The 144,179-nt window shown below is 38.9% G+C and overlaps 1 protein-coding gene and 2 long non-coding RNA genes across 4 annotated transcripts; 2 read left to right on the top strand and 1 right to left on the bottom strand.

Annotated features, from left to right (window-relative positions):
- Nucleotides 1-26,048: 26,048 nt before the first annotated feature.
- Nucleotides 26,049-112,415, top strand: LOC124712150 (probable medium-chain specific acyl-CoA dehydrogenase, mitochondrial). Its single transcript, XM_047242450.1, has 11 exons — nt 26,049-26,419; nt 26,612-26,711; nt 39,872-40,039; nt 45,252-45,352; nt 49,569-49,649; nt 55,119-55,249; nt 66,315-66,423; nt 101,559-101,699; nt 103,505-103,606; nt 103,872-104,042; nt 111,967-112,415. The coding sequence occupies exons 1-11, from the start codon at nt 26,402-26,404 to the stop codon at nt 112,114-112,116; spliced, it is 1,272 nt and encodes a 423-aa protein (XP_047098406.1). The 5' UTR covers nt 26,049-26,401; the 3' UTR covers nt 112,117-112,415.
- Nucleotides 96,296-129,103, bottom strand: LOC124712161. Of its 2 annotated transcripts, XR_007005574.1 has the most exons (3): nt 128,789-129,103; nt 97,210-97,418; nt 96,296-96,960 (listed from the first exon to the last, which is right to left on the bottom strand). It is a non-coding gene; the product is annotated as an uncharacterized LOC124712161 (long non-coding RNA). The 2 variants fall into 2 exon arrangements; XR_007005573.1 differs by lacking the exon at nt 96,296-96,960 and having other exon boundaries at nt 97,167-97,418.
- Nucleotides 129,104-129,763: 660 nt separating this feature from the next.
- Nucleotides 129,764-132,206, top strand: LOC124712143. The gene is made up of 2 exons (XR_007005572.1): nt 129,764-129,899; nt 131,965-132,206. It is a non-coding gene; the product is annotated as an uncharacterized LOC124712143 (long non-coding RNA).
- The last annotated feature ends 11,973 nt before the right edge of the window (nt 132,207-144,179 follow it).

The following is a 144,179-nucleotide window of genomic DNA, read 5'->3' as shown; positions in this document are numbered from 1 at the left end:
CACCGCCATATTTGATGTTGTATAAGAACACTGCGAGTTGCAATCTTACTAGGCACTCGATTCTGTAAAGAATTTATATTTATGAAAGTAAGTAGAATTATTTAACTGTAGGCTTATTCGTTGAATATATCTGATTTAACTAACTGTGTAAACTTTTTTGTGTTTAGTAGACAGTCACCTCTGTACGACGTATTGACATGGCAGGCAAATTATTCTAACATTGAAATTTTGAGTCAGCACCTACCGCAGCAGTCTTTGGAAATGATTTAAATACGAAGTCCGATTATTTGAGTCTCATTTCATGGTCAACCACGAATAACATTGCATTTACGAAAAAGCCATTGTCAAGCGTCTGATACCAAATAATTAAACGTCCACCTTCCAGATAAGCAAATATTAATTACAACCAATCTCTATCATACATAACTAATAATTAATATTTTGTTTTATTTTATTTATTTATTTATTTTATATTGGCGACTGCGTGTCAGACTTGTAATTTTGTCATTTGTTACATTGTTCTCTTTGTTTCATGTGAAAAATCAACTTTCTGGACCTGGACTTGAATATATGAGAAATAACAAAAATCTGAAGATATTTTCCAATTCTAAAATTTTGCGGGAAGATGCAACGAAGCTTCCAGCAAAATAAGGTACGACGCAGCATCTTTGCATTGGCAGGCTTGACCAGACGCATAATTCAGTGTATTAGCTCCACAGTAGATTCTATAGTATTTCTTTCGCGCGTAGCAGTTTTCAGTGATAAATTTCATTCTCAGTGCTTTTCCTTAAACAATAACTTCTGCAACAATACCAGTACACGAGTGTACAATATGGCCGACTTCTGTATGATACGTTGTAACATGGCCAGCAGCCATTAAGAATAATCCGTTATTCAGTTCACATTTTTAAATTAACGAACAGCCATTGTTGCTACGAGCGATTCATGTTCAACTGCATTTTATTTTAAAACCAGTGTCAAACTTTATTTTCTTGAAGCATATCTTATGTGTGGCATGGTCATAACTAGAAAACAATACGCAAGGATGGAACAGCAAAGACATACCATTCAGACGCAATCCGACTCGGACGCGAGACAAATGTTTGAAAATGACTTTACGACAGCAACCAGTAGTGACGATTCATCAAATATTGACGCAAGTGTTAATGGAAATTTTGACAATAGGCCGTCCACCACAAAAATTTCAAAGTCTCAGTCAGAGCCCATGTTAATACATGATGTCACGTCTAATGACGCAGCGGGGGCAGTGACCTTGCAAACAGTAAACATCGCCAATATGTTACAAATGCTAATGAAACAAAACGCAGAAAATATGGCGACCTTAAAGACAAAAAATGAACAGTTAAAGACACAAAATGACGAAATTAAATCTGATCTCATAGCAATCAAGACAGGAAATGACACTTTATGTAAACGTGTATAACTTATAGACGCCACACTGACCAAACAGATGACTGAACTCAGTAAGAAATTTTCCAAGCTTAATACGATACAAGAAAAGACTACAAGTGATGTAGCACTTTTACAGACACAAGTAAAAAACCTTAATGTCACGTGTGAAGCTCTTACTGAACAAATTCAAACATATCGTTCAGTACATGACAACCTTGAAAAACGAATTACTGACATGCAGAATACATTTGACGATGTTGAACAACACCTGACTGACAGATTACAATCTGATGCCACAGCTCATTTTCAAAATATTAATAAGGAATTTCATGAACAAAGACAACCATTTTGACAGATGCATACGTGTAAACTTACCAACAATTATGCACGACTCCGTAGCGGAATATATCAAACAGCTGATTAGTGATGCAGTACAGCCTGTCACTGCACCAATGAAACAATTCACGGATCAACCACAGTCTGAACGTAACGAAAATATCAGTCAAAATGTACAGTTCAGAAACCAAAATACATACGAGTATGACGCACACATATCGCACACGACAAACACACAAGAACAAAACACACCACGACAACAACACATACCACGTCGTGCAAACACAAACACAAGCTATCATCATGGTAAACCACAGCAACATTACCGTAATTACTCGCCATCTGAACATTAGAGTAATTACAGTAGAACAAATCTATATCATAATGCAAAGGAAGAAGAAAGCTTAATAAAACACAGGCAATTTCAGACTTTTATCCCAGAAAAACGAACCATTCATCCGGTGATTTTTCTTAAGTCTTTTAGTAACGCATTTCCACGCACTTGGAGTGACCGGAAAAAGATTTCATATATTGTCGGTTACATCCAATGCGATGCAGCTGTCTGGGCATACAGTCAAGCTGACGTATGTACCATGTACAGTGAGTTTGAGCGTGCCTTTCTGAACAAATTCTGGTCGCAATCCGTCCAGGAGCGACTCAGAAGACAAATTTTAGAACCTGAAACTTTTAACAGTAAAAATGGTAACTTACGCAGATATTTTGAAAAATACTTGAACATGGGACATTTCGAACCAGTCGCAACACGTGATATACTCTGTGCGTTGAAGGCCAAATTGCCTTTCAACATTAAAGAAAAACTGTTACATATTCCGGATGACACTCCAGATTATTTTTTAACAGCTTTAGATTCAGTTGACATGTTACTATAAGATCAGCGCTTCGCGCGGCGAAACAGCAACCACAAAGTTTATAATAGTGGTATGCAAAACATGCAAGCTTGCCAACTCAATTCTGGCGCGCCGACAGTTGGATACGGGGTACAGCAAAAACAGCAAACTCACATGCCGTCTCAATACGGAAATCAAAATCAACACGCGTATTCCAATACAAACAACAGTTACAACAGTAATAACACTTCATGCGGCAATCCATACAAAAGGTATCGCGGTAATAACAACAACGGATACAAATATAACAACAAAAACACAAACAGAAATAGAAATAATAATAACTACCAGCCAAGACAGCATCAAGGCTGGACTCGTAGCGATCAATACTTTCATTCAAACACTGCTATACCACAGCAGCCACCAGGACAAAATTGGAGCATACCTTACGACCGACAGGTAAGTCATAATGCGCAACAGCAACAACAACTGCAAAAGTTTGGAGATCACAACAGGCAATATCCGAATGTGAATATAATAGATGTGACACCTGATACACAACCTCAATCTCTGTCAGTACCTAATACAAATGCTAATCCAACAAACTATAAACAGCCATTTCTATGCCCCGGGTCGTGGCTGAAGAATTCTTGGGGGGCGACTTCAATGTTAATCAGTTATTTGACACCACCATTGAACAACAAAATATTGATATGCCTAATAATTATAAACAAAAACTATCTGTTTTATTTATAAGTTACAACCACAATGAGAATATATCAGATGAACTTTTGCAAGACAGTACACAATGTCATTCAAACACAAATGAAATTGTTTTAGCCTCTACTACTGGTGTAGTAGGTGGGATTCCAACTACTGTTATCTTAGATACAGGTGCAGCTGTGAGTGTTTTGTCTTTTAATTTCTATAAAAAGATGTGTGAATTGGAGCCTGTGCCTGAGTTTCCCGCCTAAAGCTGTAAAATAACTACTGCTCTAGGTAATAAGTCGTGTAGGGTTAAGAAGCAAGTTTTTGTAAACATTAAAATAGGTAATGGAACCGTACAATGGCCATTCCTGGTTGTACAAAACCTTGTGACAAATTGCATATTAGGATTAGATATTATGAGCGAGAAGGACAGCATTATAGACTTCTCCAAAGGTATTTTAAATGATAAAGGCAGTGTAATTATTATTGATTTTGACAGGAGAACTCTAAAGCATGACAAACACTCTACAGGGTACAAAGTTCAGTTAGTACTTGACAATGACATTCAAGACATGCACACACACTCATCTAACACAGAGCTAATGGACCTGAAAACATTGATTGATAATAAGATAAATGAAGCTACAGCTCTCAGTGGACATGAACGTATGAAACTACAGGAGGTGCTATCCAAATATTTACATGTTTTTACCAAACGATCAGGTGTTATCAACATGTATGACTACAAGATTGAAGTTAAGCCTCACATGATCTTCTACCACAAAACATATAACGTACCGTTATCTCAACGACCTGCTGTGTGGCAAGAACTAAAACAAATTACAACATAGATAATAAGTAATATAGAAATTTTCATTTCAGCTGTACCAGTGACGCAGTTGAAGACAGAAGAACTTTTCTTTCAACGCCGCGGCACTACCAAGAAGACTGAATATTAAGGTAAAATTTGTGATTCCGTAGCAGTGAATGATATATTAATTTTTCTCGGAACATTTGTGACTGTAGGTACCACTGACTTGGTATGACACCTGACGAACCGACAGACGTCATCTGTGAAAGGATCTTTTACTTCGAGAAATAGATTAGACGTACATCTCTCAGCAAGAAAAGCATCTACCAGTAGCCAAGGCCACACAGACACTATACACACACGCACAAAACGCGAGGAATCTAACAGTTTTCCGTCTCTTATTATTTTAAATATTTATTAAGTAGTGAAAACGCCTGGTCTTGCCTACTGATGTAATGAATGTTGTGTCTAACCTATCTTAATTTCAGATGACATCACAAAAAACATCGATAAAGTCCCAGCAAAACCGTTAAAGAGAATGTAAAAATCTGCAATTCATGTAATCAAATGTGACATAATGTAATAATTTATAACTATGTAATGATGATGTAAACATGTTTATGTGTAACTGTATTATATTTATGCTAAGAAAATATGTGACGTGTATGTGTATGATTACTTATGTTTTTTAAAAAAAATGATGTATAATGTAACTGTTTCTATGTGAAAATTTGAACGATAACGAGTGCCAAAATGTGAAAAACTTAAAAAAAAAGTGCATAGTGAACCACTGTTCACGGACATTAACGTACATTACTAAGTCTGCAACTACGCAGAAACCTACGTGAAAGAAACTGTTAATGACATTCATCATGCATCGTACCTTTGTAAACGCGATGAACGGTTTCTTTGATAAGTGACTGCAAACATTTAGGTGTGCTATATTTAGCAAAAAACTGAAAATGTGAAGTGCATAATTGGTGCCTCGTCTAGTGACATTACTTCAGTATCTAACTTCAAGATGTTAACTGGATTAAATGGTCACAACGTGCCTGTCCAGAAAACAACACGACGAGTGGAAGAATTTTGGTTGGAACTTCAGGGAATGGAATGTTCTCGAAATGTGATGGACACACTTACCTGGACTGTCCAAGGATCGACGTCCGAGGTTCTGCAACCAAGCTTCCAAGGAATATCGAAAACGAACTGTATATGGACCAATTACCCGATGGGTCACAACCGATCTGTAATAAACAATGCTTTTTGTCACAACGAACTGCATCACAATGACTATAATGGAAATAGGAAATGGACGTGCTTACGTATCAATTACGGTTTATACAGCGATGTTACTGTGATCAAAAAACTTCACCACGACGACACTAACCTGTGAAACATTATTGTGCAGCAGATGAATATAAACTGTAATAACGACACGATGTGTATAGGTCAACGCACCTAAAACAAAAAGACATTTTTCTTTGAAGCATTTCAATGCAATACTATGTAACTAAGAACATTCAACAATCTAAAGTTGTATTGTATTGTAACAAATATTGTTATTTTAAAATTAAGTTACCTGCCGTAGAATGTACTCTTCATATATAATCTTGGTGGAATATTTTCTTTATGCAACGACTAAGAAACGCACGCGCACACAGACAATATGAACTGTAATACTGTGCCGCATGATCTAAATTTACGATATAACGGCAGTGCCGAAGTCACATAGACGCTTCTGCGCATGCGCGCACTCTATTTTGCCAACATAAGAACTTTCACGGCGCACGCGTGTCATTCAAATTTTGTATATAATATACTGTATAATGTATGTCATGTAAATAGTTGTAGATAACTTAGATTTTCTTGTGCCTTTAGGTGAATTGCTCGCCAGCAGGTGTGTCCTTTCGCCTCGCAATTCAGGGGGCAATATAAAGGCACATTTGCATGCCGTGCGTGAGTTTCCTCGGAAACGCGAAATCTTAATTAAATAATTAATCTCTGACAAATAAATAAAGCCTATGGCACAGAACTGCAGCGCTATGCCGCTGATAAAACAAAATACAATTATGACACTCTTATGTTTCATTAAGAAGAAGGAGGTCTTGTAGAATAGCTGAGGCTGGAAGCACGTATATTTTATTAACTGGCACACCACCATATTTGATGTTATATAAGAACACTGCGTGTTGCAATCTTACTAGGCACTCGAATCTGTAAAGAATTTATATTTATGAAAGTAAGTAGAATTATTTAACTGTAGGCTTATTCGTTGAATATATCTGATTTAACTAACTGTGTAAACTTTTTTTTGTTTAGTAGACAGTCACCTCTGTACGACGTATTGACATGGCAGGCAAATTATTCTAATATTGAAATTTTGAGTCCGCACCTACTGCAGCAGTCTTTGGAAATGATTTAAATACGAAGTCCGATTATTTGAGTCTCATTTCATGGTCAACTATGAATAACATTGCATTTATGAAAAAGCCATTGTCAAGCATCTGATACCAAATAATGAAACGTCCACATTCCAGATAAGCAAATATTAATTACAACCAATCACTATCATGCATAATTAATAATCAATATTTTATTTTATTTTATTTATTTATTTATTTTATAAGTTGTATGCCTTACTGAACACAGTAATTAGCTCTAACCTCATATGGTCTTCCTTGTTTGTATTGTTTACTCTCCATGAAAGGTGGGGTTAATGTATTTAAGTGAAAAGAGGTACTTCATCTAAAAACAGAAATGATCTTACTGCATTAAGTGTTGATAGACATTTTGAACTATCCTCTGTTGAAGTAAAAGAACATAGCACGTAGAAAAACTTAATTTTATTCTGTGTGTACCAGCACCCCGGAGGTGGTATGGACATTTTTATCTCAAAACTACCTCCGACACTAGCTAAGGTATTTTGTTCAAAAATAAACATGTTCATGTATGGAGATTTAAATATCAATATGATGAAGTCAGTTGATGTCAGCAATGCAAACTTTAATATTCTGTACAGTTCTAGGATATCTACACTTTTACATTGCCTTACTAGACTACTCAAGAAATCTTCTACATTGATAGACCATGTAACAACAATAATAAATATGAAAAAATCGTACACACATGTGCAAGTTATATGCCTATCAGATCATCTGTGTCAGATATTAAAAGCAAATATTTGTGAAGAAAAGTCTCTGGAATTAAAAGTGTAGAAAGGGTTTTCTCAAAGTAAAACCTGCATGAAGTTTCATTCAAGACACATTATGAAGGGTGGCAGGAAGTGTATGTGAAAAATGTGTTTAACGATTTCATATCCATATTTCAACTAAAATTTGAAGAAGCATTCCAAAAACATTGCATTCCATTGAAACTTTAGAAAGAAATATACTAGTGACAAGGAGTATCAAAAAATCCTCTGGAACTCTTTGGTATGTTGCTAACATAAAAAATAGACAGAGTGACAAAGCCTTTCTACAATTTTGTAAAAACTATAGGAGAATTTACAGGAAGGTATTGCTAGGTGGTAAAAAGTTTACTAGCTACTAAATACTACTGCAGGCAGAAAACAAAAGCAAAGCAGCTTGGAATATCATGAAATGGGTGGTAGCAAATGCTGGGAAAAAACATTTGAATTCACAAAATGAAAATGAAGACAGTCGAAGAATGCACTCAAAAAATAGCAAACTGTGTGAAAATTTACTTTAGCAACATTGTTAAGAAATTACAACGGAAATTTTCAGCCACATATGTCTTATCCACCCAGGACCAGCCACCAAACTCAATAGTACTCTATATAGTAACGAGAGAGAGAGAGAGAGGGGTGGCACAAGTTATATGCCAATCAAAAAGCAAAATATTAACAGGTCTAGACGAAATCCCAGCTTGTGTTCTTAAAGAATGTGCATAGACCGTAAAAGCTCCATTGACAAACATAATCAATGTTTGATTGAAATCTGTTTGTTTTTCTGAGTACCTAAAGCAAGCTAAAGTAACACCTACACTTGAAAATAGTGATACAAAAAATGTTGAAAACTATAGGCCAATCTCTTCACTGTTCATCATTTCCAAAATTACTGAAAACCTAACGAAAAAATAGACTGATGAAGTACCTAAGTAAAGTTAACCTTCTTTGCAATGAACAGCACTATTTCAGGTCTGGAAGAAGGACAGAATCTGCTACTGAACAGTTTACAAAAGGCCTTCTTGAGGCACTGGACAAAGTGATCATGTGAACAGAATTTTTGTGGACTTATCTGAGGTATTCGACACAGCTGCCCATAATGCTCCATTCTCAATTGGCGAGAAATGTGGCGTCTTCCCTGGCCAAGGTAGTGTTTGGGAAACAAAAAGAGAAACAGTACAAATTCTCTCCACGTATGGGTGGGCATTATTTTGCTGAAATGGAAGCCTAGGATGACTTGTGATGAAGAGCAACGAAACAGGGCACAGAAAATCATTGACATGCCACTGTGCTGTAAGAGTGTTTCAGATGACTACCAAAGTGAATGAAATGAGAAGAGCCCTTTCCTATGCAGTTGACAGTGTTTGGCACAGAATATATGTAGACGTTGACATGAACTGGTCATCCAGATATGAGTGGTTGAAAACGTATGGATTCCAGTATTGGAAATTGTGATTGCGTACATTAAGTGGTGTTTACACATGCTGTGATTTGAGGCACCATTTGTCTGGTGACTTAAAGTTTCAATACCAGTAGCCATTTACAGTTGCAGGGAACAGATTCTGCTGTGCATAGTTTTCGAAATAGTATCAATGTAAATTGCTTGTGTAGGTGTACACTTTGTAGCACAAATTGTCATACGGTAAATATCGAATGCTTGAAGCAAAGGAAAAGAAAGCATAGCTGTTGGACAGGTAAGTGAGTTCCTTAGTCAGCTCAGTTCAAAGGGCTGATATGCACATGCTTGATGCAGTTGCTGCACATATCAAACTGCAGGTTACACTACAATACCTTTCAACAGAAGACTCGTTTCTGTCACTGCAATATACTTACCACACCCTGGAAACAACTGTTTCCAAGTTTCCTTGTGAACTACTTGACGCCTTATACTAGGCACTACAGGTACAGGTAAAGATAATTTACTCTCAAGGTGCTTTTTCCTTGTAATGCTTTACATTTATTTCTAAGACGCTGGGGTACATCACACATAATGTACCAGAACTATCATTTTGCACTGTGCACTACTCAATGGCCATGGTACAAGTTAAAGCATTCATTCACTAACCTGTCTGGCAGAAACAGTTACTCTTTCCAGTTATAAATTCAGTGCACTGTATGTCAATAGGGGGTAAGTGCGCAACAAAGAATGTGAAAGAACAAATATTAAAAATTTCTCCAAATTATTCATTTCTCATATTGTATGGACTCAGTAACAAATTATTCACTATTTTGCCACTCCCACTGAACATAACTGGTGGCTCACCAATGTGAACAAGCTCAGCTGTTTCTGTCCATACAGTAGAAGATGTGCCAATGTGAACGACCTCAGCTGTTTCTGTCTATACAGTAGAAGATGTGGAGGGTGTGGATACATTTTGCTTTTTCTTGTAATACCCTACTCTTTTGTTTCATCAAACAGTCATTATGTCTGCCTGGCATTCCAGGGTAGTATCTTCTGGCATTCCCTGTAAGTGAGCACCCACTGTCTGCCCAAATCTGGAATACATTGACTTGGTTGTTTCGTGCAGCTAACTGTTGCAAAGACAAGAGAACTTCTCTCACTGAAACAGATTTGTGGTTCTGCTTCTCTTTTCGTGTGGGTCCTCATCTTTCACTATACATTTTCTTAGGTGCTGGAGCCTCACTTAGATTAATTGGTGATGGAAGTGCACTGCTATCATGTACCCAGACCTCAAATCCGCCAATGTCATCTTTATCCTAGTTTTTGTCTGCAGCCTGGTTCTGCAGGTCCTAAAAATAAAAAAGTTAAACATTGGTAACACAGAAAGATAATAAATTACCATAGACAGATTTTGCTTGTTACAGTCACAGCTAAACACATTGTATATGGAAGTAACTGTTACTGCTGACTATTACTGTTGTACTCAGTACAGAATACTGCACATCACATTTATCATGAAAATAAAAGTACATTTTACAGCTATTATCAACATATATTGGTGCTACATTTGGTTCATTCAAAGTACAATAAAAATATATATGTGCCTCTTACTTTCTTTTCAGATGCCTCACATGGAAAATGAATGGAGGAAAACAGCTCTGTTTTGTCACAAGATGGAGTTTCCCTGGCTGTGTTGGTGCAGATAATGCGAAGCACATAACGACCTGCTGTCCACAAAACACTGTTTCCACGTTTTATAACTAGAAAGGAGCTTTCAGTATCATTTTGCTAGCTTTAGAAAGAAAAGTGACACAACTCAAAAATTTAATGCCTGAAAGAACTTGTATTAAAGAATAAATTCTACAAAAATTATACTGAAGTAGTATAAGCTTCCTTTAAATTTTAAGTAAGTATTGTTGGCATTAAATTTCCTTATATTTTTTGTACATTTGCGGCACTTCACACCCATTTATCAGTGACAAACTAAAAATTGCCATTTTTCGACTTGTATCACTTTTCTTGCCAAGATGTCATTTATAGACTCAGGTGCTGCTGGGAGGTAGTCTGGTGGTGGAGTATTTTCATGATCTCGCTTTAAAGCTCAAATTGAAGGACGAAACTTAAGCACTCCAATGAAAACTGTTATTGTGGAGGATGATGTCTCTCCACTTGAGATCTATCTGGTGATGCCATACCCACGAACTCTCTCATAGTATGCACTGTTCCACATAATGCTGCACATCTCTGATTTCTGTCTTCGTATGACACACATTTGTGGTTGTACTACCTAGGATGTTCCTCATACAGCTCTAGAAAGTGCTAAACAAGGGTTGACGACCGTTTTTTGACACTACTATAGTCACTCACAAACTCGAAGCTGAAAAGAAATTAAGTAAATATGTGAACCTTGTGGCCATTATGGGGGACTTGTGGGATAGTGGTGGGGGTAAAATCTGGAGCCAAAAGTAGACTGGCATCCCACATTACCTTCTGCAATGACTAACAGCAATATAACTGGCGCCTTGCGATTTTGGGTTTCCCATCACCTAGGGACAAGTCAAACAACCGCATCTTGACATCATAGCCAAGTGTCGATCGTAATATGAAGCAGGCAACACCGGAAGAATTGAGTGGCTCGTAAAATCAGCAATTTTTGAGCTGATGCTGGATTGAGATTAGGAAACAATCAATAGTCGTTTATGTGGAACTGAAACAAAAACAATGAAGAACGCATAACTGATTAATTTCGCGCATAGCATATATAACATGACTACTGAGCAACATCACACAAGCCGAAAAAGTGTAAGCATTAAAGTGTAAGGATCTTTTGTAAAAGTGTATGTAATCTTTGTATCTTGTTTTCTTCGATAGTCAAGTTTGGTTCTATGTCTTGCATTGTACTGCGGAGTTTATACATGAGTTCAGTTAATTAGCATTAATTGTGAAAATAAAGTGTATGATGCATTCACATCCAACATTCATCCTTTTATTGAAGAGAAAATAATAAATTTCTCACAGTGATGACACCAAATTGAACAATTATTATCTACAAATGTATTGCTACAAACCTTTCACAATATCGCTTACAGCAACTTCACTCCTGTATAGGAAGAACCTCAAACTCAACAGCAAAACTTTATCACAAAATCTGTGGCGACTGCAAGGAACAGCAATCACATGGACAACAGCAACACCAAGATTCCCTCCTTTTGACCTACAAATATTCAGTTGTGGTTAACACAGGTAGAAGCCATTTTCCATTTCCACAATATTATGTCAGACATAGAACAACTCATGGTAGTTATTGCACTATTGGATTTAAGTGTTCATGAGCAGCTAGCAGACATGTTTCACCAACAGTCTCCTACAGTTCTAATAGAAACAATTTTGCAACATTTTGTGCTGCCAGCAGAATCACAGTTGCATAAAACCATTGATAGTGAAGGGAGTGCAAATGGTTTCTCTTCCCAAGCGCTCTGTTCACTGCTCCTGCTGGCTGGACAGGGCCTACTGTCAGAACAATCCCTCAAACTGTTTTAACTCTGTCGTTTACCTCAGCAAGTTTAGGCTATTCTGTCAGCCTCTACATATCTGCCTAGAGACGAAATCATACACAAGCTAATGATATTGCCTTTGCTCATACAGACATTAATGTGAGGTCAGTGCATCAGAGATAATGGCAGGCGGCCTCGAAACGTGCACAGCAGTGACAGTTGCATTGGATGGCCTTGCATCATGCCTTACAACTCCGTCATCTCACAGTTCGACGCCGGAGTCATCTATGAGCTTCTTAGTTAATGAATTAACTCGCCTGAACGCTAGACTGCAGAAGCAGGAAGAGGCAGTGGGTGCACCCACCCACGAAAATCAAGGCTGCAAATGGTGTTCGTTTCACTGACGTTTTGGTAAGGCTGCAAGGTGTTCCAAGCCATGTGCCTGTTCAAATTCTGAAGACAAGCGCCAAATTGTATGCATACTTGTCTCTACCAGTTGAAGTGCCTAACCAATGCAAAATGACACAGTGTCTGCAGTGATAGGTTGGGCTAGGCTTTTTGTGAAAGACAGACTATTCGTCCACGACACTCAGAGGGCCATAGACACGGGTTCCCGGTATATGCCGTGTTTCTTGACTTCCGCAAAGCGTTCGATACAGTTCCCCACAGTCGTTTAATGAACAAAGTAGGAGCATATGGAATAACAGACCAATTGTGTGATTGAAGTGAAGAGTTCCTAGATAACAGAACGCAGCATATCATTCTCAATGGAGAGAAGTCTTCTGAAGTAAGAGTGAGTAAGAGTTGAGTGTCGTAGGACCGTTGCTATTCACAATATACATAAATGACCTTGTGGATAACATTAGAAGTTCACTGAGGCTTTTTGCGGATGATGCTGAAGTATATCGAGAGGTTGTAATAATGGAAAATTGTACTGAAATGCAGGAGGATCTGCAACGAATTGACACATGGTGCAGGGAATGGCAATTGAATCTCAATGTAGACAAGTGTAATGTGCTGCAAATACATAGAAAGAAAGAACCTTTATCATTTAGCTACAATACAGCAGGTCAGCAACTGGAAGCAGTTAATTCCATAAATTATCTGGGACTAGGCATTAGGAGTGATTTAAAATGGAATGGTCATATAAACTTGATCGTCGGTAAAGCAGATGCCAGACTGAGATTCATTGGAAGAATCCTAAGGAAATGCAATCCGAAAACAAAGGAAGTATGTAACTGTACACTTGTTCGCCCACTGCTTGAACATTGCTCACCAGTGTGGGATCCGTAGAGATAGAGAAGATCCAACGGAGAGCAGCGCGCTTCGTTACAGGATCATTTAGTGATCGCGAAAGCGTTGCGGAGATGATAGATAAACTCCAGTGGAAGACTCTGCAGGAGAGACGCTCAGTAGCTCGGTACAGGTTTTCGTTGAAGTTTCGAGAACATACCTTCACCAAAGAGTCAAGCAGTATATTGCTCCCTCCTACATATATCTCGCGAAGAGACCATGAGGATAAAACTAGAGAGATTAGAGCCCACACAGAAGCATACCGACAACCCTTTTTTCCACGAACAATACGAGACTCGAATAGAAGGGAGAACCGATAGAAGTATTCAAAGTACCCTCTGCCACACACCGTCAGGTGGCTTGCGGAGTATGGATGTAGATGTAGATGCTGCTGTTGCTGGGTGGCAGCAGAGTTGTCAGTTAATGACTGTACAAATCTTGGAGATCCAAGCTCTCTGCAAGGAGGAAAAGTTTGCCATTATGTTGTTGCATGAGGTCACTGCCTCGCTACATTGGCGGATCTACACCATTTCCCAACAACTGGAAGCGGCCCATGCCTGCTACGTGACCTTCGCTGCATGGTCCCCACGTGGGACCAGTGTCTCGCCGTCACCCCCTCTCCTGTGGCCAGTGGTGAGATGGCAAACAATAACTTTAGCCTCCAGCTATTACGGAAATTTTCACCACTTAAAGACCCAGTCTTAGCTAGGCATAACCACTGCCATTACGACTACCCATCCTGTTGCTGTGAAACCCAGATGCCTACCTCTGGATAAACTGTAGTGGCTCTGTCGGAATTTAATAAAATGCTTTCTGATGGTTCAGTGGTTCGATCCTACAGTGTGTGATCTTCCCCACGACACGTGGTAAATGAGGGGAATGGTTCTTGGCGTTTTTGCGGTGATTAGAGAGGGTTAATGTCTGTACCATCCTGGACAGATACCCTGTACCAAAAGTGACTTTCAACAACAATGTGGCCGAAACATTTGTCTTCAGTGTAGTCGATTGCACCAAAGCTCTTTCTCAGTCCAATAGCTAAGAGGGACAAACATAAAACAGCCATTACAAAACCATTCAGATTTTTCGAGCACAACAGTATGCCTTTTGGTTTGCATAATGTCGCACAAACTTGGTTACTGGTATTAAGCTGCTGTCTGAAAATGTGAACATTATGCAGCTGTCACCACCGACCCCCTTCAGATGTCTCCACATGATGGTTAATTACTACAGACATCATTTGCCTCACTACATGCCCTTCAAAAACCGATTAAACTCTTATCAAATGGCAAAAACAGAATGGGGAACTGGCGTGTCCCATGGATTTTCGCATGCATAACTGCTTTCAACTCCATAAAGATTGTGCTTGCTAAAGCTGCACCACGTGCACATGCAGTTGTGATGGCACCCAGCGCTATTAATGATTGAAGCACCCCAGACGAGCGTCAGCTCTGTTTTGCAGCAACTTGTATCCTCTTCCAGGCAACCTCTGGCATTTTTCAAAATGGTTCAAATGGCTCTGAGCACTATGGGACTTAACATCTGATGTCATCAGTCCCCCAGAACTTAGAATTACTTAAACCTAACTAACCTAAGGACATCACACACATCCATGCCCGAGGCAGGATTCGAACCTGCGACTGTAGCGGTCGTGTGGTTCCGTACTGAAGTGCCTAGAACCGCTCAGCCACACCGGCTGGCATTTTTCTCAAAAGATCTGTCCCTGTAACAGCAATGTTGGAACGCCTTTGACAGGGAGGTGTTGGCCTTGTACTTTGCCAGCAAGCATTTCCAGCTGTGGCTTGAGGGGCACCCTTTTACTGTGTCCACAGATCACTAGCTCCTTACATCAGTGTTTCACAGAATCACAGAACTAAACTCCCACTGTTAATGTCGGTAGGCAGATTTCATTGCAAATTTTACAACCGGCATGTTACACATCTCCAGCCAGGACAATGTCATTGTCAACAGTTTGTCTCAGGATTCTGCGTCGATTGCAACCATTGATTGGGATGTCCTGGTTGTTCAAGATTCAGATCCCTTCCGTCATCAGCAGATCTATCATCAATAAATCTCCATCTTGAACTCCTTCCTCTGCGAGGTTGTCACCCAAATGTATGGTGTGAAATGTCTTGTAAGTTTCGCCCCTTATTCCTGCTAAATGGCTCCACCCCATTTTTTACTTTTTTCACAACTTCTTTCACCTGGGTATCAACGCTGGCGCTAAATTAGTAGCTAATAAGGTCATCTGGATGGTGCTGCAGAGGGATTATCGATAGTGAACGAGGTGTTGTCACACAGTAAATCTTCAAAGACTGCTCTCCATGTTTCTCTGCCTATCTCTGCTTCAGGGAGATTTCCAAGCATCCACTTGGATATTGTTGAGACCCTTGCCACCTCTTGTGATTCTGCTAGCTAGTGACAACAACAGACAGATTCACAAGGTGGCCTGAGGCTGTCCTGGTCACAGTCGTTCCTGCTCCCTGCATGTCCAGGCTCTGATTAATTCTTGGTTTTCATTATTTTGCATCCCTCAGATTATTACTACCGGCAGATGTAGGCAATTTGAGTGCCATTTGTTTGATGAGATTAATCGTCTATGTGGGTGTAGTCACACTGATATTACGAGCTACCATCCCACCAGTAATGGGATGGTAGAGCACCTACCCCGTACTTTCAAAGTGGGCCTGGCATGCCTTCTGTCTCTTGGCCTGTTCACCTTATCTAAGGTTCTTCTGGGTCTTTGAACCACTGTTAAGAGGATATCGACTGCTCTACGGCCAGCTCATTTACAGAGAAACGTTGAGGGCCCCAGGTGAATTTTTCCTCCATCCCTCTTCCTTATCTTCTATTGGAGACTTTGAACTCTTCTTACAGAAGTTGCTATCGCATATGCAATTCTTTTTTCCACAGAACCCTGTGCATCATGGTGCAAAACCTGTTTTCTGTTGCAATGGTTTGTGTACATGCCTTCTGGTCTGGCTAAGGGAGGGGCTTCAGGCCTCCACTCCCCCCATTATATGGGGGCCTCTTTAAGGTATTACAGTATTTGACAAGACCTTTGCCCTGAATGTAAACAGAAGCAGAGAGCTGTGTTGATTGACCAACTGAAGCCAGCTTATGCAGAGGAGTATTGTGTTCTACGGTTATCCCATGGGTGCCACAAGTACCTCAGTCAGCTCACTCACTCCTCCTTCCCCTCTTGCAAATCCGCCAGTCGTTTTTTCGTGGGACATAGCACAGATTTCTTGTCGCTTTCCACACATTCAGAGGGCTCTTGGTTTTCCTCACAGATCTCAGCTGAGTAATGTGGAATGCCTCAATTCAAATTGGAGAAAATTTGTTTTTCCCAACTCCACCCTTCAAAACAAAGACGTGAGAGGGATAGGGCTGATGTTGCTCAGTTAATGTGTATTGACTGTGAAAATAAAATGCACAGTACATTCACAGCCAATGTACCTCATTAAATTGAAGAGGAATCATAAATTTCCAACAGTGTCACATTTGTAAACAAAGCTGATGATGTCTTTTAAAAAAATGTGTTATTTCCTTGCATATAAACTTCTAGGATCGTCTGGGACATTTTTGCACGTATAGTAAAAAGTTCACACATTTCCAACTAATATGTTATACAAAAACATTGAGGCATGCACATCACAGTCAGTTCCATTCACACAATTCTCTGTTGCCAGCGCAATTTCAAAAACAAATTCAGTGATTAGAATGTTTTCAATGAAACTCATTTTGAATAGACCTCCACTTTCAAATCATTATCTATCATAATACACACTAAGTAACAGGACCACAGATAGATCAATACACATTAAATTAATACATCTTTCTTTCATTATTTTTCCCAATTCTTCTGTAGAAATATTACTTTACGCCTCTGTAGCGTAGCGGTAGCGTTACCGCCTACCACGCAGGAGGCCTGGGTTTTGTGTGTCCATCATCATCATTTTCATCATCATTGACTCGCAAGTCGCCGAAGTGGCGTCAACCAACAAGGAACTCCCCCGAATGGGGCCTTCCAGCCAACAATGCCATATGTTCATTTCATTTCATTACATTAACTTCATCTTTCTGTACCTGAAGGCTGGTATATGAAATGTTTTTAAATACTCAAACCGGTTAGCTTCATTAATCTTGATGCTTTCCCGCAATGCTGCTGCCTCCATGATCATTTCGTTCTGGTCCCTCTCTGGATGGTCCTACTGCTGGGGACGGCAGGCTGAACGGATCGGCACCGTGTCTCTCACGATATCTGAATCAAATCGTTGTTTTGAAAGTGGAGCAGTTATGATTTTTCATCTGTGGCAGGTACTCCTCAGATAATGTGTTTATATTTTAAATGTCTGTGTCACACCTGGAAAATGAGCAGTAAAGTACGTTAATTGTAAAACATTTAAGCCAAGTGATCCGGAAAACAATAATAAACCATAATCTAAGACATGCTTTACTAAATTACATTCAAAACAGAACTTATAACTGAATTATTGTAACTGCGAAATCGTATATTTAAATGAGTGGAGTCGTTTTTGTGTCATTACATCGTCTTTATGAAACTTGAACATATGAATCGTGTTTACTGCAGTGTAATTTCCATTACCTATTCGTACGCAACACTTCACAACCGTAACGAAGATAAAACAGAATAAACGTGCATTATGCTGCTTTAAACTCACACAAACACAACTAGTAGCGCACAATAGGAGTGGTGTGTACCGAACTTAAATAACATCTCGTAAGATTATATAGCACAACGGATTTTTTATTCCAACATATTTTTGATACAACACGAGACAGCTGTTGACTTTGCCGCTTCTTGATGACGTCACAACCTCGAATTCTTGCAGTTGCTGGGCCTTTCTATTTACGTGGTATGTAGTGATGGGCTAAACTGCGATTTTCCGATATCAGTGATTTCTGTGAATGCTACTTTTCAGTATCTGTTATTCTTAACTGTGATTTGTCGCAGTTAAGAGTCGCAGTTAAGGAATGTAAGTCGCGTATCCCTCCGCCACTGCTATTTCTGCTACTTCCGCGATTTCTGCTACTTCTGCGACTTCTGCTACTTCTGCGATCTCTGTGACTTCTGCTACTTCTGCGATTTCTGTGACTCCTGCGATTTCTGCGACGTACCACCGTATGAAAAAGTTACATCTGTCCACACAGAAAATTGCATCTCAACAAACCTGTCATTGGTAAGTATGTTTTACGTTTATTCTTCCGTTGGCTTTAATTTTGTATTAAAGAAACAATTGTGAAAATATTAATAGTGTAATTAATATGTAAGTAGCCGCATAGTACCGTAATAGTTCGTGTTTAGAAAATGAATTCTAACATATTGTTATGTTCATAGGTACCTGAACTACATTTCAGTCACTCAGTAAAGTGATAATTCAAAATATCATTGTCAACAGAGCTGAAGAAATTGCCAGTCTTTAGACCGTTTACGCCGCACAGTACCGTAATAGTTCGTGTTTAGAAAATGAATTCTAACATATTGTTATGTTCATAGGTACCTGAACTACATTTCAGTCACTCAGTAAAGTGATAATTCAAAATATCATTGTCAACAGAGCTGAAGAAATTGCCAGTCTTTAGACCGTTTTCGTCAGACGAGAGGTTAGTTTCTAAGCATTTTGATGGACTTAATTACTTCAGTGAGATCGTTCTTGCGAATGTGATATAGCAAATATTAGCAAATGTGATATAGCAAATATTAGCAATCTACTCTGTCAATTATATTGCTAGTAAAGTGACAGCAAAAATTGTTTAATAATCCTTGTGTGTATGCAGATGCAGTTCTGACTGATTACTGGTTGCTGTACATATCTATCCACATCAAGGCTGTTGAGAGAGACTCGTGAAGATTCAAGACAGCTCTTAGAGGATTTGCAGTTTAAAAGTGAAATAATTATGAAATAAGTGTGTGACTGATTAAAGTGTTTTATTGAAGTTGTTGTGCGATTTTAAAGGAATAATAAATGTTAAATACATTGAGTGAATAATAAAAATCTCATTTTCCACATGTTAAGCCGTCCTATACCCGTAATTTTCCGCCACTTATTTATTGGTAAACACTTGTTGGACACCGAGGTGCCGCCCCCCCCCCCTTTCTCCACAATCTTGGTGTGACACTGACCTGTAACATATACCGAAGTCTACAATATGCATTTTGAGGCTGTTGATATGAAAGTGGGAAGTACAGATCTTCCAGTTAAATCAGGAATAGCTTAAGTGCATTACTTGAAAGTGACACAGGAAAAGCTTACTTATGTAGGTGGTAGTAGTGTCAGCAAAAAGTTCTTGTGTGTGAAGTTGCCATGTAGAACACCAAATGTAAAACTTTTCTCCCGAGTCTTGAACTGTGTCGGAACAAAAGTGAGGCATTCATATGACTGTTTTCATTTCTCTGCACTTATACAGATGTCTGAGTTCTGCTGTGTTAACATTGCAAAGTCCTGTAGGCATTAACCAAAACTGTCATATTGGAAGCAGAATCAAACACATTTGTTAAGTTACTTGATATTTTCAGGAGAAAAAGGCAATGTTGCTTCTTATTAATATAATACATTCAGAGTCACAGCAGTATTTGACCAACCATAACTGATGCTGAATGTGCATGTCGTCTTATAATATGAAGGGCTTATTTCAATAGTGGTACAAGTCCATTACCTACACTTTTCTGTCTATAATGCTTCTGAAATTAGTGATCCAAACAAACATAAATAAAGGTTCATCTCTAGCAAGAAGCTATATGCTTGAATATTTCTGGTATCTCAACTGCAGATTTTTCAGCACTCATTTTACTTTACGACTCTATATCTCAAAATTAACAAAAATGGACTTGTACCACTATTGAAATAAGCCCTTCATATGCACACACAGCACATCGATCTCGTGAGGCACAAGGCTCTCATAACGAAGTACGTACGTCGGTCAACAGATGACACTAGGAAAAGTATGTTAACTGAGCTTTTTAGTTGCTACTTGCGACTCTTAGTTGCGACTTGTCACGGAAATCGCAGTTAGACTCCATAGCGTACCGCAGAGATGAGCGTGGTACGAACTTTGACCCACAGATGGCACTGTTAACCGCGCTTTCTAGTTGCTACTTGCGACTCTTTGTTGCGACTTGTCACGGAAATCGCAGTTAGACTCCATAGCGTACGGCCCCAGATCACGTAAGAAACAGATTGCCCGTTCGCATGGTCTAGCAGGCAACCCTTGTCAGGGAACGGCCACCAGGCGGCAACAGCGTCACACCTTACTTGTGGAATCAACCACTAGATGGCACTCCGTTCTGTGAAATATGTGGCAACATCGGCTGAACGCGTGCAGCTTTCCACTATTTGGCGTCTGTGAAGTACAGCTGTTTCTGACGTACCGGTGGTAGTGGATCGAGTCGTCATGCCGACGCCCTGCAAGTATATCAACTGCGGAAGGCGTAGACGTACAAATCCTGAACTAAAAATGTTCAGATTTCCCGTCAAAGATAAAGAAAGGTTACGCGAGTCGATTTTAAATACAGGTAAATCAATAAATTAGTTACGAGTAAGAATTAATAAAGAGCCCTAAGCATTCGATCCTATCTAAATTTTTTCGATCTTATATTCTGATATAACGTGGCAGCCCTTCCTGTACAAGAATCATATCACATAATTTTTAAATGAAATCTTTGCTGTGATTTGAACTTTTTTAAACTGTTTATTCACTTCACTATCGTAATTTTGGCTGTAGAGGCATTTTTGTGTGCAATGTGAAAACTGAAACCAATATAAGATATGGATAACAAAATGCAAAGCATAGTGAGGTAACATTTGGTAAACAATTTAAGAAGCACTATCTTACAAGACCTTTCCCTTGGTGCTTTAAGCCGGCCGGTGTGGCCGTGCGGTTCTAGGCGCTTCAGTCTGGAACTGCGTGACCGCTACGGTCGCAGGTTCGAATCCTGCCTCGGGCATGGATGTGTGTGATGTCCTTAGGTTAGTTCGGTTTAAGTAGTTCTAAGTTCTAGGGGACTGATGACCGCAGATGTTAAATCCCATAGTGCTCAGAGCCATTTGAACCATTTTTTTGGTGCTTTAAAATGGCTTTAGAGCTGAAATCGCAACAGTGAAATAAATGAATAATAGCCATCATCTAACTGCTAGGTCATCGGTCCCTCTAAATCCTGGTATATACTAGAGCGAACGAAGTGAACGAGTGTAAAACCTCGTTTACACTGCTGCAAATGAGTATTCATAGATAATTCACCAATGTTCACTGCCATTCGTTTATACGTGTGCACAAGCGTTTATACTGGAATGAAGGGAAGAGAATAGAAGAGAACGAGCATAGCATGCAAACTATAGACGCTGCCTATTTTAATTTTTTTTATCTGTGCGCTAATAATCCACACACAGCTTTCACTTGAAAACAACACTACTTATAGTAACAGGTCTGCGCGAGTGCGGATATCCCCAGTAACAACTGTGTTGCAGATAAAAGCGTACGTCTGTTGCGAATATTTGCGGGTTATCTTTAAACTGTACAAAGTAAATTTTTAACATAATTATGGTTTGCCGTCTGTGGCTCTTCAAAGTTGACACCGCCAAAATATGCTCGAAAAACACACTTTCATTTGTATATTACCGCGTTTACAGCCCCCTTTCAGCAACAATCCAAAATTCATCGTTTTGTGCCACTCTTATATCATTTACGATAAGTTACATGCAAAGTAAAGGAAATTAAATTTGAAATGACTGTCACTGAAACATGTCAAGCCTTAATTCGCATCACAACCGAGTGCGGACATCAGCAGGCAAAAATTCAGGCGAGGCACAAGTCTCTTTTCAGAGCAGTGGTGGGTTAAACTGCTTTACAAAACGTTAATATCTCCGAATGCGGATAAGCAACTTGGCAGATGTGGATAATGATCTTGTGGATGCGGTGCACATACGGACGGCGGCATTTTTCCTGTCGGCGCAGACTTCTAGTTACAGCCTCGATGTAAATCTTAGATATTGAGATAAGATTATTTTGCCCGCTGGTGTTGACAGAGCAAACAAAGTGGCGTGGGAAAATAATTATGTCGGTAATGTCAGGACGCGACACCCACTGATCAGTGCAATATTTGTCAGTAAATTAACGGATTATATGTCAAAGACGTTGAGAAGATTTTGAAAATTTTCTAGTGTTAACCTGCACGTGGAGATCTTTTTTGCCACCATAATCCGTATCAGAAGAGCTGTATAACCAAGAGGAAATAGACGGCATGGAAGGCGAGTGTAAAACCTATGCGACTGCAATACAGTCTGCATTTAAACAGTGACTCACGAGAAATATTTGTATGTTACTTTCCATTTATTTCATTTCGCATATGATTGTGAGAAGTATCCCTACAGTAGAAATAAACTTGGTTTGTAGAATTACAGGAGCTAATCTACATTCTTCGATTGAAAACTCGGGAAAAATCATAGCCGATCATGGTCTACAGTCAGCTGTGAGATGAATGCAATTCGCGCGCAGCGCTCTAGCCGAACACAAATCAGCGTCATTCACGTCACCGAAGATACAGCGTTGCCAATTGCGCGACATGGACAGGTCAGTTAGCATTGTAGCGTCGCCTGCGACACCTGTTGACCGACGGGAAAACTATTTTTACGGTTGCCTGTTCCGCCGTAAGGACGGTCAATCTGTTTCTTACGTGATCTGGGGTACCGCAGAGATGGACGTAGTACGAACTTTGGGCAACAGATGCCACTGTTAACCGCGCTTTTTAGTTGCTACTTGCGACTCTTAATTGCGACTTGTCACGGAAATCGCAGTTAGACTCCATAGCGTACCGCACAGATGGACGTAGTACGAACTTCGGCCAACAGATGCCACTGTTAACCGCGCTTTTTAGTTGCTACTTGCAACTCTTAGTTGCGACTTGTCACTGAAATCGCAGAAAGCAGTGCTAAATTCGACCAATAGATGGCTCACGTCTTTGAATGTGAAATACTACTTGCGACTGCTAACTGTGACTGAAATCGCAGTTAGATTCTGTAAAGTTGCTACTGTGATATCTGTGACTTCTCAGTCACTGCGATTTCTAACAGATACGCGATTTCCTGCCCACCACTAGTGATATGTTTACAGTGGCTAAACTGCGATTTTCCGATATCAGTGATTTCTGTGAATGCTACTTTTAGGTATCTGTTATTCTTAACTGTGATTTGTCGCAGTTAAGAGTCGCAGTTAAGGAACCTAAGTCGCGTATCCCTCCGCCACTGCTATTTCTGCTACTTCCGCGATTTCTGCTACTTCTGCGACTTCTGCGATTTCTGCTACTTCTGCGATCTCTGTGACTTCTGCTACTTCTGCGATTTCTGTGACTCCTGCGATTTCTGCGACGTACCACCGTATGAAAAAGTAACATCTGTCCACACAGAAAATTGCATCTCAACAAACCTGTCATTGGTAAGTATGTTTTACGTTTATTTTTCCGTTGGCTTTAATTTTGTATTAAAGAAACAACTGTGAAAATATTAATAGTGTAATTAATATGTAAGTAGCCGCACAGTACCGTAATAGTTCGTGTTTAGAAAATGAATTCTAACATATTGTTATGTTCATAGGTACCTGAACTACATTTCAGTGACTCAGTAAAGAGATAATTCAAAATATCATTGTCAACAGAGCTGAAGAAATTGCCAGTCTTTAGACCGTTTTCGTCAGACGAGAGGTTAGTTTTTAAGCGTTTTGATGGACTTAATTACTTCAGTGAGATCGTTCTTGCGAATGTGATATAGCAAATATTAGCAAATGTGATATAGCAAATATTAGCAATCTACTCTATCAATTATATTGCTAGTAATTAGTGACAGCAAAAATTGTTTAATAATCCTTGTGTTTTTGCAGACGCAGTTCTGACTGATTACTGGTTGCTGTACATATCTATCCACATCAAGGCTGTTGAGAGAGACTCGTGAAGATTCAAGACAACTCTTAGAGGATTTGCAGTTTAAAAGTGAAATAATTATGAAATAAGTGTGTGACTGATTAAAGTGTTTTATTGAAGTTGTTGTGCGATTTTAAAGGAATAATAAATGTTAAATACATTGAGTGAATAATAAAAATCTCATTTTTCACATGTTAAGCCGTCCTATACCCGTAATTTTCCGCCACTTATTCATTGGTAAACACTTGTTGGATACAGACGTGCCCCCCCCCCCCCCTTTCTCCACAATCTTGGTGTGACACTGACCTGTAACATATCCCGAAGTCTACAATATGCATTTTGAGGCTGTTGTTATAAAAGTGGGAAGTACAGATCTTCCAGTTAAATCAGGAATAGCTTAAGTGCATTACTTGAAAGTGACACAGGAAAAGCTTACTTATGTAGGTGGTAGTAGTGTCGGCAAAAAGTTCTTGTGTGTGAAGTTGCCATGTAGAACACCAGGTGTAAAACTTTTCTCCCGAGTGTTGAACTGTGTCGGAACAAAAGTGAGGCATTCATATGACTGTTTTCATTTCTCTACACTTATACAGATGTCTGAGTTCTGCTGTGTTAACATTGCAAAGTGCTGTAGGCATTAACCAAAACTGTCATATTGGAAGCAGAATCAAACATATTTGTTAAGTTACTTGGTATGTTCAGGAGAAAAAGGCAATGTTGCTTCTTATTAATATAATACATTCAGAGTCACAGCAGTATTTGACCAACCATAACTGATGCTGAATGTGCATGTCGTCTTATAATATGAAGGGCTTATTTCAATAGTGGTACAAGTCCATTACCTACACTTTTCTGTCTATAATGCTTCTGAAATTAGTGATCCAAACAAACATAAATAAAGGTTCATCTCTAGCAAGAAGCCATATGCTTGAATATTTCTGGTATCTCAACTGCAGATTTTTCAGCGCTCATTTAACTTTACGACTCTATATCTCAAAATTAACAAAAATGGACTTGTACCACTACTGAAATAAGCCCTTCATATGCACACACAGCACATCGATCTCGTGAGGCACAAGGCTCTCATAACGAAGTACGTACGTCGGTCAACAGATGACACTAGGAAAAGTATGTTAACTGCGCTTTTTAGTTGCTACTTGCGACTCTTAGTTGCGATTTGTCACAGAAATCGCAGTTTGACTCGGTAGCGAATAGCGTAGTATGAACTTTGCTCAACAGATGGCAGTGCTAACTGCGCTTTTTAGTTGCTACTTGCGACTCTTAGTTGCGACTTGTCACGGAAATCGCAGTTAGACTCCATAGCGTACCGCAGAGATGGGCGTAGTACGAACTTTGACCCACAGATGGCACTGTTAACCGCGCTTTCTAGTTGCTACTTGCGACTCTTAGTTGCGACTTGTCACTGAAATCGCAAAAAGCAGTGCTAAATTCGACCAATAAATGGCTCACGTCTTTGAATGCGAAATACTATTTGCGACTGCTAACTGTGACTGAAATCGCAGTTAGATTCTGTAAAGTTGCTACTGTGATATCTGTGACTTCTCAGTCACTGTGATTTCTAACAGATACGGGATTTCCTGCCCGCCACTAGTTTACACAATGCCAAGTTGCGAACCCTACGGCGCAGTACGTCTGGCGCCGTAAATCATTGCATGTGTAAACGCGCCATCGCGGCTTTATGCCTATTTCAGTGTGCTTTATGTTATGGTGTTAACTTAGAACTCCGATATTTTTCCACTGCCTAAAAACGGAATTGATACAATAAAGGAAGCTAGTTTCAGCTGGGCATGGGGCAGTCTAGGCACAGCTGATGCGGTATTGAGTATCTTTGTAGACATTTCTCAGGCAAGTGGAATGTGGACTGTAGAGGGGAAAGTTCGCTGTGTGATGTGTATAAAGGTCGGACAGTGGGTAATTGGCTGAATAGTTTCTACCGTCGAATCGACAGATTAACCGACAGCAGGATGTCCACACTAAGAAAGGTACGCAGTTATTACCTTATCAGTATTTATACGTCTTTAATGCCTAGTAATCATCTGTTTGTTTACAGTTTTATCAGCCAGTTTGTGCTAGCATAAGGTTTTCAAAACATTATCCTGATAATGCTGCAGAATAGAACCCTTAATGTGAATTTTTACGTGACGCCTCACCATATCTGCCCCATATTTATTTAGATTGCTGGAATTCCTTTACGATCTGGCTTCAGGACATTGTCTAGTGCTGCTGCAAAACCAGCTGCAGCAGAAGGACACCATCCAAATGGATACGCGTTTGGTGAGCACCTTTAACGCCTTTTACGTACTGGAAAGAGTTTTTTAATGGGTTATGCAAATGTGGAACAGTGCTTGGGTTACGAAACTGCATGAATTGCTACGGATGTTTCCTTTACTAGGCGTAAAATATAATTTGCTTTTTAGCAACCTCATAAATGTTTTAGGATGTACATCATGAGGGGGCGAAACTGTCTTTTCTCAAGCAGCTACTGTCGAATTTTCTTGATTCTTATTGGCAGAAGATAAGTACAGGCTAAAATGTTTCTGTAGCCCTCAAAGGCTCTTCGTGTTTAGAAGTTTGTGCTGTGCTTTCTAGTGACGTTAATTAATTATTATTCTGTGGTATCAGAACGAAGTATTCATTGTAAAAGTATGGCAGTAAGTTTCTAGAAGACAATACAATCATCTGTTGTGAAGTTCAGGAAACAGAACAAGAAGAATGTTGTGGTTCTCAGCCTGAAGACTGGTTCCTTGCAGGTCGTGTGCTAGCCTATCCTGTGCGATCTCCCTTCATCTCTTCATAAGTGCTACAAAAAAATGTACAGCCATTTGAACCACCTTACTGTGTTCATCCCTTGGTCTCCCCCTACAATTTTATACCTTGTACCCTTCCCTCCAGTTGAAATTGAAAATTACCTAATGCCTCGGGGTGTTGTCTACAAACCAATTCCTTATTTTAGTCAAGTTGTGCCACAGGTTTATTTTTCTACAATTGGATTCCATACACCCTCTTTAGTTATTCAGTCTAGACCTACCTCTGTAATCTTCAGCATGTATCTGTAGCACAACATTTTAGAAGGTTCTATTATTTTTGTCTGAACCGCTTATTGCTCGCATTTCACTTCAGTACAAGGCTACATGCCACACAAATACCTTTTGAGGATACTTCCTAACACATTCATATTAGATTATTAGATGTGACAAATACCTCTTTTTTTTCCAGAAGTGCTTTTCTTATCATTGCCACCCTGCATATTACACCCTTTCTGCTACTGTCATCATTTCCTTTGTTGCCCAAATAGCAAAACTCATCTGCTACATTTTGGGCCTCCTATTCTATTAGAACTGCCTGATTTAATTTGATTTCGTTCCATTGCCCTTGTTTTACTGTCATTTTTGTTCATCTTATAACTTTTTTTAAAGACATTACATTAAACTGCTCTTCCAAGCCCTTTCTGTCTGACAATTGCAGTGCAATTGGCAATCTTCAAAGTTGTTATTTCTTCTCTGTGAACTTAAATTCCTTATTTAAATTTCTCTCTCATATCTTTCACGCCCTGCTCAGTGTACAGACTTTACGTATCGGGGATAGGTTGCAACCATTTCTCAATCCATTCTCAGCTACTGCTTCCCTTTAATGTCCTTTGACCCTTATTTCTGCAGTTTGGTTTCTTCTGCAAGTCGTACATTTGCTTCCTGTATTTTATCCCTGCTAGGCCTACCTACAAAATAAATTTCAAAGACTGTAGTCAAATTTACAATGTCAATAGCATCCCCCCCCCCCCCCAGTCTCCTATATCTTGCACAACAGGTGGAATAGATCTGTCATGGCTCCCATCTCATGTAAATATACTTCCTCTTCCCTTTCTATAATATTGCCTTCAAGTTCATATCTCTTGTATAGCCCTTCTACATAAAACTCCACTTTTCAGCTTTCTCTTTTTTTGGGGAGTAGTGGCTTGCCTTTTGAGCTCTTGATGTTCATACAGCTGTTCTCCTTACTTGAAAGGTCTCTTCAGTCTCCCTAAAGAGTTATCTATCTTTCACCTAGTCGTGCATGCCTCTGCATCACTAGAATTGTACTCGAGCTATACCTGCCTTAACTTTTTTAATGTTGTTACTCACTTTTTAAACATCTGTGTTCGTTTTTGCCCACTTAATTTGCTGAATTTTTATATTTTCATCTTTCATCAGTAAAATTCATTGTGATGCCTATCTGATCCTCTGCTGCACTTACTACTTTCATGGTATTTTTTCTCTTTTTCCCATCAGTCACTGCCCAAGGCTGTGTATGAAACTCCAGACAATCTCTAGTTATTTCTGTTTATCCAGGTCCCTTTCATTTCCTACTTTTCTGCAACCTTTTCAGGTCATGACCAATAAATTATGGTCAGGTGGCACACCTGTACCTCAAAGTGTTTTGCAGTTTAAAATCTGGTTTTGAAATCTGTATCTCATCATTAAATAATAAACTAGCTCTTGACCCGTGTCTGCATATGTCACATGTATTTAACAATGTAGAAAAAGATAGTAGATTGCTGTGTAGCGTAGAGAAGACACACAAAGTTGCAGACAGCCACATTTAAGACATTTACACAAAGCTTTCAACCACAGCCTTTATCAGCAAAAGAGAAACAGAAACACACACCACTCATGCACACAAGCAAGCACACCTCACACACAAGACTGCCAACTTGGCAGCTTAGGCCAGAAAAAAAATTTGTGAACAATAGTTTAACTCTGTTAGTGTGAAAAAGGAATACAAACGTCTCAAAAATGAGATCGACAGGAAATCCAAAATGGCTAAGCAGGGATGGCTAGACGACAAATGTAAGGATGTGGAGGCTTATCTCACTAGGGGTAAGATAGATACTGCCTACAGGAAAATGAAAGAGACCTTTGGAGAAAAGAGAACCACTTGTATGAATATCAAGAGCTCAGATGGAAACCCAGTTCTAAGCAAAGAAGGGAAAGCAGAAAGGTGGAAGGAGTATATAGAGGGTCTATACAAGGACAATGTACTTGAGGACAATATTATGGAAATGGAAGAGGATGTAGATGAAGATGAAATGGGAGATACTATACTGCGTGAAGAGTTTGACAGAGCACTGAAAGGCGTGAGTCGAAACAAGGCCCTGGGAGTAGACAACATTCCATTGGAACTACTGACGGCCTTGGGAGAGCCATTCCTGACGAAACTCTACCATCTGGTGAGCAAGATGTATAAGACAGGTGAAATACCCTCAGACTTCAAGAAGAATATAATAATTCCAATCCCAAAGAAAGCAGGTGTTGACAGATGTGAAAATTACCAAACTATCAGTTTAATAAGTCACAGCTGCAAAATACTAACACAAATTCTTTACAGACGAATGGAAAAACTGGTAGAAGCCGACCTTAGGGGGGAAGATCAGTTTGGATTCCATATAAATGTTGAAACACGTGAGGCAATACTGACCTTATGACTTATCTTAGAAGAAAGATTAAGAAAAAGCAAACCTACGTTTCTAGCATTTGTAGACTTAGAGAAAGCTTTTGACAATGTTGACTGGAGTACTCTCTTTCAAATTCTAAAGGAGGCAGGGGTAAACTACAGGGAGCATAAGGCTATTTACAAATTGTACAGAAAGCAGATGGCAGTTATAAGAATCGAGGGGTATGAAAGGGAAGCAGTGGTTGGGAAGGGAGTGAGACAGGGTTGTAGCCTCTCCCCCACGTCATTCAATCTGTATATTGAGCAAGCAGTAAAGGAAACAAAAGAAAAATTCAGAGTAGGTATTAAAATCCATGGAGAAGAAATAAAAACTTTGAGGTTCACCGATGACATTGTAATTCTGTCAAGAGACAGCAAAGGATTTGGAAGAGCAGTTGAACGGAATGGACAGTGTCGTGAGAGGAGGATATAAGATGTACATCAACAAAAGCAAAATGAGTATAATGGAATGTAGTCGAATTAAGTCAGGTGATGCAGAGGGAATTAGATTGGGAAATGAGACACTTAACGTAGTAAAGGAGTTTTGCTATTTGGGGAGCAACATAACTGATGATGGTCGAAGTAGAGAAGATATAAAATGTAGACTGGCAATGGCAAGGAAAGTGTTTCTGAAGAAGAGAAATTTGTGAACATAGAGTATAGATTTAAGTGTCAGGAAGTCGTTTCTGAAAGTATTTGTATGGAGTGTAGCCATGTATGGAAGTGAAACGTGGACGGTAAATAGTTTGGACAAGAAGAGAATAGAAGCTTTTGAAATGTGGTGCTACAGAAGAATGCTGAAGATTAGATGGGTAGATCACATAACTAATGGGGAGGTATTGACTAGAATTGGGGAGAAGAGGAGTTTGTGGTAAAACTTGACAAGAAGGGACCAGTTGGTAGGACATGTTCTGAGACAAGGGATCACAAATTTAGCATTGGAGGGCAGTGTGGAGGGTAAAAACTATAGAGGGAGACCAAGAGATGAATACACTAAGCAGATTCAGAAGGATGTAGGTTGCAGTAAGTACTGGGAGATGAAGAGGCTTGCACAGGCTAGAGTAGCATGGAGGGCTGCATCAAACCAGTCTCAGGACTGAAGACCACAACAACAACAACAGTGTGAAAATGGAACAAACACTCCTTACATCTGTAACAGTCTGAAAATATATGTAAACACTACAAAAATGTTTGTATGATAAATGGAAATTAAATTGGCTGCAGATTTCACGCTAGCTGTGGTTCACGTTTAAATGGATTGAGTAAACTTTTAGTAACCAAGAAAATATAATTTTTTTTAATACTATGTATCTATCAGATCATGAAGGGATATGGTTAAAATTGCTGACAAAAAAATCTTGTAAAGCTGCATGAACAACCTAACTACATTAGAATTGTTAATGATACTCATATCAATGCTTTCAGATCACAGCTGTGTATGATAGAATGGTCCAACTTCCTGTCTTGATTTACAAATGTTGATGAAGCTTCTGACAACTTTGTCGGCCTTGTTTGTAATATGTTTAATAAGTGTTGTCCAAAGTATTAAAGACATGAGGGGAACCAAGCAAAAGTAATCATACAAGTTTACATTGTTGGTTCACACCGGTCCTCATAAAATTAAGAACACAGGTCATTAATCTCTATAACATATCAAAGATCTTTGAAGAAGATAGACTTCAATACCTTCAACTAATGAAAAGGTATAGATCATAAATTATAAAACAGAAACAAATTGGCGAATGATAAATATATATAGCAACCACAAAACAAATTCAATGTTGCTTGGGGACTTATCAAAGGAGAACTGGGTAATACTAATAGAACCATTTATGATACTACAATATCAGATCTGATGAAATGAATAGCTTCTTTATTAATTATGGTAACAAGACATCCAATGCAAAAAATGACAGCCAAAGATCAGGCATTAATAAACATTTAGAAAACAAACACATTCATATCACACAACAAACCTGCAACATCTACATTCAAGTGGGTACAACTTGCTGTCACTGACATTGGAGCAGCTGTAGAAAAATTCAGCAACTCGATATCATGACTTGTTTGGTCTAACAGATTTTGTTACTAAAAGGATAGTGGACATCAGACTACACCCATTTTGGAGTTCTTCTTTTCCAGCCTGCTTAAAAATAGCAGTAGTTATCCCTCTACATAAAAAAGGAGGAAAAATCAAGTGTTGATAAGTACTCTCGTATTTCTCTTGTACTAATACTTTGAAAAATAGTAGAATGTTACATATACCAACAAATACACAAACATTTCACCTGCAATGGAAGACTGACACCCAGTATGGCTTTAGGGAAAATTCAACAACACCGAAAGCTGTTGAAAATATTGTTTCGGCAATACTCAGGTGCCTTTGAAGCATAATCATCTGTTGCTGCCCTACTGATTAACTTAAGCAAGGCATTTGACTCTGTGAGTTGTCGGATTCTAATAGATAAATTGAGGTGATAAGGCATTCAGGATACAGAACTCCCCCCTATAGAACTGTATCTTGACAATAGGAAGCAGAGGGCACTCTTTAATAATATGCACTCTGGATTCCTATATGTTTCAAAAGGCATGCCTCAAGGTTTCTTATTCTGATCCTTATTGTAAAAAATCTATATTGGTGACCTACTTAGTATAATGTCATATAAATCTGTTCTGTATGCTGATGACACCACTTTCACTAGAAATGAAAATGACATAGAGGATCTAAAGGAACAAAGCAAGGCCAGCATAAGAATTTCCAGTACCTGGTTTAAAGACAATGAATTAACTGTAAACCAAAATAAAACCAACGTATAATTTTTAATTTATGCAATGTCAGTGGTCAGCTAAATTCTTGGTGTACGCTTGTATTCCAAATTAACTTGGTATCTCCACACAGATTCGGTATGCACTAAATTACTAAGAGTCATATACCTATTACATAAGCTTAAAGCATGGAAACATGTATGCTCAGTTTTTGATTATGAATTTTTTCATAGCCATATAACATACTGCTTTGGGACAGCTCCACTGGGACAAAGAGAGTATTTATGTGGAAGAAAAAAATTATCAGATGTCTAATGGATATTTTCTAAAACAGTGTATCTTGTAGGCCACTTTTCAAGAAACTGCGTGTCGTGACAGTCTAATAATTATTCATAGTTGGATGCCTAGTCTACACAAAAGAAAACAAAGAGAGCTACAGATTGTGCTAATCATTTCACTGTCGCAATACCCATCAAAAAGAAAAGATTGACCAGCCTTTTACTAGACTTAGACCTTGGAATAAAACTGTTCAGTTCACTGTCACCGAGGCACACACTACCTCAGTAAAAACCTTCAGAAATGTTCTCTAGAATTGGCTTCTAAAGCAGCATTCTATACCATAGGGGAATTTTTTGAGTGTGCAAAAGAACATAGAAAATTTTAAGTTATACTCACTGTGTGTTTGTATGCAAATCTACATGATTTAACTGTTTTCTTTTATTATTTTATGCGCCATTATGTATTACTCAATTTGTGCAAACTATTAACATCAGTAGTATTAAAAGTGCTTGAAGATGAACTAAATAAGTAGTGTATGTATTTCATTTCATTTATTAAAGTTGACTCAAATTCCTTATGTTTTCCCATGATGTGGTTTGTCAAAATAATCTGGGTTTAAATGAAAAATTGAGGAGTTTTGAAAGCAATACTTATTTCAACTTAAAAACAGTACTCCAAAAACAAATTAGCTTCATGTCCCCGTCCTCACTCTTGGGTGTAATAAGAGTATCTCACAGTATTTTTATACAAATAATGGCATATATATATACCAGACTTGGTCAAAATTGCTTCAGGTGTTTCTGAGTTTTTCTTTCATCACCCCTTTTCACGCCCATCCCAAGCCATAGGATTGCAAAGAATGTTGCAATGGTTGTTTTTTTTTTTTTTTCCTGGCAGTGAGTGATGTGTGGAAAATTTGGTAGAAGTTACTTCAGGTTTTACAGGGATATACTGATAGGTCATTGTCTTTTGTCCTCTCTTTCCCATCTCCTTCCCATCCCTATGGGTGAAACATAATTGGTGCTGTCACCAATGAGTTTAGTGACCATAAAAACAATTGGTTCATGTTAATATAAGTTGTTATCACATATAATTTGATAAATCATGCTTTCTCACCCCCACCTCCAGAGATGGTAGGGGTATACAGGGTGAGTCAGAAAGGGCTATACACCTTTGGAATGATGTAGAAATTTATTAAGGTAACTTAAAGCTCTGCTCGTCACTATTTATGCCACTTCCCTTTACTATTGAACACTACCTTTCCCAATGCCTGACAGATTCCAAACCAACAACCTCTTTCCTAGTTGCCATGAACAACTGTATCCTCACCCACAATTACTTTTCCTTTGAAGGAATTACCTACAAACAAATCCGGGATAAGGCTATGAGCACCCGCATGGCACCATCTTACGCCAACCTATTCATGGGCCATCTAGAGGAATCCTTCCTAATCTTCCAGAATCCTAAACCCCTCACCTGATTCCAATTCATTGATGACATCTTTGCAATCTGGGTTGAGAGTGAGGATGTCCTATCCACATTCCTCCAGAACAACTTCTCCCCCATTTGCTTCACCTGATCCTACTCAACCCAACAAGCCATCTTGCTGGATGTCGACCTCCACCTCAGAGATGGCTACATCAGTAGCTCCGTCTATATCAAAACCTACTAACCACCAGCAATACCTCCACTTTCACAGCTGCCACCCATTCCAGCTGTACGGAAGTCCCTTCTATACAGCTGAGCCAGTCATGGTCGTCGCATCTGCAGTGATGAGTGGTCCCTCTCGAAATACGAGGGCAGTTCAGAAAGTAACCTCCGATTGGTCACAGTGCGGGTTGTGGGGGGAGTAGCGACGCCATCTGTGCGTTCACGCACTCAACAGGTCAGTCGGCATCAAGCCGTGGTCGAGTGAACGTCGTACCTGCGCTAGTTTAGTTTTTGTGGCAGTTTGAAATGTGTGCTGCAATAGAAAACCCCGCCAAATGTGAAGTGCGTGCTGTCATAAGGTTTTTTACAGCCAAAGGATATTCTGCAGCAGCTATTCATCGTGAGCTTTGTGCCGTGTACGGACCAAGAGTTATGAGTGAAGGAGTTGTCCGTGAATGGGTACGTTTATTTAAAAGTGGACGAGAAAACGTTCATGATGAAGAGAGGAGTGGTAGACCATCATTGGTGACTGACGAACTCGTTCAGACAGTTAATGCAAAAGTTCGTGAAAATCGACGTTTCTCAATGTCGGAGTTGTCTACTGGTTTTCCACAGATTTCTAAGACTCTCTTGTACAAGATAGTGACAGCAAGATTGGGTTACCGTAAGTTCTGTGCACGATGGGTGCCCAAAATTCTTACCGACCACCACAAAACTCAAAGAATGGCCTCTGCATTAGACTTTCTGTCACGTTATGAGGACGAAGGAGAACCATTGTTACACAGATTCATGACCGGTGACGAAACCTGGATTAAGTACGTGAACCCTGAGACAAAAGAACAATCAAAGATGTGGGCACATTCAAATTCGCCTACCAAACCAAGAAAAGCCTCGCAAGATTTTTCTGCCAGAAAACTGATGGCAACGGTGTTTTGGGATGCCAAGGGGGTGTTGTTGGTTGAATTCATGGAACGTGGTACGACCATTAATCAAGACGTGTACTGTGAAACAATAAAAAAGTTACAACGGGCTATACAGAACAAACGCTGTGGTATGCTGACTTCCGGTATCGTTTTTTTGCACGATAACGCCCGTCCTCACTCTGCTCGCAGAACAACGTCCCTTCTTGAGTCCTTCAAGTGGGACGTTATCAACAATCCACCTTACAGCCCAGACCTGGTGCCAAGTGATTATCACCTCTTCATGCATTTGAAGAAATGGCTCGGGTCACAGCTGTTTGATGGCGACGAAGAGCTCAAAGATGCGGTCACAGGCTGACTCCAGGCACAAGCGGGTGATTTTTATGCAGAAGGAATTTCAAAGCTTGTGAAGAGATACGATAAGTGCCTCAATCGCTATGGAGACTATGTAGAAAAATAGTGCAAAGATGTAGTTGTAAGATGTATATATTAAAATATTTTTATTTAACTTGGTGTATTTTTTTAAATCAACCGGAGGTTACTTTCTGAACGGCCCTCGTATACCGAGTGTCTCACCGAAGCCGTCACAGACCACAACTATCCTCCCAACCTTGTACAAAAACAAATCTTCCTTGCCTTGTCTTTCCAGTCTCCCAGCAACTCCCGAAGTCCCACCGTCTGGCCACAGAAGAGCATTCTCCTCGTAACTCAGTACCACCCAGTACTGGAGCAACTGAATTACATTCCCCACCAGGATTTCAACTAGCCCTCGTCATGGTCTGAAATGAGAAATGTCCTGCCTGCTATTCTTCCCACCCCTCTCACTCTGGTATTCCACCATCCACCAAACCTACATAATATACTTGCCCATCCCTACACAACCCTTGTTCCCAACCCCTTACCTCATGTCTCATACCCCTGTAATAGATGCAATGGTCACAGACATCACCTGTCCCATCAAGGCAGAGCTACTTGTGAAACCAGTCATTGGATCTACAAGCTAAGCTGCAACCACTGTGCTGCATTCTATGTGGGCACGGCAACCAACAAGCTGTTTGTCTTCATGAATGGCCACCGACAAACTGTGGCAAAGAAACAAGTGGACCACCCTGTTGCTGAGCATGCTACCAAACATGACATCCTTCATTTCAATGACTGCTTCACAGCCTGTGCTATATGGATCCTCCTCACCAACACCAGCTTTTTCGAATTGCGCAGGTGGGAACTTCCCCTGCAATACTTCCTGTTTCTATAACCCTCCTGGCCTTAACCTTCAATAGTCTCTGTCCTCATTTATCCAGCCCCTTCCCTGTTCCCATTACAGCACTACACTGCCCTCATTTCACCATTGCACCCAGATTTTTTACTTCTCTCCTTTTCTGCCCCCCCCCCCCCCGCCCCCCTTCCACACCTCTCCCCTGCCCTCCGTCTAACCTGCAGCACTTAACTGTCTGCCACCCCACTGGTGTTGCTGCTCACAGTGTGGTCTCAGTTTCCTGAGACTGCAGGTGTGTGTGTGTGTGTGTGTGTGTGTGTGTGTGTGTGTTGTTACATTCCATCATGGATTTTCCATTGTTTGATTTTTAACTTAGAGTATTGGTAGATTTGTCATTTTGCCACAAACAACCTCAAGTTTGGTTCATGTAGTGCATCAGTACTTGGTTTCTCCACCAGGAGTGCCAGACTAGTTCTCAGTTACAATGGCTACTTACACTGGTGCGGAGAGTGCTCACTGTGTGTTTTATTTTCATGACATGAACTCTGCAACAACTGTTTGGCAGCAGGCCTACAATTTGCTCTTGACATTAGAGCTTTGTTGAGATGGTTGTTCACTGTGACAGGATAAATCACCATCTAGCCCACTTGTTGATGATTATGTCGAACAGGTTAGGGAGAGCTTTGCCCGCATTCCACAAAAATGAACACGACCTGCATCTGACAACACTGGCATTCGACAAAAGACTCTTTGACAAGTACTACGTGGGCATTTACACTTGAAACTATATTCACAATGGCACAGCATATTAGTGATGCAGGTAAGGTTGCTAGTGGGAATTCCGTTTGGAAATGTTGCATCAGAGGAGGAGGACGAGACATACCTGAACGCAAAAGTCTTCAGTGATGAGTCAACATTTCATATCAGTGGCGTGTGAAATCCCACAACTGCAGAATATGGGGTAGTGAAAATTCAGATGCGATGCTGGAACACATTCATGACAGCTCCAAAGTTAATGTGTTACTTGCCATTAGCAGACTGAAAGTGTATGACCCTTTCTTCATGGAGAAAACTGTCACTGGTTTTGTGTATCTGGATATGCTAGAAAACTTTTTAATTCCATTGATCAGTTGAAGATGACAGGGATGGGATGGTTTACTACCAGCAAGATGGTACACCACCTCATTTCCTCACGGAAGTTGGAGGTTTCCTCAATAGTCACATCCTAGGTTGGTGAATTGGTTGTGAAGGGCCAATCGCATGGGCCACCTTGCTCCCCAGACTTGACACCACTGGATTGCTATCTCTGGGGTTTCCCCTACCAAACAATTTAGCCAACCTAAAAAATTGAATCTACACTTCCGTTGCACGTCACACCCGATATGCTGCAACAAGTGTGGGAAAAAATTGATTACCCGTGGGATGTTTGCCTCACCAAAAATAGTAGCCACAGTGTACCAAAGTGACTCTTTTATGTGAAACGGGAATTTTTGCTACAAAATGACACATCTGCTGATTCTGTAAGTTAACTCAATAAATTCCTGTATAATTCCAAAATTGTAAAGTCCTTTTTGAATCACCCTGTATTATTAATTCAGTTGTATGCACAACAACTCACCAAAGTTTCTTCACGCGTGAATGAATGGCATAGGAAAGCATAGAAAATGCACAAACAAATATTTATTTTTATAAATTAGATATGGAACCTTCCACCGTCTCCAGGTCTCTCCCACATACACAGCTTTCTTTCATGATTCTTAAATCAAGTGTGTGCAATAATTGATTAGTGCTCTTTGGAAAATTCTGCCACACTTCTTTCCGTCTTTCCGTATTCATTACCCCCCCCCCTCAGTCCACTTACTCTCATTGGTTTTTCTTCTCTTCCTCTTCCTGCTATTGAATTCCAGTTACCCATCATAATTTTATATTCCTTAACTTTTGGAATAATTTTTTTAGCTCGTTTTTATTGTTTCTCTCTTCGTCTGTGGAGCTGGTATGCATATACTATTGTGGTGGGTGTTGGCTTCATGTCAACCTCAACTATTTTAAAACATTCACTATATTGTCCATAGTAGCTTACCTACATTCATATTTTCTTAGTAATTGTTAGATCTGCTCTTGCATTACCCCTGTTTGATATTCTGTCTATAACATTCTTCCTGGTGCCACACTTCACTAATTCCCACTATATCTATCTTCAATCTATGCATTTCCCTTTTTAAATTGTCTAACCTACTTAACTTTCCATGATCTGATCCTAAAACATCAGTTTTCTGTCTCCTGATGACAACATTTTCTTCAGCACGCCCCACTCTGAGATCTGAATTGTAGCTATTTTAACCAAGAGGGTGCCATCATCAGTAAGCCATATGGTAGAGCTTCGTACCCTCAGAAATAGTAACAGGTTTTGCTTCCTCTTGGGTTCAGCCCTTCACAAAACCATAACAGAGCCATGTTGACTAAATGCTACAAAGTCTGATCAGTCAGTCATCCAAAATATTGCCCCTGCAACTACTGAAAAGGCTGCTGCCCCTCTTCAAGAACCACACATTTGTCTGGCCTCTCCACACACGCCCTGTTACTGCAGTTGCACCTACAGTACAGCTATATGTGTTGTTTACGCGCACAAAGCACCTACCTTGGCGAAGTCCATGGCTTATGGGAGTATAATTCTCATGTATTTTGAAGAACCAAGTAATATTTTTATAAAATAATTTTCATTGTGTCTTGCTAATTTCTATCCATTTCTTCATAACTTAAAAACTGAAATGCATAGTAATACTATTTTAGCTATTGACATTAATTTATGTGAAGTTTCTTTGAGTTTGAAGAGTATTTAACCACAGCTGTTGCACCTTAGGAAAACTTTTATTTATTTATAAAACAATACAGGACGTGCGTTTGAGAGGTACGTATAGTTATGTATGCATGTATGCGTGCGTGTTCTCAAATGAAAGAGACTTCTGTAGATGTTTGTAAACTCTTTTCTTCCATTTTCAAAAAGTAGTGCTTAGAAGCCAGTCATTCCTGGTTGTACGAACACTGAAATAGTAATCTTTAGTTTCCCTCTTTTTAATAAATGCAGTCAACTATTTGAGCCTTACACAACAAGAAGCTAACCTTTGTTTCTGCCTTAGAGTTAAATGAAACACAAAAAGAATTTCAAGAACTTGCTCGAAAATTTGCAAGAGAAGAAGTGATACCTGTTGCCGCTGAATATGATCGAACAATGAAATTTCCATGGGATATTGTTAAAAAAGCGTGGTCCTTAGGACTGATGAATGGTCATATTCCAACACATTGTGGTGAGTCCTTGAATATAATGAGAATTTTTACTAATTAATTATCTAATTCAACTTAATTTACATTGTCGCATGTGACCTTTTTGATGTTAAAAGTGTATGTTATATTGGGATACTCCAAATTTGAAACCCTTAGTCATAGTGGTGTGCACATAAGATGGTGGGTGGTGAGGTGATGCGCAATGGTGATGACCACCGTACCACATGACATTTCAGCCAGCAGTGTCATTCTGTTACAGCAGCCTGTAGGGAGTGAAGAGCCAAAGAAACTGGTACACTTGCCTAATATTGTGTAGGGCCCCCGCGAGCATGCAGAAGTGTCGCAACACAACATAGCATGGACTCAATTAAGGTCTGAAGTAGAGCTGGAGGGAACTGACACCCTAAAACTTGCAGAGTGGTCCATAAATCCATAAGAGTATGAGGGGGATGGAGATCTTTTCTGAACAGCACTTTGTAAGGCATCCCAGATGTGTTCAATAATTTTCATGTCTGGTGAGTTTGGTGGCCAGCGGAAGTGTTTAAACCCAGAAGAGTGTTCCTGGAGCCACTCCGTAGCAATTCTGGACTGCGGGGTGTTGCATTATCCTGCTGGAATTGTCAGAGTGCATCAGAATGTACAATGGTTATGAATGGATGCAGGTGATCAGACAACGTGCTTATGTACATGTCACCTTTCAGAGTCATATCAAGATGTATCAGGGGTCCCATATCACTCAAACTGCACATGTCCCACACCATTATAGAGCCCCTACCAGCTTGAATCAGTCCTCTACTGACATGCAGAGTCCATCGATTCATGGGTTGTCTCCATACCCATACACATACACCCAGTCAATACAATTTGAGGGACCGATAACCTCTGCAGTTTGGTCCCATTAAAAAAAAGACTCATCCGACAAGGCAACTTGTTTCCAGTCATCAACAGTCCAGTGTCGGTGTTGACGGGCCCAGACGAGGCATAAATCTTTGTGTCGTGCAGTCATCGAGGGTACATGAGTGGGCCTTCAGCTCCAAAAGCCAATATAGATCATGTTTCGTTGAGTGGCTTGCATACTGACACTTGTTTATGGCCCAGCATTGAAATCTGTGGCAATTTGCGGAAGGGTTACACTTCCGTCACTTTGAATGATTCTCTTCAGTTGTCGTTGGTCCCATTCTTGCAGGATCTTTTTCTGGCCACAGCAGTGTTGGAGATTTGATGTTTTACCTGATTCCTGATATTCATGGTACGCTCATGAAACGGTTGTACGGGGAAATCCCTACTTTGTCACTACCTCGGAGATGCTGTGTCCCATCGCTCGTCCGCCGACTATAACACCACGTTCAAACTCATTTAAATCATGATAACGTGCCACTGTGGCAGCAGTAACCAATCTGACAACTGCGCCAGACATGTGGTGTCTTATGTAGTCATTGCCGACCACAGTGCCATGTACTGCCTCGTTACATATCTCTGTATTTGAATATGCGTGCCTATACGAGTTTATCTGGTGCTTCAGTGTAGAACATTTAATATTAATTTTCCTGTTAGTTTAGGCATGGTGAGGTTACTTAGCACACACGGAGTTCACTATAGGTAAAATATTCTCATCTTTCTGCAAAGAATGCTTCACGTTGAAGCCTTCTTACGTGCACACCTCTACAGTTTTACATGCAAGCAGTAGTCATTGTATCCCTGTTAGTTTCAAGGTTTTGCATGCATGCAGTATGGGAAATATGTTTTGCTTTAGCACATAGGCTTATGTAATTTTTGTGTCTGTAACCTTTCCTTTATTTTGAACCATGTCCCTATGCTCCCACATTTTTCACATATCGTATGCTTTGTTTACTTTTTCTAGTTCCAGTCCGCATGAGACTTTGTGCATTCATTTTTATTCATCTATGACATTAAGCAACACAGTTTCCTGACTGTGCATTTGAAAATATAGGAAAATTTCAGGAACTTCTTTCCTTGAACTATTTGAGAGTCTTAACTGTGTATGTTTGTGAAAGCTGGATAATCCTGTTTATTGTTTCATACCATTGTATATTTAAAGATATTTTTTCTTCTAATAACAAGTCACACAATTGGAGAAATATTATACTGTTCTACATCTGTATCTATACTCTGCAAGCCACCTTGTGGTATGTGGTGGAGGGTGCTTTGTGTACCATTCACTGCTGCCTTTTCCTTTTCCACAGGAAGAACGACTGCTGGTAAGCCTCCACGTGAGTTTGAATATGTCTTTTTGTGAGATACACATAGGACAAAGCAGTATATTGGCTGACTCTTTCAGGAATGTATCGAGTGAGACGTGGCACTGGTTAGCACACTGGACTTAAATTCAGGGGGATGATGGTTCTACTAGGTGTCTGGCCATCCGGATTTAGGTTTTTCGTGGTTTCCCTAAATCTCTTCATGAAAATGCTGGGATAGTCCCTTTGAAAGAGCATGGCCAACTTCGTTCCCCTCTTTGAAACATTTTGGGCTAGTATCTTGTCACTAATGACCTCGATGTGGAGGGGACATTAAACTCTAATCTACCTTTCTTCCTTTTGGGAATATATGCTCTCAGAACTTTAGTGAAGTACACTATGAAGTAGAATGCCCCTCTTGCAGGATCCTGCCACTGGAGTTGGCTGAGCATGTCAGTGACACTTTTGCTTTCTAAATTAACCTGTAAGGAAATGTGCTTTTCTTCTTTGGATCTTCTCTAGTTCCTCTGTTTACTCCTGTCTGGTACAGATCACAGACTGAAGAGCAGTATTAGAGTATTGGTTGAATGAGCGTTTTGTAAACTACGTTCTTCCTGTGGGTGAACTACGTTTCCTGAGGATTCTTTCAGTGAATCTCGGTCTGCCATCTACCTTATCTGTGATTAGTTTTATGTGGCTGTGCCACTTCAAATCAATGTGTGTGTATATTCTTAAATAAAGGGGTTATACAAAAGTATGGAAACATCACAAATACAACTTATTGTCGTGCCTAAATATGGTGTAGGAAAACTGTTAGCTTTTAAAACAGCTTCGATTATCTCAGAATGGATAAAGGTGTGCTGTACGGTTTTTAGGGGAATCTTATACCATTCTTTCTGCAAAATCATGGCAAGTTCAGGTAACGATGATGGAGGTGGGTGGTGATTACTCATCCTTGTCTGCAAAGCAGACCATAAAGGCTCAATAATAATGAGATCTAGTGACTGTGGTAGCCAGAGAACTGTGACATTCCATCCTTTTGCTCACAAAATCAGACCTTGACAATGCAAGCTTTGTGGACAGCGGCCCTGTCGTCTTGAAACACAGCATCACCATTGTGAACAAACACTGTACCTTGTGATGGTCATGATCAGCCAAAATGGTCACATAACCCTTGGCATTAACGCAGCCTTGCAGAGTAACAATGACACCATTGAATACCATGATATGGCTACCCAAATCATCACTGAACACCCGCCCCCCCCCCCCTCCCCCCATGTTTCACTCTTCGGATTTAAACTTGGCTGATGTAAACTTAGCGTGGATTTATGGCTTGGGAACCACATTTACAGGGTTCTGGTATGCAACATTCATTACTGGCATGACTTTTGCAGGTATCATCCTCTTATTTTTTGTCACAGTCCTTGCCACCAACTGTCTGTTACCGACTGTCTGTCACCGACTGGTCAACTCACTCTCTCATCTGCATTGTTACTTAGCAGATGATGCTTGTCTGTCTTCCCTGTATGCAGTGTAAATCTTAGGTACAGCGTCTTTTGAAACACCAAACACTTAGACTATCTTATGGAAGCATCCATGAGCATTAACAACTTGCCCACATTTGACTTCATGTAACTCCTACATAAAGCACTCACAACTACACAGAACATTGTTCTGGAGACAGTTGACATTGACAGTGTATTGAGTTCACTATGCAGGTGCCATTCATGGTTAAATATGACATTGCGTAGCCTGCAGGCTTGGCTAGCATCTACATTTATGTTCAAATATGCATTTCTAAGATGCTTCTATATTTTTTGCCCAAACCCTAATCAATACAGTAATGAGTATTTTAGCCTATTTATGTGCAGTATGTTACATTTGATTATGTTGAGGGTCAGTTGCCAGTCCCAGCACCATACATTGCAGGTCGTCCTATATTTCCCTGCAGTTTTCTGGTGTTGGAAGTTCTCCGTAGTCATCTGACATCTATTTGGTCAGTTACACACGTGAAAAGTAATGGTCCTTACTTGTAATTACTCAGATATATGGCCTGCCCTTCCAACAATGTTAAACAGTTCCCATTGCCAGACTTGATAATTTTGAACCTTCCTGACAGATTTCCAGTGTGAGTTGTATTTTGTACTTATGGTCATCATTAATATTGTGGGTTTGAAATATCCTGGAAGTAAGTAAAGAAAAAATTCTGCCATGAAGCTTCACGAAATTCAGAGCAAACTCTTGTACTGGAATTAATTTTTCACTCTGCAGCATAATGTGCACCGATATGATACTTCTTGGTAAATTAAAACTGTGTGCCAGACTGAAGCTGAGTTAGTCTGTCCAGCACACAGTTTTAATTTGCTAAGAATCTGCACATGAGTGTACACTCTGCTGCAGAGTTAAAAATTCCTTCTGGACCCATCCCCCAGGTTGTCGCTACAACATGTCTCTGCAGTATCCTTTCTTCCCAGAGTTCTAGTTCTGCAAAGTTCAAGGTAGAACTTCAGTGAAGTCTGGATGGTAGGAGATGAGGTAGTGATAGAATTAAGGCAGAGAGCGTGGGTTGTGAATTGTGTTTTAGCAGCTCAGTTGATAGAGCACTTGCTTGCAAAAGGCATAGATCCCACATTTAACTCTCGATCTATCAGGCAGTTTTAATCTGCCAGGAAGTTTCTACTCGTATGCTGTTTATTCTGTTTGAAACTTTGATAACTGCAAATCATATTATTTTCCATAATTTGCTTACATTGGAATTAACAAACTGGTAAATGTTTTTTTTGGGTACTAAACAGATGCTAAAACCATCTTATTCTTTCTACTGTACCTGCATGTACTGACGTGTGTAGCAATTTTTGTTGTCCCAGTACAGCTGCATTATGCCTTTTGACAAATTAAGATTCCATTGTAGAAGAAATTAGCAACATTTGACAGCTCTTCTCATCAGGTTCATGCTTATGATCATAAAAGCATACTTGGCCTTACTAACTTGTAAATTGGTATGAGTCTACCAGATTAATGCATACTGTAATTTCAGGTGGACTGGGATTAGGAGTTTTTGATGGCTGTATGATGGCTGAAGAACTTGCCTATGGCTGTACGGGAATTATGACAGCCTTGGAAGCCAGTGGCCTTGGTGTACGTAGAGTGTATCTTCATTTTTTTTATAGAGTGCATAATCAGTTTGACAAGTGTTACCTTAAGAAATGCCCTTCACATGTTTTTTTACAAAAAATAAATGTATTGTAATAAGTATTATGGATTTATACTGTTCATCAGTTTGATTTTAGTGTAGGTTGTCCACCTTGCTGAATTTAATTATTTGAGAAGTGTATCTGAAACAACTTATGATGTTAAAAGTTTGGTCTCAAAATTTTTCATTTACTTATATCCTTGAAATTACAACACATTAGGATTAAACATGCCCCATGCTTGGATTCTAAATGTTATTTTATCCTCATTTTTAGCACTACAAGTTTTGAACATTCATCACTTTTAATTTTAATGCAAACACAAATCAATAACTTGACACTGCATTCTTACAATACGAATTGGTGGCATTGAACCTTGGGGATGTTCTTTCACACTCTTGTGTGTTTAAATTCAAACATGGATTGAAAATAAATATACAGTGAAATCCCTTTATAACGTTCCTCCATATAATGTTTTCCTCTGTATTACATCCGTTGTTTTCGGTCCCGACTAAAAGCCCACATAAAACAATGTTAAATTTTCCTCTTTACTGAGTTTCCTCTATATTACAATTTCCTCCATGTAACACTCATATTTTTGGAACCCTGGTCAATTATTTACCTCTTTATAACATTTAAGTGACTGGATGTTAACACATAGTTTTCCGTTCTGTGGATTCACAGTTTGCACCGGCTCAGAAAGCCCACGCTCAGCATGTTTCAAATGTCAGTGGCAGAACCCAGTCACATGACATGTGACACACATTCTGCTTGTGATCTTTTTGGTGCCATTTCAGTCGATGCTTTGTATTCATAGCGTGTTGTGTGAGCTGAGCAGCAAACAGTTTGTGTGTCTAGTGAGAGTGTGTCTTCGATATAACTTTTCTTTAAGCTTTCATCAGTGGACATGAGTGAAAAGTGGAAGAACATTTCTCTGGAAGAGAAGTTTTCTGTTATTAAAAAAGTGGAGGCATCTCCTGGTGCGAGTCATGTGGAGCTAGCGAAGCAATATGAACTGGCCCCCTCAACACTACTATGAAAAACAGATCGTCGATAATGGAAGGGTTTGAGAATTGTGGAAATTCGAAATGTATGCGTGTGAAACCATCGACTTATGACGAAATGGAGGAAGTTTTATTAATTTGATTTCAGCAAGCACGCGCTGCAAACGTTCCTATAAACTGAACTATTCTGAAGGAGAAGGTGCTTCAAATATCACTGCAGTTAGGAATGGAAAATTTTAAGGCGTCCAATGGATAGATTGATAAATTTTGACAGCATCATGGTGTTGTATACAAAGCGGAATGAGGAGAAAGTAAAAGTGAGGACGAACCAACTGTAACTCAGTGGATGCAGACTCTCCCTAATCTCATACATGGCTACAAACTGTGTGACATTTATAACACTGACAAAACCGGCATGTTTTTCAGTTTAATGCTGGATAGGACATTTACTTTTCATGGGGAAAATTGCCATGGTGGTAAGAAGAGCAAGAAATGTCTTACCGTTTTGTTGTGTACAAACGCCGATAGCAGTGGAAAACTGAAACCTTTGGTTATCAGGAAGCCAAAAAATCCGAGGTGCTTCAAAAACATTTCCACGTTTCTGTGCAAATATACAAACAATGCCAAGGCATGGATGACGAGTGATATATTTTTACGTTTTCTCAGAGAATTTGACGCCAAAATTGGGAGTCCTGCAAGAAAAGTGCTGCTGTTTTATAGATGTGCGGCACATCCACCAGACGTATCCTTTCTGAGAAATGTGAAAGTAATTTTCCTGCCACCCAACTGCACCAGCCACCTGCAACCTTGGGAATAATACACCCCTTAAGGTTAAATATAGCCCTTGTATAAAAGGCCTTGAATTTGATGGACCAAAGAAAACCGGGAAGTCAGCAGAGCTCACAACTGAAGCTGAATATTTTACAGGCAATGAATTTAATTATGTACTTGTGGAAGGAAGTCAGTGCTGAAACTATTAAAAACTGTTTCACAAAAGCGGATTCTGTGAGAATGAGATGGCAGCTCCTGTGGAAGATGTTGCAAGTGATTTGCAAGAGTTTCAGGAATTAATAGGCAGTGTTTCTGTCACTTTTGAGGACTTTGTGGCTGTGGATGACAACGTGGCAACCACAGGAGTACAAAGTATTGAGGGACTGACTGCAGAGAGAAGCTTGGAGAATAATAGTGGTAGTGAAAGTGACAGTGACAAAGAAGATGGCCCATAGACTTGAGGACAGAATGAGCAATAAATGATTGCCATAAAGTCAAGGAGAAATAGAAAACAAACATGCTTGCTTAAATATTTTAAAAAATCATAGGTATGTGATTTTCACATTGCATGGGTTCCTAGAGTTTTGTGCAAATTTAAGTTCCATTTCATAATTTAATTATTAAAGTAATTTTTTTGCAACTCATTCTTTTTTAATCTGTACCACCTACTGTGTTTTTGTGTAATATGTGCAGTATATCATACACAAAATTTGGCTCATATTCTATAACTGGGTCAACTGAAGAACGGGATACTACCTGTCGGCTTTGGACAATGATGTCATATCTTAAGAATCTGTTACAACTTTCTGCAGCACAAACTGATCCATTTACTTTCACCAATCCACCTACCGGTTCCCACGTTTCAATTACAAAAAACTAATCATTTGATACATTGATCATTTGCAATGAATATCATATTACAGTATTGTGAAAATTTAAAATGTCATCTATGGCACCATTTGTCAAAGCTGATTAGTGGTATCCTTATCTTCAGTAATGCCCTATAGTTATTATTTGGAAGCCTTCCTATTTATAGTGTTTTCCTGTATACAGTGTTCAGAATTTGTGGTCGCTTGAAAAACGTTATACAGAGGTTTCACTGTACTTCTGTGACAAAAAGATTGAGAGACTTCATTTTTTACATTTAAATACTTTTCTTTGCTGTGGGTATTATTTGAATTACCTATTGTTGCTTCTCCCTCTGTAATAGTAAACAATGACAGAGTGTTCAAAATTGTATTTATGTGAGCTATTACATTGCAGTAACCATTCCTTCCCACTGCAGGGAGAACTTTCTCTGGTATGTTGAACCTCCCTTTCTGTCTCCTCTTACAGCCGTTCAACTGCACACACAATATAACAACTCAGCTCAGTCAGTCACAATGCTGGAACAATGTAACTGCCTGCCAGTTCTCTCTCTCTCTCTCTCTCTCTCTCTCTCTCTCTTTGTCTCTCTCTCTCTCTGTGTGTGTGTGTGTGTGTGTGTGTGTGTGTGTGTGTGAAGGGGAGCTTTCTTCCTTTCTTTTATCCATCCTGTTGTTTGCTTTTGTATTTTCATGGGTGTGGCTGCTTTTTTGCTCGCAATATTATAGTCAATTGAGCAGTGCTTGAAGGGGAGCTTTTAAAGCCCATTTTAGTAATGTTACAGGTTTTTAGTTTAAAACTGTATCACTCTCAGACTGTGAGCAGTAAAATTTGAAACTATAATGCAAGCTCTGTGTATTTTGTTTTCATAACTGAATTAAAGTTATGATTGCTTTTTAGGTGATTCTCAGAAGGCTAATGTTTATTATTTTTCTGGACATATTTAATATTAAAATAATTTCACAGTAAACTTCAGAATAAAAAGTAGAAGCAGTAATAATATATAATATGAATGTTTAAAATGTTACTGATTCATGTTGAATATAGTTTGTAAAAATGGGCCATTTTGTATTCAAGAATATTTTTGTAGAAACCCATTCCAATTTTTCAAGTTCTGTTGATGAATGCACCTTAATATCACTTTTCTTAAAGCCTTGCTACGACCACCTAACACCATAATGTTGCAGAACAAGCAAACGCTTCCTGTGGTATTTCATACAACATGCTACTTAAATGACATCCCTAGTTTGTTGGATAAAAATACATTTACTAAGCTTTAAACAACACAAAAGAAAAGTTGGTTGGGAGCCGTTCTGTAAAGTGAAGTTTAAATCAGAATGTTATTTATAATAACTCCAGGTGTAGCTTGAATGCCCCAAAGTAAAATTGAAGAAAGGGTGCCTTGTGCATGAACAACTTACTCAGGACTGTTTGACAAATGTCTGGGTATATTTAGTTAGGTATCTTTGTGTATTTTTAGCTGCCCCTTACATGTGCTTTACTGATTGTTTATTCTGTTCACAGCAAATGCCTGTGATTTTGGCTGGAAACAAAGAACAGCAGAAGAAGTATTTGGGGCGCCTGGTTGAAGAACCACTTCTTGCTGTAAGTCTGTTCTAGATAACTTCACTTTAACTACAAATTCTCGTAACTGACTGGTTGAACTGAACTGGTTTGTTGGAAAACAGGCAATATCCTGTTTTTATTGATCTTCATTTTTCCTACAAAACTCAAATATAACCAAGAAGAAATAATTGCATTGTAACATGTTTATGATACGTTTACTAGCCTATTTATTACTGAAATAGATCTTAGGTTGAGACAACCTTTTCATGTATTTCAATGTGTAGCACACTAGATGGCAAAATAAGGCAGGCAGGTGAGCCAGAACCAAGTAGAATCAGTGTGGTGAATTAGTGACAATTGCTCTGGAACACAGGCCAGCTTTGATAGTTGCTTGTAAGGTAGTTTTCCACACCTCTATAAACAAGTGTTCGGCTTGTTTCCCGGAAGACACAAATTTGAAGTAAGCATCCACCAGGACTTTCCATGCTTAAGGCATGGAAGGTGCTTGGATTCTGAAATTATGTTTCACAGCTCTTAATAATGCTGCAGTTAGTACTGTTGTACTAATTTTCAACCAATCACCAGAGGAAATCACGTTTGAGGTTCCACAAGGCTCAGTCTTATGTGCAGTATTGTTTCTAGTATATGTAAGTGACCTTCTATGTAATACACAAAGGTGACTCAAATGAAAATCTTAAACATTCTGTGAAATTTTGAAAAGTTGTGTGACTGACTTGGTATGTGGCAGTAGTATTCCTTGAGTATCAGAAAGTGATAGACAGGTGGCAGAGCGATGCTACAATGCAGGAGAAGGCAGCAACATCCACAACAGGATGGCATCCCACTATCAACATGCACCACCATTGAGTAGCAATCTGTGATGCATTTTTTGTGTCGTGAAGATTTGAAACAAATCTAAATTTATCGCAGAATGACCATACAATATGGTGATTCATGTCTGTCGTTGTAGCAAATGTAAGAGCGTTGTAGGAAGTTTAAAAGCAGTGTGACTTCTGTGGAGAATGCCCCAAGACCAGGGCAGGCTCACTGAGTAATGATAGAGAAGAACATTGTGTTAGCAGAGGATCATGTAAAGGACAACAGACCTGTAACGCTGAACAAAACAGCCACGAGTTTGAAGATTAATATTGGCTCAGTGCAGAATGTTGTTCACAATGTAAGATCTTGCAAGATGGGTGCCACGTCAGCTGATTGCTGAATTGAAAAACCATTCCGTTAATGCCTGTTAAGAACGTCTTAATCATTTCTACATCATAGGTGATACATTTCTGTGAAAAACTGTTACAAGCGATGAGACTTGGGTCCACTATCACCAACCAGAAGTGAAAAGGCCAGGCAAAGAACGGCATCACAGCTCATCGCTGAAACCAAAAAAATTCCGTGCTCTCCATCTGCTGGAAAAGTAATGCTCATTCTCTTTCAAAATTAAAATCAAATAATCTTGGAGCATTACATGGATAGAGTGACAGTAACCAGTACTTCTCACTCAGACAAGCTGAAAAATCAACTTCGCTCTGCAATCAGGAGTAAACGGGGACTTCGGGCTTGAGGAGGATTGCTACAGCATGGCAACACAACTGAGACTATTGACGAAATTAAATTCGAATGTCTGGTACATCGTCATTCACCAGACCTCGCTCGTAGTGACTTTCATCTGTTCGGTGCACTCAAAGAAGCAACGGGAGTCAGGCATTTCAAAGTGATGAAGAACTGGAAACCGCGATGCATGGCTTGCTACACGCATGATCAAAAGAATTCTTTCATCATGATATCTGTGCACTTCCAAAGCAGTGGAATATGTGAATTGAACATCAGGGAGAGTACATTGAAGAATAACACACAAGTGTGTTTTGTTCATTGTTATAATTAAAAATTTTATAGCGCTTTTAAGGTTTTTATTCAAATCGCCCTTGTACAACAACCAGAAAGTGTTCTTTACACAGATGACACTAATACCTGCTCAACCACATCTGTTTAAGGAGTTAGACATTTTGACTACTGTTTCACAGTATATTTATTCCCTCATGAAGCTTGTTGTAAATAACTTGCTACAGTCCATAGGGGACTATGATGTATGTAATTACAGTACCAGAAGGAAAAATGGTTCAGTATTCCATATTAAGTTTAAGGGGTGCACTGTGTGACCACCAAAAGTTTGATTACGTAGTCAAGAGTATAAAATGTCTGACGACAAAGAAAGATTCAAAACAAACTGAAAAGAGTTTCTTTGACAACTCCTTCTGTTCCACAGCAGAATTTATATTTTCATGATATGTAAAAGGTCATGGGTAGAAATTAAGTACTCACATCTGTATTTTCTTCTTTTTTAATAAAAAAAGAAATAAAGAAGCTTGTAAATGGTCAGCCTGTAGCCATATTTACATATAAATCTGCAGTGTGAATGTAAAATGACTCATTCCACATCATTACAATCAAGCATACAAATGATTCATGGAACATGAAACTAACTTTAAATTACTGTTTTACGGAACTTGTAACAAAATTTTGAATTTTGAATAGGGGCAACATACAAATTAAGTATTTCAAATAGTGGAAAAGCCAGGATGGAATAATGACAATAGAATGCTACTCATCATATAGAGGAGACATTGACTTACAGATGGGCACAACAAAAAGACTGATATGCATTTAAACTTTTGATCAAAACGCCTTCTTGTAAAGTAGAATAAAAACACACACACACACACACACACGTGCGCTCATTGTGTCTGGCCACTTTGCTAGAGGGGGTTTACGCAGCTCAAAAGCAGATGGCATCTTTTGACCGGAAATAACCTTGTATAAAGATAAGTCTGTACTCTTGTGCATTTTTGAGTTATACACCGCCACTGTGTAAGAATGTGGGGCACGTGATCATTGTGATGACTGTTAACATAGTAACTCAACATTTTTTTCTTTCAGTTCATCTGTTTGCCTGTGAGTGTAACGCAATGGTCCCGAATTTCTAAATGAATAATAATTGACACAACTGCTTTATTAAATGTGACATAAAATTCATCCTTTGGTCCTCTATCACTGTCTCAGATGTTCCAAACTTTAGTGTTCCTACATTAACCATTGCTTGTGTCACTGTTTCTGCGTGCTGGTTAGGAATAGCTGGTGGACACAGAATGCAAAAAAGGATCAGCTACTGTTAGAACATAAAGTTTTCATACAGATATTTAAGAAAACATACTATGTCAATGCCAGTCATCTGAAATTGTTAATCTGCCTCTGGTAACCTCCGTTATGTAACCTTTTGATGGATGAGCCCCACTTCTTGATGGCTGAGTCCCACTTCTTGTGCACATGGAACACAGTTTTTGACATAATGGTTGCCATCTTGTTTGCATGTAATCCACCAGTAATTTTGTGCAACTTTGTGTTCCGTAGCTTATTGATAACTGTGTCTGGCTAAAACTGAATTGTGACCCTGCCTCAATATGTCATTTCATAATTTTGGTGGTACCACTATGCACATACATCTTGTCGTCCTATATGCCCTCCCACCCCCCTTCCGTCTTTCTGTGCTCAGTGTGGTTGCCTTGTGAACTGTCGATGTTCTGGGTCATCACCTTGTGCTTCTTGCCATTCTTTTGCATCAACCCCCTGTGCATTCTATGGTGCATATTTTGTGACTAAGCCCATTTGTATTTCCATGTGATTTATGTGGTTGACATACTACTGCAAAACTGAATTCACACAGTTGTAATGCTGATCTAGTGAGATAACTTGTCAGATTATTAAATCCCATTTGTCATTTCAGGGCCGAGTGGTCAGTTATTACTTTGAAGCACAATCAGTACAAATAACACTGGGAATTAGTATAAGTGCTCGCATCACCACCTAGAATACGTTTTCTCTGCCTTCTTGCGGTATCTGGATGCACATGCTATTGGGCATTTTTTGTCTGTGTACCTCCCGGCTTAAAATGCAACCCAAGACAAAATTGCTAGCATCAAGATACATCATAAATTGCTTCTGATAGTATGGAAAATCGAGAACTGGACTAGTTGTCACTAAATATTTCAGTCTTACAAATGTTTTGAAATCTGGAGATCATTGAAATTTTACTCCTTTCTTTAATAAATATGTGAGGGATCTTGCAATTTCTGTGACATTTGAAATAAATGTCCAATAGAAATTAGCTGCCTGTAATGGAAGACTTTATAGATCAACAACTTTGTGGTGGGATCGTAGAAGAAAGTAATAAACACCTGTTGCCATTGTGCCTAAGAAGAGACCAGATCAAAGCAGGCTAATCTATCAGGCAGAGGCAGTTGTAAATGGCCTAGATCCAGCACTTTGCTGGTTGTCAGGGCTCAGTTCGAAACAGGACTCATCACTGAAGACAATTCTGCTCCAGTGAATGAGACTCCAGGTCAAAGACGTGTCTGGAGATGCCCTGGACAAAGGTACAATACCAACCTGACTGTTGCGCACTGTACGGCCTGACAACCAGGAGTGATAGTCTGGGGTGCCATTTCTTTTCATAGCAAGATCTCTTTGGTCATCATTCATGACACTTGTACAGTACAGCAACATGTCAGTGATACTCTCTGCCCCATTTTTGTTGCCCATCATGACAAGCCATCCAGGGCTTACATTTCAGTAAGACAATGCCTCCTGCACACAGTGAAAGTTTCTACTGTTTGCCTTCATGCTTGCAAAACTCTATCTTGGCCAGGAAGGTCATCGGATCTCTCTCCAGATGAGAACATTTTTAGCATTATGGGCTGGGACCTCCTACCACCTTGGGATTTTGATGATCTGATATGCCAGTTGTACAAACATCCAATTTCTGAAAGTATATAATGAAAACCAAATATTCAAAAAAGTATTACAATAATTGAATGTTAGAATTCCAGTAATTAATAATCTAAAGTGTTATAATTTATTTCAGCTTGTGAAGTTTTGCATTGAAAGTAGATAGTTATTCTTCACATTAATTTTTTTAATTTTATACATTTTTAATTATATTGTACAGTGTTGTATGTGTAAGAGATCTTCGTGACTTGCTTCTTACAAAAAAACTTTCTTCCTTACTTACAGTACAGTGTCCAGCAGTTATAACACTCCACTTATTGCACCTATGTGAATGAAAAATATTCATGCAAAAGACAGAAATAAAATGGTTATTTAAAAAATAATTATGAGTCATTTTCTGTTTCACTAAATTGGAGACGCTGACGAATAAACAGGAATCTAGGAAAGATGGAAAATTGCTTAGCTTTTGGAGAAAGTTCTTAGTTGGGGAGTAACTTACACGCAACTAATATTTTGTTTTGTGTGTATAGGGAAGGGGAGTGCTCTGATAAAGGACATTGTAAAATGCTAAGTAATTTTCTTTTCTCCATGAATTTGGTGAGTGGTGATGTAGCTTGAAGTATATATTTTATTCTATCATGGATTTTCTATCAATCTGTAGTCCTGTTAGCTGCTTTTCATTCTCTTGTAATTAAACTATCTGAATTCATTACTTTACAGGCATACTGTGTTACTGAACCAGGTGCTGGTTCCGATGTCAGTGGTGTTAAAACACGTGCTGAGAAGAAAGGTGATGAATACATCATCAACGGCCAGAAAATGTGGATAACAAATGGAGGAGTTGCTAATTGGTTAGTTTCCTCTACGACCAATGCCTTACTATGATCATTGTATAAAATAATATATCGTGTACATTTTGTATGAATGTGACTCCTGTGAGGGGCTTTACCTGGTGGAGCATGTGAGAGGAAGATGGAGGGAGAAGGAGATAGGAAAGTGGCATCAGTGAACTAACTGGTGCAGGCAGAAGAAGATATTGTAATATGCTGTGAAGTAGGGGGGGTGGGGGTGGAAATTACGAGGATTGAACAGAGTAATAGTAGTAATGTGGAGAGAATGAGAGCTCATCTTAAACAGACATATACAGTAAACTGAAGTGAAGAGATGGGAACTATTTTGAGAGGGAAGAGATAGAGAAGGCGTGGGAGGTGTTTGTGGGCAGAGGAAAAAAAATGTTGCGACAAACAATTGCAATATCAAAGAATAAACAGGGATCTAGAAAAGATGGAAAATTGCTTAGCTTTTGGAGAAAGCCAATGTTGTTGGAGAGCTCACAGATGACATGGGTTGTGACATAACCGTTGAAATCAAGTGTTTAGTTCACAGCTGGTTGGAAGAAAAGCAGGCACAAAAAGTGGAATTGAAGTTGAAGCAGAGTTGATTGCTTTCACAGGTGACCCCAATTGTTGGGAGATTGGAATAAGATATTCTGGGTGGACACATAAGACAGGCCTTGCACCTGAGTCATTCACTCTGATAAGCCCAATGCAATGAAGGGGTTGGGAGTAGTCATCACATAAGGATGGACCACTGTGTTTCAAAGGTTGAGTGAGTGTCAGAGTATCACTGTAGGTGAGATGCGAAGATTTTTTAGTAGAACGTTCCTTATTTATTGACTTGATAAAAGGTTGTCAGAGTGCTGGCATAAGTAGCTACTTCAGAACTGGATTGTATTGGGCAAAAAGGAAGAGATACTCCTGTCTCAGCTGGTTAGTAGTAGTAGCGGGAGTGTTAGGAGCAAATGTGAACGTAGTGTGGGAGAGCTGATTGTGAACTAATTTGGAGTTTAATACGTATCTGCAAAGGCCTTAACAAGACCTGCAACATACAGGGTAAGGGATTCTCCACCCCTTCTCCCAAGCACCCATCTAGCATTTCCTATTTCAGTCCTGTCACAGGCATATCCTACCAAATCAGAGAGTGAGGGCCACACCCATGAAAGTAGTCATGTCACCCTAATCATCTGCCCATCAAATTGAATGGTCACTGCCAAACTGTAAATAAGAGCATAAGTGATCACCTATCAGCAGAGCAAGTCAGAGATAAACATGCATCACTTCAATGGCTATGTTACAGCCCTTCCTTTGGATCCCTCCAAGCCACATGTACTCATCTACAACTACCCCAAATATGAAACTCATAACTGATTCTCGAAGCTCATTGTTAATATGTATCACTTTCTTTCTGATGTAATGGTTATACATTATTTTACTCTCACTGTGATTTATTTTCAGGCCTACTTTAAAACTTCCTGCAATAAGTTTTACCATTTATTATAGAAGTTATCAGCATTATAAAATAATTTGTGATGTAAATATAAAATGAGTCATGCCACATCATTATGATTTATCGATCCTTGAAATGGGAAAATAACTTTAATTAATTATTTTCCAATCTTGAGATATTTAGAGCTGCTGAGAATGATTTTGATGATAGGCAATTGTCTTGCCAGATTTATGCAATTCTGAGTATCTCAGTATGATAGTCTAATGGAAGCTATGAGACTGTTGTACATATTCTTCAGCATTTCACTTCCAAAACCAACCTGTTTCTTTGCTTGGTTAAAATCCATTTTTTTATGCAATTGGCAATGGTTTTAATGAATGTTTAGTACTTTGATGATGAGAGGCTGATAAGTCTACTGTTTGTCTTGTCTGTAGCTTTTGTTATTAAGTAGGCAATTTACAGCACTATTCCAATTTTGGGGAACTTTCTTTTCTTTAGCAGACATTCTCTAAATAATTTTTGAAGTTTTCCACCAGCTTCAGTCACTCACGTTGAAAAATAATCACCCAAATTATATTTTCTTTGTTCACATCCTGAATGGCTTTATATATCTCATCAGCATTACTCCCAGGATTTGTTTCTGGTTCATCTCTTGAAATATATAAACTTTCAAAGAAATCTTTGAGTGCTTGTGCAATTTCCTCTGTGTTGTTAGTTACTGTGTCACCTTCCATCTTGATTAAGTGGTAGACATCCCACTTCATCAGTTGTCTACCCAACATAAAGTTGTATTTAGCTTCCTCCATACCCCTATTGTATTCACTTGCTAATTTTACAAGATTTTTCATTGTATCTATTCACATCCGCTTGAAGACATTTCTAAACAGCTTTGTGCAATAAATGTATCAGTCATTTTCATACTGCGAGCATTTGCTTAAAACTCCAGTCTTTTTGATAATAGCTGTCTTGTCCCATTTTTATATTTCGTTTTCTTTTGCATTCTTTCTAGAACAATATCTTTTTCTCTTTACATGAGTTTTTTTCTTAAATATTTCTGTCCCTTCATCAGCATCTGTATGATCTTTGTTTTCTATGATACTGAGATTATTGTTTAATGTAACCTGGTGTACCTCCTTATTCTTACATAAATTCTCAAAATCTATAATTCTGACATCCATCCCGGTGAGACTGCTTTCATCCAGCTTTGTTTTCATTTGTTCCTTACCAGATTCTAGATGCATCAAGATCAAACATATTGTTCTCAGCAAACTGTATTAATGTACTGAATTTTTCGTTGTTGGCATCATATCTGAATTTTAGGGTTTTTTTTAAACCCTGTCTGATGCAAAACACAATATGTTTCTTCTTTATTTACCAGACATGTTTTGACACCTACATTTTGTGAGTCAAATTTATTTCTGAAAATTACATTGCTAATGAAAATAGGTTTGTACAGTTCGGGTTTTTTTTGTACACTTCTTATCAATCTAACAGCATGTCATGTTTTCCATCGTACTGTGCATTTGTTGTGATCACACGTTTTACACAAAAAAAGATTTGAGCAAACACTTCAATCCATACTCATTGAAATTTCCCACACAGAACTGTTCTTCAGTTACTTTTCATAGAGGTTCCCCACGTCTTCATCAGTGTGTGAACGCATTAGTGAATATAATAGAATGATTTCCATAGAATACCATTTGTTTATTACTGAAACAAGTCTGTGATTTGAGGTACCTTCAAGAACTGTATTAATTTTTTTCTCATACCCAACACAATCCACACCCAAATTTCCACCATGCTGTTGCCCTCAAAGAGAAATACCTACCATATACCATTTGACGTATTGATTCTGGGTTCTGCCATTTATTGCCCCTAAATAAAAAGTAGTAGAAGAAGTAGGATTTCAGGTGGATGTTACTGTTTAGTCAATCACTGTGTAGGAAGGTGTAGCTAAGTAGTAACTGGTTGTGTTCTATGGCCTGGAACCATTGGTGCATTCCCTCCAAATAGATTATACTCTGCACTTAGTTATCTGTTTTACTTTTATACTTTTTTTGTTCAGTTTGGCTGAAAAAGCACATTTGAAAATTACGGTGTCCCAATTTTATATAATTATCAAAACCTCACTGATGAACCATTCATCATGCTTGAAAATTAATTTTGTTACAGTCACTACATAACTTATATCTAAAAACAATGATGATGTAACTTACCAAAACAAAAGCGTTGGTATGTTGAGACACCCCCCCCCCCCCCCCCACACACACACACACACACACACACACACACACACACACACACACACACACACACACACACACAAAATTCAAGCTTTCACAACCCACGGTTGCTTCATCAGGAAAGAGGGAAGAAGAGGGAAAGACGAAAGGATGTGGGTTTTAAGGGAGAGGGTAAGGAGTCATTCCAATCCCGGGAGCGGAAAGACTTACCTTAGGGGGAAAGAAGGGACAGGTATACACTCTCTCGTGTGTGTGCGTGCGCGCGCACACACACACACACACACACACACACACACACACACACACACACACACACACACACATATATACAGACACAAGCAGACGTATGTAAAGGCAAAGAGTTTGGGCAGAGATGTCAGTCGAGGCGGAAGTACAGAGACAAAGATGTTGTTGAATGACCAGTGAGGTATGAGCGGCGGCAACTTGAAATTAGCGGAGGCTGAGGCGTGGTGGGTAACGGGAAGAGAGGATATATTGAAGGGCAAGTTCCCATCTCCGGAGTTCGGATAGGTTGGTATTAGTGGGAAGTATCCAGATAACCCGGACAGTGTAACACTGTGCCAAGATGTGCTGGCCGTGCACCAAGGCATGTTTAGCCACAGGGTGATCGTCATTTCCAACAAACACTGTCTGCCTGTGTCCATTCATGCGAATGGACAGTTTGTTGCTGGTCATTTCCACATAGAAAGCTTCACAGTGGAGGCAGGTCAGTTGGTAAATCACGTGGGTGCTTTCACCCGTGGCTCTGCCTTTGATCATGTACACCTTCCGGGTTACAGGACTGGAGTAGGTGGTGGTGGGAGGGTGCATGGGACAGGTTTTACACCGGGGGCAGTTACAAGGATAGGAGCCAGAGGGTAGGGAAGGTGGTTTGGGGATTTCATAGGGATGAACTAACAGGTTACGAAGGTTAGGTGGACGGCGGAAAGACACTCTTGGTGGAGTGGGGAGGATTTCATGAAGGATGGATCTCATTTCAGGGCAGGATTTGAGGAAGTCGTATCCCTGCTGGAGAGCCACATTCAGAGTCTGACCCAGTCCCGGAAAGTATTCTGTCACAAGTGGGGCGCTTTTGGCGTTCTTCTGTGGGGGGGTTCTGGGTTTGAGGGGATGAGGAAGTGGGTCTGGTTATTTGCTTCTGTACCAGGTCGGGAGGGTAGTTTTGGAATGCGAAAGCTGTTTTCAGGTTGTTGATGTTCAGGGATTCAGGACTGGAGCAGATTCTTTTGCCACAAAGACCTAGGCTGTAGGGAAGGGACCGTTTGATATGGAATGGGTGGCAGCTGTCATAATGGAGGTACTGTTGCTTGTTGGTGGGTTTGATGTGGACAGATGTGTGAAGCTACCCATTGGACAGATGGAGGTCAACGTCAAGGAAAGTGGCATAGGATTTGGAGTAGGACCAGTTTAATCCGATGGAACCAAAGGAGTTAAGGTTGGAGAGGAAATTCTAGAGTTCTTCTTCACTGAGAGTCCAGATCATGAAGATCTCATCAATAAATCTGTGCCAAACTTTGGGTTGGCAGGCCTGGGTAACCAAGAAAGCTTCCTCTAAGCGACCCATAAATAGGTTGGTGTACGAGGGGGCCATCCTGGTACCCATGGCTGTTCCCTTTAATTGTTGGCATTTCTGGCCTTCGAAAGTGAAGTGAAGGTAATGAGGAAAGAGGTTTTAGGTAGGGCGGCAGGTGATAGGCGTGAAAGGAAGTGTTCAATCGCAGCGAGGCCCTGGACGTGCGGAATATTTGTGTGTGGCATCAATGGTTACAAGGATGGTTTCTGGGGGTAACATATTGGGTAAGGATTCCAGGCATTCGAGAAAGTGGTTGGTGTCTTTGATGAAGGACGGGAGACTGCATGTAATGAGTTGAAGGTGTTGATCTACGTAGGCAGAGATACGTTCTGTGGGGGCTTGGTAACCAGCTACAATGGAGCGGCCGGGATGATGGGGTTTGTGAATTTTAGGAAGTAGGTAGAAGGTAGGGGTGCGGGGTGTCGGTGGGATCAGGAGGTTGATGATGGAGTCAGGTGAAAGGTTTTGTAGGGGGCCTAAGGTTCTAAGGATTCCTTGAAGCTCTGCCTGGACGTCAGGAATGGGATTACCTTGGCAAACCTTGTATGTGGTGTTGTCTGAAAGCTGACGCAGTCCCTCAGCCACATACTCCCGACGATCAAGTACCACGGTTGTGGAACCCTTGTTCGCCTGAAGAATGACGATGGATCGGTCAGCCTTCAGATCACGGATAGCCTGGGCTTCAGCAGTGGTGATGTTGGGAGTAGGATTAAGGTTTTTTAAGAAGGATTGAGAGGCAAGGCTGGATGTGAGAAATTCCTGGAAGGTTTGGAGAGGGTGATTCTGAGGAAGAGGAGGTGGGTCCCGCTGTGACGGAGGACGGAACTGTTCCAGGCAGGGTTCAATTTGGATAGTGTCTTGGGGAGTTGGATCATTAGGAGTAGGATTAGGATTATTTTTCTTCGTGGCATATTTCCAGCAGAGACAATAAATCTTTGACGAGGGCTGTTTGGTTGAATCTGGGAGTGGGGCTGAAGGTGAGGCCTTTGGATAGGACAGAGGATTTGGATTGAGAGAGAGGTTTGGAGGAAAGGTTAACTACTGAATTAGGGTGTTGTGGTTCCTGATTGTGTTGATTAGAATTTTGAGGTTTTGGAGAGAGTGGAGCTGGAAGTGGGAGATTGAGTAGATGGGAGAGACTAGGTCTGTGTGCAATGAGAGGAGGTTGAGGTTTGCTGGAAAGGTTGTGGAGGGTGCGTGAGTTGCCTTTCCGGAGGTGGGAAACCAGGAGGTTGGATAGTTTTTTGAGGTGGAGGGTGGCATGCTGTTCTAATTTGCGGTTGGCGTGTAGGAGGATGCTCTGAACAGCCGGTGTGGATGTGGGAGAGGAAAGATTGAGGACTTTTATTAAGGATAGGAGTTGACGGGTGTGTTCATTGGCTGAGTTGATGTGTAAGTGAAGGATTAGGTGGGTGAGGGCTGTGGATTGTTCAGTTTGGAACTGGTATAGGGACTGATGGAAAGAAGGGTTACAGCCAGAGATGGGAACTTTAAGTGTGAGGACTTTGGGGGTAATGCCAAATGTCAGACAAGCCTGAGTAAATAAAATATAGGAGCCTAATCTGGCTAGGGCGAAGGCATGTTTGCGGAGGGAATGTAAATAGAAATTAATGGGGTCGTAGTGGGGATGTTGTGAGGGTGACATGGTATTAGAAGATGGAAAGTGTAACATGAGGCTGAAATGAAAATAAAAATGTATGGGGAGAGATAAAGGTGAACTAGAAAGCAACTGGAGATCTGGTGTGAAATACAGTCAAACATGGATAAATGAGAAAACAGGACAAATGAGGCTAATCACCATGTTTTGTTATTTTCATCTACCGCAACCACTGTAAATGAGAAAATACAGACACACTACTTTAAGCTAAAGCAGCTTTCAGGAATCAAAGGGAATGTTTACACATAGTTTATGCATAGTTCCACACACGTGAATTTCAGTAAATTGAATATTTGTAAAAGTGTGTTATACATGTTATAACAAGAATTGAAATTTTTGGATGGAATGATACATAAAATAAAGGAAAGACAACCATTCACCTAGAGTTGACTAACATGTGACACACAGAAACACACAACAGAAAACTGCTTTCTGTTCTGTGTTTCTACGTGCCACACATTAGTCAGTTATAGGTGAGCAGTTGCCAACACTTTATTTACTAGACCAGACAAACACACGCTTAGGAAACAAAGATGAGTTAGTTGATAAGCTACACATTTTCTTAATGAAACAGATCAATTTTTGATGTGATGTGAACTTGAAAAACATATTCAGAATACCAAAACAGAAAAGCAAAGGAAGCTGGGGTACATCTTTCATCCAAATCTACATGACTACTCTACAATTCTCACCGAAGTGCTTAAGATAGAGCTTATAGAACCACTTCCAGAGCATTCTCATTTGTCTTGTATTATGATGTAGTGGGAGTCAACAAAATATTTGGAATAGAGAGTTGGAGATTGTAATGTAGTGAAAATATCTTGCTGCAGGAAAGATTGCCTTTGTTTTAATGATTTATATTCCAACTCACTTCTAATATATCTGTTGCTCTCCCTCTTTTTCACAATAATACAAAATGAGCTGTCCTCCATTGAACTTTTTCCATGTCTCCTGTCAATCCTATCTGTTAAGGATTTCATACCCTGCAGCAGTACTCCAGAAGATGATGGACAAGTGTAATGTAGGCAGTCTCTTTATTAGATTTTATTATGTCAGCAAAAAGTCTTTTATTCATCTCTGCCACAAAATTTTCTGTGTGATGGTTTCAGTCTGTGTGTGGTTTAGCTGAATCAGCAACTTTAAATTTGGATGATTTATTGTGTATGGGACATGTAAATATTTATTTTCATTTCTCTTACTGAGGACATCACTGTTACTATTGTTTAGGGTAAAATGTCACTTTTCGTAACATACAGATATTTGTCTAAATCATTTTGATCTGGTGATGACTACCAGGTAGGTCTAGAACAGGGCCAGTGGTGTACTCGAGAGTTTCATGCAGCAGTGTTGTCAGCACTCAATGTGATATCACAGGAACAAAAGTGTGTGTCAGTGTCTCACTCTACACAGCCAGTAAGAGAGCAGGAGACACGGTATGTCTGCAAGCAAGAGACAGTTATACATGAATGTACCACAACATCTGAAATCACAATACAGTCGGAAGGGAGAGTGAAATATTTGTGTCAATGAAGATTCTAAACTTAGCTCCTGCTCATTTGACTTGCAGCAGTTTAAGTATTGTGTTTAGGTCCAAACCTAACCACATCATCATCATAATTGGTAACATCTTTCGAAAAAGGCAGTGAAATGTTTGTGACAAAGAAGGTTTTTAAGGTAATTGCTCCTGCTTTTAATGGCACTAATTTATGCTGTGCTACAAGATCACAACCTAATCACAATCTTCTGATTCGTAATCTGCTCAGAAAAACTAATGAAATATTTATAACAATGAACATTATGAATGTAATTGCTGCTCATTTACTTGCAACAGTGAAAGCTGTATTAATAGGTCCCTATATTACAACAACCTCAAAATTCATGACAAGTTTGGAAAAAAGACATTTCTGACAGGTAATAGTAACAACTAACTTACATGAGCAACATAATCTAGACCTCAGTGTAAGCTGTAGATCAGACTGTTAGCACTGACAGGTGTTTCAGCTTTCAGATTCTTGGGTTTGCCAACTCACAACCAGCTTGACACATCACCACCTAACCTAGACCTCGGACTAAGCTAATAGTAAGTCAGTTGCACAAGAAGGTTTTAGCTTTCGGTTTTGTTGGCTTCGCCAACTGAAAAGCAAACTTTGAGATCTAAAACTAAGCGCAACCCCATAAGTAGTGACATAATTGAGAAAAACAGTAAAATATTTGTGACAACCAATAATATTAATAGAATTGCTGCTTGTGGTAGGAATAACAATATTCTGAATGAAAAAAAAATATTCATTTGGATTGTAAACTAAAGCAGCAGCCTGGAAAAAAAGAAAAAGACATGAAAATAAATCAGATGCATTCTTGTTACATTTCGTCCACATACATTTGAACAAGTACCTCAAAAAAAGTCTTGCACTTGCTTGTGCCTTGCAGGTACTGTTTAACAGCAGCCCATGTCTCCTCAGTGGTGATTGTATGGGCACCTGTTTTCGCATCCTTAAAAACCTATTTGTGATTGATGGTAATTTGGTTAAAATCTTTGTCTCTGAGTCACAAACAATCTGAAATTATTGTTGTGCCTGGCAAAATATTGACCTTAAATATTTTCCAAGAGAACAGCTTTTGAATGGTGAAGCACAACATGGAAAAAAAAAGAAAAGAAAAAAAAAACACATTTGTGCATTCCTCTTGGGAAACCCCCAAACACCTGTCTCCCTTTCCTCTTGCCCCTCTTCCAAACTCCTTTTTTCTGAATTGAGACTCGTCAGTCTTGACAACTTTTCCTCCAACACCAAGTTTCTCGTGTGCTCTTCAATACAAACTTTTCCACAAAACTGTCTCCAGTCAACCACAGTTTTCTTAGTCAAATCAAGTTCTTGCCATATACATTTTGGATATATGCTCATAAAGCCACAACTTAATAAATAGTAGAATGGTGCCAACTTCTAACTTGCTCCCAGAAAATCAGGAATTCTGCATAGAACATTTCAAAAAATAGTCAGAGGAGTTAAGTCAAAATCCAGTATGGTTGTGATGAACCACTAACCTTTTCCCCCTATTTTATCCATTCAGTATGTCAATGCGTACATACTTATCATTCACACTATATAAAAATAACAAATGTTTAGTTAATGTGCAAATACCCTTCAGATTAATTCAGGTTGCCTAAAGAACGTAATCAAAGAATTATGTCTTCCTTGGGTTAGGTATATAAATATAACACATTTATTCACCTTAACAAATTGTTATATATATTTCAACTCCGGAGTATTTTTTAATTATTTCTCTATTATTATATCTTACCACACTTTCCATAATTGAAATTAACTGAAAAAAGCTGTTCCACATGCTACAATCACAAAGTTCGCAGACAACACAGTTGTTTGATTAGGGATTAGTGAAGAGGAAACAAGACATCCTTCTTGGCCTTTACACGGAGAATTGTGTGTTAACCTAAAAAAGAAACAGAAGGTCCTTTTTCCAGATCTCACCTCATCATCACTAGTCTCAGTACATGTCAAACTGTCATTTAGATCCTTTGGCCACAAACTGTGTGTGCTTTGATTAGACATTACTGCATTTAACTGAGTTTTGCCAAAATGTGTACTAGACTCCCTGAGTCTGTCTGTGTGTCACTTGTCTTTACAGTGTAGAGAATGGGAAATTCAAAGAGAAATATTAATTTTAATTCATAATGTAATAGCAGATTTTATTGTACTTAAAATGAATTTTTTGAGTGGCAGCTCCTTAGCCCTGAAAGGAGTGGCCATGGGAGAAATGTAATATCCTAAAGGAGAGCTAGATGTAATTGCAGTAACTTTCTTTAAAGTTACATTTTCAAATAGAAGCATTTCTGTCACAAGGATTTGTTTATGCAAGGATGCACAGTATAGAGAATCAGATGAAATTAATATTTTTATACATAAATACCACCATTACTTACAATGAGCTAATCCTTTGTACTTGTAAGAGAATGAAAATTACGCTTTTGAATATGGTTCAGTGGACGTAGCTTGTCAAAAGTAATTGAATCTTGGAATTATTTATGTTTTGTATGAAAAAAAATACATTTTGTATTGATTTACTGCAATATGTCTGAAAAGTGCACATGCAATGACATAGTCCATCTTTATGTTCAGGTACTTTGTTTTGGCTCGTACGGATCCCAATCCTAAGGCATCTGCAGGTAAAGCATTCACTGGATTCATTGTGGAGAGGGATACTCCTGGCTTGACTCCAGGCAGAAAGGTAATACTGTATGCAAATTTGCTACCAATCTTCCTTTAGTAAGAAGTACTTTGCTGCTTGTTAATGTGTCAGTAGTTTCCAGATAATGTTTCTAATAAATTGAGTAGATGAAACAAAATTTATATAAGACTGTTTGCACGCATTAATCTGTGTTCTGTCTCTAAAAGTTTCAACGCAGGTTGTTTTCTCTGTACTATGATATGTTCCTGAACTGCCCCATTTATGAGATTATAAGACAAGATTTTTCCACAAATTCATCATTGGACAAATACAAGGTTATCTTGTATTCATAGATGGTTTGGCAGTTGACATCACATGCAGGTTTAATTGGATGATTTCAGAGGGGCAAACAGGGGTGTAAAGGGAGCAGCTTTACTGGGCTATGATGAACAAGAGCAGCTGAACAGCGAAGGGGCAGCAAAAAGCTCTGTCTGCTTGAATAATATGCAGAGCACTTGATATGTGGTACAATAAATGAAACATGGAGTTCAGTAATGGCGTTACAGCTGATGCTGCTACACCACAACCAGTTTACCTTTAATATTGGAAATAAATGAAGAAGAAAGCACATTGCATGCCCAAAATGTTGCAATTTCTCCCAGTTTAGCTCTAGGGAGACAAGAGGCCAATACATTCTTGTCTTGGCTTTAAACATGGTTACATTTTTCACACTGTTATATTAGCATTTGAATTTTATGATGATTATCATGTTAAAAGTAAGAGTAGTATTCAGTTTGCTTTCTTGGTGAAAGATTTAAAAACAGTAAATTGAACAATGATGGATGCAAATTACAGCCTTGACTTTGCTGGGATAGTTGAATTATAGAATTAGCTTTTCATGTAGGGTTCATGTAGACAGTATGAAACTAATTTTTAAGTTACTGGTCAATAATGAAGCAGAGGCCACAAAAATTATGTGACAGGAAAAAAATTTTGCTTCACAGTAGAAAACCTTCATAGGTGGCATCGGATGAAGAATAAATTAAAGAACACCAATTTTACATTCCTAGCTTTTGTGGTACTGATGTAAGGAGGGTTTCATGAATTGCCGCAGCATGTTACGCAGTAAGTGCAGGAGAGATTGAATGAGGCTTCTTCATTACTTTAAGTTAACAGAATGAAGGTGTCAGAAGTAGAGAATTGTGCAATAGCAGGCGATGCAGAATTCAAAGTGAGTACCACCTGGTGTGTGATAAAGAGGACCGGGCTTATACACTCCTGGAAATGGAAAAAAGAACACATTGACACCGGTGTGTCAGACCCACCATACTTGCTCCGGACACTGCGAGAGGGCTGTACAAGCAATGCTCACACGCACGGCACAGCGGACACACCAGGAACCGCGGTGTTGGCCGTCGAATGGCGCTAGCTGCGCAGCATTTGTGCGCCGCCGCCGTCAGTGTCAGCCAGTTTGCTGTGGCATACGGAGCTCCATCGCAGTCTTTAACACTGGTAGCATGCCGCGACAGCGTGGACGTGAACCGTATGTGCAGTTGACGGACTTTGAGCGAGGGCGTATAGTGGGCATGCGGGGCCGGGTGGACGTACCGCCGAATTGCTCAACACGTGGGGCATGAGGTCTCCACAGTACATCGATGTTGTCGCCAGTGGTCGGCGGAAGGTGCACGTGCCCGTCGACCTGGGACCGGACCGCAGCGACGCACGGATGCACGCCAAGACCGTAGGATCCTACGCAGTGCCGTAGGGGACCGCACCGCCACTTCCCAGCAAATTAGGGACACTGTTGCTCCTGGGGTATCGGCGAGGACCATTCGCAACCGTCTCCATGAAGCTGGGCTACGGTCCCGCACACCGTTAGGCCGTCTTCCGCTCACGCCCCAACATCGTGCAGCCCGCCTCCAGTGGTGTCGCGACAGGCGTGAATGGAGGGACGAATGGAGACGTGTCGTCTTCAGCGATGAGAGTCGCTTCTGCCTTGGTGCCAATGATGGTCGTATGCGTGTTTGGCGCCGTGCAGGTGAGCGCCACAATCAGGACTGCATACGACCGAGGCACACAGGGCCAACACCCGGCATCATGGTGTGGGGAGCGATCTCCTACACTGGCCGTACACCACTGGTGATCGTCGAGGGGACACTGAATAGTGCACGGTACATCCAAACCGTCATCGAACCCATTGTTCTACCATTCCTAGACCGGCAAGGGAACTTGCTGTTCCAACAGGACAGTGCACGTCCGCATGTATCCCGTGCCACCCAACGTGCTCTAGAAGGTGTAAGTCAACTACCCTGGCCAGCAAGATTTCCAGATCTGTCCCCCATTGAGGATGTTTGGGACTGGATGAAGCGTCGTCTCACGCAGTCTGCACGTCCAGCACGAACGCTGGTCCAACTGAGGCGCCAGGTGGAAATGGCATGGCAAGCCATTCCACAGGACTACATCCAGCATCTCTACGATCGTCTCCATGGGAGAATAGCAGCCTGCATTGCTGCGAAAGGTGGATATACACTGTACTAGTGCCGACATTGTGCATGCTCTGTTGCCTGTGTCTATGTGCCTGTGGTTCTGTCAGTGTGATCATGTGATGTATCTGACCCCAGGAATGTGTCAATAAAGTTTCCCCTTCCTGGGACAATGAATTCACGGTGTTCTTATTTCAATTTCCAGGAGTGTATATGGTGAAGAACTATTCTAGCTCAGTGACTTCCCACAGCATTTGATGGAAAACTATTTGCAGTTTGGGATTATATAATCAACCTATGGTGGTGGGCAGTGTTGATGAGACACCTGTTTATTTTGATATGCTGTCAAATAGCACATTCGACATAAATGGTGTTACGTCTTGTTACAAGAAGGTGTGCCGATGAAAAGGCCAAAACAAATCGTTGTGTGTGTTCTGGCAGAAGGTAGAAAGTTGCCCCCATATTTGGTTCTTTGCAGGAAACCACCACTAAAAGAGATGTTGCCTGCATGATGTTTTTGTCAACAGACATTTCAAAGCTCTTTTGTGACCGCTGAACAGAGAGTGACTACATGCAGACCATACCCTCACTCCAGGAGAAATTTGAAAGGATGAGTGAAGGTCCATGCTGGGACAATGGGCCCTTACTACTTGGAACAGAATCTCGAGTAAATCCATAATACAAGGATTTAAATATTGCTAAACATCTAATGCAATGAAGGCTCAGAAAATGACATACTGTATTTACCTGAGTATAAGACAACCCTGAATATAAGGTGACACCTTTTCTTCAAGAGACTCCTTGAGAAAAATTTATTTTTAACATATTCTGATTAATCAAAATTAGAAACAGTTTTATTGAGAAAATATCTGCCTAAAAAGTTAATGTTATGCCGATTCTGAAATTATAGTATTTATTATGTATCTAAATTGTGACAATATGGAGAGAAATAAAATAAACAACAACAAAAAATAGCTTACCGGTATATCATTTTTTGTCTCCAGTACCTGTTCTGCTTACTAAGCCTGTCATTGTGAAATCACCACCATCACATCATCATCATCCTAGTTGCACAGCTGCAAAATTTAGTACAAATTTTGGTTGTTCCTTCCAAATATGCTGCGATTCCTTGAGGTTGGACATAAGGTGCAGTTGTTTTTTTTTCTGAATACACAGCAGAGGATTCATTTCTTTACTAACATGAGAATGTTACAATATCTCATGCTTTCAAACATATTATCTGCCCACTGCCTCCTCGTTGGCTGCCTAGAACCAGCAACCAGCAGCTCTCACACTCCCTTTCGCTCCTGTCGTACCTCACAGTGAGTGTCGACAACACTAGTGCATGAAACAAAAGTGTACCGCTGGCCCTTGTGTAGACCTTCCCATCTCCTGCAGAAATATATATGGTTACTATTTGTTCGGTTTTAAAGTCAGTTTAGTTCTGACTACAAATGGATCCAGACAAACTGCAAATGTTCATAGAAAGCCAAAGTACACGGTATAGTTGTCTGTGGTCACCAGCACGATGAAATTTACTGTCTGCTCATCACTCCCCACTCCGCAATAATCCTAGTTTTCAGCCAAACCAGTACCAATGTTCCAACCCTTCGGCAGGTGTGTGCTTGAGCAGTTGTGACAATATTTTGTGGGGTGCAGGCTGCAAGTAACAGCAGCAACTAATACAAAGATCGCAATCTTGGTTCAGTCCATTTCTTGAACTTTTTCTCATGTCGCAATCTAGTGACATCTGTTGGTAATGTCTCCGTGGCGGGGCTTGCCACTTTAATTTATTCTCATGGAAAAAGTTATAATCTGTTTAATATGATTTATTTTGTTTGTCAGACACTTAATTCCGGATTAATTTTTTTCCTTTGTTTCTCTTGAATGGTTAACATATTGTTTGAAAGCGTATTTAAAAGCTGGTTACATTTTTACCGGGTACTTTGAATGAGTTTGTAAGATGATAAAATTTAATGTCGTTTCCTCGTGTGTTTCACAAAACTGCCAAATGTTAGCAGGACAATAGAATGTTTTAGTGGGTAGTTCCTATTTTCTCGTGGATCTTTTGCACTAGCACTGCAAGAGTCAAATGTAATGTGATTGTTCAATTAAACTTGACATTATACCAAGCACTTCGGCATATTGGGAAAGTTTGAGCCCGTTCAAACACAAGTATTGTTTGCCCAGGCCTATCCTTCAGAATTCTTCACATTGAATCTGCACATGATCTCAAAAGCTGAAGCATTGTCTATAAGGGTAAGACAACACCTCTACTAATCTGTTAAACAATGTAGAAATGTTGACATCAGCAGCACTGGTTTGATCTACAAAGGTGACCCTGTGTTTATCAAAACACAAAATTGGGAAAAAGCTTGTCTTATAATTGGGTAAATACGGTAAAAATGGGTTACTGTCGGGAAGAATAAAAAAGTAGCAGGCCTAGAAATGAATAACGCATACTGCTAGCTTACATAATAGAAAAAAAAGAGGTTATGAAGGTAAAATAGCATCTAAATCATTTCTTTTTATATTATTTGTTTTTGTATTATTCTCATGCTGAAATCAATTAATGGAATATTGTTACATCAGGTAATATTAGTTTTTTAACTGAAGCTAAATTGCATTATCATTAAAACAGTTTGTAATTTTCATTAGTCAGTATTTGGTTAAAAGAACAACATTCTAAATATACTTGTACAAAATGGGGGATTTTCTTACATTATGTGGTATTGCCTGAAAGTCAAGTAAATACAGTAGATAAAAAAATTGGAAGGAGTAAACATAAGAACTGATTGTATAATTGAGAGATTGAGCCCTCAACAGGCACATAAATAAGACTGAAAACACTGGTAGATTTTGAACAAATCCTTCCTCTAGCCTTACTTTGTTGAGAATTACACCTATTCTTGTCAGTGATAAAATTGTTTCTTAATAGCATTTAATGATGAGTGGATGAAGTTTAATACATACAACAAGAGTAGGATACATTATTGATTATCTGATTTCTTTATTCATGGTCATTATGGAATTGGAATAATGAAATCATGCAAGGAGCTTCTAATGATATTGTGCATTCATAAATGATTCTCTACACTTGAGCTATGTTAAATATTCTTTGTGTGTGCTATGGAGCACAATATGGCATCACTTTAACAATGGCTCTGAATGTTTTTCTGCTAATGATTCTGCCAAACTGCTCCAACTGACTCTGTGCTGCAACTACTACTACTGCACTGCATGTCCAAAAATGAGCAAATGAATATCTACAGTGTAGGGAAAGAAAGATTGGTGCTTACTGTAAAGATAAAACGCAAAGTTGCCGGCAGGCACAGTTAAAAGATACTTACACATAAGCTTTCGGCCACACCCTTCATCGGAAAAACACACATCATTCATTCAACACCTTTAACTGATGAAGGCTGTGGCCAAAAGCTTATGTGTAAGTGTCCTTTAATTGTGCCTGTGTGCAACTTACCATGTTACCTTTATGGTAAGTAGCAGTCTGTTTTCCTACAGTGTTGTTATTCCTACATCAAGTTTCCATTGTTGAACCGAACATCTTATTGTTTAACTGTGCATTGCTGCAGCTTGCAGAGGCTATATTTATTCTTCCATTGATAAAGAGGTAGCAACAGTGACCTCACACCTTTAAATTTTTGTCCTTGGATTCCTCATCATAAGAAAAAGCCAAAGAAAGAAATCCAAAACAAAACCCCAACCAGAAACATTAGAGTCATCCAAGGAAGACTATAAATGGCAATAAAGATAAATTGTTAACATGGGAGCACACTTATGAGTAATATATGTATTGTGTGCTTAAGTTTAACCAATTTAAGGGCATATACTGGCAGCAAGAACATAGGATTAGTAAAATAACATATAAGTAAATGATACATACGTACATAAACCTTGTCAGTGGAACACAAGCTTAGAAGAAAAGGGAGGAATCTAATTTAACTCTGAAGCTGTGGCCACAATTAAATGATAAAGAAGAAAAGCACTTCTAGGGATACAAATTAGCAAACAAAGGTTACTCCCATGTAAAACCACTCTTCTTATTTCCATGCAAATAGTCTTTTCTGTAATTAATTAACATGAAAGGAGTGTCTAACCTCCAAGGTTTTCAAAGTTCCTTTGGGTTGTCTCTCTTGTGAAACGTATAAAAAGTTAGGTCAGAATCAGTGTAATGATATAACAATTGAGTTGTGAATATTTACTAAGAACATTTTCCAAGTAAAAAGATCAAAATACACAGAAAACTACTTGCAGCAATGTATCAATTATAGAACAACAAAATAAGTGGAGACATCAAATAAGATCACTAAACATTGTACAGCAGTGAGGTAAAATTACCTCGTCAGAAAAAAGAACTCTAAACTTCGTGGCATTAATTTTACAAAAATGATAATATGTGTTTCATAAATATCTTTAACAATGGTAAAGTCTCTTTTTTTATATTCATGTACTTCCGTGATGGACCGTGTAATGCACAATTTCACTATGCTCTGCTTTTAAACACTCACTCCACTGAAGATACTCATAGCTTGATGACAATGTAACAAAGAGATATCATCGGGGTGTGGGAATCCTTCATGAAGTGCATGATCTATTGTGGTGTTTGTGTGGTCTCCATCAGGGTGGGTGGATGTGGCATGTTGTCTGGATGGCATACCATGGGATAGACATGTAGAGAGAAGGTGGTGGGCATGGCAGCAGGCCTGTATCCACCAGGTGACTTAGCTGTCCCAGCACATGTGCATGGATGATGGAAGAACGGGGTGCAGGAGTAAACAATCTCAGAGTGCCAGCTTGCTGACTAACACATTTTGATAACATTAGCTATATATCGGCCACAGCACTCACATGCTGCAGATATTGGCTGTAACACTTGGCATGCATTATGCAAATAAGAACAGTATATATGGTACAACATTTTCTATAGTTGACTTATTGGCACCATGTGAACCAGTCTGTTTACACGAAAACAAACAGAAAAGGCACTACAGTCATGTAGGAAGTTCTTGAATGTATGAAAACATCATCAGTTTCATTACTCATTGTCTCACATGTCATAAGATTTAATGTTCCCCACATGATGCATTTCTTAATCTCTGCCATTTCGAACATACAGTACTCCACAGGATTCAGATGTACCATGTGTCTAATCCGAAATGGAATAACTAAATAATCATGGATTTTTTTGATTTCTTCCCTTTCCTTTGAAGACTTGGTACATAATTTAACCTGGATCAAATCACCGATTGCCTATGTAATAGCTCACAATAATTTATCATGGGCATGCTTGGTTTAGCAGCTTTCCTCCTCCATAGTATCCAACGCAGTTTCCTGAAATTCTTCTTATGTGGATTCCATTACAGGTGAAAACTGTTGGTGTTGTGTAAAAATGGTGCTTAGTTTTCTTCCAAATAACACAGTGCATGGCAGAAGACCAGTAGTAGAATGGCACAGCTTATTAATTAAGACTTATAAGTTGGGTAAATTTTCAGCCCAATTTTTATGGTTTTCTGTCCACAATATGCCCTACACAGTCATAGAAGCCCATGGATTGTACACTTCATTGTATTGTACACTTCACTGTATTGTACCTAGGATGATAAGCAGAGATTAGAAATTGTTTGCCACAGTTTTCTTCTGAAAATGTTTTCCATTCAGATGATCGGAACTGTGAGGCATTGTTTGTCAAAATACAGACTAGTTTAACGCTGTTGTTGTTGTGGTCTTCAGTCCTGAGACTGGTTTGATGCAGCTCTCCATGCTACTCTATCCTGTGCAAGCTTCTTCATCTCCCAGTACCTACTGCAGCTTACATCCTTATGAATCTGCTTAGTGTATTCATCTCTTGGTCTCCCTCTACAATTTTTACCCTCCACGCTCCCCTCCAATACTAAATTGGTGATCCCTCGATGTCTCAGACCATGTCCTACCAACCGATCCCTCCTTCTAGTCAAGTTGTGCCACAAGCTCCTCTTCTCCCCAATTCTATTCAATACCTCCTCATTAGTTATGTGATCTACCCATCTAATCTCCAGCATTCTTCTGTAGCACCACATTTCGAAAGCTTCTATTCTCTTCTTGTCTAAACTATTTATTGTCCATGTTTTACTTGCATACATGGCTACGCTCCATACAAATACTTTCAGAAATGACTTCCTGACACTTAAATCAATACTCGATGTTAACAAATTTCTCTTCTGCAGAAACGCTTTCCTTGCCATTGCCAGTCTACATTTTGTATCCTCTCTACTTCAACCATCATCAGTTATTTTGTTCCCCAAATAGCAAAACTCCTTTACTACTTTGTGTCTCATTTCCTAATCTAATTCCCTCTGCATCACCCGACTTAATTCGACTACATACCATTATCCTCATTTTGCTTTTGTTGATGTTCATCTTATACCCTCCTTTCAAGACACTGTTCTTCCAAGTCCTTTGCTGTCTCTTGACAGAATTACAATGTCATCGGCGAACCTCAAAGTTTTTATTTCTTCTCCATGGATTTTAATACCTACTCCGAACTTTCCCTTTGTTTCCTTTATTGCTTGCTCAATATACAGATTGAATAACATCGGGGAGAGGCTACAACCCTGTCTCACTCCCTTCCCAACCACTGCTTCCCTTTCATACCCCTCGACTCGTATGACTGCCATCTGCTTTCTGTACAAATTGTAAATAGCATTTCGCTCCCTGTATTTCACCCCTGCCACCTTCAGAATTTGAAAGAGAGTATTCCAATCAACATTGTCAAAAGCTTTCTCTAAGTCTACAAATGCTAGAAATGTAGATTTGCCTTTCCTTAATCTTTCTTCTAAGATAAGTCGCAGGGTCAGTATTGCCTCACGTGTTCCAACATTTCTACATAATCCAAACTGATCTTCCCTGAGGTCGGCTTCTATCAGTTTTTCCATTCGTCTGTAAAGAATTCGCGTTAGTATTTTGCAGCTGTGACTTATTAAACTGATAGTTCGGTAATTTTCACATCTGTCAACACCTGCTTTCTTTTGGATTGGAATTATTATATTCTTCTTGAAGTCTGAGGGTATTTCGCCTGTCTCATACATCTTGCTCGCCAGATGGTAGAATTTTGTCAGGACTGGCTCTCCCAAAGCTGTCAGTAGTTCTAATGGAATGCTGTCTACTCCCGGGGCCTTGTTTCGACTCAGGTCTGCCAGTGCTTTGTCAAACTCTTCACGCAATATAGTATCTCCCATTTCATCTTCATCTACATCCTCTTCCATTTCCATAATATTGTCCTCAAGTACATCGCCCTTGTATAGACACTCTATATACTCCTTCCACCTTTTGCTTTCCCTTCTTTGCTTAGAACTGGGTTTCTATCTGAGCTCTTGATATTCATACAAGTGGTTCTCTTTTCTCCAAAGGTCTCTTTAATTTTCCTGTAGGCAGTATCTATCTTACCCCTAGTGAGATAAGCCTCTACATCCTTACATTTGTCCTCTAGCCATGCCTGCTTAGCCATTTTGCATTTCCTGTCGATCTCATTTTTGAGACGTTTGTATTCCTTTTTGCCTGCTTCATTTACTGCATTTTTATATTTTCTCCTTTCATCAATTAAATTCAATATTTCTTCTGTTACCCAAGGGTTTCTACTAGCCCTCGTCTTTTTACCTATTTGATCCTCTACTGCTTTCACTATTGCATCTCTCAAAGCTACCCATTCTTCTTCTACTTTATTTCTTTCCCCCATTCCTGTCAATTGTTCCCTTATGCTCTCCCTGAAACTCTGTACAACCTCTGGTTTAGTCAGTTTATCTAGGTCCCATCTCCTTAAATTCCCACCTTTTTGCAGTTTCTTCAGTTTTAATGTACAGCTCATAACCAATAGATTGTGGTCAGAGTCCACATCTGCCCCTGGAAATGTTTTAAAATTTAAAACCTGGTTCCTAAATCTCTGTCTTACCATTATATAATCTATCTGATACCTTTTAGTATCTCCAGGTTTCTTCCATGTATTCAACCTTCTTTCATGATTCTTGAACCAAGTGTTAGCTATGATTAACTTATGCTCTGCGCAACATTCTACCAGGCGGCTTCCTCTTTCGTTTCTTAGCCCCAATCCATATTCACCTACTATGTTTCCTTCTCTCCCTTTTCCTACTCTCGAATTCCAGTCACCCATGACTATTAAATTTTCGTCTCCCTTCACTACCTGAATAATTTCTTTTATCTCATCATACTTTCATCAATTTCTTCGTCATCTGCAGAGCTAGTTGGCATATAAACTTGTACTACAGTAGTGGGTGTGGGCTTCGTGCCTATCTTGGCCACAATAATGTGTTCACTATGCTGTTTGTAGTAGCTTACCCGCACTCCTATTTTTTTATTCATTATTAAACCTACTCCTGCATTACCCCCATTTGATTTTGTATTTATAACCCTGTATTCACCTGACCAAAAGTCTTGTTCTTCCTGCCACTGAACTTCACTGATTCCCACCATATCTAACTTTAACACTATGCGCAAAATAATCGTCTCGTAATTCCTTGATCATTATCATGCTGGTAGCTTTTCGCAGTGGGCGTATCTTGACATATTTTGAGGAAACCTCTTAGATTACAAGTTCACTTTAGCTTTCAATAGTAGGATGAAAGCATCCAGCACTCTCAACTGCCCTGGTTTATCAGGTATCAAATGATATGAGTTCCTTGTGTTGTGTAGTTGTGAATAGTGTTTTTCCAATTTCATTGTACATTTCTTGGGTCTAAAATGTGTGTAGCTGACATCTGTATATTTAATTAGTCATCCTCTGCATTTATGGGTGTACACCATTGATCAGATTGTGCCTGTCCCCTCAGGTATAATACATTCTGATGTTTTGCAATAATAGGTGTGGGTCTTCACTTCTAAGGGATTGTCACATTTGTCTTGGATCTTCTCAAGGTCTCATCTGTGTCCTGTTTGACTCTTCGTGTTCCTGGATAGCTTTTTAATGCCTTTATGTAGTTCACACAAATCTTGTAAACAGTTGGTTGTGCTGTATTAATTTCTCCTGGATTTTCAGGTAACCATGATAACACATTGAGAATAATAATCTCTTTTCATGGTATATGTTCAACACCTAAGTCGTGCTGCTGAAGTGCAAGTGCCCAACTTGTCAGGCAGTCCCGCGTGATTTTACATTTCATTAAAAACAATAAAACTTTGTAGGCTCTCCACACAATGATGTGTCTTTGAAGCAAATGGAATCTGAACTTAATCAAAATCTGTGTGATGGCCAATGCTTCTCACTCAGTATTTCCTTTCCCACACCGTTAATGCTTTGCTGGCAAAGGCAGTTGTGCCATGCCACTTCAATCATTGACCTCATACACGTGAAACAGATGGGATCCGATACCATATTCAGTACTATCCAAGCCTAAGAAAATGGTGGTCAAATTCGGGTGATGCATAATTTGTGCTAATAACAAGTCTGAACAAATATCTTCAAAAACTTTTGGCTGCTCCTCTCCGCAGGTCTGTAAGGTGTCTTTGTTTAGTAGTTTTAATAAATGAGATGACAAAGTAGTGTACAGCAAAGGAGCAATAGCAGTACCCAGTGAATCCCAAATATTCTTTCAACCATTTTTCACACATCAATACAGAGAAGTTTTCAAAGGTCTTTTATCTTCTATGGATGGGACTCAGTCCCTTCTTTTGTAGTTACACGTCAGAGAAATCTTTTTTACTTCCTTCCAAACTGTGACGCTGCCAAGTTTATGGTAACTCCATCTCTCTTAAATACACTAAGGACACGACATCGAGATGTCAATGTTCCTCTGGCGGTGGTGAAACAGTTAAAATATCTTAAACAGATGTGGTAATTAAATTAAGTATTTCCAGCTAATGCTTGATAGTGTCATCATAAAGGTGCCATCCCAATACCTCACTCAACTTTTCCTTCGATGCTCGACAAGATCCGTTACTTTATTGCGTTTCATTTAAACATCTGCTACAGCATCAGTAGTGTCATCCCACATCTTCACGTAATTATCTACCCCTCAAAACTGTGGAGTCACGGCTCTCTCTTCTTCTTTAATGCTAACAAAATCAAGGTTCATGCCTGCATTGCCTTCACAGTCATCATCTACAGTTCCTTTCAAGCAAATATACATATCTTGTTCCTGGTTATTCATGTAAGCATGTCGTCCTACATAACCTACTCAGCAACATCTTTGTGTCATGCAGTCTGTACCAAAGATAATTCCAATGCTTAAAAAAAGAACAACAAAAACTGCTCAGAATGTCCTTGCAGTATTCAATATTTTACCAGAATTTTTTCTGTGATTGGCGTGCTTCAATTTCCAACTGCTATTACAGTTCTGAGTCCATTTACTGAAAATATTAGGAAATTTATGCGGTTATTGAGTTCAGTTACTGTCCTCATCTCCAAGCCAGAATCTAGTAAGATACTGATATCAATTCCACATACTTCGGCTGTAACAATCTATTTGATAACATCCATAATGTATGTCCACACAATGTCTCTTTCGTCATGAACAATTGCAGATTCATGGGAATAAAAGGGCATGCACAGAAATTTGTGGAAAGAATGCATGTACACATGGGCATTCTCATATCCACACTTTGTCTCATTGTGCAAACAATCTGCAACAAATGTTCTTTATTGCTTGGGAGCTTATACTGCATTTATTGTGATATAAGGGCAACAATAAAGGAAAACACAAAAGTGCCTGTAGGTACAGAAATATATAAACAGCAGAGGGATGAGAAGTACAAAGTGATGACAATGTTTTGTCTTCAAATTTTGGAAGGTGGTCATGACAAGATTTTAGATTTTATGCTTGGGAAACTGCAGCGATAAGGCTGACAACAAAATTTTGTTAGCCACTAACTGGCAACTTATATACTAGTTTGAATTATTTATTCTCTATTTTGAAACAAAGCATTTCAATTCTATCAAGTTTATGACTTGTAATGTGGAATCATTGTAATTTATTATTTGTTTGTTTTTATACCTCCTTCCACTGTAGGAAATGCCTAAGCCTGTAATTATTAGCATATTTCATTCGTACACAATATTACAATTTGTATCTATTAGCATTTGTAAGTACTGCTCTAATGTACAATTATAAGTCATTCCATATTCATGCAGTTCCTTTGACTACTGGAATAAAGGAACACGAATAAATAAATAAAAAAGTGATGATTCCTGAAACTGAGAACCAGGGAGGTTCTTAGTCATTTTGTGAAGGTTAATTTACTTTTAATCATGAAATATGATATATAGATTAGCATAATCGTATTCGACAAATTTTTGAATTGCATAGATGCCAGAATCCACTAGAATGGAGGCTATGTTTTTCAGTTTCATATTTTTTGCATCATCAGTGTGCTTCATTTCTATTTTTAGTAGTTAGTTAAGGAGCTACACATCCCGCATCACTTCTATTGTTCAGATGTCAGACTCCTTGTTGTGCTGTAAGTCACCTTAGCACATGTATTCAACCACAGTTTTCATGTACACTTTATGAAACTTTTGGGTTATTCTTCTCAGTTTTCCTACTTTGAAACTTACAGTATCTTATTGTTCGCAGAAATATGATCAGAAACAATCTAATATGTGATGCTCTGGGCAATATATCTTGAATTTTTATTCAAATAATCTTCAGAAGCGGCATTAGACACAACTTTTTTCTTTGTCTGTAATGTACAAACTTAACCGTGCTTCCTTTGAAGTCAACAGACATTATTGTACATAAATCGCTTTATAGCTGTGGTGTCACCGCCAGACACCACACTTGCTAGGTGGTAGCCTTTAAATCGGCCGTGGTCCGTTAGTATACGTCGGACCCGCGTGTCACCACTGTCAGTGATTGCAGACCAAGCGCCACCACACGGCAGGTCTAGAGAGACTTACTAGCACTCACCCCAGTTGTACAGCCGACTTTGCTAGCGATGCTACACTGACAAATACGCTCTCATTTGCCGAGACGATAGTTAGCATAGCCTTCAGCTACGTCATTTGCTACGACCTAGCAAGGCGCCATTACCAGTAAATTGAGGTTATAACATGTACTGTCAAGAGCGATGTACACCAGTTGTGGATTAAAGTTAAGTATTCTACCAGTTACCTCCTGTTTTGCTAGTCTTATTTCTCTGACCTTGTTCCAGACCTCACACCAATCTACGTGAGCTTAAAAGCGTGCATTTCGGCCTCCTCTAGCAACACAGTGTTGGCTCTTCTGCCAACACTTCAATAGCTAACCTCAGCATAATACACAATCAAACACATATGGACCCTCACTGCTCATCATCTGGTAAAAAATGCAAAGATTCCAACCAAAGGGTGCAAAGATTCCCACTGAAGGCAGATAGAAATGTGCTTAACACATGGCCTCCTTTTCCAGGAAATTACACATGCACAAATGTGTATCCATAGTTGCGCTATTGAAAATTTATGTGCATGCACAAAGTTGAACACAAAAAAGGCATCATGTGGACACACCTTTAGAACATTGTTTGTCTCTGCGTAATAAGTCTTCCATAATGCTACATCCATTGTCTTTGTGTATCATCCATTTAATTGTAGATGACCTGATATCCATACATTCAGTTTCAGCGTGATTCCCATCAGAAACTAAATTCATTTTTCCTGCAAATCCTGAGCTGGAATTGTATCATCATTTCTTCTGTCTTGTTACAATTGATTGTAAGTCTCGTGATCGTCATTCCTCTGGAATTCACAATATCCCAGTTGTCTGACGCATGGCAGCCTGTGGTCAACATATCTTTGTGATTAGTTACAATCATTCCACCAATTCAATGCTTTAAAGTTCCATTCACTACCATATCCATTTTGTGGTGCCTCATTGTCCATTTTTCTCATGTCAGAATGATTGTTCTCATGCTGTCTTTTTTTCAGTGTCGAGCTTGAGTTTGATCTGGCTTAAACTATACTTTGTTGATGTGTTTGTATCTTGTGAAAGCTAATCTCACACAGGCATGCAATGGTAATCACTGTATAAGAATCTCAGTAAGTATTGTGTCTTTGACAGGCTCATCTAAATACCAGTTACAGTCACAGTACCTCTGCAAAAATTCACAAATGATACTGTGAATGCAACTGTATGATGGCAGTATCAGTAATTTTGACTTCACTGTACACTGTTCTTCGACAATCCAAAATTTATTCTGACATTCACTGAAATTATTTTAACTGTCAGCAAGTCACATGCCACACACATATGCATTGTATTTCAAATTGCTCACTCATATACCTATTTTTTGTTTCTCAGAATACAGTATTGAGAAAGCATGTGTGAACTGATGTAATCTTCTGTTCAGTTTGAACTTGTTACACTTGAGTGTACCAATAGGGATATCAACAACCAAGTTTTGTGTTGCCCTCATCTTAAACTGACCTTTATTTGTAACCCCCTGCCCAGCATATAGTCATCTAAAGTGAGTTGCTGCAAGCCTTCAGCTTTTGTGGCCTGGGCCATGCATTGTTTCAATGCCAATTACCATTTCGAAGATTGACTGTCCGCACTGTTAACTATCATTTTTTATTGTTATGATCTCCATATTGATTTTACTTTCCACCTAATCAAGAGCAGCTTAAAGAGGTGCATTATCGACACCGTACTCAATTTTAATTCTTCAACTTCAAATCTGAGTTTGGATTGTTCCCTCATAACTTTATTACACAGTTCATAGGTTTTCTCATGAATATACGAATGAGTACATTTCATGAGTTTTGTGCACTCTTTTTGACTTCATTCTCCACGCGATTAGTGTACTATTAAATTTCAGCAGTTTACTGTTTGAGGTCATAATTTTTCTGCCTGGGATCATTATTTATTGTGTTGACGATCAGTTAGCTTAATTTCACCATTACTGGTACATGGCTAACTGTTGATGCAGCAGCGTCCATTGTTTAGGTGGCTACTGGTACACCTAGTTGGTTGTTCTCAAAAATTAAATTACTGTTATTTAACAAAATTCCCAATTCATGAACTGGCCTGCATATTGATATCACTGTGGTTTCATGACTGGTTAGCATCCACTATTAATGGTAGCATGGGTCTGTTATTTCTAAAGTCAATGTATTGGCAGTATATAGTTCACAAAATATCAGTCCTTTTCAACACTGTCTTTACTAAAATGAAGTAACGCTGTGCTGGAATTCTGCACACTCACCATTTATTGTAGTTCTGCTGCATCGGCCATCTCAGAAGATTGCAATGAAATTCTAGTCCCACATACGCATTGCCAGTTGTAAGGCACCCTCTTCCTTTTGCCTTACTGTGTTGAGAATCATATCTCTTCTTTAACAGGGTTGGATGATGGATGGATGGATGGATGGATGAAGTTCAGTAAGTGCATCAGACTAAGATACAACTAGTGATTTATTCATTCATTTGTCAAAGACAGTTACAGAATTGGAGTAGTGAAATTGCGTTCAGAGCTTGTAATAATACCTTGCATTCATAAACGATTCAATTGTGGATAGCATTCCCTACACTTGAGCCAAAGATAAATATTCTTCACGTGCACACGGCCGATCACACATTATGGCACCATTTTAACGATGGCTCTTAATGACTTTCTGCTACCTGTTCTGCCTAATGGGTCTGGTCCACTGTGAAAAACAACCATTACTACTCTGTGCACCCAAAAGCAGGCAACGGAATAGCTCACTGCTGTGACCGGAAAAGCTTCACTGAACCTTTCTGCAGCTCACAGTGGCTATATTTATTCTCATACTGATAGAGGCAGCAATGGGGTCTCCACAACAGTGTGTGTGTGTGTGTGTGTGTGTGTGTGTGTTTTTGTTGGTTATTGATTATAAAGGTGGGTTTGATGGAAAGCTAGTAACATCTTCAGTATTGTCAATTTGTCTGCCATTGCCTCTGTTGTGTGGTTTGTTCCCAAACTGTGCACCATAACACCCGGAAACAATACAGCTGTGCTACGGGGATATTGCAAAAATATTTCAATATTAGGCACATTCTAAAACAGTAAATGGATGCAGAGAGGACAGGTAACAACCATCAACTTATGTACACTATCTATTCAAAGTTGCATACAGTTCAGTTCTCATAAATAAACATCGATACGTGTGTAACATAAATGCTGGTTGCATTCTTGGACTTAGTTACACATATCACTGCTTTTGTCTTAAAGGATGTGATGTCAAAAGCAACAAGAGTGCTTTAAATGTACTGTTTCGTACATACAGAGAATAGCAAAAAAGATTAATCTTTTGGGTAACATAGTATACTTTGTGATAGCTTTGAAAAAATAAATGTGGCAAAACCCTTCTTCTGAGGTCCAAGTAAATAATTTCAAAATTAACTAGGAAGACTTCAGCAGTGAGGAAAAATAAAAACTGTGGGTAAAATTATTGTAAATAATATAGATAATTGCTTGCCATTGTTGCACTAGTTATCTCCACTAAAGTAGTTTTCGTACGATATGAAATCTGTATTTTTTTTAACATCGCAACTTACCAAATCGTTCAAAAAAATACTGTCAAACAGGTAATATGTACAAATTTCCCTGGAATTGAAGACTCCTGTAGATTTGAAGCTGCATCTAAATTTTCTCGTTTAGAACAAAATTTTATCAAGCTGTCATGCAATAGCACACTAAAAACAATATTCAGCTGTATGGAACTTATTGATTTTCATGCGATATTGCAGTGCTTGTGTTATTCTAAATTATGATGCAGTGTTCCTTTGGACATGCATGTGTGTCCGAAGGAACAGTGCATCGTAATTCGGATTGACACAGGCACTGCAATGTTCTATTTATCCGCTGACACCAGGCAAACGACTTTCAAGTAAAATGTCTCCGCTGTACGGGAATATACATAATGGATAGACAAGTAAAGGTTGTAGACACATGGTTGATGATGTATGGGAGTTCAGGTTTGGCTGTGAGGTGTGCTTGGATAGCCAAATGTTAAGGCAACCACTCATGATAAGTGTGAAACCAGGTTTGAGTCCCAGTCCGGCACAAATTTTCATTGTCATCATTCCATTATACAGCTGATGGTTGTCCATATTTGCCACTGCAAATACATTTAATGTATTACTGATTTTCTCATATCCATAAAATATAAATATCCACTGCACTAGCAAAGCTCAAGAAACATAACTCCATTTCCAACATCATATTTGCTCAATGCTGGATTTGAGAAACCACTGAACAAAGAGTAAATATTGTGTAAAAATTAACATGGGATCGAAAATGAAGTGCACAAACTTTTTCACACTAAAGTTTACTAATTTTTGCAATTTGGGCGGGGGTCTGGACACCCTCAAGCCTATATATAATCTCCACTCATCTCTCCCCTTCATTTCCACTGTCTCCTCTCTGTTGTGCTCCTACTGCTACTATATCCATCCATCTCTCTCTCACCGATCATCACTGTCTGCTCTCTCTCTGACTTCCACTGTTACTGTCTTCCTCCAGCTCTGTCTCTCTTTCGCTGCCAGCTTCTCTCTTCCACCATCACTGTCTCCTCTCTCTTCCACAATCATTGTCTCTCAGCTACTCATTTCCAGCACAAAAAAGTGTGAATCTGTTCGCATGACAAAATTTTTAGTGAGGAAAGCAGAGTGAGGACTGTGGCAGCTTGTTCCCCATTTTTCTGTCAGTCTTCTAAAGAGGTGCATACTCACCTTTTTTGTGCTCCAACAGGAGCATTTTTCAGCTGGTTCTATTCTTTTACCTGTTACATAAGGTATGCTGTTCATGTTGAATGAATTGTGTATGTGAGTAAAGTTTTGGCAGTTTATTTACATACTTAGACAAATTTACATACTTTGAAACATTTAAACAACAAATAAATGCTCATAATATAAGCTTAACACATCCAACCCAAGTTCACTTTATGCTACTTTACATAAAAATGGACCTTATTTTTAGTCTATATCTGCAGTGTACCAAAAAATGTTGTGTTTGATTTGCAAGTACAAAAGATTTCATATGACAACATATTTTTTTGTAAGGTGGCACCATCAGACAATTTCTAGGCCTAGACAGCTTGTATATGTGTGAAGTGGCCATTACACAGAGGCAGTTTCTCATGAAGTTTTATTCGTGAAAAATGGCAACTAAAAACATAGTTTGATGACCTCAGAACACTTCCAATGATCCCAGAAACCTTGCCGCATGTTCACCTCGCTAGTTCAAACATAAATGCTTCTGTCAGGATGTTATGTGCGTAAGTGCATTAGCTTTAACGCGTGATTCTTTGTAACAGATAACGATACCAAAAAAAGTTTGAAAATTTCCTGAGACCATCATCTTAAGAACATATGGTAAAAATTTAGACATTTTCAGAAGTGGAAATGCCAATTGGTACTTTCAGAATCATGGTTTTTAGAGTTTCTCAGCAACTGCCCTTGAACAAATGGTGCATTTATAAGCCATCAAAGGTACACACAAGGCCATACCTAATGTGAAAGAAACAACTGATTTGCTCAGTTTTTCTGGGCTGAAGGAAGCATGTACTGTTTAAATTTTGACCATGTGCAGTAGGATAGCTACAGTATGCCTGTCCTTTCGACAGGTATTCAAACCTCCATAATCAGTTGAATCCAAGATATGACCCCATGAAAAATAACATTTTTGTGCACATCTTTTTGGAACATACATTAATGTGCATGTACCGATTATATTACTGATAACGCTTTTCAGTAAATTGTGTGTGAATTTAAAATGTGTGTTTCATTAATGGTGCACCTTCATCTACATGTATGTACATACTCCTCAAGCCATTGTATAGTGCATGGCGAAGGGTGTCTTGTATTACTACTACTCATTTCCTTTCCTGTTCCACTACAGAGCAATGAAAAATTGGCTGGCTGTATGCCTCTGTATTAGCCCTAATTTGTCCTGTCTTCATGATCCTTAGGTGAAATTTATGTTGTCTGTAGTAGAATAACTCTGCAGTCAATTTCAAATGCTGGTTCGTTTAGCGAAAAGAACATTCTCCCACTGGGATTCCCATTTGAGTTCATGAAGTAGCTCCGTAATACTCGCCCACCTACTGGTAACAAATCCAGTAGCACTCATCTGAATTGCTTTGATTCCTTCCTTCTATCCAACATTGTGGGGATCCCAAACACTCTAGCAATATTCAAGAATGGATTGCACTGGTGTTCTATATACAGTCGCCTTTACAGAGGTGAATCACACTTTCCTAAAATGCTCCCAGTAAGGCAAAGTTGATCATTTGTCTTCCCTTCTACTGTCCGTATGTGCTCATTCCATTTCATATTGCTTTGCAGCATTACATCTAGGTATTTAACTGATGTGGCTGTCAGGCAGCACACTACTAATTGTGTATTCGAATTTGTTTGTTTGTTTTTTCTACTCATCTGCATCATCCTACATTTCTCTGAATTTAGATATAGCTGCCATTCAACACAGCAGCTAGAAATTTTGGCTTTCATCTTACATCTTCCTACAGTCGCTCAACTTTGACACCTTTCCATACACCACAAAATCATCAGCAAACAGCTGCAGACTGGTGCTTACCTTGTCCAGCAGATTTCTTATGTATACAGTGAATAAGAGTGGTCCTATCACACTGCTGGGGCACTTCTGATGATATCCTTGTCTCTGATGAACAGTCACTATCGAAGACAACATATTGGGTTCTATTACTCAAGAAATCTCAGAGCCACTCAATTATCTGGGGACTGATTTCGTATGCTTGTACTTTTGACAACAGTCTGCAGTGGGGCACTGTGTCAAAAACTTTTCAGAAATCTAGGATTATGGAACCTGGCTGTTGCCCTTTGTCCATGACTTACAGGATATTGTGCACAGAAAGGGCAATCAGAGTTTCGCACAAGTGGTACTTCCTAAATCTGTGCAGATTTGTGGACAGAAGCTTTTCCATCTCAAGGAAATTTACTATACTCAAACTGAGAATGTATTAAAGAATTCTGCAGCAAACCGATGTTCTGTTACCTTTCTTATATGCAGGAGTCACCTGCACTTTTTTTCAGTTGCTTGGGACTTTGTGTTGGACGAGAGATTCATGATAAATGCAAGCTAAGTAAGGGGCCAATGCCATAGAGTAATCTCTGTGAAACTGAATTGGAATTCTGTCTGAAGTTAGCAACTTATTTGTTTCCAACTCCTTCAGCTGCTCATCTATGCCAGGGATACCTGTTACTGTGTCAGGCACAGGTTTTTGTGATGGTCAAACAATGATACATTTGTGTGATCCTCCTGCTTGAATGATTTCTTAAACAAATAATTCAAAACTTTAGCTTTCCCCTTCCTTTCTTCTATTTCCACACCAGACTGGTCAACAAGTGGAAGCCTTCTATCTGCTTAGCGATTTTACGTAGACCAGAGTTTTCTCATGTTCTTGGCAGTATCTTTTGGTAAGGTAAGGCAGTGGTAATTATTGTATGCATTGCTGCATTGATCTTTTACAGATGCACAAATTTCTACTAACTTTTGTTGTTGTAATGTGCATGCTCTTTTTTAAACTGAGAGTGCAACAGTCTTTGGTTGCTCAACATTTTCTGAATTCTGTTACTAAAACACTGGGGGTCTTTTCTTTTCTTAATCCATCGACTCAGCACATTCTTCTCAACTGCACAAACTACAAACTGTTTAAACTCTGTCCACAATTGCGCTACAACCATCATGTTGGAATTAAATGATGTCCATTCATTGTCTAAGTGGGATACTAACAACTGGTTATCTACTCCTTCTGGCAAAATTATTCTCCTATCCCTATTGATTGATCTATTCAGTTGGTTGACTGAACTTACTAGGCATGCCACCACATAAGCTTTTTCCCTTTTGTATTATGAACAGACTGATGCCATAACGCTGCATAGTCCACTATTTTCTGTTTTGACAAATCTATGCACAATATTGTTTTATCAATACATGAACAATGTGTTTATAATGTGGTTACATGGAATGGAAAAAATTTCTGTAACATTTAAAAATATAAAGTTCACACTGAAATATATAAAGGGGACCAGTTACCTTTCATCAACATGTTAGATACATCAATGAATCATCGTGTATATGGACAACCCACAAACGCTGACCTCTAACTCTGAACCTCAAGCAGTCACCAAATTTAGCGCCGAAGACTTCAGTGCTGTCAAAGAAACAGTGCCTTCCAGAAGAATCAGAATACCCACAAATAGCTTTCCAATGGAATGGGCAATCAGATTCACAAATTTTTGAAAAGCTTCAGTAAATTTAACAATGCTGAGAAAGTTGTTGAGACTGAGGCTGAGACCGAGAAAGAGAAGCCAGGTATCACTTGTCTGCCGTATGCTGGCCCAGTCTTTGGAAAGATCTGTAGACTTCTATGGAAATATGGCGTGCAGGTATTTTGCTGCTTTTCTTTGTAATTTTAAAGACAATCTGGGTCTTAATCTGAGTATGTACTACATTCCATGCAGGTGTGGCATGTGTTGTATGGGGCACACTATTAGAACAGTCATGGAGGTGTGCAATGAACGTGAGGGACATGCCTAACTAAAGCAATTATGCAAATCATTTTTGGAGAGCAGTGACTTGAATATAATAGGAAATGAATTGATGTGAGGCAAATATTGTGGTGGAAATACTAAGTTTCTGGGCCAGTCTAATTAAGGAATCTCTTGAAATAAAAATAACAGAAAATTGATGAATTGGGACAGAATTTCCAATTTAAAGGCGGCTTGGGATCAAGCACTCTTTCTTTTTTAAAGATATTGCTGGCCATCTGATCCATCAGAACTGGAAAACTCAGAGGAAATGTGTGTTTCATGGAACAACAGTGCAAACACTTGAAAAATGAGAATCAAACTGCCCATTGGGAACAGGGAGTCTGACTTGAATACAAATAGCAGCAAAGCTCCAACAATGGCTTGAGTGAGTACACATAACAGCACAGCTTGCAGCACTGAAAATGATGACTAGATTCATTGTCAAAATATTGTAGTGCATAAAATGGAACAAACAATTCAGCTGGGCACCTGAAAGTGCACCTTGTATCAGTGACATCGAGAATACCTCTAAGATTATAAATGTTCAATTTATCATTATATTGTCAAACTATCCTAACTGCAGCAGCTGTGTTCGTTCCAGGAACCAAATTAGTTTGGGAACTACTGGTTTACATTCTGGCAATTTCATCACATGAATCAGCTGCATAACCATCAAATGTAAAGTCTTTACAGTAATAGAACTGAGATGAAGTGCTGAGAAAATTGTAAAATATTTACATTTTTCTTTAGATAAAAAACTTGTAATTAAGAGAGAACAGGTTCAAGGTAAGATGGCAAACTAATCAAAATGCAGGTATTGAGGTGAAAATTGCTGTGCAAATTTATAAGTCTGGCATGTGAAATAGCAGATTTTATGTCACATGTGTCGCCTTGAAATCAATGTATGTAAACCACATCCCATTGTCTTGTTTACCAAACCACTGAATTTTGTTTGCATGATGAAGTTGTCATGTCTTGAAAATGAATGTGTGTTTCATTATTCAGAGATTTGCGAAGTATCCCTCACTTACCAAAATTTAAATTAAAAAAGTGATTCTTTGAACATTATAGTGCTATGGCTGATACGAGGATGTGAATCCATAAAAGTTTTCAATCCTAATAAAACGGAGCTCTTCTATAATTTATTTCCCTCAGAAATGGACTGTGCTGAGGGAGACATAGAATTTTTAACTCATTTCAGAAGCATCAAATTCAAGTTAAGAAAAGAAAAAGGAAGTACAAGTTACTGGAATAGAACTGTTCTAGGAAAATCAGCTGTTATGAAATAGACATGTTAACTGGACTAGTTTTGTGCAGAAGTGGGAGACTTCCATTATATGTAATGTAGCATAGTCTGGACAAAGAAAATTGTCGTAGAGATTTCCCTTGATTCGTCTAAGCCTTCTGTTCTCTGAATAACAGTACTCTGATACAAATTAGAAATTTGTTTTATGAGAGGAGTGCACTAGATTTCTTAAATTCTTATCTTTGCAATAGAAGAATGCACTGTGCCAAACTATGTTATAAAAATGAAAGGCAGATCCCCAGTTGATCTCATAGAATGAGGCAGTCTTTGGCGATTTTCTTTGTATATATTAATGAAGTAACGTAGCTACAAATCTTGAAGGAGTGAATATTGCTGTTGATACTAGCTGGCACTGTACGGAACAGTTAGCAGTGTAAAATAATGAGAATTTCGGTCTTGTTATAGAAGACCTGGGCATACGTAGACCTGTACTGAATATTGACAAAATAACTATTACAAAGTTTTGTTTAATTGTAATCCATCCCAGCCCCACGTAAATGCTGTACTACTGTTTTAAGTGGAAAATCTGACACACACACACACACACACACACACACACACACACACACACACACACACACTTTTTTAGGAGGCATCTTGATGGATGAGTATCTTAAAGAACGTATCAAGTACATATTTAAACTAATCAGCTGCAATATTTACTTACTAAAAGTTTTAATAACACCTGTTGTAAAACAAATCTACTACAGATTAATCTACTTACATCCACTGTATGGAATTGAGATTTGAGCTGGGTCACATGCACTCAACTTGGTTTATAGGGAATCCACACTCCAGAAGAGATTAGGTAGAATAATTACCTGTGTAAATAAATATCAGTTCTGCAGGAACTGTTTCATGAAATATAATTTACTATCCATTAATTCTGTGTATGTTCTTAAGCTAATGGTCTACATAAGAGAATATAGAAAAGAGCATGAGTACAAAGAGACATTCATCATTCAAGTATATAAAACAGAGATAGAGTAACAAGAGCTGAAGATCACAGCCCACTTGCTGTCTCAAAACATTTAACAGGTTTCCAAATGATAAACTGAAATTCCATTGTTCTACAGGAGCTCTGAACTCTTCGTTGCCTATCCGCTTTCAGTATATTGGATGTAGTAAATAATTATTTAAGGGTACATTGTACGTGAAATTTGTTGAAATTTGACATTTTCTGTTTTCTACTCCATAACTTACTTTGAACTTTCCTGAACATTTTGGTATATAATACATTAAAATCAGACAGTTGTGAGACCTTCAAATAATATTTTGATTGTTGACGTGTGACTGTCAAATTTCACAGCTACACATATACTGCCACAGTTGAGCAGTCATATCTTGGGAACTACACAGTCTGGAAGGCTGTGAATTGCTTTGTTTTGTGCCTACTGCTATGTCTCAGAAGTTGGCATTACGAATAAACAAATCAGTCCTTTGTTTCTGATAGTAGTTTTTGTTGAAAGTAGTGTGATTATCAGCTATTGTTGTAATAAGCTAATTTCTATTGCTTTTTATACATAAATAAAATGACTAAGCATCAAAGTAACTTCAAGAAATGCAAATTTGCGGGTAACAGATATGTGAGCAGTTCCTTTCATCGAACATCAACCGATGAAAAGCCATGTCATGCTTTGTGTCCACCTCCACCAAACTCTTGGTATAAATATAGGCAAGCTGAAATTTCTGGCACTCTGCATGAATTTACACATAAACATTCTCTTCCTTTGGCAATAATGCAGGCAATCAAACCTATTTACAGAGATTTGGCAGACCCTGAGCTACTAAAGAAGTGTTTACATGGGAAGACCCAGAATGTGAATGAGTCCCTCAATAATGTTGTGTGGTGTGCCTAAAAATTTATTTGTTGGCCGTATGACTCTAAAGTTAGCAGTGGCTGATGCTGTAATAACTTTTAATGGTGGGAACTATGAAAGACTTACGGTTATGGAGAAGTTAGGGGTAAGATATGGACAGAACACAGCTAAAGGACTTCGTGTACGTGAAGCAGAGTTAGCTGCTGAGCAAATGACAAAAGAAGCAAGAAAGAAAGGGAGGAAGCAAGCACTGGGCTGTTATGACTTTGAAGAAGATACAGACTATGGGCAAGGGCAATTCCAGTGCATAAAAGACGCAGAAATGTAAGTCCGTATAAGAATTTGTGATAAAAAAAGTTTTAAACTTCAGTATAACCACATTTTTTGCAATAAGTTACCTGTTTTCTAAAAAAATACTGATGGTAGACACAAGAAATTTTCACAGCATGCAAAATGTGAAATTCAACACACACAGAACTAGAATAATTAAAATATGCGTAGTTGTTTTTTATGTTCATTTATTTACAAAATTCTGTCAAAAAATTGAGTGTTTGAAAAAAACATATAACATGCCCCTCAATACAATTTTAGTAGTAATTGTTGTTCAATGTATCTAGAAAGGTGCACTCAATAATTATGGAAAATTGTAAGTTTGTGTCTTAAAAAGTTTCCAAGATAATGGGTCACAAAATTCGATAATTTAACATTGGCAGCGTAGGACATACAATGTCTCCTTAAAGTTATCTAAAGTACAGTATATAAAGTAAAATTTTTGTATCTGTTTGTTATTTTTGTTGTTTGTTTGATACTGATGTGAACGAATATACAAAAACAATTATTTCCTGGGAAATTATACTGAGGTGACAAAACTCATGTGATAGCAATATGCACGTTTGCAAATGGCAGCAGTATTGTGTACACAAGGTACAAAATGGCAGTGCATTGGAGGAGCTGTCATTTGTATGCAAGTGATTCTTGTCAAAAGGTTCCCGATGTGATTATAGCCTCACAACAGGAATTAACAGATTTTGAATTCAGAATGGTAGTTAGAGCTAGAAACATAGCACATTCCATGTTGAAAATTATCATGGAATTCAGTATTCGGATATCTGCAGTGATAATGGTGTGCTGAGAATACCAAATTTTGGGCATTACCTCTCACCTTGGACAATATAGTGGCCAGTGGCCTTCGCTTAATGACTAAGAGCAGTGGTGCTTGCATAGAGTTGTCAGTGCTAACCAGTAATCAACTCTGAGTGAAGTAACTGCAGAAATCAGTGTAGGACATACAACGAACATATCCATTAGGAAAGTGCAGCAAAATTTGGCGTTAATAGGCTATGGTGACAGACGACTGACAGGAGTTAATCTGCTAACAGCCTGACATTTCTTGTAGTGCCTCTCGTGGACTCGTGACCATATCAGTTGGTCCCTTGTTGATTGGAAAACTGTGGCCTGGTCAGATGAGTCTTGATGGTATGGTTCGGGTGTGGCACAGACCTGTGAAACCATGGACCCAAGTTGTCAGCAAGCCACTGTGCAAGCTGGTGATTGCTCTGTGATGGTGTGGGCTGCATTTATGCGGAATGGTTTGCATCCTCTGGTTTAAGTGACCCAATCATCGACTAGAAATGCTACTTGGAGACCATCTGCAGCCATTCATGGACTTAATGTTCCCATAACAATGTGCCATGCCACCAGGCCACTGTTGTTCAAGATTTGTTTAAAGAACATTCTGGAGAATTCCAGTGAATGATTTGGCCACTCAGATCGGCTGACATGAAACACATCAAACATTCATGGATATAATCAAGAGGTCAGTTTGTGCACAAAATCCTGCACTGGCAACAGTTTCACAATTATGGATGATTATAGAGGCAGTATGGCTCATTATTTCTGCAGGGAACTTCCTACGGCTTGTTGAATCCATGCCATGTGGAGTTTCTGAACTACTCCAGGCAAAAGGGAGGCCTGTCACAATATTAGAAGGTACCCCATGACTTCTGTCAACACAGTGTAGTACTGGCAAAATAAAGGCTGTTATTAATTTATCATTTCCATTACATAATAATTATGACCAACAAATTTCTACCTCACTTGGTAGAAATTGATAAATGATCTAAAATCTGAACAGAAATTTAAGCACATTTTTATACTTAGATCAAAATTATTTTGTGACAGATGTTTCAGTGAGTTGAGTAATAGGGGCCAGGCATCAGCCAGTCACTGTGTGTCAGGTTCTGTGTGCTCGTTGTGTTGTATATTCTACGAGCACAAGCTTGCCCATGTGGTGTGGCCTGTAGTGTTTGGGAAGGGGCAGGCAGGTCAGGCCACAAGAATGGGAGGGGAGTGGAAAAACCAGCAAATGCACAGTGATTTTTGCGTGATCTGTCAGATTCACAATCTCTGTCAAGCAGTATTATAAAGCATTCCCTCCCCTACAGTAACAGTGGCCCCCACCACTGCCCTCCCCACTACATATAGAGAAGTTAGCAACAGTCAGTAAGTAGATGGTTGTTTTTTTTTTGTGTGTGTGTGTGTGTGTGTGTGTGTGTGTGTGTGTGTGTGTGTGTGTGTGCGCACATGCAACTATCAATCGCATGAGTACTTGGCATGTTGTATACAAAGCCAGTAACTCGGCTCTCCACCAATGCGATCTTATCAGTCACAAAATAATTTAATTGGAATACAAGCATGTAAGCAAATTATACCATAGTATTACGAATGCTCCTTGGAGTGTAGCTATTAAATTGTTACAAACAACCATAGTTTTCCTAGCTCTACTGAGGCATACATGAGGCATTTTCTTTACTTTGTTAACTTTTCAAGAATGAACCTGCTTGGCTAGATAATTCGTGCCATAAAACCAAGCCTAATGCAGGTGGTCTTCAACTCATTGAAATATTGTATTTTTACTTTTCTATAATTTTAAACATTGTTTATGTCACATTGTAGTCGATAAAAAGATAAGCAATGTATAGTTTACACTGCAAACTCAGATATTGCAAAAAGTCTGCATTACTATTTCAACTTTTCTCTGTAATATGAAGGTTAAATTATGAGTACCTCACTGCAACATTACAGTTTGAGACGTGTGCCCTTCTATGGGTTCTTATTGGTAGCCATCAGTACACAATAAAAGTATGTTGCTTCCAATCCTTTTATTTGACACATCTTAAACAGCTTGCACAACAGTTACATTTCTTGCATTTCTCAAGCAGCTTCGATTTTGCTCTTTCAAAGATGGGCAGATCCCAATCCACACTTTCCCATAGCAGGAAAATGTAGTTCAGTTACTAGGAATTGAATCTTTTGACTGTCACATCAGCAAGTAGTGACACTAATATCTGCAGAGGCACTTGCTAATCTATGTAGAGCTTCCCTGTTAATTGCCAATAAAATGATGATGATATAAAGAAATAAGATTGTGCATTATGTAATGTTTGCAGGCTGACCTCCTTGCATGTGACTAAAAAGCAAAATCTTACTGGCAGAAAGTAAAAATCTGTTGTTTTTTGTTATACTTTGTAACTGTGGTTTAAAAGGCTTGCTTATATTCTCGAGAGATGTGCATGCCTTGCATCGTGAAAAGAGCATCAGACTTTCTCCAGCTGCTGAAAGCATGTTCTCATTTATCACCTTTATTAAAGATTCAAATTGTAATTGAACTGAACTGATCTGAAATATATATAAAAAAAGACAAACATTGAGTTCCTAGATAGTTGTTAAAAACGTTAAATGCATCTGTATAATGAATGGTGCACATCCTAAGTCTTTCAGCTTGTGAAAAGTGATAAAATAGCAGTTACATAATTACATGATGAAAGAGAAATACTGATGTCAGCCAGACGAGGACATTGAAATAATTGAGTGCAAATTTGTGCCGGACCAGGGTTGAAGTTAGATTTCCTGCTTTATGCAAGCAGTCACCTGACCCACTTTGGCTATCTGACAATGCTTCCCGTCCAACCCATATTCTCAACTTCACACTACTTCGTAGTGCCCTTTGTCCACAATCCTCATTGCTCATAGCATCTTGCACGATTCCTTTAAAAGGTCAATTCTAAGGCACATCCACACTGAAGATATCATCAAGTTATATATAGTACCATTATATTTGTAGTGTCTATTCTTTTCGACATGTTAGAAAGAACAAATGCCACACACATAATTGTGATTTCACAAAGGTAACAAGCACACAAGGTCTAATTCTATATTTAAATTATTTATAGAGAAAGTTGACACGGAAACATGTTACTAAGAGAAAAGGCAAGGAATTTACTGTTAACTGTTTGATACTGTTGTATCATTAAAAATTGTAGAAGGTGAATTTAAAATTCTTTCTTGAACATTCTCATTGTAAACACCTTAATTACTGCCATGGCAAATAAAGTTATGTGTAAAATGGTGTGCAGATCCCAGCAATAACTCCCATATTCTTCTTTTAGAAACATTTTCCATCCCTCTCACATCAGCAGCTGTGAATGAATATGATACAATTAGCAAGCTGTGTTTTATATAATACATGGTCTTTCAAAAGGATTCATCCAATTTCACAAGCATTTATTTTCTACTCAGATGAAGACAGAAATTTGGGGAAAATTTTAATTTACATGTAGAACAAGTTTTTATTTTCAAAATAACCATCCAATGTACATAGGTACCTCCTTCATATACATACTTGTTACTTTCTCAAAATTATATTTAGAATTGAAGTTTTCATTTACTTTTCATAAATTCCAGTGTGCCCTCCACCTGATGCATGAAAAGCATCCAGCTGATAAACAAATTCTTTACTTTATGTATATGTCTAGATTTACTGCATTCACTGATTCTGCTATGTGGCGTCGTAGTTCACCCAAAGATGTTGGAAGGGGAAGCATGTAGGACGATGAAATACTCTTACAAGATGGTGCCAGTGCAGTGGTGCTCCATCCTGTGGAAAAATGAAATGTTCAGCCTGTTTTTACAATTGCAGAAAAACCAGATCTACAACATAATCAGGTATCCCTGTAACCATTGTTTCCACAAAAGACAGACTGTAAATCTTGTGTCAGCTCAGAATAAATGAAGCTTTGGAGAGTCTCTGTCATTCTCAAAAATCATAGGTGATTGTTGTTTTTCTCATATTGTTACACTGTGATGGTGGTTCACTTTTTGACTTAAATGGAACATAGCCTCATCATTGAACAAAGAATGTGAAAATAAACTGTTATCTTCCATCATACCTAACATGAATTCAGAAGGCACTCCACACATGGTTGTTTATTGCCATCATGGAGGGCTTGAATAGTCTGAATCACAATTATCACCAAAAAGCACACTAGTCATGCGCACATGAGGGGTGGCCAACCCTTGGCTTGCACAGCAAGTTGACTTTTGCAGGTTATATGCAAAACTTTTAAATGCACTATACTTCTTGAGTGAGAATGTGTGGAGATTTTGGATTTCATCTTACATAAACAGCCATTGTCTTGATAGTGCTGGTGCTTTCTTCGAAGGTTTTAAGCTGTAGAATGTGCGGTGCCATACTCTTGGTGAAAACTGTACTGAGTTGTTGCAGTCTCTACTAATTGCACATTATGTAATGAATGAGCAAGCAGGTTAGTCACAGCAGACACCCCCCCCCCCCCCCATGCAATTTACTAATGACCTCTTGGCAATCTTTATTTCAATGCATAAGTTAAAATTTATCCATTTGAGTGAAAGATGGTCTTGTGAAACTGTATGAATCTTTTTGAAACACTCTGTACCAAAAAAAAAAAGAAAATTAATGAATGTGACGCATTCATAGGGTTGGCAAAGCAGACGAGATGTGACTTCTCAAATGTTTCTATGGCACAGGTAAAGCAATTATTTTAATTTTCATGGGAGAGAATTGTCTTCTCTTTACTCTCAAACATGAGTAGACATTTATGGATCTCTGTAAATTATACATTATTTTAAACAAATTCTACTTGTACTTGTTTCTCAAGGCCAGAAAATTTGAATATTGGCATATGGAGGATAAACACTTGCTTAATCTTTTGCAATAGATGCCATATTTTGTTGCAATATAAGTGATGATTAATGCTGTATAGAACATGAACTAAAGATTACATATCATATTGGTTATAAAATTATACGTTCTCCTGATGAGTTCAGGTAATCATTATTTTTTTACCATTTCCTGCTCCTAATAAAATATAGAGAGAGATGGGACATTTTAAATTGCCAGCAAACTGTTAGTCTTTTTGCATTTCTCCCAGTTCATCACAGTTAGCAACTTTCTTAATTTTTTCTTTTTCTTAAGCCTAAACAATGTCATGTACGGTTTCAATTATCAGTGTTCAATACATGCTATGTTGGATCTATTCCCTGTGATATATTTCATTCTTTTTATGTACCATTTGTCATATATTTTGCTGTTCATAAGGTCACATGGCAGAATAGAAATATTTGTATACCTGGTGGTCTTTCAAGGCATCATAAACATTCAGTTGTGCATACAAAGGTGCACTGATGTAGTGAAGTGTTACAAACTCAGGAACCTATCCAACACAGTATATATTAAATGATGATAACGAAAAATAGTAAATGAAATAAGGTTCAAAGGTATGGAAAATTATAAAAACTTTCAAAATGCATGGCTTTCACAAACCATTCCAATATTTGAGAGGTGATAATATGGACCAAAATAACAAAGAAATATCCAGTAAACATAAGCTCTGAAATGACTACCTTAGGAGATGTGAGCACTTGTTCATGTACTGTGAAACATTTCTTTTACTTGAATGCTCTTTGCTGTAACAAACAGTGCAAAGAATGCAGTAAACAAATCAGAGCACATTGCTCTGTTACTGTGAAACAGCAGAGCTTCTTACGTAATCTGCTTGCTATTACCTACAGTCTGCACTTATGACCCATCATGAAAGGAGATGTGCAGTACGGTGTCCATTTGTAGTTAGGCATACTCCCTGAAAGACTCCAGGTTGGTCATGGATACACTGGCAGGCATTGCTGATGTGTACCTGTAGCATTTGTACTAAATCATTAATGGGACTTTCATACACCAAAGGTTTCAAGTGTCCCCACAATCAAAGATCCAAGAGGTTAAGATTGTATGAACAAGCTGGCCATTGTATTAGACCACCTTGATCAGTCCATTTCCCATTAAATGTCTTTGTGAGGTGTTCTTGGACATTCTGGATAAAATGGGCTGGTAGCTCCATAATGCATGAATCACATCTCCAGCACAGTCACAAACACAATTTATTGAATTTCTCACACACACAAAACTTATGCATATGATTAAACCAAGTACATGGAGGACTGACTTGGCACATTGTTAATACAACCATCTAAAACAAAGTCCATGAAAGCCCAAAAACATAGCCAACTGTCGTAATATAACAAGCTAGTGTATGAATGTTTCTATAGGGGTTTTCCCAGTAGAAGTGACTGCTCCAGGCTGGGGAGTGCCATTAAAAGCAGCCAGCAATTTGGGGGAGGGGGGGGACCCATCATGTGACATGGTGTGTGTTTTACGGGAATAGCGTCTGCTAACAGCACCACTTGCTGTGAACTGTCATTGATCGCAACACAGCGGTGGGTGATGGCCTTGAGTAATGGTAAATCTCTGACAGCTGTGACAATTCCTGATCGCTGTCAGATTCAGTTATAGCAGTATCCTTGGACAGTAAGGCTTATTACACTATCAAATTTCTTTGTCAAAAATCTTTGTAAAAGCTATTTGATGGTGTAATAGGGAACTTTGTCAAATGTCATCCAATATTTGATCAAATCTAGGGCCTCGCTGTATATTTGATCAAAGAAGTCGCTTGTCTTCTGTTCACTGCAATCTGACATGTTACCACATGGAGCGCTAGCATCGCTGCAGCGTTCTGTCATCTGTAGTGTTTTTATAAACATTGACGGTAAATACAATTGGTGTGTGCTGACAACTACAAAATTAATAGAGATGTATGAAGCTGATGAGGCGCTTTACAATGTGAGGCACCCTGAATACAAAAATAGATTAAGAAGATTGGAGACCTAACCCAACCCTCTCCTGTAGCAAGGAATTGGAGTGTTACAGTGAGCCTGTCTTCTGCAGATGTAGCAGTTCTTAAGTCAATATTGTGTTTTGTGATATGAGGATACACTTCACTGAGCACATACAGAAATGTATGCTCATCCATTCTTAAGTAATTGATGTACGACTTGACGTCCTCCACTATAAGCTCACGTAACAAGTTTTGTTGAATGCTTTTATCGTGTCGTCGTAAAACCCACGGCTTCACCCAAGTATGTTTCCTTTTTTTTTTTTTTTTTTTTTTTCTCACCCACTTCTCTTCCGCATGTACACACAGTGCAATTGTGGTACATGCAACTGCTGTGGTTAATAACAAGTTGTTGTTATCAGCCATCTTGAACTTTGACAAAAAATATGACGACCCCCTTCTAGCGCTACGTCAAAGATCTTTGTCAAATATATTTGACGGAATATTTGATCACATCTTTGATCAAATCTTTGACAAAGAAATCTGATAGTGTAATACCAGCCTAACAGAAGAATGTGTCGTCATTTGTTTTCTCAATTCTGTGGGTAGTTTGTAAAGCAAAGAGCTCACAGTAGGAGAAATGTGTTTTACAATAGTGATGATGAACGAGTGCTCATAGCTCATAAGGTATGGTACGAATTTTAGAATCCATATTTGCTGAACATTTTTGTCTTGTTTTGGTTCATACTATATTCATTCCTCTAAATGAGGCCACTGATTGTGAAACACAATTAAAGCTAAATGAAACTAAAATTTAAGTATTTTATTCATTTTAAAAACTGATCTCATGGGCAAAGAAAATCACAGATGAGCATAGCAGCTGATGAAATAATGTAATTTCTAGGTCTTGAAATAAGATGAACATTCAAGTTACAAAAGTAATACAGAAAACAGAACTCATTTACTGATAGCAAACTGAGATTTTTTAATTTTATTTCACTTTAATAATAATTCTTGTACTTTGAGCTGGATTAAATGACAGTACAAAATATTTATTTATTTATTATTTTTTTTTTTTAATTTTGCTTTTACAGGAAATAAATATGGGTCAGAGATGTTCTGATACGAGAGGAATCACATTTGAAGATGTCAGAGTACCGAAGGAGAATGTCCTTATTGCTGAGGGTGCTGGATTTAAAATTGCTATGGGAGCATTTGACAAGACACGCCCACCAGTAAGTTTCTCTGTGTCATTTCTGTTTTCTCTCTCCGTCCCCTCCCCCTCCCTCCTTCACTCACTCTCTCATCCTACACACACACACACACACACACACACACACACACACAACATTCAGAAATACTTCCATGGAGTAACAATTTTAATGCTGAGTATCTTATCCCTTTCTGTGCCACACCAAGGCTGAATGACAGATAATATAACTCATTGCTCCTTCTGGCATTATATTTCTAAATGTTACTGTTTTTCTTGAATGGTGATTGTTGACAACACTAATAAGGGAGTAAATATATTGAGACTGTTGTCAGTATCACCAACTATTTAAATTAAAGAGCTAGATAACATATATTATCCTTATTACACACTTTTATGCAACAAAAACTTGCTTGTGTGTTTTAATACGTAAGTGCCATAAGTAGTAGTTTGTGAAATTAGCATAATAAATTGTCCAATATTCTGAGTAATGTAATACTACCTGGTAAAATGTAATCTACATGATCTCTGCTCTGCTAATCACCTACTACTGTACCATATTGTGAGTTAATTTTTTCCTTTAATATTCCCTTTCGGATCTGGGCTGTTTGTGACAAAGTACTGGGTCTTTTATCATCAGTGCCTTCTGAACAGTTTCCATCATAAAAGACATTTCTTATATTTTCTGGAGTATGTATTTGTAAGATAGTAAACACTATTTTGGATGACTTTGCCTCTTCAGATACTTCAGCACTTCCTTTATGCTCTCACAGACATCAAACAAACCAGTGGCCATTTGCTCTGCTGCTCACAGTGCTCATTAGGTGTCCCGCATTACTGTAGATGATGTGCACCATACATCAATTTCCAGTAAATTCCTGTTGTTAGATGGCAGGTCACTAATAGTGATCAAACTCCTTTGACATCTGGAAACAGCAAGTATAGTTGTTTCCTACTTAAATACAGTCTTTATATATATAGAGGTTCCCCTAGATGCTGACACATTTCTTACGGAACCAGCTATAAATTAGCTTCAGTTCTACAAAGGCATTCCCAAAAACCTCTTTTGAAAAAAGCTAGCGTTTTGAGATTTGTGTCTAAACATAGTGGCCTGAAATGTAAGGCAGATATTATTAACTGAGGGAACATACACTGGTTAGAAAAACACAGTTTGAATGCTGTGTTCTCTGAATTAAAATGTGTGTTTCATTCCAGGAATATTATGTAATGGAACTAGTGTAGACAAAAAATATTTTATTAACACAGTTGTTTGATGAAGACAGATCCCTAATTCAGAGTCAGTCCTGCCCCCCCCCCCTCCCCCACTGCCCCTATCCCAGGCAAACCCCCAACATACATTTTTTGCCGTCCACTATCTTCTCAAATCTTTCTCGGTCTCTGCAAACTAACTTGAATTTTGTTAATTTTTTATGTTGTATGAACTTTTGAATGTAATCTTAGGTCATTCCTCTTTTTCTTCCTTCAGATTGTATGGAAGATGAAAGCCGTGAAAATATGCTCTCTTATCAAAGACAACATACTACTCAGAATACACTCTTTCTTCTCCAAATTCGATATATGGAGACACTTAGTCTATTGGAAATGTAGTCCTGTAATGTTGTTAAGTGGTGCAGAGTATGCATGTAGTGAGAGGATGCCAAGAACACAATCATGATGGAGGGATCTTATTGACAAATTCCATTTGACTGTCTAAGAATGCAGAAATACATATGGTTGAAGATATTAATTTGTGACTAAGTGGCCGACTAGAACCACCTCACCTTGACTATTTCCGGTGGCTAATAAAAGGCACTTATTATTGTGTTCTAGGTTGCAGCAGGTGCAGTTGGACTGGCACAGAGAGCACTAGATGAAGCTACAAAATATGCAATGGAAAGGAAAACATTTGGTGTACCCATAGCACAACACCAGGTAAGAAGAAAACTCAGAAAAGATATTGAGCATTGTTCTGTTTAGACATCCATGCACTGTTATTCATATAAACATTGTATTTCTCTCATTGCCCAAGATTTGAATTTCTGACAATTATTAAAAAGATTCAAAAAAGTTCTCATTTACAGCAAAGTTCAGAATGATTCTCAAAGTATCTCTGTATGTCTGATATTTCTCCAAACTTCAGTGGTTTCATTCTTTAGTGGTAATTCAGTATTTGTAGTGTCAGTTCTTTTTGTTGTAGGCTGTAGCATTCATGTTGGCTGATATGGCCATTGGAGTAGAAACTGCTCGTCTGGCATGGATGCGTTCTGCTTGGGAAGCTGATCAAGGGCGTCGAAATTCTTACCATGCTTCCATTGCCAAAGCTTATGCTGCTGATGTTGCAAACAAGTGTGCCACTGATGCTGTTCAGGTACGTTTTAGACTTGGGCTTTTTGGGGAATTAATGTTTCGAGATATTCAGTTACTGGGGTAGGAAACCAACTTGGTTATGAGGATGAGAGTTGCTGTTCACTTAATTATTAGACACAAGAAAATTTTGCATGAATGATGAAGAATAATACTGTAAAATCTGAAATTTTTAGAGATGTAACATAAAAGTAGCTGTTTTTGTGAAATGCTGTGAACACTGCCCTTTTCCCTGTTGCCGTGTAAAAATGTTGAATAATATGAAATTAGCTGTTTTTATGAAACACTGTGGACTTGGGCATTTTCCCTGTTCCCATGTAAAAATGTTGTAATTCCGAGGGTGACTGTTTGCTAATATGTGTAACTGATACGTTATTGAATGATAAAATTGAATTTTGACTCTATTTTTTCCATCACTGAGCATAATGTTAAAATAGATGTTCATTTCCTGCATTATGAACTATGGCTTTTTGTGGTCCACAGGAGATTGTCATTGGACCCAACAATTCTAGATGTGAAGTTAAACGAAAATATCCTACTTCCAACGACCTCCATTTCAGTAACAGTTTTAGTCACATTTCCCAGTTTGGGCAAACTATCATAAAAAATTACATGTTTTTGAGAGGTCTTAATGTGGTGCATGAGTTAAACTACATATTTTCATAGTACAAAAGTGAAAATATGAAAAGCATCAAATACGGAAGTCTCTCCAATTCTCTCAACAGTGTGTCTGGTCACCTTTCAGCCTAAACTAGGCCCCAGTCTATGCAACAGATCATGATGCAATCACTAACATAATTCGTAAAACAGTAAAAATAATATTGCAATTGAAATAAAAGTTCTCAGAGATCTGTTAAAAAAGAAAAAAATAGCAGGAAGCCATTTGCATGGTGTCATGTGTCCTGTTCTTTGATTGACTCTTTAACTGACTAGATTTAATGGGTATAATTTGTTTCTTTTTTAATAATGTAAATAAATGTGATCTGTGGTGTGAATAAACATAATGTAATTTATTGGCATATTGTCATTTTCAACAAACTGCTGAAAAAATAAGAAAAATGAAAGGAAGTTACGGTACTTCAAAAATAAACCATTGCATTAATACAAAAATTGCCAAAAAATAGCATCAGAATTGCCAAATAACATCAAAATCAACAAAAAGTGCAAAGTTTTTTCTCCCTGTGCCTAGTAATTATATGTAACTATATCGAAGATTCCATGCTCCCATTTACTTGGTGATTTACAAAATTATTGTAGATTGTAACTGAGAATAGCTGCATTGATAGTTTCGTTGTGGACATGAGTCCATTGTCCACCCTGCGGCGTCATGTTTTATGTAATGTTTCTTATTCGTTTAATTTCTTAAGACAAATTTTAAAGGTTTTGGATTGCTAATTTCAGCAAAAATCAATTAACTACAGGCAAAGGTTGAAAATAATGATGATTTCTTTGATAGCAAAACCCCATTTAATTACATGCCATCCATTTGGACAAGGAAGGACATTAGAGGGAAATATTCATAATTTGTTGTGATAAACATATGATTCACTGTAAAAACTCCAAATATCGTTAACAAAATTATAATGTAGCTTAAAAAAGAAAAAAAAGATTGTCTGTGTCATGAATAACATCATCCAAAATCTGACATGTGTTACATTGGAACAAAGCCTCTGGATTTGCTATTGATCCATGGCACAGCAGCACTTCTCAATAGTGGAATATCAGGGATCAGTAAGCTGGACTATTCGTGACAGATATCAGCTCCTCTTATGAAAAGGACTAGTGGTTAACACAAGTGTGCTACATTTAATGACAAATAAGGCTTGGTGTGCCATAATTTGGCCTGTAACAGCTCACCCATTATACTTCACTGCACTTTAGTGTCAGCTCTGCCCAGAAAATGTACCATACAGCCATGAGTAAAAATCGAACTAGACTGAGTGTTGGTGTGTTCATTACAGTTCTCTCTTCCATGCACACTTAGGTACCAGTAACTAAATTGCCAGTTTGCACTCAACAGACTGCTACCTGACTTGTGATTTGTCATGGATATATTCCTTTTTTAGCATGGTATGTTGGTTGAGAAATGAATGTCACTATGCTTGTGTAGTGTAGTTATGAATGTTAAAGGAAACTAATTGAGGTTAAAACCAGGCATCTTCATGGTGTTGCTCTAGAATAGTAGCAAGAGGTATGTAGAGCTTACTGTTCTCCTCATAAAGTTGTGTCATGAGTGTCAGTAGTATTCCTCCTTCCATGAGAGACTTTGTCATGGTTTGGAGTTAACCTGTAATGTCAGTGTAGTCAGTCAAACATTAATTGCCTGTGACACTCTTTTGCTTTTGGTCAAATACTGGTGATGAAACTGCACCCCTCCCACCAAGATTCAAATTTGTCTCTCTCTCTCTCTCTCTCTCTCTCTCTCTCTCTCTCTCTCTCTCTCTCTCTCTCGGTGGAACCTTCCACCACCAGTTACGTATTTACCTATTCTTGTTGTACCATTGATCAAAGTACTTCGCCCTCCAGTAATACAAGCCACCTGTAGATATCAGCAAATCTTTCAAAATTGACAAAAGGACAAAAACTAGATTTGCATCTGTACTAGGGATGGCAAATCATCAGTGTTGATTTCAATTTCATGACAGCTAATAAGTCTCAAAACATCAGTGTTAAACAATAAATGGTGTAAAAAGTTATACACAAATACATCTAACACATTTATTAATAATCAATAAATACAGTAATAATTAACACAAATCCCACATTTTTTGTCTGCAGACTATAAAAATAACATTTCTGAGAAAAGATTCCCCCCCAGTCCATTGTGTTGTTTACAGAGTACATCCTACTCTCAGAAGCTGATGTGGCTATACATCTCAGATATTTAAGTGCTTTTTTGTGGCAGGGGATAGGTAATACCAATGATGTGATTGGATCCAGTGTAAAATCCAGAAGGTGATTTTTCAGGTCACGATGAAACAATCTGAACTGCAGTGATAGGTCTGTTCCTGTTCTAGTTTGCAAATTATTCATTTCTTGTGGTCCTTTATGATCATTCCATAAATCAAATTTGGTTTCTCTGTTTTCCTCTGAGGTTTCAGTATGTTGCCCATCTTCACTGACAGTCATTTCAACAGCTGCAAGCAAATCCTTGATGGTTATTTATGCTTTTAGATATGCTAAATCATCTTGAAAGAATTGAACTACACTGACATGACTACTGGATTAATGTTTTCAGTTGATAGCTATAACTTTGTAATTTCTGTTCTGACGTTGCTCTTAAAGTTCTCTCCAATAGTCGGTAATGGTTGCATACTAGATATGTGATATTCAACATAACTGCTGCAGTTATTGGTCTTACTTTACTGCTTGCAATGTACTTTCCTTATACAAGTTCCACAAGTATCCACTTCTGTAGGCCACAGAACATCACAACCATTCGACATATACAGTACCTGTGGCTATTAGCATGGGTGGTGCACTAGCATTATTATTCACTGGACACAGTTGTAAAACCTTTTCAACCATATAGAACATGGAGTTCTATTTAGTGGATACTTCTTGAATCAATTCAAGATGTGATTCTTTCCTTAGCACTTGACTTGCTACTGTACCTTCTTTAAACAACATTACAGTGCTTTCTAGCAGTAATCTACTCAGGCAGTTTGTCAGTCTTTGCAGTAAAAAACAGTGTCAGAATTCAATATACAGGGTGCTCCGGGAGAAATAGTAAATATTTTGGGGGGTAGTAGTATAGAATAATACGGGGGGGGGGGGGGGGGGAGGAGATTAGTGTTTAACGTCCCGTCGACAACGAGGTCATTAGAGACGGAGCGCAAGCTCGGATGAGGGAAGGATGTGGAAGGAAATCGGCCGTGCCCTTTCAAAGGAACCATCCCGGCATTTGCCTGAAGCGATTTAGGGAAATCACGGAAAACCTAAATCAGGATGGCCGGAGACGGGATTGAACCGTCGTCCTCCCGAATGCGAGTCCAGTGTGCTAACCACTGCGCCACCTCGCTCGGTAGAATAATACGAATGAAACATTCTGTGTAACATGCAGGTGTTAGGATGTAACCCAAATACATACTTGCATGCACTATTAAACAAACCAAGTGATTAAGTTTAGAGCTCCTTTTCATGAATTCCACTTCAGAGTTGAATGCACATTTGAATTCTCTTGGAAATACCACTTGTACGAGGGTGAGTCAAATGAAAACCTTACATTTTTTTAAACATTATTTATTGTGCAGAAGTGGTACAAAGCGGTATCACTTTTCAACATAATCTCCTCCAGTGCTTACAAAGTGCATAAATTCTTTTAGAAAAAAAATCTTTAGGTAGTCCGCGCAACCATTCATGCACTGCATGGCCGCAACCATTCATGCACTGCATGGCGTACCTCTTCATCAGAAAGGAACTTCTTTCCTCCCATTGTGTCTTTGAGTGGTCCAAACATATGGAAATCACTTGGGGGCAAGGTCTGGTGAGTATGGTAGATGAGGAAGACACTCAAAATGCAGGTCTGTGATTGTTGCGACTGTTGTCGGGCAGTGTGGGACCTTGCATTGTCATGTTGCAAAAGGACACCTGCTGACAGCAATCCACATCGCTTTGATTTGATTGCAGGCTGCAGATGATTTTTTAGGAGGTCTGTGTAGATGCACTGATGACAGTGGTCCCTCTAGGCATGGAATGCTCCAAAATGATGCATTTTTCGTCCCAAAAGAGTGTCAGCATAACCTTCCCTGCTGACGGTTCTGTTCGAAACTTCTTTGGATGAGGAAAGGCGCCATTCCTTGCTCGCTGTCTTTGTTTCCAGTTGGTGGAAGTGAACCCAGGTTTCGTCCTCAGTAACGATTCTTGCAAGGAAGCCATCACCTTTTCGTTCAAAGTGCCGAAGAAGTTCTTCACAAGCATCAACATGTCGTTCCCTCATTTCAGGAGTGAGGTGTCGTGACACCCATCTTGCAGACACTTTGTGAAACTGGAGCACATCATGCACAATGTGGTGTGCTGACCCATGACTAATCTGTAAACATGCTGCAATGTTCTGTGGAATCATAACTCGTGCCTGATCTGGAAGAGGAGCATCTTCCACTGAAGTCACACCATTTGTGAACTTCATACTCCATTCGTAGTCTTGCTGCTGTGACAAACGTGCATCACCGTACTGAACCTTCATTCTTCGATGAATTTCAGTAGATTTCACACCTTCACTATGCAAAAACCGAATAACAGAACGCTGTTCTTCGCTGGTGCAAGTTGCATGTGTGGCGGCCATTTTTATACTGATACTGCGAACGGTATGTGTGCATCTATATTATGCTGCCACCTACAGGCCATTCTGCACGCTGTTTGTAGCACGCTTACAAACTTCCACGATAACGGCGCGAAATTTCGATTTGTTACTACAAATTTAAGGTTTTCATTTGACTCGCCCTCCTAGTTTGTCTGAGGTTATCTTGGCAACGTCTTATGGGCGTAGCATTATCCATATCAATGCTCCTCTTGTGTTTCCTTTTTCTTTGTAGACTTCATCTTTCAACTGTTACCACTGGCAAAAATGCATAAGGGGTAGAATCTGGGGGACCTTGATAGTCAAGAAATGTGATTGTTTCTGCTAAGCCATCTTTCAAGGAATGCTAGGTTTAGATGATGTCACCTGATTTACATCCTTTAGCCAAAGGAACCTTTTCCAAGAATGCTGGAAACTCATTTTTCAAGAAAGTTGAGGTAACATAGTGCTGCAGTATGATGCAGTAACTTCAACTGATTGTAATAATGCATGACACATTCAGAGAATTGTTAGTCATATCACTGATGTGAATTACAAGTGTTGATTCCACTATAAATGTTATGGATAGAGCCTGTGAATACAAAGTGTCAGCCTTATTCTTGTTCGTGACACCATGATACAAGTGGAAATTCTGTATGTTCTTGTTGAAGGTTTATGTTCTACCAGCTGAATAATGTCTTTTAAGATGATCTTGATGGCTCAGTTGGTAAAGTGCCCAACTGTAAATCCAAAGATCTCTGATTCAATCACCATTCAATCCTAGGCTTTATATTTGTCACTTAATACTTCTTTCACATCTGGCAGTGTTTGTTGATATGAAAAGTGCAAGAGTAACACACTGGTTCAGAATTGCATTAAACTGTAGGTCCCTATGTCACTGGCTGGGTTAAGTCAGTTCGAAGGTCGTAGGAAGGCAACAGCATACCAGCTGGACCATGCCTAGTCAAGCACTGTGGTGCTCAAAACAATCTTCAGACCAATGACAGCTTTATTTTCACTTCATCCACACACTGTTGATTTGCACGTTCAGTTGAAATATGACTGATGGGCACTGCCACAGTCTCGTGCAGTTGAATGAAAACACAAGTACTCTAAAGTTAGGAATCGTCTACTGTATTCTCTACAAGCAGCACTTCCATTTCAAAACCCCCACATAAATACCATATCAATATACTCAGTACATGTAAATATACAGTAGAATAAGCCCACAATTCACAATCACTGTTGAAAATGGAGTTACGTAAACTCATGTACAACTTCACAACTTTAACCTCAAAACAAGAAAGAGAATTAATAAATAAACCCATTAGCAGCTGGAGGGACAATTCTTCTCTATAATCTACAAAAACTGGTCACATGAATGTTTTATCTGACTTAATCTATCTACCACCACCTAAAATATGTATTATTTCTCCTTAAACATCCTATATTTTAGTCTTCAGTATCACCCTTTGTTTTAGTCCATGTGGATGTCGAGTGACAGTTCTATTGCCTTGGCTGTTTTCTTACTTTGTGTATAACCAAAGGTTCTTACAAAGTCACAGCTTGACAGCTTCAGTTTTGTTGCTAACAGCACATCAACATTCTCTTTATTTCAAAGAGGTGTGAAGCTAGGTACATTTCTGACATAACAAAGTTTTGACAGAGTTGAATATGCAGGTTTATTAATACATCAGTATTCTGGTGACGGAATGTTCAGCATTTTATATCATGTTAGGGCAGTGGTCATTCAAATTTATGGGAATGAACATCCATGAATGATTAGGACTGTGTATTATATCTGGATTTGCACATAGACCTGAATTTTTTGCAAGCCATTCTAATATTTGTTCCATAAAATTTTGGAGGAATGATCAATTGCATTCTAGGTGTATTACTTTTAGCCACAACAAATATTCAGAGAACCAGCACAACCATTACTCTGCTGGATTTCATAGTGTTTTCTCTGTCACATGGACCATTTATTTAATTTAAAATCATTGTCTGAAGTCAACTAGATGCTAGTGACAGCAAGCCCACGAAGAGAGACAAATCTTGAGGAAAAAAGATGCTGCAAACTAAGGTACTGGTAGATTCAAAATCTCTAATTTGCCTCATGGATCGAAGGTTTTTATTTTGAGGTGATTCAGAAAGCGAACTGCAGCCTCACGATTAAGAGGGAAAAAGAAAAATTTTTAAAGTTCACTGGGTTTTGTACATTGACATGGGAAGACTTTGTGTTAATAATTTCTACTTTATCTGGAGGTGCAATTGTTCTTGATGAACCAAAAATTAGATAGCATAATTTGAAGATATTTTGCCTGTCTTAGTAGTCATCTCAGCTTGGGTAGATAGGCAACACAGCACATAAATTACAGGAAGGCTGTGTGTAACAATCTTGTCCATTTCAAAAACCAAAATACTAACAGTATCATACAGCAGCAGGTTGTCGGTCAGGTTGTCCAATGAAAATATCTGTAGTTTGTATCCTTAAACTAAAAGAAGAATATCAGCATAATCTGTATCAAACCTGCCAAGATAGCAAAAGAGGGGTTAAGGCACACAATTTTTCTAAAGAAATATTCTAAAATAATTGTAGCTCCTTTGTCTGACCTTGACTTTAAACAGTCTTTATTTTTTTTTTTTGCAGATATTTGGTGGTAATGGCTTCAACAGTGAATATCCTGTTGAAAAATTAATGCGTGATGCAAAGATATATCAAATTTATGAAGGTACAGCACAAATTCAGCGCCTGATTGTTTCCAGAAATATTTTTGAGAAGGCAAAAACATCTGCCTGAGACTGTATGTGAATCTGAGAAGTATTAAAAGTGAAATCACATGTAAAAAATGTGAAACATTGTAATTTTAGGCTGTCTCAAAGACAGTCATAAGTGTAACTAGGTGCTAATGAAAAACATGATACATTGTTTCTTGCCTCTGTTCTGTGATCATTTGCAATCAGTATGGTGTCTGCCCCTTCAAACTTCACTTAACTTTAGCAACAATTTTGGTAGTTGCAGTAACCCGAATCTCTTTCACAGCATTGTTGCATGTATTTGAAACACACTTGTTATTAAAGAAAATTTATATTTTTATACTTCTGTGTTGTACATGAGATTCTAATACATTACCCTTCTTAAATTAGTCAAAATTAAAATGCTAACCAAATAGAGAAAACACTTGCAGTATGCGAAGGGAACAGCAAATAGGTTTAGAAGGTTATACAGTTTTTAAAGAAGCAATACCATTTAACTCTCTCTGTGTCTTTGCTGAACAGATGCAAAGCTACATGCAGTCTCAGTACATTGTTACCTATACTTCTGTGCTGGAGTCAAGGTTTCAGTTGATGGAAATGGACAGCATTTCAAAAGTTGATCTTATTCATCAAGAAATAAATTTTTGTGGACTTGAAAGTAGCTTATGGAACTGGAAATTATTATTGACAGTGAGTGTCAGCTGACTGCCACTGCCCTAATTGTCGACACTTGTAGGTTTTCCTGCATTTCACTACAGTCTTCTGCTGTTGCAACATCCCAAAAGATAACAGCATTATCTGTAAACAATCTTGTGGAGCTCCTGGTGTTCTAGTTATGTTGTATTTCTCCTCTCCACCACCATCACCCCCCCCCTTCCCCCCCCTCCCCCCCCTCCCCCCCCCCCCCCCCCCCCCCTCCCCCATTACAAAGAATTTACACCTTTTTCATCTTATTTGACTTAATATAGTATCTTTTCAGCTTCATTTTCCCAGTAAAGAATTGAGTGTTCACCAACAGCAAGTTTGAAAAGTCAAGTATGGCAACTGACTTACATCTGGAAAAGTTGGTTACATGGTATTGTTTCTGTAATGATTGTTATATAAATATGAAATATATATAACAAAGTAATACAGCTTCATAATGTTCAATGTTCAAACTTCTACCATAAGTCACTTCAGGTAATCAAACACGAACATTAATTTTAAGGCAAGCAACTGAACTGCAATGGAAATGTACGAACTGATGGAAATGTGGCAGTTTGTTGGAAGAGGTAAGTGCCTTGAAAATGGTTAATGAATTAAACTCTTTGATGTACTCTTCCATCTGTTCTTCTGCGGTTCAACCAACCACCTCTATCTTTGCTTTGTGTTGCCAGTGCTTCCAAAAACTGCACTGTAGTGCATTTTTATTGTCTTACAGTTTCTACCTGTTTTCTCTCTCTCTCTCTCTCTCTCTCTCTCCACCTCCCACCAATAAACTAGTTCTACACAGTTAAATTAATTATTGTTTTTCCAATTGGTAAAGTTTCTTTAGAGTTAGTTCCTTTCATGTTTTACCTTATACCTAACTGTTAGTCCTAGCAATTTGAAACTTTCTTTTGCATCATATTCAAAATTCTACAGGGAATCACATCACTGCATTGACTGGGCTGTAGGACTTTGTAATTGGCTATTACACAGAGGATTGCTTTCATCACTAAACTGAATTAATCTTGAACATGGAATTTCATGGTTTTTCCCTCCTCCACCCAGTATATTAAGAAGCGACTCTCACTTTCATTATTACTGAGGATAAATAAAAGTTTATTGATTGTGCAAGATTGGAGTACAAACATGGATCGTCTGCTTTTTATGAATAGTCATGTGTAAGATCTGGATCTGATTCCCAGTACCAGCCTCGTCTGGCCAAATAAGGAGCTGCTTAAATAAAGAAGCAGCAGCATCATCAGAATTCATCTACCAGGAAACAATGGCTGGAGAGATGGGCTACATCATTCTTTGCACTGTCTTGCAGGAAACAGTCAGACACTTGGAACAAGCCTAAGGACTAATTTGTGGTAGTATTTACCTTTACTTTTACCTTTCATTGTTGTTATAAAGGTTTGAACTCAAACTTTCAGTATCACAAATGTTTCCCTCTTATTTTTCTGAACACTACAATCAGAGGTTCTCCATGGGTATACTCAGAGTAGCACCAGTGAAGGAAAATATTTTGGTGGTGAGAAACCACATACCATCTGACACAAATTTTAAACTGTCGTGATACATGAATAATATTGCAATGACTGTATTATTGAACTGATTTCAGTGTTTCCACACATAGTCACATAAATAAAAGTATTTTGGGCTCACTGAAATTCATTAATTATCATCCCTTTGAGCTGAGAAAAATTAAAGTCTTGATTTGGCAATATATTACGGAAAATAGAGATTACGTCCACTGGAAAGTTACTTAATTTAAATGGAGAAAAAACAATCAGCATGATTTATGAACTAAATTACACAATGGGTTGAGTGATACAATAATGACATCTGTTGATATAAGAGCAGAATCTACTAGTGATGTAATCTAACAGTCTGTCTAGGTCATGGAAAGTTCTGGCAGAATGTAAATAATTTAAGACATCCTGCCTTAGAATGTTGCTCAAGTATGTGGGACCCATACCAAATAGGACTGAATGTGTACAAAGAAGGGCTACACAGAACTTCCTGGCAGATTAAAACTGCGTGCAGGATCAAGACTCAAACTAAGGTCCCGACTTTGTGTCTCAGTCTGGTACAGTTTTAATCTGCTAGTAAGTTTCATATCAGTGTGCACTCCACTGCGGAGTGAAAATTTCATTCTGGAAACATCCTCCAGGCTGTGGCTGATTCCACAATATCCTTTCTTCCAGGAGTGCTAGTTCTGCGTGGTTCGCGGGAGTGCTTCTGTGAAGTTCGGAAAGTAGGAGGCGACGTACTGGTAGAATTGAAGCTGTAGGATTGGTCATGAGTTGTGCTTGGGTAGCTGTCAGCAGAGCACTTGTCTACTAAAGGCATAGGTCCTGAGTTCAAGTTTCGGTCCAGCACACAGTTGTAATCTGCCAGGAAGTATCATATCAGCACACATTCTGCTGCAGAGTGAAAATTTCATTCAAGGGCTACACAAATGGCTGCAGGTTTGCTTGACACAAGGAAGAGTGTAACAGAAATTCTGAAAACCCTGAATTCATTGTTACTTTAAAATAGATGCAAATTATCTCATAAACGCCTACTTAAAATGTTCCAAGAAACAGTACAGAGTAATTTAAGCAGTCATTTCCCCACTGCTCCTTGCATACATCTCTCAGCTGACCCATGTTCTCACCTAATGCCGTCTATCCGCAGCCCCATCCATGCCCTCCGTGCTCGCTGCTTTGATATTTCCACAGGACGTCGGACACAATTATGCATCCGCACTGTAGTGGTGGATTCATTGCCCATAGAGGTGAATTAGTTACATAATTGATTTGCCTCGATGGGCAATGAATCGCCAACTTCAGTGTGGATGTACAATTATGTGTGACCACCTGCAGGAATCTCAAAGTAACATGGATGAGGACTGCAGATAGGTGACGTTGGGTGGGAATGTGAGTTGGCTGAGAGGCGTGTGAGATAATCCACACAGTTGTGAGAAACACTGTGTCTGGGTGGTGCAGTGGTTGACGCAACAGCCTAATATGCATGAGATCCTGGGTTCGACTCCTCGTTCGACACACATTTTCACTTAACGCCACTGATTCTGCATAACATTCCGAAACAGCTGACAATTCCTTTCCTTTCCTTTCTCTCCCCTCCACCTTCAATTTACATAATTGTATCACAGCTGCAGATTTCACATGATGTCTGTTCTTTCAGACATGTCCGAAAGAACAGACACCGTGCGTTCATATTATATTTTCCTATAGAATGATAAGTTTCCAATTTTGTTCAGTTAGTTTGTTATGTGACTGCATAAAATTTTTTGTCTCCATTGCAAATTTAGTTTCCTTGGCTTGTAATGTTGGCACACTGATTTTTAATTTTCTTGCAAACTCACTTCTCAGCAGCATGTGTGTTACAAAATGCAAAATTTTGGGTGAAATGATTTAGATCTTTCATGTTCTAAATGATACAACAATGTAGACAAGAGTTAATAAATAAAAAGCAGGTTTTTCATGTTTGAGATCTACACAATTGCTATACTGCTAATAAAAACACAATCCTTCTCACTGTATTTTCCTATGTTGTGCCACAGGAACAAATTTATAAATTATTTTGAATATTTTAAATTAATTTGAGAATGACTGAGTGTGTTTCAGTTTACATTCAGCTTGCCACTAATTACAGAAAATGTAGGCGAGACTTTAACAAAATTGTCTAAATATACAGTTTCTGTACACATTTGTCTCAATAATTACCGACCTATCAAATGTTTTAATAAATTTCGTGACTCTGTTTCTGAGATGCACATTGGATGAAGTAGTGTGATCTGCCACTACATAACAGCACAATATACAACTGTCTTGGTTTCAATTGTTAATTTAAAACCGTTACTTCTAATGACAGAAACTTTTAATGTTAATAATAATAATAAAAAATAATGTATCAACATTAATCACATTCAATTAAGTAGTTTTCTCAAGGCATAACATTTCTGTCAATGGGTGCAAACTATAATGACAGAAAACTTGTCCACTGTACAAGAGGGATCAGATCTAGAGAAACAGTTGACTGGTCTGAAGAAGACTGAGAAATAATGAAGTTAACAAATGAGATGGGAATTAGGAAAGCTGATAATGTAACAGAAGACGAAAGAAATATCTGAAATTTAGCTGCAGAAGGGCATTGAGCAAACACAATGACAACAGATGAAAATTAATGTTGGACCAGAAATCAAACTCAGGTTTCCTACTTCTTGGAAATGGTCACCTTTAATGTCTTGGGTATCCAAGCGCATCCCACATGTGATCCAAATCATCTTATGCTACACACTACAGAGTACTGCCCCCAACCATTAATCTACTTTCTCACAGCCTAACTGTATTCTCGCAAGGGCTCAGATACTGTTGTGCATCCACGCTGAAATATCGTAATGCCACCATGTGGCACCCCCCCTCCCCACACACACACACACACACACACACACACACACACACACACACACACACACACACAGTCAGACATCCATGTCTGAAAGAACAGACATCATATCCTACTATATAATGAAACGAAAGTACAGCTATGCTTTTGGACGGAATGAAAACAGCTAGGTTATACAAAGGGCAATGATATACCAGTGAAAACAGAGAAACTGTCAATCCCATTTTAAATGATGCCCAATTTAAATCAAATGCAGGTTTCTATAGAGTTTTTTTATATGGCTGGAGTGGAAAAGGTGGTGTATGCGATTGTTTTAGACGTACAAAATCAAGAGCTAAATTTATCAGATCTTGCAGTGCAGTTAGAGAATGAGGACAGGTTATAGTACTCCTCCGAAGGACACCAATGATCAAGAATTCAATGAATAAATCAAGGAGTGTGGAAATCATGCTGTCAGCCTTGTAACATCCATTCACAACGGAGCGTATGAAAGACTCATATGATAATAAAATCCAGTTTTACACATATTTTATGCAATAATTCATTCTTAATCTCAAGTCTTCGATTTTCACCAAGTGTTCTTGTAGTCATCTTGGACAATGGAGCTATTATTATTATTATTATTACTATTTTATATCTCATTTCTGTGCCTGTTGACTGTGTGGCACTTCAACTACAGGGTATTCTACCCTGTGCTTCCCAGTATCATATTTACATCATAGAAGTAAAGACTGGACTAGAGTTTTTATTTTAAGTGGAAATAAATTCAGAAAAATATTTACATCACATATATGCGAGAGTGAGATATCCTGCATGCTACAACAATTTCTTCTTTCCACTTTGGGTGAGATGATGCCAACTTATTTTACTTTGTTTACAGTTGCCGCTAGATGACTATCAAGGAATAAGGGAGCAATGGTTTCATGAAAAATTTTCTATCACCTTCCATTACTGTATTGGAATCATCTGTGAAACTTTTGGGCTTAAATTAAAAAGTAAAGTTTTTCCACTCTTGGGATGATGAAAAATAATCATCTGTATTACTAAGTGACTGTCCCAGAAACTGGTACTAATTGCAGCTTGCCTACCTAATGGCTTCCAGGGGGAAAGAAAAAATTGTTATTTTCAGTACTTCACGTAATTATTGACCGAATTTAAACTTTTAACACAATAAGACAAATAGTACAGTTTGAAATTTTGTGTGGGTGTGTTTCGAGGCAGCGTAACTGATGTCATGCAGATACTCAGACTTTTTACACAGAATCTTAAACCTTTATAAACTCTTTCTCATTGACACCCCTCCACAAAATGATGAAAGGAAAAACGGTTTATTGCTTACTACATTTTCGCTGTTCATGCCGTCAAACTTCATCATGCATGCACAAGGTTTCAATTCATTACTTTTTTTACTATAAACTCGATTTGCAACAAACTTTGCCAGCAGTTTCTAAACATATCACGCAAAATTATATCATTGTACAGCACACAGTTCTTGAGATATGACATCATAAACATTCAGATGCCTGGAAAACCAACTTTTGCTTAAAATGAAGTGCTTATTACACACACTATGTTCATCCAGTGTCATAATGAGAGCAGTTGGAAACTTTCATCAGACTAATTGTAACTTCGAACCATTCCTTGAGTTTTTCTCGCTTACATGCTTAAAGTCAAATATTTAAAAAAATAACTCATCTGTGAAGTAATCAGGCATTTGAAGTCGTTCTATACATGGGAGCTTGATTCTTTAAAGAATCATTGTTTAATGATTCATACCTGATATATGATGTGGTAGAAGCAATGTTTTTAGTATTGGCATTGTCATCGGCATTTAAATGACAGTTACAAAATGTAACCCAGATGAAACGAAACTGATATACAAAGAGAAAAGCAGCAGACACACACTGAACACCGAGGGATTTCTGAGAGCAGGTATCTTCTCTGGCCTGCAGATAATTCATTGATACATAATTTCTGGCAGTTGTCCAAATGTATTACAATGGGAAATTCAGCATTTTTATTTTCATTAATAATACATCTAAATTAACACTATCAAAATCCCTGTTAGGATCCAACACTGTTAAAACAGTCACTAGATGTCTGTCCATAGCTTATTTGATGCCATATAACATTCTGATTAATGTAAATGGCGTGTGTGGTAGTTACACAAGACTGACTGGTATTTATCATAAATATTACATTTTTTTAGGTAGTCCATCAGCTGTTCATGAATGACGTACTCTACGGCCTTAGGTGCTGCAGATACAATGAGGAGTCTAGTCACATGATCATTTGGTTTTTCATTCTTGGGTGCTGGTTGAATTAAGCTGTTTCACATCAGTAGTGTATATAATGATAATTGTAGATGTATGTAAGAATCAGAATAATTATGTCAAAACTGTTGTTAATCATACCTATGTTGCTCCTAAATTACCTACTGCATCAACCGAGACTTCCAATACATCTTTCGCTACTATGTGTACTGAAAAATGTTTTAACAGGAACATACCTGTCGCAAAAGGTCACTCCTTATGGCAAACTCCTTACCACAGCTTGATATTTGCCTGGAGTGTTGAAAGCAGTTAAACTGGTCTGCCTTCCCTAAGCCAAAGTTGCACAGTTTATTCCACATTTATGCTGGATTTGACTCAGTACAACAGGATGTTAATGTGCAGTTTCCTTCACTTTTTCCACAGCTTATTTTATACCTCATAAGGTTCAGAGTCTTGCTTACTCATCACCTGTTGTTGTTCCACTGCCAGCCAATGAGCAGGGGCTCTCTTTAATTTGACTGAATGCCGAGAAAGATGTTTGTCATAAAATGTATTTGTAGTTGAGACTTACTTCTAGCAGTCTGTATAGTGTACATTAAAAATATGACATGGGCCTCACACAATAGGTTGTTATTGCTGAGAAGGAAGAGGTGGGAGAATGATTGTTGAAAAGCTGAGTTAACCATTAAATGACTGTGCCGCACATACAAGAATGAAACCAAATTTTAAAGTCTGACTTAATTATTAACAATGTAGGAAAAGACAGACCGCTACTTATCATAAAGAAGACATGTCAAGTTGCAGACAGGCACAGTTAAAAGACACTTACTTAAAGTGTTTGGATACAGCCATCATCAATAAAATAGACACGCACACCTCACACCCACATGACTGCCAACTCCAGCATCTTGGGTTGGAATGCAACTATCAATCTGTCTTTTCCTACAATGTTGATATTCCTACCTGATGTTTCCAGTGTTTCATTAATTAATTATTGACCATGTATGTAATGAATAGTTTCCTTTTTTCATTCTTGCAGATAATACAGCAGTTCTGCTAGTAATATGTAAAATGCACAACCAGACATAAAAAGCTGGTTTGTTGTGCTGACAGCCTGATGTCCATCTTCTCAGTTGGCGGAATATCAAAACCTTATGTATTATTGTTGCTGTGTCTTTACTTTGCCAGCTCACTTACCGAGATATTACTGACTGTGGATATATTGTATCAGATGCTTGAACAAATTGGAATGAATCTCCACAGTTTGTTTGAAGTTTACCACAAAAACATATATATAACCTAGTTCCTTTCCTACACTTTCAGTGCTATCCACAAGAATGGCTAAAACTAGGTAGTTAGGCATATAATAACAGCATCTGTCATAATATAGTACAACAATCAAACCAACTGATTTCAAGCAAATATTTCTCACTGGTTTATAATGGTGTAGCACTCATTCAACTCAATCGTAATCAGTTCTTCATCCCACTCTTGCCAGTAGTACTACTTATTTAATTCTGTAACCATGAACAGGACACAAAAACCAAGCAAGCGAATACTAGTAATAAAAATCTTACTCAAAACTTTATGATCACTACATGGATTTCTACCTGAACAACAAGTTCTTGCCTCCAATGTATAGTAATTGATCAGTTATATGCAGTGTTATACAAAATTTTATTTTTAAACTAAAAAAAAAGTGCCCTTAAAAATTATGTTGTGAAGTATCTGTACCCGTTATTTTTCTTGTATTTGATGCTTTCGAATCTTCATCTATGCTTTAATATGATGTATCAGGTGACACTCAGACCCATTGCATTCCTCTTACTTGCCCCTAAACTTCATCACAACGCATATCCCTATCTTGAATATACTGCCACTTACATAATTGTCAAATAGACCATAAAAGATTTGTATCAGTTTTTTACTTCATTTGTTTATAGTTTTTGAAATGAAATTAAGATTCTGAAGGAAAATTGTGATAATCAGTTAAGATACGAAATTACGTATCAGGGAGAATATATAAGAACTTTGCAGTTCGCTGATGAGATGGTAATTCTGTCAGAGGTGGCTAAGAACCTAGAAAAGCAGTTGAAAAGACTGGATAGTGACTTGAAAAGAGATAAGATGAACATCAATTAAAGTAAAACGAGAACAATGGAATGTAGGAAGGATTTTCTAAAGCCATTTTGTCTGCAGTGTAGCCTTGTATGTAAGTGAAATGCGGACACCAAGCAATTCGGACAAGATGGTGATAGAAACTTTTGAAATGTGGTGCTATAGAAGAATTCCAAAGATTAGGTGGATAAATCAAATAACCAGTGAGCAGGAACTGAATTGAATTGGAGAAATTTATGGCTCAACTTGACAAATAGAAGGGATAGACTGATAGGACACATTCTGAGGCACCAAGAATTGTCAATTTAGTAGAGAGAGAGAGAGAGAGAGAGAGAGTGTGTGTGTGTGTGTGTGTGTGTGTGTGTGTTTTCGGGAGGAGGGGGGGGGGGGGGGGTAAAACTAACTGCGGAGGGGGATCAGGGCTTGAATACAATAAACAGGTCCAAATCCATGTAGGTTGCAGTAGTTATGGAGAGTGAGGATACTTGAACAGGATAAACTAGTATGGAGGTCTGCATCAAACCAATCTTCAGGCTGAAGCCCACCACCACAACAGGTGAAGGGACATAATTCTGTTTAAAAAGGTAATATAGTATACTGCAAACCTGACAATGCATTTTTAATGTTCTCTTACACACTTTTTTTTAGCCCGACCAGAAAAATTTAAACGGGAAGCAGTCCAAAGTAGTTACAGTTGTTCTAATTGTATATATATATATTTTTTTCCTTACAGAAACTTTTCGTACATATTACCTCTTCCGCAATTTTAAACGAAATGTGGAACACTGTTATGCACCGCATAAGCAAAAGCGTTTTACAGATTTAGCAATGATCATCAGTCCAATCATGACAAGATGCAAAACGGAAATTTTAAAATGCCAGACTCTACAAAATCCAATTACAGCCATACTTGTTCTTGTATTTACTGTGGGCACAAGGCAGTTGTATTCTGAATTCTGAGGCAAACTGTTACTTTAATTATAATTTGATGTATGTTAAGTTCTGTATAATAACTTTCAGATAAGGTAAGAGTCTGAATGACTGCTTGGTGACATTTGTGAGGCATCACTTAGTAACCTATTGTCATGATGAATTTTTCATCATTTTGGGTTGTTACAAAACAAATACTGACAATTGGGCAGATTTATTCAATCTACTAGTTTAAGATGAATACTGAAGGCTGAAATTGTAGAAGTGTATCCTTCGTTGACAGCAGAAAAATATGCCCCCTCCCCCACCAACAGTGCGACTCAACAGATATGACAAGTGTTCAAAACTGTTGGGCACAATATGGTAATCCTGCATAGCTGTCCTGGGCAAGGTCCGGTCACAAACTATGCTTTCTCCCTCTGCACAACATTACATCAAATCCCCACTATACATGCAAACTATTCTAGTATACACTGGAAAAAAAGGCATGCATCCATCAAAATGAGGTGACTACAGCTGACACTAGTTAAATATCTGTTCTAACAATCCAATACTCAAAGCTATATATTAAAGGTTTTGTTATTAAATTAAACCTATGAAAATCTCCTGAAATTTCAAACAAGTACAGTGTTTTTGCATGTGTTTTAGCTTTTGAATTTGAACAATCATCACATGTGTTGTCCATTATCAAAGTCTTACAGCCTAACTGCTTATGCTGAAAACTGAAGAAAAATGTAAACAAGCGAATAATACACTTTAGAGGACAGCTCTACCTTTCACTATTTCCACCCTTTCATTTACAGAGTACCCTAACTTCCAAATGCTTAAGAAATTTTTTTTGTAGCCCCACAGTTTTTGGCCATGTTTATGAGTATATTGTTTTTAGATTTTTACCGACTGATGTAAATTTTCATATGTGCCACCTTGCAACTGAATGGTGTCAGAGGCTGATGAATGCACTGTTCCAGTATTTGCATGTCTGGGATGGGCTCTGAATACATGACTTCATGTGCCCCCACAGGTAGAAATCTAAAGGGTTCACATCCAGATACTGGGTGGATCATGTGACTGCACCACATCATCCAATCCATCGGCACTTACAGATGCCAAGATGCCTCCCATGTAAATGCGGAAATGAGCTTGAGCACCATCATATAGTAGCTACACTACCCTTTGTACCACCGAAGGTATGTCTTCAACAAGGAAGGTAGGGTCACCTGCAGAAAGTGCAGAAGTGCCTCGCCTGTGAGGTGTTTTGAAAGGGTGACTGGTCCTAAGAGGTGCTTCCCAATATCACCCATCCACAGATTGAGGCTGAACCAGTGCTGATGGCCTCCTTTCACCCTACCATATGGATTTTGCACAGCCCACAGGTAGCTTCTGTGAAGGTTGACGATAATGTCCCTTGTAAAGGTAGCCTCATCGCTGAATAGGATGGATGACAGAAGTATTATTCCAATGTACTACTGAACCCACAGCATCTACAGTACTCACAGTGTACTTAAGACACATGTTACTTAGGCTGCCATCAAACTATGGTTAATAACTTTCAAATTTGTACATAAGATTATACAAGTAGCAGAAATGTCCTTTCAGAAATCAAGCAGCCTATTTGCTATATAAAATTGAAAGAATAGGAAAAAAGGGGGAGAGGGTGTTGTAACATACTGACAATTTGCAAAAAAACATTAAATTGTCTTCTTCCTTGTCTCTTACGAGTAAGCTACCTAATGTGGGTGCTACACTGTTCAGAACTTGACATTCGGTTTCCTAAATTCTTTCGACATGACCCGCTGACATCAACCTACAAGGATGAAGGAAAAGTGGAAAGAGTGGGGACTAGTGTAGCAGGGGATACAACCCGTCGGCTTTGGACAATGACGTCACAAGTGGCCAATCGAGAAGCGATTCTTCTTAGTGTTGTAGCTCCCTTCAGTGGCTTGTGTTTTTTGGCTTTTTAAAAAAAAAAATCTCACGAGATAGAATAAACAGATCCACTTTATTAAGCAATCAGTAAAAAAACGAAACTGAAACATAACAGCAAAAGCGAAAATGGTAAACTGCTCTCTGGCGACTTGTGACGTCATTGTCCAAAGCCGACGGGTTGTATCCCCTGCTGCACTAGACCCAAAGAGTGCACAGTGAGATAAAAGCACATGGTTGCAACACCATCCAAAGAGAAGGTGTACCTGAAAGACCCTGGAGGTAGGAAGAGTCATCAGATTGACTTCAGTGTGGCTACAAAAAGGTTTGGGAATCAAATGAGACACTGTAGAAGCTACCATGGCCCAGACACTGATAGTGATTATAAAATATTATCTGAAATTCGAAAGACTTAGGTGGAAACAGCACTTTTAAAAACTTTTTGCAGGAAATACTGGAGACCTGGAACTAGAGAACACTGAGGAAATCGATCTGGAAGAGGAGGAAGACTATATCTTGCACAATGTGTTCGATCTTGCATTCAGGCTGCTAAAACCTGTAAAAGTCACTAAAGTTGATGGCATACCAGTGGAACTCAAGGCTGCTGGAGAACAGCTGTGTAAACAACTGTTCTATACAAAAATGGGGAGCTCCCAACAGACTTCAAAAAATGTATCACAGTGCCAATACCAAACAAACCATCTGCAAAGAGATGTGAACAATATAGGACCCTCATTTTGGTAACACATGCGTAAGATCTTACCTATCATTCTAAGGTGGATAGAAGGGAGGATAGATACAGTGCTCATGGATGACCAGTTTGGTTTTCGAAGAGGTGTAGGAACATGAGAAGTAATACACCTACTCGGCTTATGATTGATTCAGGAGGAAATAGTAAAGAATGGTGAAGACACATATATTGCCTTCGTTGAGTAGAAAAAGCATCTGACAGGATAGATTGGTGGCAGCGTTTTAAGAACCTGAGAGAGATTGGCATAAACTACAAGGACAGAAGATGCAGAGACTGTATAGAGAAGAGCTGACTGTCATAAGGTGTGGTGAACATCAAGAAGAAGCTACTACTAGCCAGGAGGTATGACAGAGCTACTCACTGTCTCCCACCTTTTTGAGGAGATCAACAAAATGTATGATGAGATAGAAGAGATTATTCAGATAGTTAGGGGAGCTAAAAATTTAATATTAATGGGGACTGGAATTCAATAGTAGGAAAAGGAAGAACAGGAAAAGCAGTAGGTGAATATAGACTGCATGAAAGAAGAAGCCGCCTGGTAGAATTTTGCACAGAGCATAATTTAATCAAAGCTAAGACTTTGTTTAAGAATCATAAGAGAAGGCTGTATACGTGGAAGAGACCTAGAGACACTGGAAGGTTTCAAACAGGTTATATAATGATTAGACAGAGATTTAGGAACATGATTTTAAATTGCAGGTCATTTGCAGGTGCCGGTTTGGACTCTGACCACAATTTATTGGTTATGAACTGCAAATTAAAACTGAAGAAACTGGAAAAAGATAGGAATTTAAGGAGATGGCACCTGGATAAGCTGAAAGAACGAGAGATTGGAGAGAGTTTCAGAGGGAGCATTAGGGAACGATTGACAAGAATGGGGGAGAGGAATACAGTAGAAGAAGAATGCATAGCTTCGAGGGATGAAATAGTGAAGGCAGCAGAGGACCAAGTAGGTGAAAAGATGAGGGCTAGTAGAAATCCTTGGGTAACACAAGAGATATTGAATTTAGTCGATGAAAAGAGAAAATATAAACATGCAATAAATGAAGCAGACGAAAGGGAATACAAATGTCTAAAAAATGAGATCGACAGGAAGTGCAAAATGGCTAAGCAGGAATGGGCAGAGGGCAAATGTAAGGATGCTGAAGCAAATATCGCTAGGGGGTAAGATAGATACTGCATACAGGAAAATTAAAGAGACCTTTGGAGAAAAGAGAACCACCTGTACGAATATCAAGAGCTCAGATAGAAAATCAGTTCTACGCAAAGAAGAGAAAGCAGGAAGGTGGAAGCAGTATACAGAGGGCCTATACACGGACGACGTACTTGAGGGAAATATTATGAAAATGGAAGAGAAAGATGAAGAGGGAGATATAATAACTGCGTGAATAATTTGACAAAGCACTGAAAAATTTAAGTCAAAAGAAGGCCTCAGGGGTAGACAACATTCTGTTACAGCTGTAAGAGAGCCTGCCATGACAACTCTCTTCCATCTTGTGAGCAAGATGTACGAGATGTGCGAAACACCCTTAGACTTCAAGAAGAATATAGTAATTTCAATACCAAAGAAAGCAAGTGCTGACAAGTGTGAAAATTACTGAACTATCAGTTTAATAAGTCACAGATGCAAAATACTAACACAAGTCCTTTACAGAGGAAATGAAAAACTGATAGAAGCAGACCTCGGGGCAGATCAGTTTGGATTCCGGAGAAATGTAGGATCACACAAGGCAGTGCTGATACTATGACTTCTCACAGAAGATAGGTTAAGGAAAGACAAACCTATGTTTATATCATTTGTAGACTCAGAGGAAACTTTCATAATATTGACTGGAATACTCTGTTTCAATTTCTAAAGGTGGCAGGGGTAAAATACAGGGAGTGAAAGGCTATTTACAATTTGTACACAAACCATAACGTAGTTACAAGAGTCAAGGGGCATGAAAGGGAAGCAGTGGTTGAGAAAGGAGTGAAATGGGGTTGTAGCCTATCCCCGATGTCATTCAATCTGTATATTGAGCATGCATTAAAGGAAACAAAAGAAAAATTTGGAGTAGGAATTGAAGTCTAGGGAGGAGAAGTAAAAACTATGAGGTTTGCTGACGACATTCGAATTCTGTATGCGACAGCAAAGGACTGGGGAAAAACAATTGAACGGAATGAACAGTATCTTGACAGGAGGATATAAGATGAACATCAACAAAAGCAAAATGAGGATAATGGATGTAACTGAATTAAATCAGGTGATGCTGAGGGCATTAGATTAGGAAATGAGACACTTCAAATAGTAAATGAATTTTACTATTTGGGAAGTAAAACAACTGATGATGGTCAAAGTAGGGAGCATATAAAATGTAGCTTGGCAATAGCAAAAAAAGTGTTTCTGAAGAAGAGGAATTTGTTAACATCAGGTATAGATTTAAGTGTCAGGAAGCCCTTTCTGAAAGTATTTGTATGGAGTGTAGCCAAATATGGAAGTGAAACATGGACGATAAACAGAGTAGACAAGAAGAGAATAGAAGCTTTTGAAATGTGGTGCTACAGAATTATGCTGAAAATCAGATGGGTAAATCACATAACTAATGATGAGGTACTGAATAGAACTGGGGGGGGGGGGGGGGGGGGGAAGAGAACTTTGTGTTATAACCTGACTAAAAGAAGGGATTGGTTGGTAGGACACATCCTGAGACATCAGGGGATCACCGGTTTAATACTGGAGGGAAGCGGGGGAGGGGGGGGGGGTGTTAAAATTGTAGAGGGGGACCAAGAGATAAACACAGTAAGCATTTTCAGACAGAAGTAGGTTGCAATGGTTAATTGCAGATGAAGAGGCTTGCACAGGACAGATTAATGTGGAGAGCTGCATTAAACTATTCTTTGACCGAAGAGCACAACAACAACAACAACACTGAGAGGGCAACAGATGAAGCTAGGATGAAACTAATGGCTGTAGGAGGAGTTAGAATTCATGGCAAGAAAACAGACATGCTGAGATTTGCTGATGGCATCACAGTGTTAAGTGAAGATGCAGAACAACGAGAAGTGATGCTGGTCCATATGGAAACCACACTTAGATCCTCCTATAATATGAAAATTAATAAATCAGATCATGGAGGAGACCAGGTGCACCACCTATAACGCTCTGGGGGCCAAAGACTCACACATTCACAATGAAAGTACACTGCGTACAGAAGTATGTGAAAAACAGATGAATAACAGAAAAGTAAGATTTTTTTTTTATATTCAGTAATTTAGGATACAGCAAAGGGAGATACTAAGCACTTCTTTCTTGGTAAATGAATGCTGTTTTAGTATGATGAGTTACATCTTTCAGTTTTAAGATGAGGTATAGGCCTACTATACAAAAAAAGCATCTGTTGTATAGTTAATGAGCTGCACATAACTGATCTTCCAATAAGGAAATGACATAGAAACTTCAAAATCCCTTAATCAAAACTAGTGAAATATACATAATTGCAATGGTTGTCTCAAAACTCTTCGCAGTGTATAATTACACAGTGTACCATTAAAAATAAACATACCTGAGTATCAAAATAAAAGTGTAGCCTTTAACCCTACTTTTTGATCAGTTATGTTCGTTTAGCATATACAAATCTAACCTGATATATTGAAAGGCGGGTACTAATTAGAGCGCTGGACGTTTTCATTGGGAACGAATGTTTTTCCACGCTGTTCTAGATGTTTCAACCACTTTCACAACTGCAGGCACTCACAACTTTAACATTGTAATCACGAAAACAATGAAGACCTGGATTTACGTCAGAAAACTAATCGACATACGTTCGGAAAATTGTGTAGTTCATCTGTCTGTTGGAAACACTGTTGCTGTAATTTCTTGTTACTGCAGAAAAATTATTCGATTAGATATCCTGTATTAAACGATATGATGATTAGTTTCTATTCAAAACTCAAGAAAATCGTATTTTAAGCTACCCACACAATCCTTCTTAACCAAACCTGGTTTCTCCACACTAGAGAAATGCGCCGAGTTACGAAGTGCACCAACAGATAGCTCTGCAAATGCTTTTCGGTAAAATATTACTATTCTAGTCATTCAGTGACCTATTTAACAATATCAATTAAAACTCCTTAATCAAGAGAGTATCTGAGCGAAGTCTTCGTTGAAAGTAATTCTCCTATGCCGTTATGTCTTGTATCTGGTGCTGTAATTTCACTTTTCCTTTTACTTAAGTTTTTGTTGGGCATCTCCGGACGAGCATTAACTTCGCTCAGAATTCAAAATTTACTTTACGTATAGGCTTAATATGGACCTTTATGGAACACTAATTAATTCTGGAAAACAAAGATAACTGTAGGAAAGACATACAATCTTCAAAAAGGAATGTCAACACAAATTAAGTGCGTTATAATAAAGGAGCTCACTTGACTTCGGAACCATGTCTGAATGCAAAGTGTAAGTGAAGTGTCCTAGAGACCTACATTTATCCTCTCTCCACTTTTTTAAATATTACGTAACGAAGAATATTTTAGTGAAAATTTTGCGTCGGAGACATTTTTAAGAGCTTCCTGAAGCTCAAGAACAAGAGAACGTTGTTCAACATAGTGCAGTTACTGGTCAAAACATGCATGAGGAGACTGCTACTAGGCCTATGAGCGTTCCGAGCTCCGTTGCCGCTACGACTACACAGTCCACAGCTACGGACCACAATTCAGCCGAGCTACAAGTGTCATATTCTTCAAGCTCTGCAGGTAATTCCAAGTTCTCTCGTAAACCTTGACGCCGTGTATCACAGTAGTCCGTCCTATTTAATTTGGCGGTTCTGTGTCGTGACACCGTTGTGAAATTGTTTACAAAGTGACCTGTTCATAAAATGTCTAATTAACAAGTGTGAGTACTTTTATGGATATTTGGGTATCTTGCACACAGATAAACCGAAACTTATAACAGCTTTCTAGGATATCACATTTCCAGCAGAAAAACAGATGTATAACGCTTGAAATAATTTCTTAATTTACGCCACCACATTTTGAAACGAAGTCATGTAAAGCAAAACATTTGCACGTACTATGTGTTGTACTTCTTAGTGTGTACAAACGCTAACGAAAAGCGAAGCCGGAACTGGCCATTTGAGCGTGTTAGTAGGACATGCCGTGCGAAAGGAAGAGTTGAGGCAGGTTATGTGACTGCGCGAAAGTGGTTTCTTACAGCGAAAGTAAAACGTTCATGTCCTTCGATATTACATCAGTTACTTTCATTGTCACGGATCGTAGACATTAAAAACAGCTTGCGAACTGCATAATTAGAGCGCTGTCAGCTACAAGCATATGCTTATGTCTTATCAGTGAACGTTTTATCTGCAGAGCGCAAATGTGGCACAGTATAAAACTGTGCCATTGTGTTAGTAGCATGCGATCAATTATAGGTGCAAACAACTCTACATCATGCAGCTGTACTGGTAAAATGTTGCTGAAGTTTGAGGTATCCCTCTTTATTTTAACAGTATCATCACAAAAATAAACTGTAGGTAGAAAAGACAATGCATAACACACATCAGCTTTGCATTTGTGGAAAGAAATAGTGCGATTTTCTCAAGTGTCGGACTAGTAGAAGTCATCTGCGCATGCGTTGCTTATTAATTCTCTTCGTGCATTCCACATATTTCACGAAATCACACTGAATATGAAATGATATAATAAGGATACCAAAGCTTTACGTTAGTCCACACAAAAATAATATTGATATCAATATACATACATTTCCCATTCCAAATGGGCGTGGAAATGAAGATGCTTAGTAAACTCGTCGTGTAAAACGCCAAAAGAAAATCAGAAGTGAACTAGTGTTTAGTTCTTGGAATTTGCTTTGCAGCAGAAATTTATCGTAACATGCACAGGAGAAACATTTCAGCTGTATTAGAATGCATGGAATTTGTATTATTGGAATGAAGTATACATACAATTATATTAGTGTGCAAACAGAAGAATTGTGTCACATGATATAAGGTACGAATCCAATTTCGCCTTTACGATTGTATCGTCCAGAACGTCAGAATAATCATCGAGATGTGACGACTGTATTTATTTCATTATTATTGGTAATAAAAACATCGAGCTGCCTGTTTTAATTTGCTAAGCTTGTTGTGCTTTATCGTACCTCCTTGGTGGTGTTTTGTTTTAGACGGGCAATAAAAAATACAGTTTCCATTCCTTCGTGCCGTCATGCTACTTGACACGTTGTCGGGCGTATAAATGTGTCTGAAATCTAAAGGTCACTCACTATAAATCACATGTAGATTACTGTCAAATGTACTCAGTACTTAACGTGCGGATGTGGTATTCCTCTTAGATGAATGATTAGCATGTTCAGGAGAACTATATATAACGCTTTTAAGACTATGTTAATTTGAAGACAGTCTCTAAACATTTGAAGTTATAGAAACTATTTACAGTTAATAAGTATTTAAAACTGCTGAAGGCGTCTGTAGTTAGTGGGATTACAGAAATAGCTGGAAATCTGTATGTCGAAGAAGACGAAATAAAAACTGTTTGAAATCTAGTAATGTTGCATGAAACGTGCCGTAAACGAGCCAAATGTAGGTAGAAACATTTAGGAACATCACACCCACGAAATATTATATATATTTACACCGTTTAATTTGTTTGAGATGTGTTAACGCAAATGATTATAGTGTGTTGGTAGAGCTTGCCATGACTTTGTTGTGTGTTATTTTGGCTGTAGCAAAGAAACAAATGTTAAGTTTTACTGATGGCCCATGAATCATCAACAGCGATGCAGTCTTGCTTTTTATTTCAGGTACTGATTCCTTCGCCGCGTTAATGCCGATTAAGTACGTTTTACTGGAAAATTTGTTCATTCGAAGGCATACGAAGTCGAATGATTGAGATTATTTCCAAAAAGGAGCTTCTGCCCAGATATTTTATTAGGTCAAGTGGATGTGCAATGGAAAAGTTGAAGCCACTGTTTTGGATCATCCGCCATTGTAGTAAATGCCATAACCAGCAAGTTTCGTCAAAAATAAATGGATAAAAATGCTTTACCAGTGTTTTTATTTTCTTACCGCTAAGTGGTTAATCAAAATAAACCTTCACACTCAAAGAGATCAGCGGAAATTATTTTAATGTACATAAACCAGTGACGTGAATTACGGTTTTATTGACGAGACGGCCCGTAAAAGAGGTGGCGGTGTAGCACAAATTAAAGCAGTAACAATAGATAAGTAAACATTATGCTCAGATCGCACTTGGATTCCACGTGAGACTACGACGGGAGCAGCAAGGCAGCCACGTGTTGAACAAAGCTGCGTAGTGCGGTTGCCACCTGTTGAGTAGCCGCGTCGCTGTTACGCACACTCGTCCCTGTGCGTTAAGATAGCCGAAGTTTTCCTCTATATTGATCTTGTCAATAGAAGATTATAAAAGCCAGCGACTGAGTTATGAAGCATCACATTGCTCAGAATATAACTTAGTGATTCGGGATATCTAGCCTTTGAAAGAAGGAATGGTGGTAGGTACAGTTTTTCTTGAACAATTACACTGTGGCGATGAGCGTATCTACGTCTATATTCCGCAATTTGCGTACAGTATGTGGTAGTGGGTCCTTCTGGTGCCACTGCCATTGTCCTCCCTTTCCTGTTCCACACACAAATAGTGCATAACAAGAACAACTGTTGTTTCGGCATTTTTAAACCTCTGAGAGCTGAACGTACATCGATAAAGTCATAACGACGTTTGTTTCCTCCTTTCAATAACCATGTCAGTTACCATCAAAATATTCTATTCATCTACACATAATTTTGTCACTTGCGCTTACACTCATTTTTTGTTTGATACTTTCTTCAGATGATAGAAGCGGTTTGAATATCGGTGTGGTTTATTATTACAATTCCAAGAGCATACGTTCCTAAAAGGACCAACCAACAAGTTGTTTTCTACATATGTGTCACGCAAAAAGACCGTAAGGTAAAAATTATCTATTCGAGCCCATACAGATTCGTAACTACAGTCATTCTTCCCTCAAACCATTCGCAACCGGCATGTTAAACGGGGTAAGTGTTGACAGTGGAGCACAAAGCACCCTCTGCTTCACACCGTAAGATGGCGTGTGGGTTATAGATTTTGATTTAGATGATAGGTTTCTACATGAATAGCTCTGACACTGAACGATATTGGGTGCAAATCCATTGTCTGATGCTGCATGAACTGTATATACACCTTTCGTTTGTGTGTTCGTCGTCCCTCACAAAACGCGACAGTTTTAACGATGGTACAGCATGCAAATATACACAAGATCAGCAAGTAAATTGAAACATGAAAGTTAAATGCACAAATAGCGTAAAAATTAAGGGTTGCCCAACTAGCAGTAGCAAGCTGCACTTAGGTGCACGAGAAGGTGCAAAGGGGGGAAATTGGATAAGAGTCGGGGACGTGTGAGTGACAGTTACGAACCTGAAATGGAGATGGGCTGGGGCGTAAGTGAGACGAAATGATGCCAGTTGAACTAAGGAGAGTCCTTGTTGGGTGCCTCTTTGCAGGAAAAGACCTAGAGGACGGCCTAATGGAAGATGGCTTGAGGACGTAAAGAAACGAGCGAGGAAAGCTTGGATGCTAAAATCTGAAGATCGTTATGTATGGAGAGGTCTGGAAAAGACCTTTGCCCAACATTCGATAAATGCTGATGACGGTAATGTTGTTGTTGTTGATGATGATGATACAGATGATGCTGATGATATGTACCTAATAAAGTTATATGCAAGTGACAGGTAGCGGGGAATTTGTAATAAATCTGAACAGACAAGTTTCCAGCAATCCTTTTATGTCCCCACTGCTCTAGTTTCTGGGATTTCACTTCACGATCATTTTCTGTGTTGTATTCTTAAAAACCTGTGTCTGTAGATAAAATATGTGCTGTTTCACATAAACAAGCTTCTATCTGTTTCCAGAACATGGTTGATGCAGGCAGCGCAAACAGTACGATATATATATATATATATATATATATATATATATATATATATATATACTGCTTTATTTTTTGCTACGACTGCGACAAAAAAAGGCGAGCACCTCGTTATGGCGAGACCACATTCATGAAAAAATAGCTAACTCCCTGGTGAAGAAGCTGAGCCGCAGTGAATCCTATTCTTGCGGACGTAACAGAACACGTTACAGCGAATGAAGAGCTAGGTACAAGTCTCCGAACAGTGTTTGGAAACAAGTTGTTGTTAAAAAAACTTGGTTACTGAAGAATCGTTAATGCACTGACAAAAATGGAAATAGCCACACCGTGAAGCAGCAGCTCGATATTTATCAAACTTTGTGGGTCTGTTCATCACGTAACGCGTGGTAAATGATTAAACTTTCGTTCCATTCAGAACTAGCGTTCGTCATCAACATGAGTACGAGGTGTGGCCACCACAGACAAGTATACACACTTGCATTCGTTGTAGCTTGGAAGCGAACAGCGACCTAATGTTGACTTGAGCAATTTCGTGCCTTGACTGAAACTCTTACAGTGGCAGTCCATTAGGGTTACTGGGTGGAGGCTGGCATGAGAGTATACGTCTTCCCATCACATCCCAAACACGCTTTATGGGTGACAAACCAGGGGACCGGCAGACGAGTTAAGGATCTTTACATCCCCCAAGGCGTTTGTGGCGTGAACTGCAGTGTACAGTCTTGCAGTATCCTGCTGGATTATGTCATTTGATACAATGGTCGTGAAAGGTATGGCAACAGACTTTAAAATTCCTGCCACATACTGGCGAGCATTCAGCCTCCCTTCAACAATTATCATATCAGTCCTGTTGTCAAATCCAATAGCTCCCCACACTTTGATTCCAGGAGTCAGATAGGTAGGGGTCTTCAAAAATAGCTGCTTCCAGTGATCATTGACCAGGGCGTCTACAGACATGTTGGCATCCATCTGACCTCCACAAGCAGAGGTGAGACACATCTCTGAACACCACAGAATGCCACTCCATGTGCCAGTTGAATCAAGTTCTATAACACGCACGTCTTCGTTATCTGTGGTATGGTGTTATCGCTAAACGACTCATGAAAACCAGAGACCTCAACCCAGCTTTTAGTAAACTATTGGTGGTGACATTCACCCTGTAATTGCTTCCCGGATTTCAGCTGTTGCCATCTGTTTATTCGTTAGAGCCAGTCGAAGAGTTCTATGACATTCTCGGTGTGTTATTTTCCTGAAAGACCGGTGTGTACCCTTGTTGCCACGCTAGCGTCATAAGTCAGCCTTGTCGCCACTCGTTTTGCAGCACTGCAGCCAAAGTCTTTGCAACCTGTCGACATTTTGCTCACGTGTTGCGTGTGCCAATGATTCGACTTTTGCTAGTCTCCGAAAGATGGCGATAAGCTGCACACGCACGTTCTGTAGGCCTGCTTTATTGCGACGACCGCTGCAAAAGCTTAGGTGTCGTTAGACAAACCTAACAGCCATCTTGAATTCATAACTATTCTTCTTCTGTAGGATTGCCCTTTTTCTTCTTCTCCGTCAAACATTAGACCATTTGTTCCTTTGCGACTTCTTGATCCATCCATCTTCTCTTGGGTCTGTCAATGTTCCTTCTTTCTGTAGGGGTGTGCTGTAGCAGCTTTCTTGGAACACGTTCATAGCCCACTCTTTCTACATGTCCTTTTTCCATTCTTTTCTGTATTCCTTACCCTTTTCATTTAAGTTATAAATTCGTACATTCTTCTGGATGGTCTCATTTTTTAATCTTTTTCTTCTTCTTATTCCCTGGACTGCTCTAAAAAATCTCATCTCGGCTGTTATATCTTCTAGAGTTCATAGCCACTTTTCGCTTCCATATAGTCCACAGGTAACTACCATAACTTTATTAAATTTTAGCATGGTGTCCTTTCGTGCTTTTCCACTAAGCGTTCTCTTGATGGTGCCACACTTTATACTGAATCTCTTAATCTTTTTTTCAGTCTCCACTTCGCCGAGATACGATACGTCACAATCCAAGAATCAAACGGTGTTAACTCGTTCAATAGTTTTACTTTCTACTTTTTTACATCTCAAAGGTTTGTGAGCCTAAGAATGTCATGGACTGGGTTTTACTTATCGAATTACTTAAATTATGTTGATTCGCTACTTTATCCGCAACTAGAATCATCTAGTCAGCAAACATAACGGAGTGTTTCCTCCTTTGAAGCTTTCCTCTATATTAAATGTCATAACCCATTATTTCCATTGGCTCTCAACGTCGTCAAAACACAGTGTGTTCGGTAATTTCCGTTACAAAGTTCTAGGACTTGTAGAGGGGAGTGAGTACATAATATTTTGAACAGGAACCCATTCCTGGAAACATACCGTTTCCGTTCTACGACGGTTACTGTTCAGATGTTTAACTCATCCACTTTTTCTTGAGTAACTAAATTAGGCGTGACGCAGTACAATTATTAGGTAACAATTCGAAAGTAAACACGGCGAAACACCCATTTATTAACAAAGCGCATTTGTTTGTAACAACACTTAAACATTATGTGTTTACAGTATTCCAGAGCGAAAAAGAACACATTATACTGTAGGTAGAGAACAGTACTGATGGATTACAACAGCGGCTCAATGGGTGACCACCGACATTGTTACAGTCTTGCACCTACGAAGCGTGTTGTGGTACACACTCTCCATCCCCTGTGGTGTCTACTCAGTTTCTAGTACAATGGCCAGAATTCGTGCTAGCAGCTCTCGGAAACGGAAACAGTACGTTTCCGGACATGGATTCCTGCTCAAAATATTATGTAGTCACTCCCCTCTTCAAGTCCTAGAAGTTTATAACGAGGATTTCCGGACACCTTGTCGTTGTTGCAAGTCCGAAGACTGGTTTGATGCAGCCCTCCATGCCAGTCTATCCTGTGCGAGGCTCTTCATCTCCGAATAACTACTGCAACGCACATCTTTCAAAATCTGCTGACTGTATTCATCTCATGTGGTCTTCCTGTACGATTTTTACCACCCACACTTCGCTCCAATGATACCTTGTTGTCTCAGAATGTGTCCTATCAACTGATCCCTTCTTTTGGTCAAAGTGGGCCACAAATTTCTTGCCTCCCCAATTGGATTCAGTACATCTTCATTAGTTACGTGATCCACCTAATCTTCAGCATTGTTCTGTAACACCATATTTCGAAAGCTTCTATTCACTTTTTATCTAAACTGTTTATTGTCCATGTTTCACTTCCATACATGGCTACACTCCAGACAAATACCTTCAGAAAATACTTCCTAACACTTCATTCTATATTCGATATTAACAAATTTCTCTTCTTCAGAAATGCTTTTCTTGCCGTTGCCAGCCCACAGTTTATATGTTCTCTACTTTGGCAATCGTCAGTTATTGTGCTGCCCAAATAGCAAAACTCATCTAGTACTTTAAGTGTCTCGTTTCCTAATCCGATTCCCTTAGCTTTACCTGATTTAATTCGACTACATTCCATTATCCTTGTTTCGCTTTTGTCGACGTTCATCTTAAATCACCCTGTATAAACTAAAAAGTATCGGTGAAATACGATACGCTTGTCTGAGCGCCGTATTATTTCCTTGTGCGATATTTCCAAATTCTAGCTTTATATTTACCTGTATTCCTGTATTTGGAGCAAGACCTACCTTTTCGAAACCCTGTTTCTTCTTCGAGTAAACGTACTGTCTACGAACGATGTGTCCAATTTCTGTTTACTAACTGACATGCCTGTTTTGCTGAATTTTTTTTGAACAGAGTTTGTAAGTTGCTTTTCAGTGTAATCACGAATCATCTCCACTATCCAATAGAAAGTTCTTCTCTTCATCTCAGGTATTCGCAAAACTTGTCTGATTGTTCCGGTAACTGAGGAAAGAGTGTATGGTGCTCGTCACGTTCTTTTCGAAACAGGTATGGCTCATTCACATGCATTCGGCGTCTTTTGTTATAGGAAAAGCCGCAATACAGCACTCGTTTGGAAGCACAGAGGCGTGGTGACATCCTTCCTGCCCGAGGAGGTTAAAATAGGTTCTATCCTAACCTAATCACCTTGATCCCGCCAACATCTGACGTAGGAGATCGGACGCACTGTAGCCGAGTCGTCGGCTGATGTTATCGGTCAAGGTGTTCATTGCCCAACACTTTCCATTTCCGTCGGTGTATTTTCGCTTCTGGGGTTATTACTGCTTCCGAGGACGGCGACATCGAGGCGAAAGGAAGCGACGGAACAATGGAAGGCAGGAGCCACGGGGCGCCACGAGAGGTCGGAGCGGAGGGGAAGGGCTATCGCACGTGTCGGGTCGTGTCGGCTGTGTCACAGCGGCGGGCGAGGAGAGGCGAGGAGGCGGCAGGTACACACGCGCCGGCTTTACGATGCACTTCCGCTCGTGGCCCCCGAGTTGATGCTGCCAGCGGCCGCGGGCCCCGTCCTCCCGTCGGTTGGAGGGGAGGGGGGTCACTTCCACCTTGTGGGGCTGCGGGCACGAACTGGGCCGCAACATTCAAGCGTGCAGCCAGTGAGTGGGGTTCAGTAAACAGGCTAAACCTCCACTCAGCCGACGACTATTTTGAAGGCCGTTCGGGGATTTTTCCGAGTATTTTTGTCTAAGGGACTCGTTACAGTGTAATTGCATTTCGTTTGATTTCTTAGCACCGTTTATTCACGTATGTTCACTGCATTGCACAACAGTACGACTGCCGACGGTGTGCGCTGTGTGTTTTGTTTTGATACAAACTAATGCACTCACGATATTTGTTGTTGACAACAGTAATGCCCTCAAGTTTGTATTCAGTATTGCCCTGTTTGGTCTCGGGTTTGTTTTTCCGGAATTGTTACTTTGTATATCAGTGATATACTGCAGCATATATAAGTTTACGAGATTCACCAACACCGACTCAAAGGAAGGCCTCGGCGCTTGTTCGTGACGTCACGTGAGCTAGGCACGGCGAACGCCAGGTCTGTTGCAGGCATACTCATAATGGTGGTGTCTCCCTCTCTGACACAGGAAAATGTGAAACTATTGGCGGTAGTTGACCAACACACATTGTTCTGAGAGATTTCTGCAATCTATTATTTGTGCAATTCATTACACTTCTTAACAAATAGTGTACTCGTGAACTTAAATTTCCACCTGTTTTAAGGATTGACATACAAAAACAACTCCATGGTCCAGCAGCAACAGAATTCGTGCTTCTTTACCTTATTTGTAAATCTGAGGAAGTTAACGTTTGTAGTGGGATGCTTTTACAAGAAACTGTGAACATATTGGTGCTCTTCTTTAGGTATCTTGGTTGACTATGGTGTGAGGAGCACTGAATGTTAATGAAATATCTTGCGATTGTACACGTTGGGGGAGGGGGTGGGGGACAGAAGAAGAATCAAGAGAGAGATACTTGTTTTATCAAATAATTTTTTTAATCTTATAAAGTTTCTTTCAGTTGAAAGAGGGGAATATTTATCTTTTCTAATGCGCATGTTTAAAAACTTTAAGCTCAGCAGTACTTTCGATGTATGAAGCTATTTTGTTTCCTGTTAAGAATTCCTTTGGTTGAAAACGACTGTAATCTAATGACTGGCAACAGTTGGACATTTACACATGTAAATTAGTTCACATTTCCTATGACCATGTCAAACGAAATTAATTAAATAAATAAATAAATAAAAGAAACGAGCTAATTGTAAGGGGGTTGGGATAAGTTTCGATAACAAAATGGATCAAGTAAATATAGTTACTTGAATGTAAAATTTCCGAAGCTTGCAATGGGGCAAAGCATCTTCTCATATTGATCTATGTTTGTTTCGACAGGATTCAGTAATACAGAACTATGATCTTCATTTGTAGCTTTACGATAGTAAGAAAATCTTTCATCTAAATAAAACTGCAGAATCCAAAACAGTACCAAACATTTTGTCCAAAAATAAGAGATTTATAGTGATAAGCACGCACAGGCGTTTCTGCCTGCAACAGACATGGCGTTCGCCGTGCCTAGCTGACGTGACGTCACCAACAAGCGCCGAGGCCTTCCTTTGAGTCGGTGTTAGATTCACACGGCCCGGGCGTCGCAGCTGTGGGAGTAGTACACCAAACTCCTGCGTTTCTTAACAGTGTAGGACAGGGGTTCGCAAACTTTTCCACAGACGTGACAATTTGATGGTTCTGGTACTCTGATGGAACATCTTGTTTATTTGACGATTAGTAAAATTAATAAGATATTTAAAAAATGAGAAAAACCTGTTTTATTCAGTGAGTACTTCAGTTTTAAGTCATAACCAGGAACACTATAATATTAATAAAAAAAATTAAAAAAAGAAAAAGTGTCGAAAAAATGCCATGTTTTTCGCGAAGCACTTGTTCACTTCCCGCGGAACACAGTTTACAGTTTAGGAAACCGTGGTGTAAGACAATGCGCATCGCTGTACACTCTATTGCAATCATGACCGTCAACATATTCAACAGTAACAATACAGACACAGTACTGCTTTTGTAACATATCCTGACAGGACATACTGAACACTGTGATAAAAATGAACTTATTTCGTCTGGGGTTGTTGCATTACTCTGTTTTAGTGTTGTAAGTCTTAACGATAGCATGTTACAGACTTTTCCACCGTCGGTGAGATATTTTCACAGAAACTACGTTAACTGGCTTAACAAACCAAATACATAGTAATTATATTATTACTCTCTAACGAGTCACCGGAGACCAAGGATCCGTTATACCAAAACACTCGGAAGCTATCCACGAACAAAATCCACAGTTTTCTCTGTGGGGGTCACATTCACGCAGTACGTCAGTCAGCAATAGCACAAATAGCGTAGTCAACTATAATTAACGATAGAGGTGGATACGTGGTGGGTACGTCTCGGCACTTAAATTCTGGAAGGGTTGGGTTTCCCATAAACCACCACCTGTATTAACTTCTCCCACTTCAAGCGAATACCGGGATGGTTTCTGTAATAAAACCACTACGACTTTTTTCGTCCATCCTCCTGAGCGTGTTCCGTCTCAGATAACTTCGACATCGACGAAATGTCTACATCTATATCCACACATCAGGTTCTTCGGCATCCCTATGACAATTCTCGTGAGTGGGACAAACCCAGCCTATTCGTGCTGTTCTTCTCTGTATGCTTTCAGTATCCTCTGTCTGTAGACAGGAGTCTACTACCTGCTTTCCCGACGACTGAGACTATGTGATAATTCCATTCCATATCCCTACAAATTTTCACACCTACGTATTCGTATAAGTTGGATTATTCCAGTTATAACTCATTGATACTATAGTCATAGGATACTACATTTTTTGCATTTTGTGAAAGTAACGTGTCAATCTGTGTTTTACTTAGAAATCATATCAGTGTTAGACTATAACTAACCAAACTTCCCCGTTCTTTCTAGTACGATTGGAAACCTTTTCCTCCTTATGATCGTCATCACCGTAATAAACAAGCCGTCACGTCGAAACCAAATGAAATGTCGTGTGGCACCACGGCCTGGTGCAAGTCTTGGAGTTGGATGCCACTTCGGCGACTTGCGTGTCCTTAGAACAAAGGTCATCTACGCAAGTACTAGCGCCGGGCTTAATGTTGCTTAACTGCGGTGATCGGGAGGGAACCGTTGTTACCAGCGTGACAAGGCCGTTGGCACCGTCACGATAATAATCATAGGTTCCTCGCCTTGGATGTGAAATTTGGACAATCAAGATGAAGAATAAATGGATGCATATTAGTGATTAACGTGTTTGTTAGAGACGGAGGCAAAAAATCTAACCGAGCCAAAAAAGAGGAGGGAAAACGGCAGTTTCGTTTCCAATTCATCATTCCGGTATTCGCATTTATCAGTATAGAAGACCTGACTCTGGATCGTCAAACGGGAAAGAACTGGATAGTATCCGATTTTAATAAATATATACGCTTCTCGAGACTGTCACATCATTTAAATACTTCGGAGCGGTATGAAAAATAACGAACACGTCTTATTAGTCGGGACAGAGGCACACTTGGATTAGTCATGAGAATCTAAGAAAAGTACAGCGCATTTCTTAAGGAAACGATGTACAGTATCTATAGTGCGACCTATTATAGAATATTCGCCGGCCGGAGTGGCCGTGCGGTTCTAGGCGCTACACTCTGGAGCCGAGCGACCGCTGCGGTCGCAGGTTCGAATCCTGCCTCGGGCATGGATGTGTGTGATGTCCTTAGGTTAGTTAGGTTTAATTAGTTCTCAGTTTTAGGCGACTGATGACCTCAGAAGTTAAGTCGCATAGTGCTCAGAGCCATTTGAACCATAGAATATTCTTCCAGTGTTTGGGGATGTTAACGAAGAGGCCGTAAAAGCAGACGTAAAAAGAATTCAATGGGGTGCTGCTAATATCGTAACAGGTCAGTAAAATCTACAAGAAAATGTTACAGGCAATGGATCAGAGTAGTATTCACGGACCGTCGCAATTCGCTGGGTCTACATGCATGCGAATCATCTTTATGAAATTAACTGAATCGCGTTGATGTAGGGATACAGGGCTTAAACATGCAAAAACTTAAACGAAATTCACTACAAAAATTTCAGGATCAAAACTAAACAATGTACATATAAATAAGACTGCGTTTCACATGTATATTACAAATATGGACTCGGAAACGGCAAAGTATCTCATATGTTTGATGATGTCTCAATTCAGTAATTAATTAGGGCATTTTAGTTTGAATAAAACAAGGCAGTTCGACCTTGTCCATCGACTGTGATGCTTCAGTTGCTTCAGAAAAAGCTTCTAAAAATACGTTGAGCTGTGATGTATATAACGTTGGAAGTTCCGTGAGGGCTTTCGTGAATGACGCTTTGATGTACAGAGAAATCGCAACGCTGTGACGAAATACGGGAAGACCTTCAGAGGTTTGACGCTTGGTGCAGGGAGCGGCAGGTGACCCTCAACATCAACAAATGTAATGTATTGCGTGTACATAGACAGAAAGAAATGCCCGTTATTGTATGATTACATGAGTGTAGAACAATCACTGGAAGCAGTTCTTTCAACAAAGTATCAAGGACCATGCGTCCGGAGCGATTCGAAGTGGAGCGACGCCAAACTGAGATTCATTAGAAGAATCCTCAATAAAAGTAGATCATCGACAAAGGCGGTGATGAACAGCAAGCTTTATTTCTGAAATAATCGATTAGGAATAGGCCGAGTCCTCATAACAGACTTATAATTTACGAAAAAAGAATTTAATAAAACTATATCACAAGATGTAGAATAATTTGCCTTCTTTTATAACTGCATTCGGATGAGTTTGTTGCGAAAGTAATTGAAAATCCTGATTGCTGGAGAAGGATTTGAACTCAACTCTTTCTTATTAGGAGAATTTTAACAGATGTACGTTACCAGCCTTCGAGTGTTTTCATTTTTGTGGCGCAGAATGTACAATGATACTGAGTAAAAGCCGATAACATGTTACCAGTTATAGAATTCGATGTTTGGCTCTACGTAAACTTCCAATGGAGTATTTAGATCTTTTCTATTTCTGTGATTTATTTACTGTGCTAGAAGTGAGGTCGTTTTCGTCACTTCGTTAATGCATGCCCACTGGAAACACAGTCGTCTATCGTATATGTGAAGTAACGATGAATGAGCACGTGTTTGGATTGAAGCTTTTTTACGTTCATGTAAGCTAAATAACTTCGAATCATTAGCAGAGTACTAATGTCGCCTCCTACAGACAGCTTTTACTAATTATTCTGGTTGCTTTTTGGCGTAGACTAACTTCACCTGCAAACAACGTTTTTGCTGACGTTTTCATCAGCTAAACACGTGAGGTAGTAAAGAGAAAATATTGATTTTTCTAAGGGCACAGGTGTCGGGTTAAAAAGGACAACTTGCCTTGGAAAAGGGGGTTTCGGTTTGAAAGTCGGAGATACATTGTATCTACATCGTGCGAAGAATTAACAAAGATAGAGTCAAGCTTACTGTGGCAGTGCGAGGCAGCGTAATGGTTAAGGCGATTATTTCCGATTTAGGGGTTGTGTCATT

Source organism: Schistocerca piceifrons, chromosome 1 (genome assembly GCF_021461385.2).
Source record: "Schistocerca piceifrons isolate TAMUIC-IGC-003096 chromosome 1, iqSchPice1.1, whole genome shotgun sequence".
Taxonomy (NCBI): Eukaryota; Metazoa; Arthropoda; class Insecta; order Orthoptera; family Acrididae; genus Schistocerca; species Schistocerca piceifrons.
Note: the sequence above shows the minus strand (reverse complement) of the source record. Positions and strands in the feature narration are given on the sequence as shown.

What these genes read in the sequence shown, in the direction of transcription:
- LOC124712150 (XM_047242450.1), top strand. An exon ending in GCTTGACTCCAGGCAGAAAG is followed by an intron (nt 66,424 to 101,558) that starts GTAATACTGTAT and finishes TTGCTTTTACAG; the next exon opens with GAAATAAATATGGGTCAGAG. An exon ending in TTGACAAGACACGCCCACCA is followed by an intron (nt 101,700 to 103,504) that starts GTAAGTTTCTCT and finishes ATTGTGTTCTAG; the next exon opens with GTTGCAGCAGGTGCAGTTGG.